The sequence below is a fragment of the Salmo salar genome, chromosome ssa28 (genome assembly GCF_905237065.1).
Source record: "Salmo salar chromosome ssa28, Ssal_v3.1, whole genome shotgun sequence".
Taxonomy (NCBI): Eukaryota; Metazoa; Chordata; class Actinopteri; order Salmoniformes; family Salmonidae; genus Salmo; species Salmo salar.
Window position 1 is genome coordinate 7,897,392 of NC_059469.1, and position 144,179 is coordinate 8,041,570.

The 144,179-nt window shown below is 43.2% G+C and overlaps 1 protein-coding gene and 1 pseudogene across 1 annotated transcript in view; both read left to right on the forward strand.

Moving 5' to 3' along the window:
* The first annotated feature begins 14,978 nt into the window (after positions 1–14,978).
* Positions 14,979–110,888, forward strand: LOC106589402 (neurexin-1a-like; annotated as a pseudogene).
* Positions 110,889–143,784: 32,896 nt separating this feature from the next.
* fshr (follicle stimulating hormone receptor) overlaps positions 143,785–144,179 on the forward strand; it is an 8,083-nt gene continuing 7,688 nt past the window's right edge. The window contains 1 exon segment of the mRNA NM_001126230.1: positions 143,785–144,179. This exon segment is cut by the window's right edge and continues 71 nt beyond it. Coding sequence (NP_001119702.1) covers positions 144,081–144,179 — 99 coding nt within the window. The 5' untranslated portion in view covers positions 143,785–144,080.

Sequence of the window (144,179 nt, forward strand, 5' to 3'; positions counted from 1 at the left end):
TGTGTGTGTGTGCGTGCGTGCGTGTGTGTGTGTGTGTGTGTGTGTGTGTGTGTGTGTGTGTGTGTGTGTGTGTGTGTGTGTGTGTGAGAATGTGTGCGTGCGTGCGTCTGTCGACTTGTGCGTGTGTGTGTCATCACAGTTATGTGTGCCTGTCATCCTGCTCTTCTAGATCAATGGAACACAGTTGCGTAGCAACCTGGTGATGGGAGGACAAAGAGTAACATAGATTAGATAAAGACCAAGGGAGGAAGGGAGACGGAGGGACTCAGAGGTAAGGAGGGAGACCTTCACAGTGGTCTCTGGAAAAGTAGAAAAAAGACTGTGAGAGGGGTAGTAGGCGACAAATGTGTTTGTATGTGTGTGTCAGGGTTGGGGTCACTGCCATTTAAATTCCAGTCAATTCAGAAAGTGAACCAAATTCCAATTTTACATTTTCTTCATTTAAAAGCATTTAAGAGAAATGGGATTTCAGTATACTTCCTAAAATGACTGGAATTTAAATGGAATTGAACCCAACCCTGGTGTGTATATGAGAGCAGCCCAGAACTTGGTGCGAACTCGTGATGCTCGGAGCCAAAGCGTCAGACCACTGCGCTTTGACAGTTCACAGTTAGCCGTGAGAATACATGATGATGCTTAATGGCGGGGACACACACCCCAAAAATCTGATGAGTCACAAAGTAGGTGACGGTGGCTTGGGGGTGGAGAATTTGCGTAAATTATGCTTAATTCTATGTCAAATATGTGTCAACTTTTATGCATATCCAAGCATACCTCTTGAGCTGTCTGTATCCTTCTGACTGGTGTTTCTTTTTTAAAGACACTACATATGCTTCTCTGCATTTCTGCTAAAATCTGGGTAACAGACTGAAAGGAATGTCTTATTCAGTACATTTAGTTATTGCTTGCTTTCCTAAAGTCTCCCAACCTTGCCAGCAGGCATGCCAGGTAAGATACACTATATGACCAAGTATATGGACTCCTGCTCGTCGAACATCTCATTCCAAAATTATGGGACATTAATATGGAGTTGGTCCCCCCCTTTGCTGTTATAACAGCCTCCACTCTTCTAGGAAGGCTTTCCACTAGTTGTTGGAACATGGCTGCGGGGACTTGCTTCTATTCAGCCACATAAGCATCCGTGAGGTCGGCACTGATGTTGGGCGATTAGGCCTGGCTCGCAGTCGGCGTTCCAATTCATCCCAAAGGTGTTCGATGGGGTTTAGGTCAGGGCTCTTTGCAGGCCAGTCAAGTTCCTCCACAGAATGAATGCCTAAATTGTTAACCTTTGAGTTGTTTCTGTTTTAACACTGTAACCACGCAGAATTAACAATGCAACCATGCAAAATGAATGCATCAAAAATAGATGTTCATTAATAATATGTCACATTTACAGATCTTGTTGATGAGAGATAGGGTACATACTTCTGTGTGTCTTATGTTTTTGGGGTGTCCACACAGCCTTGTAGGTAGAGTGTGAGAGGAAATGATGGTTGCTATGACAACATCTATTAGTCAGAAGGTCACTAAGTGTCCATTCTCTCTCCTCCATAAAGTTTAACAGCCTCTCTGTTCCCTGGTGTTATTGTAACACTAGACACCACACACACATAAACACACACACTCATACATACTCACACACTATCTCTCCCTCACACAGAGATACAGGTGTGTGTGTGTGTGTGTGTGTGTGTGTGTGTGTGTGTGTGTGTGTGTGTGTGTGTGTGTGTGTGTGTGTGTGTGTGTGTGTGTGTGTGTGTGTGTGTGTGTGTGTGTGTGTGTGTGTGTGAGAGAGAGAGAGAGAGTATGCTTTCAGCCACTTTGCTTGGAACAGATAAAGATAATGAAATGAGCAGCTAAACAGAGTGCTGCTGGCGTCACCATGGTAGCACTTTGATCCGCTACGTCTCTGTGATAGTATCATCAACTCATCGGTGTACACACACACACACACACACACAGAAATAGGGCACTTCCTGTAGATATATTCTTCCATTTAGCCCAGACAGCCCTTCTCCCTGAAGTGTGCACTTGTTCACTTCCCCCTCGCTGAAGTGTGCAATTATTGAACTGTTGGAAGAAATATGGTGTGAACTCAATCTATTCTACAGTCTACAACAATCCAATGCTTTTACGTTTTTAAGTCCTTGAGGGGGAATGAATGAACGCACACTTCAGATAACAGGGGGGAGGTGTTGGATTTGGGCTACAGTGTTTAATTGGCACTGACCTCTAACCTCTAAGCTCTGACTTCCAACATTCATCCCCCCCACACGCACACAGTGCCTTGAGAAATAATTCATACCTCTTGACTTATTCCACATTTTCTTGTGTTACAGCCTGATTTAAAAAAAAGTCTCAACCATCTACACAAAGTACCCCGTAATGACAAAAAAACATGTTTTTAGAAATCTTTGATAATTTAGTATTAACACCCCTGAGTCAATACTTTGTATAAGCACCTTTTTCAGCAATTACAGCTGTGAGCCTAACTGAGTAAGTCTCTAAGAGCTTTCCACACCTGGATTGTGCAACATTTGCCCATTATCTTTTCAAAATTCTTCAAGCTCTGTCAAGTTGGTTGTTGATGATTGCTAGACAAACATTTTCAGGTCTTGCCATAGATTTTCAAGTAGATTTAAGTCAAAACTGTAACTCGGCCACTCAGGAACATTCATTGTCTTCCAGGTAAGCAACTCCAGTGTAGATTTGGCCTTGTGTTTTAGGTTATTGTCCTGCTGAAAGGTGACTTCCTCTCCCAGTGTCTGGTGGAAAGCAGACTGAACCAGGTTTTCCTCTAGGATTTTGCCTCTGCTTAGCTTCATTCCGTTTATTGTTTATCCTGAAAACTCCCCAGTCCTTAACTATTACAAGCATACCCATAACATGATAAAGCCACCACTTATTTTATACATTTTTTATTTCACCATTATTTAACCAGGTAGGCAAGTTGAGAACAAGTTCTCATTTACAACTGCGACCTGGCCAAGATAAAGCACCCCCATAGAGACTGCCAGAGGTCCGGACAACAGGCCCCCGATTTGACACACTGAACTCTATCTGAGAAGTAGTTGGTGAACCAGGCGAGGCAGTCATTAGAGAAACCAAGGCTGTTGAGTCTGCCGATAAGAATATGGTGATTGACAGAGTCGAAAGCCTTGGCCAGGCCGATGAAGTCGCCTGCACAGTACTGTCTTTTATCCATGGCTGTTATGATATCGTTTAGGACCTTTAGCGTGGCTGAGGTGCACCCATGACCAGCTCGGAAACCGAATTGCATAGCGGAGAAGGTACGGTGGGATTCAAAATGGTCGGTGATCTGTTTGTTCACTTGGCTTTCGAAGACTTTAGAGAGGCAGGGCAGGATGGATATATGTCTGTAACAGTTTGGGTCTAGAGTGTCTCTCCCTTTGAAGAGGGGGATGACCGCGACCGCTTTCCAATCTTTAGGAATCTCAGACGATACGAAAGAGAGGTTGAACAGACTAGTAATAGGGGTTGCAACAATGGCGGCAGATAATTTTAGGAAGAGAGGGTCCAGATTGTCTAGCCCAGCTGATTTGTAGGGATCCAGATTTTGCAGCTCTATCAGAAAATCAGCTGTCTGGATTTGGGTGAAGGAGAAGAGGGGGGGCTTGGGCCAGTTGCTGCGGGGGGTGCAGAGCTGTTGGCCGTGGTTGGGGTAGCCAGGTGGCCAGCCGTAGATGGCCAGCCGTATAGAAATGCTTATTGAAATTCTCGATTATCGTGGATTTATCGGTGGTGACAGTGTTTCCTAGCCTCAGTGCAGTGGGCAGCTGGGAGGAGGTATTCTTATTCTCCATGGACTTTACAGTGTCCCAAAACGTTTTGAAATTAGTGCTGCAGGATGTAAATTTCTGTTTGAAAAAGCCAGCCTTTGCTTTCCTAACTGACTGTGTATGTTGGTTCCTGACTTTCTGAAAAGTTGCATATCGCGGGAACTATTCGATGCTAGTGCAGTACGCCAAAGGATTTTTTTGTGCTAGTCAAGGGCAGTCAAGTCTGGAGTGAACCAAGGGCTATATCTGTACTTAGTTCTACATTTTTTGAATGGGGCATGTTTTTTAAGATGTTGAGGAAAGCACTTTTAAAGAACAACCAGGCATCCTCTACTGACAGGATGAGGTCAATATCCTCCCAGGATACCCGGGCCAGGTCGATTAGAAAGGCCTGCTCGCAGAAATGTTTTAGGGAGTGTTTGATAGTGATGAGGGGTGGTCGTTTGACCGCGGGCCCATTACGGATGCAGGCAATGAGGCAGTGATCGCTGAGATCCTGGTTGAAAACAGCAGAGGTGTATTTAGATGGCAAGTTGGTCAGGATGATATCTATGAGGGTACCCATGTTTACGGATTTGGGGTTGTACCTGATAGGTTCCTTGATAATTTGTGTGAGATTGAGGGCATCTAGTTTAGATTGTAGGACGGCCGGGGTGTTAAGCATATCCCAGTTTAGGTCACCTAACAGATGGGGGGCAATCAATTCACATATGGTGTCCAGGGCACAGCTGGGAGCTGAGGGGGGTCTATAACAAGCGGCGACAGTGAGGGACTTATTTCTGGAGAGATGGATTTTTAAAAGTAGTAGCTCGAACTGTTTGGGCATAGACCTGGATAGTATGACAGAACTCTGCAGGCTATCTCTACAGTATATTGCAACTCCGCCCCCTTTAGCAGTTCTATCTTGACGTAAAATGTTGTAATTGGGGATGGAAATTTCTGAATTTTGGGTGGCCTTCCTAAGCCAGGATTCAGACACAGCTAGGACATCAGGGTTGGCGGAGTGTGCTAAAGCAATGAATACAGCAAACTTAAGGAGGAGGCTTCTGATGTTAACACGCATGAACCCAAGGCTTTTACGGTTACAGAAGTCAACAAATGAGAGCGCCTGGGGACACACAGGGCCTGGGTTAGCCTCTACATCACCAAAGAAATGGAGGAGGAGTAGGATGAGGGTACGTCTAAAGGCTATAAGAACTGGTCGTCTGTGCGTTGGAAACAGAGAAAAAAAGGAGCAGAATTCTGGGCGTGGTAGGATAGATTCAGGGCATAATGTACAGACAAGGATATGGTAGGTTGCAAGTACAGTGGAGGTAAACCTAGGCATTGAGTGACGATGAGAGAGGTTGCATCTCTGGAGGCACCAGTTAAGCTAGGTGCGGTCTCAGCATGTGTGCGGGGTGGGACAGAGGAGCTATCTGAGGCATGTTGAGCGGGACTAGGGGCTCCGCAGTAAAATAAAACAATCACAGGAGTTGATTGGGAGAGCTAAGACAACAATGGGTAAAGACAACAACGGGTAAACAGCTAAGACAACAACAATGGGTAAATGGCAATGAATGGGCAGAGAGGGTCAGTTAGCTACACACAGGGCCTGAGTTCGAGGCTGGGGCCGACAGAGAAACAAAATGAAGTATTGTGTTAATGAACAGTCCAGCAGGCATCAGCTGTGAAGCTGAGTGATCATAGGGTCCAATGAGCAGCAATAGATGAAACAGGGAGCCGTTCGGTAGTCGTTACTACGCTAGGCGAGCGGAAGACATGGTGTTCAGGAAACTAGCGGGCCGGGGCAAGCAGAAGGGTCTTCACCGACATCCATAACACATAGGCCGATTGAGAGCACATCGGCCGAATTACATCAGCAGACCAGTCATGACAGATCGGCGGGGCTCCATGTCGACAATGGGTCTAGGCCAATAGGCAAGATGGGTATTGTAGTTGGTGTACTTCGTTTGCTAGCCGGGAGATTGGTGCTTGCTTCAGGGCAAGGGCGTTAGCCACAATAGCCACCCGGTAGCAGCTAGCTAGCTGCGATGATCCAGTGTAATGGTCCAGAGCTTGCGGCAGGAATCAGGTGATGTAGTGGGAAAAAAGCAGTCCGATATGCTCAGGGCTAATATCGCGCTGTGCAGACTGGCAGGTATTATCCATGCTATCCGGGCTAAAGCGGCTAGTGTCTGAGCTAAAGGTAAAGACTGCTAGCAGTGGCTAACAATGACTAAAAAGCTAGTAGCTAATTAGCTGGCTAGCTTCTGATGGCTACCTTCTGATGGAGGTTCCAGTTAAAAAGTATAAAAATAGCAGATCCGTACCACATTGGGTGAGGCGGGTTGCAGGAAGGTATATTTAATTCGTAAATGGAAAAAAGAGATTGAAACATATTGAAATGTATACAAAATAAATGAAAAAAACTGAATATTTACATGGGACAAAGACAAACATCTTACTGCTACGCCATCTTGGAACACTATGCTTGAAAATATGGAGAGTGGTACTCAGTAATGTGTTCTATTGGATTTGCTCCAAACATAAGACTTTATATTCGGGACAAAAAGTGAATTGCTTTGCCACATGTTTTGCAGTATTGCTTTAGTGGCTTATTGCAAACAAGATGCATGTTTTGGTATGTTTTTATTCTTCTTTTCACTCTTGTCAATTAGGTCTGTATTGTGGAGTAACTACAAAATTGTTGATCCATCCACAGTTTTCTCCTATCACAGCCATTGAACTCTGTAACTGTTTTAAAGTCACCATTGACCACGGTTCCCTTTCTCTCCGGCAACTGAGTTAGGAAGGACACCTGTATTTTTGTAGTGACTGGGTGTATTGATACACCATCAAACGCCTAATTAATAACTTCACCATGCTCATAGGGATGTTCAATGTCTGATATTCAATGTCTACCAATAGGTGCCCTTCTTTGCGAGGCATTGGAAAACCTCCCTGGTCTTTGCGGTTTAATCTATGTTGGAAATTCACTGCTCCACTGAGGGACCTTACAGTTAATTGTATATGTGGGGTTGTTATTCAAAAATCATGTTAAACACTATTATTGCACAGAGTGAGTCCATGCAACTTATTATGCACATTTTTACTCCTGGACTTATTTACGCTTGCCATAACAAAAGGGTTGACATTTCAGCTTTTGATTTTTTATTAATTAGTAAACATTTCAAAAAACATCATTCCACTTTGAAATTATGAGATACTGTGTGTGTGAGTTATAAAAATAAAAAAAAACATTTTTATCCATTTTAAATTCAGGCTGTAACAGAACAAAATGTGGAAAAAGTCAAGGGGTGTGAATACTTTCTGAAGGCTCTGTATACAGTATATATACAGTCAGGTCCAAAATTATTGGCACCCTTGATAAAGATGAGGAAAAATTACTTTCAAATAAAAAATACAAATACTGAGCTATATTGTATGCAATTAACCATTAATGTGTGCTTGGGGTTATTGTTTAGTTGGAAGATCCACTTGCGGCCAAGTTTCAGCCTCCTGGCAGAGACACCCAGGTTTTTGGCTAAAATGACCTGGTACTGGGTAAAGTTCATGATGCCGTATTAAGGAAAGCCAATGTTCTAAAAGCTTGGCCTAAAATAGTGTATGAGATCATACCAAATATTTTTCCGTGACTCTTATGTGCATGCAACCAATATTTCTTGGTGTGATGTGATTTAATAAGGAGCATCCAGATGCTGCACTTGACTTCTTCCAATTATTAATAAACATGCACCTGCTAAGAAACGGACTGTTAGAACTGTTAAGGCTCCGTGGATTGATGAGGAATTGAAAGAGATGGGGCAAAGGGACTGGCTATAAGTCCGGCTGAACATCTGACTGGCTGACTTACTGAAATTGAGAAATTATGTGACTAAACTCAACAAAAAGAAGAAGAAACCGTATTATAAAGCCAAGATCAATAATACATAATTATACATTCGTCGACTATGTTTGAGGCTATCAATATACACTATATATACAAAAGTATATAATTAGTGGATTCAGCTATTACAACCACACCTGTTGCTGACATGTGTATAAAATCGAGCACACCGCCATGCAATCTCCATAGACAAACATTGGCAGTAGAATAGCCTTACTGAAGAGGTCGGTTACTTTCAACATGGCACCGTCATAGGATGCCACCTTTCCAACAAGTCAGTTTGTCAAATTTCTGCCCTGGTCAACTGTAAGTGCTGTTATTGTGAAATGGAAACATCTAGGAGCAACAACGGCTCAGCCGCGAAGTGGTAGACCACACAAGGTCACAGAATGGTACCGCTCGAGTGCTGAAGCGCGTAGTGCCTAAAAAAAAGTCTGTCCTCAAGTGCAACACTCACTACCGAGTTCTAAACTGCCTCTGGAAGCAACGTCAACACAATAACTTTGTCGGGAGCTTCATGAAATGAGTTACCATGTCTGAGCAGCCGCACACAAGCCTAAGATCACCATGCGCAATGCCAAGCGTTGGCTGGAGTGGTGTAATGATCATCGCCATTAGATCTAGAGCAGTGGAAATGCCTTCTCTGGAGGGATGAACCACGCTTTACCATCTGGCAGTCCGACGGACAAATTTGGGTTTGGCGGATGCCAGGAGAACGCTACCTGCCCCAGTGCATAGTGCCATCTGTAAAGTTTGGTGGATGAGGAATAATGGTCTGGGGCTGTTTTTCATGGTTCGGGCTAGGCCCCTTAGTTCCAGTGAAGGGAAATATTAACGCTACAGAATACAATGACACTCTAGACGATTCTGTGCTTCCAACTTTGTGGCAACAGTTTGGGGAAGGCCCTTTCCTGTTTCAACATGACAAGGCCCCCGTGCACAAAGCGAGGTCCATACAGCAATGGTTTGTCAAGCGGTGTGAAAGAACTTGTATGGCCTGCACAGAGCCCTGACCTCAACCCCATCGAACACCTTTGGGATAAATTGGAACGCCGACTGCGAGCCAGGCCTAATCTCCCAACATCAGTGCCCGACCTCACTAATTCTCTTGTGGCTGAATGGAAGCAAGTCCCTGCAGCAATGTTCCAACATCTAGTGGAAAGCCTTCCCAGAAGAGTGGAGGCTGTTATAGCAGAAAACGGGGGACCAACTCCATATTAATGCCCATGATTTTGGAATGAGACGTTCGATGAGCAGGTGTTCACAAGTGTATAAAGAATGATGGCAAAAAAACGTATTTAAATTAAATTATGGGCAGAAAGACATTCAACTCCATCTTTCATCGAATCAGATGGTCTATTCATCACAAAACCATTTGATGTTGCCAATTATTTTAATTATTACTTCATAGGCAAATTAGGTACACTTAGGCAGGAAATGCCAACAACTAACAGTGAGCCATCTTATTCATGCATAGAAAAAACTAATAATGAAAGAAAAGCATTGGAAGTTTGAATTTTGTAAAGTTAGTGTAGCAGAGGTGTAAAATGTATTATTATCGATCAATAATGACAAACCTCCTGGCATTGACAACTTAGATAGAAAGCTACTCAGGATGGTAGATGACTCTATAGCCACTCCTATCTGTGGCATATCTTTCATCTGAGCCTAGAGGAAGGTGTTTGTCCTCAGGTCTGGAGGGAAGCCAAATTCATTCCACTACCCAAGAGTGGTAAAGCGGCATTTACTGGTTCTAACAGCAGACCCATCAGCTTGCTGCCAGCTCTTAGCAGACTGTTGGAAAAAATTGTGTTTTACCAAATACAATGCTATTACTCTGTAAACAAATAACAACAGACTTTCAGCATGCTTATAGAGAAGGGCACTCAACATGTACCACACTGACACAAATGACTGATGATTGGTTGAAAGAAATTGATAATAAGAAGATTGTGGGAGCTGTACTGTTAGATTTCATTGCAGCCTTTGATATGATTGACCATAACCTGTTGTTGAGAACTTGTGTTTTATGGTTTTTCAACCTCTGCCATATTGTGGATTCAGAGCTATCTATCTTATAGAACTCAAAGTGTTTTCTTTAATGGAAGCTTCTCTAACGTCAAACATGTAAAGTGTTGCGTGCTGCAGGGCAGCTCTCTAGCCCATCTACTCTTTTCTATTTCTACCAATGAGCTGCCACTGGCATTAACCAAAGCATGTGTGTCCATGTATGCTGATGATTCAACCAAATACGTGTCAGCAACCACAGCTAATGAAGCCACTGAAACCCTTAACAAAGAGTTGCAGTCTGTTTTGGAATGGGTGGACAGTAATAAACTGGGCCTGAACATTTCTAAAACTAAGAGCATTGTTTTTGGTACAAATCATTCCCTAAGTTCTAGACCTCGGCTGAATCTGGTAATGAATGGTGTGGCTGTTGAGGAGAATAAATGACTTGGGGTTACCTTAGATTGTAAACTGTCATGGTCAAAACATATAGATTCAATGGTTGTAAAGATGGGGAGAGGTCTGTCTATAATAAAGAGATGCTCTGCTTTTTTGACACCACACTTCAGAAAGCAAGTCCTACAGGCTCTAGTTTTATCTTATATTGATTATTGTCCAGCCATATAGTCAAGTCCTGCAAAGAAAGACCTAGTTAAGCTGCAGCTGGCCCAGAACAGAACGGCACATCTTGCTCTTCGTTGTAATCAGAGGGCTAATATGAATACTATTCATGCCAGTCTCACTTGGCTAAGATTGAAGGAGAGACTGACTGCATCACTTATTTTTATAAGAAACATTCATGTGTTGGAAATTCTCAATTTTTGCATAATCAATTTACACACAGCACTGACACACAGTAACCCCACCAGCCATGCCACCAGGGGTCTTTTCACAGTCCCCAGGTCCAGAATTGTCATGTTGTATAAAGGATTGGAGACAGGCGCAGGAAAACGTAATAGGGGGTTTTAATACACCACCCAAAAATACAACATGCCATGAAAAGGCACGGGGACGAAGCCCAAAACAAACACGTATACAAACACAGGGATGTAACCCAAACAAAAGAGCAAGGTTAAACCTCTAATAAATACATGGGACGAGACACGTAATAACAATACACGGGACGAGACCCGTAATAACGAGTACACGATACACGGCGCACGAAACCCGAAACCACAAAGCATAGGTACTCACAAGAACAACGGACATGGGAACCAGGTGTACGTAATGAAACAGTTCAGTGACACCTAGAGCAGTACCGGGGGAATCCGTGACAAGAACAAATTCAAGGAAACGTACAGTATTATACAGAGCCATGAGTGAATGGAACTCCCTTCCATCTCATATAGTGCAAGTGAACAGAAAACCTGGTTTAAAAAAACGAATAAATCAACACCTCAAGGCACAACGCCTCTCCCCCATGTGACCTACTTGTTGTGTGTATGTACTGACATGTATGTGTAACTGATAGATGCACACACACACACACACTACATGTTTTTAAATGTATGTAAATAAAAAAAGATTATGTTTTGTCTGTAATGTATTTTTCGTTATATGTCGGACCCCAGGAAGACTAGCTGTCGCCGTTGGTGTCGGCTAATGGGGATCCTAATACAGTAAGGGAAAAAAGTATTTGATCCCCTGCTGATTTTGTACGTTTGCCCACTGACAAAGAAATGATCAGTCTATACTTTTAATGGTAGGTTAATTTGAACAGTGAGAGACAGAATAACAACAAAACAATCCAGTAAAACGCATGTCAAAAATGTTATAAATTGATTTGCATTTTAATGAGGGAAATAAGTATTTGACCCCCTCTCAATCAGAAAGATTTCTGGCTCCCAGGTGTCTTTTATACAGGTAACGAGCTGAGATTAGGAGCACACTCTTAAAGGGAGTGTTCCTAATCTCAGCTTGTTACCTGTATAAAAGACACCTGTCCACAGAAGCAACCAATCAATCAGATTCCAAACTCTCCACCATGGCCAAGACCAAAGAGCTCTCCAAGGATGTCAGGGACAAGATTGTAGACCTACACAAGGCTGGAATGGGCTACAAGACCATCGCCAAGCAGCTTGGTGAGAAGGTGACAACAGTTGGTGCGATTATTCGCAAATGGAAGAAACACAAAATAACTGTCAATCTCCCTCGGCCTGGGGCTCCATGCAAGATCTCACCTCGTGGAGTTGCAATGATCATGAGAACGGTGAGGAATCAGCCCAGAACTACACGGGAGGATCTTGTCAATGATCTCAAGGCAAGAAAACTATTGGTAACACACTACGCCGTGAAGGACTGAAATCCTGCAGCGTCCGCAAGGTCCCCCCTGCTCAAGAATCACATATACATGCCCGTCTGAAGTTTGCCAATGAACATCTGAATGATTCAGAGGACAACTGGGTGAAGGTGTTGTGGTCAGATGAGACCAAAATGAAGCTCTTTGGCATCAACTCAACTCGCCGTGTTTGGAGGAGGAGGAATGCTGCCTATGACCCAAAGAACACCATCTCCACCGTCAAACATGGAGGTGGAAACATTATGCTTTGAGGGTGTTTTTCTGCTAAGGGGACAGGACAACTTCACCGCATCAAGGGGATGATGGACGGGGCCGTGTACCGTCAAATCTTGGGTGAGAACCTCCTTCCATCGTGGATGGGTATTCCAGCATAACAATGACCCAAAACACAAGGCCAAGGCAACAAAGGAGTGGCTCAAGAAGAAGCACATTAAGGTCCTGGAGTGGCCTATCCAGTCTCCAGACCTTAATCCCATAGAAAATCTGTGGAGGGAGCTTAAGGTTCGAGTTGCCAAACGTCAGCCTCGAAACCTTAATGACTTGGAGAAGATCTGCAAAGAGGAGTGGGACAAAATCCCTCCTGAGATGTGTGCAAACCTGGTGGCCAACTACAAGGAACGGGGTCAAATACTTATTTCCCTCATTAAAATGCTAACCAATTTATAACATTTTTGACATGCGTTTTTCTGGATTTTTTGGTTGTTATTCTGTCTCTCACTGTTCAAATAAACCTACCATTAAAATTATAGACTGATCATTTCTTTGTCAGTGGGCAAGCGTACAAAATCAGCAGGGGATCAAATACTTTTTTCCCTCACTGTAAATCAAATCAAATTTACCTGCAGGCGGCTAAGTGGCCTGAGGAAGGTTATAATTAACTATAGATCTATAGTCTTTCCATTAGGATACACCGACACACACACACACACATACACAGGTCTCTCTGCTCTGCTGTCAGTCTCTATCTGTTGGTCAGGTGATCAATACTAATATCTGTAGAAGGTTATAATTAACTATAGATCTATACCTAACATACTGTGTGTGTGTGTGTGTGTGTGTGTGTGTGTGTGTGTGTGTGTGTGTGTGTGTGTGTGTGTGTGTGTGTGTGTGTGTGTGTGTGTGTGTGTGTGTGTGTGTGTGTTGAGCATGTGGGTGTACGCGTTAATGTTATTTGCGTCTAGAACTTGCAGTCATTCGATAATGTCGCCGATAGTATCATTATAAATGAGAGTTTGGCAGAAGAAGGGTGACCTCCACTACCACACACACACACACACACACACACACACACACACACAAACACACACATATACACACTCAACACATACACACATACACTCAACACACACGGGTGGACACGTAGCTGTTTGCACTATTGGCAAGTGGAATGAGTGAATATATGAGCTACACAAAAACTCATTACAACACGATTAGAAGCAAACCTCAAATTTAATCTCATTTACAGAGGGCTGTTTGCCTGTCAGACACACACACACATAACACAATCACACACAGGGGCGGCCTGGGACCAGAAATCGGCCCATTATTTTCCTTGAGGCCCCCATTATTAGCCAGATAAATGTAATTTTGCGCAAAAATCTAAGTTAGGCCCACTGAGCTAAAAATGGGCCAGCCCATCTGGCATTTGCCCAAAATGCCAGATGGCCAGTCCGCCCTTGCACACACACACACAACACACACCTCCCTCTCTGTCTCTCACTCTCTTTCTCTCTCGCTCTCTCTCCATCTCTTTGTGACCACCCATTGAGTCTCATTGAGAGTGGGAGTATCTGTCTGACCCATATAGACCTGTGCACCGCTAAACACCTGCATATGGCATTTACACACAGACACACACACACACACATACTGGCACTCACTCTGTATGCTGACAGCTGAGGTTTTATTTTTGGCTGTATTTTCTCTCTGCCGGCAATTCACATAAACACACACACGCACATACACACAGACACACACACACACAATAACACATACACAAACAGTGTGCCCTGACCTTCTCTCTGCTGAGTGGGCAAAGAGTCAGGGGTCACTGCTCACTGTCAGCCTGTCAGAGAGAAGGAGGGAGGGAGGGGATGGAGGGAGAGGAAGAGGGGTGGAGGAAGGGACGGAGGGACGGAGGGAAGGAGGGAGCGGCAGGGCCAGGGAGAGAGGGGAAGGAGAGGTAGAGAATGTTAAGCCAGTGCAAAGCCGGTGTTGATGCTGAAATGTAGGAGCTTATAAAAGGCTGTGGCCACATAGACATTTAATTACCTGTCAAAAGCGCTTTTCCACTTCCTGTCCCACAAGCTTACCGGGAGTTCTCGTATCAAAATGGCCGTAGGGTGATGGCATGCATACAGCATCAATAGGAACACATAATTAGATACTTCCAAGCACAATCAGTCATCGTGTGTGTGCAGCTGTGCATGCAGCTCAAACGAGTGGGCAGCAGCTGGGGTATGGTACCCAGAGAGACCGTTCTGATGGACCACACTCAGCTGGGACTCCCTCTCTGGAACAGATAGGCCGACACAGATTAATCCGAAATACACACCTCACTGTAATAAACAAGTTGGAGATACAGTTGGAGGTGTGTGTGTGTGAGTGTGTGTGTGTGTGTGTGTGTGTGTGTGTGTGTGTGTGTGTGTGTGTGTGTGTGTGTGTGTGTGTGTGTGTCAGTGTGATGGGGAGAAAAATAAGAGAGAGCGAGATAATTGATGGCAGGAGCAGAAGGGAGAACGCCGCTTGAGCGTGACGTGGAAACACCACTGTTGTTTTTCTCCCGCAGTTTTCTATCTCGAGCCATGAATGTTCTCTCTGTTCAGAAGTCTCTCTTGATCAATCAGTGATTAATTCATGACTAACCATTAATCACCTTAGATTCTCTGCAAATACTGTATCACACCGACAGTCATTATCATAGAAAATTGGGTAATGACTCGGATGTTGCCGCCGTATTCCGTGAGTCCTCTCCGGTATTCAGACAGTGAGTGCGCGCTGTCCAAGGTGCTGCAGCAGAGCGGCCCCGCCCATCCTCTCCTCATCTTCTCTTCCCTTCATCGTCCACGTGATGCACGGAGCAGCAGACTGCACCTTCGCCTCCTCCGTAGAGAGAGAGAGAGAGATGCGTTTGGTTCCACTGGTCTGTTTGATCGAGAAGAGGCTGTGATTGTTTCGGTAGGCCTATCTAACAGGTATTTACCGGGAAAGGTTTGGTTGCACTCAGTATCTCCCCTCACAACGCGGTGATTGTTATCAGATGACAAGGAGAAAAATCGATGAGTAGCCACAACACCGACCAGAAGATGTGTGTAAGGTAGGCTGAGACATTTTTATCTCGGCGTGTGTGTGTGTGTGCCTGTGTGTGTATTGTATTAGGTCTTTGATGTAGACTATATATACCTATTTAATTAGAATAGCCTTATATGGGCGTTTTCTCGCAGCAGTGTTTTTGGTGTATGGATTCTTTAGCACAGGTGAGGTAGATGCAAACGCGGAGTAACGGGTGAGTTCGAGCTCACAGGAGGAGAGGAATAGCCTACGCACGCACGCACACACACACACGGAGACTCTTAGGAGGGCGAGAGGAGAGAGGAATGGCCGTTGATCGATAATCGATATTTAAACCTGCTCTCATCTCACCGCGTCTTTCAATACTGTGATTTGGAACCCTAATCTCAACCACATCGCTAGAGAGACAGCCGCCGGAGCGGTGTGAGGCGCCTTTTTCCCCCATGGTGTGAAAAAGGGGATAATTCGATAAACAAGGCGCATTTGAGTCATCCTCCGCATCGCACGAGAAACCGTTCTTTGTGGCGCTTCCGAGTCCCTTGCGGAGGCACGAGGTGGTCATGTTGGAATGTCTTTTACCGTCAGTGAGGTAAAACGTAAAGAACGTTGTAGACATTAAGGTAATGAGTCGAGCTGAAATGATCCCGTTCTACCTGACTGACAATAAGTTCTATACAGCACATGAAATGCATCTGAATATTCTGTATCTTTCTGAAAAGACACACTGGTATATCACATGGTGGTGGTGATAGGAGGACTGTCTGGAAAGACTGTGAGAGAGAGAGAGAGAGAGAGAGAGAGAGAGCGTTTCCATGCATGTATCTGACCCAGGGTGATAGTGCTGTCTTTTCCCTCTGTAGGTCACTGGAAAGAAAAGAGTGATGACGCGACAGTGAGGGACACACTCACAGTGCTCAACCGACAAGCCCCGCTGATAGAGACAAAAAAAAGAGGGGGAGATGCTCTGATAGCCTCTCTCTGTTTACGGTGTGTGACAGTGTATGACCATATTCTCCCTCTCTCTGAGGGGAACGGGCACTAACGAAGACACCGACATGGTTCTCACACTGCACCTCTCATTTCTCTAACACACACACACACCATTGAAGGAAGACAGTGGAGGAGGAACGAGGAGAGACGGGACGAGAAGATAGAAGACCAAAATTGGGAACACTTGGACCTCTATAAGGAGCCAGCTCCCTCACTTGACTGGCAGACAGAGGAACGCCTATGGAGGGTGTAGGGTGCTACTAACAGGGCTAAGAAGACTGTAGGGTGCTAGTAAGGGCCCTAGGAAGACTGTAGGGTGCTACAAAGGGCCCTAAGAAGATTTAAGGGTGCTCTCAAGGATGTTTGCGCCATGCGCTGTAGAGTAGTTCGTGCTGCCCAGCTCTAGCCTTTGTGTCTGCGTGTGTGTGCGTTGTGTGTATGTGTTTGCGCGTGTGTGTGATGGCGGTGTGTGTGTGGGCCGCGGCCCCTCTGCTGTGTGTCTGGCTGTGCCTCTGTAGCCTTGGGGGATCCAGAGGGGAGGTGCTAGAGTTTGGGGGGGGTTTCGGGACAGTGGGGGCGGTTCCCGGTGTGGAACGCGTGCTGCGAGAGCATCCTGTCGTTCAGCGTTCGAACTCACAGTGAGGACGGACTGCTGCTTTACTTTGACGACGAAGGATTCTGCGACTTCCTGGAACTATTGTTGCTACGCGGGAAACTCCGCCTACGATTCTCCATCTTCTGCGCCGAGCCGGCAGAGGTGAGTTCCGGGGTCGCCGTGAGTGACGGACACTGGCATGCGGTTCGTGTGAAACGGGACTGGAGGAACACAAGCCTTGAGGTGGATGGAAGGATGGAGGGATGGGCGGAGGTGAAGAGCAAACGGAGAGACATGACAGTGTTTAGCCACACCTTTATGGGTGGGGTTTCCCCAGAGCTCCACGCCTCCCCTCTCCGCCTCACTTCCCCTGGCGTCAGAGACCACGCCCCCTTTGCTGGCTGGCTCACTGAGGTGACCGTCAATGGATCGGCGGTTGTAATGGAAGGATCGGAGGGCGTTACCGTGGGGGGAGACGGGTGTGGACCGGACCACGTGTGTCAGAATGGAGGGGTGTGTTCTGTCGTCGAGCAGAAGAACGTTTGTGACTGTACCGACACCGGCTACAAAGGCAACGACTGCAGCGAAGGTAAGGCCTTACCCTAACCCTACCTTGAAACATTGTGATTTTATCTCGCACACACATTTAAAAACACACACACAGGGCCGGCTCTAGCCTTTTGGGGGCCCTAAGCGATATTTGGTTGAGTGGTGCCCTACCAAGTGGCAAACAAAATAATTGTGTCCCCCCTCTTGATGCGAAAAATGTTGCAGTTTTAAAGCAAGTTTTCTGCAGTTCTACACATTTTGCCATGGGACGGAGAGAACATTTAGCAATTCTATAACACATTTCATGCAATTCTACTTATTTTGCCATTGGGCAGAGAGACATTTTTGCTGTTTGAAAGACAATTTTATGCAATTCTACACATTTTGCCATGACTTATGCCATGTAAATGATATCTGAATGAGAGTGACTAACAAAATCAATGGGGGCCCCCTGGAGGTCAGGGTCCCTGGGCAAGTGCCTGACGTGCCTGATCGGTATTCAGGCATGATTACTACAAGTTTAGATAACTGACTAGACTAACTTACCAATGTAAAAATTGTTAGCTGACATGGCTAAAAATTGCTGATGCACAACCAAATTTCCAATCTTGTGTATTCTACTATTCTAACTCTCAATAGTAAGTTGAGACCCCGACGGAGGCCCTAAGCGACCGCTTATGTCGCTTATGCCAAGAGCCAGCCCTGTGCACACATACACACAGACCTCCCCCACACACAGATTTAAACTACTGGTGTCCTCTGTTATTTGTAGTATTTAGTGCAGAACATTGAAACCCATATCTTTACTATGAGTGTTACATAGTGAATCACAGCACCAGCCATTCTCCCTGTCCTATACGGTGGTGGTCAGTAGACCCTAGTGGTGGTTAGTAGATCTTAGTGGTGGTCAGTAGATCCTAGTGGTGGTCAGTAGATCCTAGTGGTGGTTAGTAGACTCTAGTGGTGGTCAGTAGACCCTAGTGGTGGTCAGTAGACCCTAGTTGTGGTTAGTAGATCCTAGTGGTGGTCAGTAGATCCTAGTGGTGGTTAGTAGATCCTTGTGGTGGTTAGTAGATCCTAGTGGTGGTCAGTAGATCCTAGTGGTGGTTAGTAGATCCTAGTGGTGGTCAGTAGATCCTAGTGGTGGTCAGTAGATCCTAGTGGTGGTTAGTAGATCCTAGTGGTGGTCAGTAGATCCTAGTGGTGATCAGTAGATCCTAGTGGTGGTTAGTAGATCCTAGTGGTGGTCAGTAGATCCTAGTGGTGGTCAGTAGATCCCTGTGGTGGTTAGTAGATCCCAGTGGTGGTTAGTAGATCCTTGTGGTGATGGGTTGTGTTCAGAAACAAGTCTGTTTGTGTTCATCAGCTCCCTGTGTGTGTGTTTGTGTGTGTGTGCGTGTGCGCGTGCGGGCGTGCGTCTTTAGTCTGAGATCTAGGCCCCTCCTTTGTCTCCATAGCAACCCTGTCCCCTTTCTGCTGAACAAGTTACCATGGAGACAGCAGGGCTCTGAAAGAGAGACTCAGTTACATATGCTGCCCTATGCCTCCATCCCTCTACCTATTTACCTATCACACCCTCGATTTATCCCTCTTTACAGTTTCATCCTTCTCTAATAGGTTGGTCAATCGATCAAAAAATTGTTGATTCATTTGGATTAATTGGTTGGTAAATCTCGGTTGGAAACGTGGTATGTTGTTGTGTCATAAGAACATGAAATGTGTGGCGAGTGTAGTGTGTTGATTAGTGTGTTGGGTGTTGGAAAGAAGGCAAGTGACATATGTTGGCGCGCCAATTGTTTTGACAGTGCTGCAGCACGGAGCACATTTTCGAACACCGGGACTGAAGGTGAAATTGATGTCACATTGCTTAAACCTATCCAATTAATTCAGATCAACGGGTAGGCACTGCTACCAGCCCTTTAATTAGTGAAAACCAAGCTATTAGCCTTTTCTTTTCAGTAATTAAAGGCACAGCGCAGTCAAAAACGTGTTTTTTTTCCTGTGTTATATACATATTTCCACAGTATGAGGTTGGAAGAATATTGTGAAAGTGTGAAAATTAGGATCATTCCGTTTTAGTGTAAAAGCTGTTTGAAAAGACCGCCTGAAATGTCATCTTGTTTTGGTGGGATGGAGTTTTGACCTGCCTGGTGACATCACCAGTTAATAGTTCTAAACCTCTCTGCCAATAACAGCTAGTTTTCAGTTTTCCCCTCCCCCCACTCCCAGACAGTCCTAGCAAAATTATTGCTTGAGAAAATACTCTTTACTAAGAAGCTACTTATTTTCTTTTTGACCATATTATTTGAAAACAATCACAGTAAGGTACTTTATTGTTACCCAGAAATGATTCAATATTGAGATAAAAAACGGCTGCATTGGACTTTTAATAAGGGACAGAGGAAAGGGATGTTTGGTTCCGAAGACACACACACACACACACACACACACACACACACACACACACATACACACTCCAGTACTGACCCCAGCATGTTTCCCCCCTGCACTGCTGTTTTCTATCATCAGTTACCCGTTATCATTGATCTATTCATTTACTGCAATGGTCAATGTGTGTGTGTGTCTGAGTGTAAGTAAGCGTGAGTGTGAGTATGTGTGTGTGTGTGTGTGTGAGAGAGAGAACATGTGCGTGTATTCTGTGCTCTGGTACAGGAGGCTATAAGGTAAGTTCTGGGTGAATAAATGCTCCAGATTCCAAACACACAGGTAGGAGCGTCCGCTTTCATCCACCCTGGCCACTGTGTGTGCGCTTGGTTTGGGGCAATTCAGTCGATTCCGTGTATTGAAATTCAAGTAATGTATTGAAAATCGACTATTGTGGAGGATTCTTCAATGAATTGAATTTCGATTAACTTCCTGAATTGAATAAATTGGCCGCAACCCTGACGTGTGTGTGTGTGTGTGTGTGTGTGTGTGTGTGTGTGTGTGTGTGTGTGTGTGTGTGTGTGTGTGTGTGTGTGTGTGTGTGTGTGTGTGTGTGTGTGTGTGTGTGTGTGGAAGAATATATGGCTATCAGTGCCACATGGTGATGTCTAGGTGGATCTGCATGTGTGTAACCAAGGTAATGGTGTGGGTGTGCATCTGTCTACCCATGGTAACAGACGGCTGTGCATGGCGTGTTAATGAATGTCTGTCTCTCTCTCTCCTTCGTCTGGACGCTCCCAGAACACTACAACCCAGGTGGGTCTCTCTCACTCGCTTTCTCTCATCCCCCTCTCTTCCTCTTTATACCTATCCCATTCCTTCTTCCATGTCTGATTTGGGCACCGAAAGGTGTGTGGGTTGTGTGTGTGTAGGTTGTGTGTGTGTGCTGTATGTGGGTTGCAGTCATACGGTAAGTAGACTCCCTTCATAGACAAATAAGTAGATCCATTCATGGATATATACCGGAGGTTTCAAGTGGCTCTCCACTCAAAGATAGAAACGGGCAGTGTAGTAATAAGGTTTGAGAAGAGGTTCGAGACCCGACAGTGTAATAATAAGGTTTGAGAAGAGGTTAGAGACCGACAGTGTAATCATAAGGTTTGAGAAGAGGTTAGATACCGACAGTGTAATAATAAGGTTTGAGAAGAGGTTAGAGACCGACAGTGTAATAATAAGGTTTGAGAAGAGGTTCGAGACCCGACAGTGTAATCATAAGGTTTGAGAAGAGGTTAGAGACCGACAGTGTAATAATAAGGTTTGAGAAGAGGTTAGAGACCGACAGTGTAATAATAAGGTTTGAGAAGAGGTTAGAGACTGACAGTGTAATAATAAGGTTTGAGAAGAGGTTAGAGACCGACAGTGTAATAATAAGGTTTGAGAAGAGGTTAGAGACCGACAGTGTAATAATAAGGTTTGAGAAGAGGTTAGAGACCGACAGTGTAATAATAAGGTTTGAGAAGAGGTTAGAGACCGACAGTGTAATAATAAGGTTTGAGAAGAGGTTCGAGACCCGACAGTGTAATAATAAGGTTTGAGAAGAGGTTCGAGACCCGACAGTGTAATAATAAGGTTTGAGTAGAGGTTAGAGACCGACAGTGTAATAATAAGGTTTGAGAAGAGGTTAGAGACCGACAGTGTAATAATAAGGTTTGAGTAGAGGTTAGAGACCGACAGTGTAATAATAAGGTTTGAGTAGAGGTTAGAGACCGACAGTGTAATAATAAGGTTTGAGAAGAGGTTAGAGACCGACAGTGTAATCATAAGGTTTGAGAAGAGGTTAGAGACCGACAGTGTAGTAATAAGGTTTGAGAAGAGGTTAGAGACCGACAGTGTAATAATAAGGTTTGAGAAGAGGTTCGAGACCCGACAGTGTAATAATAAGGTTTGAGAAGAGGTTCGAGACCGACAGTGTAATAATAAGGTTTGAGAAGAGGTTAGAGACCGACAGTGTAATAATAAGGTTTGAGAAGAGGTTCGAGACCCGACAGTGTAATAATAAGGTTTGAGAAGAGGTTAGAGACCGACAGTGTAATCATAAGGTTTGAGAAGAGGTTAGAGACCGACAGTGTAATAATAAGGTTTGAGAAGAGGTTAGAGACCGACAGTGTAATAATAAGGTTTGAGAAGAGGTTCGAGACCCGACAGTGTAATAATAAGGTTTGAGAAGAGGTTCGAGACCGACAGTGTAATAATAAGGTTTGAGAAGAGGTTAGAGACCGACAGTGTAATAATAAGGTTTGAGAAGAGGTTCGAGACCCGACAGTGTAATAATAAGGTTTGAGAAGAGGTTAGAGACCGACAGTGTAATAATAAGGTTTGAGAAGAGGTTAGAGACCGACAGTGTAATAATAAGGTTTGAGAAGAGGTTAGAGACCGACAGTGTAATAATAAGGTTTGAGAAGAGGTTAGAGACCGACAGTGTAATAATAAGGTTTGAGAAGAGGTTAGAGACCGACAGTGTAGTAATAAGGTTTGAGAAGAGGTTAGAGACCGACAGTGTAATAATAAGGTTTGAGTAGAGGTTAGAGACCGACAGTGTAGTAATAAGGTTTGAGTAGAGGTTAGAGACCGACAGTGTAATAATAAGGTTTGAGAAGAGGTTAGAGACCGACAGTGTAGTAATAAGGTTTGAGTAGAGGTTAGAGACCGACAGTGTAATAATAAGGTTTGAGAAGAGGTTCGAGACCGACAGTGTAATAATAAGGTTTGAGAAGAGGTTAGAGACCGACAGTGTAATAATAATAATACATTTGATTTGATACCCTAGGACAAATACAAGATACCCTAGGACAATTACAAAATACCCTTGGACAATTACAAGATACCCTAGGACAATTACAAGTATAAATGTAATAAAATAGCAAATATAAACATGACATAACTAAGGTCAAAGTGCAAAAAAGCAGCATGGCACCAAAGAATAAACAAACAATTCAGGGGATAAAAAGAAAGGTCATCGGAAGGCAGTTGAAATAACGAGGCTGACTAACTCAGCACCCCCTTCACGAATGAGAGATACAATATTTTCGTTTTTTAAACGGATAAGAGGGCAAGACCAGTGTACATAGTGTGTGTGGGTGTATGTGTGTGCGTGCGTGATTCCGCACTTATTTGATATATGTAGAAGCTACACACACATATACACCAACATGAGCAGACAACAAGTTTAAACATGGTGTGTGTCTTAGACGTGTGGGTGGAAGGGTTTGTTGTAAAACCCTCTCTACCAGCTGTTGGTGCTCCACACAGATCAAGGGTGCGTTCAAAAAGACTTTCATTTGCAGTGAACTGTCAGCTTGTAACAGTTACAGTTGAACGATTTGAATGAACGTTCCCAAATTTTCCAGGAATGCGTCACTAGGTAAGGATAACTCTGTTAGTGTCTACAATTTATTTGTCTACAATTTCCAAATTGTAATTTATGTCTACAATTTAAGTAGCTCCAATTTCCAAATTATAATTGATTTGTCTAGAACTTAAGTATCTACAATTTCCAAACTGAGAATCACTGTGCTATTCTAACTATATACAGTATTTAATAGACAGACTACTTTTTTATCTTATGTTCACCGCACACTAGCATCACTGTGAGCTAATGTTAGCAACGGTCGCTATCATGATTGTGTGTGAGTGTGTGTCTATGTGTGTATGTTTGAGCGTGTGTGTGTCGGCACATGTGTGTGCCTGGGTGTGTATGTATGTGTGTGTGTGGACAAAATCACGTCATGCTCCTCTGCTGTGCTGACTGTGCTCTTGTCTTCCTTTAAGGTCTGGCTCACCTGATGATCGGCGACCAAGGTACGACCTATTACATCATTATGACATCACTTCCCGTTCCCCCCCCACCTCCCCACCCCCACCACACCCCTCACCCCAAACCTCATCATTGCCGGACCCTAGACGCTGATCCAAGGTCAGGTTTGATTTTTTGTCTATATTGGGTTATTTTGGGTATATTAGGATATGGAGAGGCTTAACTGATCCCAGATGTGTGGTTAAGGTGAGGATATGGGTTTAGTGTAAGGATATGAACTGATCCTAGATCAAGGTCTGGTTCCATGGATGGTTTGTTGTGTGTGCGTGTGCGCATGTGTGTGTGTGTTAGTGATGCGTGGGTTGACTCATAACCCGCAGTCCCCCTGGTTATATCTGCGGGTTTAGGGTCATGAAATATGGCGTGGATGAAGGGCGGGTGGGTGGCGGGCAGGCGGGTTGAATAAAGAGAAAATAATACATTAAAATGTCATAAATGTATCATTCTTGTGCAGTTCATATCTATAGGCTACATTGAGGTTTTTATTTCATTATTTTGATTTGCCTTTAGTGCGTAACCTAAGCCTAAGCTTTAGGGCCTAACAGTACGCTCGCCAAATACACAGCAATTGCAAAATGGTTTTTGGAACTTGGGCAGAAAAGGTTAACGTTAATCCACTGAGGCAAATAGGCCAATGTCGGAGTTTAATTCAATAAGAGAAAAGCTGCGAAATGTAGAGTTGAAAATAAAGAGGAGGGCCAGAACAGTAGGTAGCCTAATGTATGGGGAAGAAGTGGTAAAAGAGGATGATTGCGGTGGGTTAAATGGAATAGTAACTGAAATCTGGACACTGACTGTAGTTCTATAACCTCTCACATAGCCTAATATAATATTAACTCCTGCAGAATTATGCATTTCTTGCAGTAAAATGATACACCAAATGTACATTTTGACTCGGGAACAGGAGTGGAGAAATATGATTTATTTCAGCATCTTGAGAGAATGACTGCACGGTTAGGGACCGTCTGTAAAAGTGCTATCGTTATCAGCATCATAAAAGCTGATAGTATTTCAACCATAAAATATGCATCCAAGCCGAACTGAATTCTTATCAGAAACATGTCGGGTAGTTTTCACAGCTTTTAATTTCCTTAAAACCGGTCAAAGGGAAAATCGTTCCATTTTTGAATTTTTTTTGAATTTTCTCCCCGGTCTCTAAATGTCTTTGCTGCATGAGAGAAGCAGAGATGAAAGAAAACATTTTACCGATGTCAACTAGATTCAAGGCTTCATTCTATCGGTTTATGACATTATTCTGGTGAGCGAAGGTTTATTTAGTATTCTAGGGCAACAAGTAATGACAGAAGAGAAGCTGCATGTATTTAATTGCAGACAAGTTGACTAACAAATAGCCACCGCAAATAAAATGTCTTAAATTAAAAGCAGGAACATAGGCTTATCTAAAAGGCCTGTCAGAAAATTACTCCGCCATCTCTGTACAGCGCATTTTCTATATTTGCGGCTTAGGGTCGGGTTCGGACCTCAGATTTTCACTCTATCACATATAGTCGGGCGGTTGCGGATGGGTTATTAGAAATTGCGGGGGGTGCGAATGAACAAACAGCTGACCTGCGCATCACTAGTGTGTGTGTGTTGTTGCGGCTTGTATGTCTGTTGCAGGTTGTTGGTGCCTCATCCTAACCCCTCCCTGCAGTAATCCTTTCCCCTCCCATTGCCTGCCTCCTGCACATGGGAACTCCCCTCTTATTGGCCAGTTCTCTGTTCATGTCGTTTTTAACAGTGTATTAAAACAAACAAAAGTGTATAAAAGCAGTGCTGTCAAACACACCGCTGTAGCTCTGTCCTGTCTGTAAAGGCACATGACAACTACACAAACACACCACTACTACTTGTATTACTTATACTACTATTACCACTGCTCACTTTAGTGGTACTGTACTGTACTACAACACACCAATTCAGACTCAGAGGTAATCAAACACAGTTTGGAATGCATCAGTGACAGAATTGAGTAGTTTGTATCTCTTACATTCTAAACCTTCATACAGCAGACTGTAGTTGGTGGTGGGAGTGCTGCTTAGCTTGCAGTGTGGTACTCATAGAGATATCTATAATACGATACGGTGTAATAGTGTTCTAAAAAACTCGTATTCTGCTCCATTGGGAGTATTTTGGTCTTGTTTGACGCCAGTGCTGCTTTTCTACCTTTTCAAAATGGTTCCCCTTTGCTTTCTTAGTTTCACACAACCAACTTACTCTCTCCCTCCTTCCCTCCTCCCTCTTTCCCTTTCTCTCTTCAATATCTGACTGTAGGAAAGCTCAGAGGTATACGATTCCTTCTTGCTTATGGCTATGTATGGCTATGAGCTCGAATGTATGGCGGTGAGCTATACTGAATGGCTACACACTGTAATAATGTAAGATGCTGTACGTGTGTAGAATTGGAATGTTTCTTTGTCCATGTAGCTGCTGTACACGCAGGTGGTGCGTGCGCGCGTGTGTGTGTGTGTGTGTGTGTGTGTGTGTGTGTGTGTGTGTGTGTGTGTGTGTGTGTGTGTGTGTGTGTGTGTGTGTGTGTGTGTGTGTGTGTGTGTGTGTGTGTGTGTGTGTGTGTGTAATGTAAAAGGAGTCAGAGGGGGCTGAAGTGGTGGTCGGCTCAGAGTAAAGAAGCTTTCTGAAGCTGACTATCTGAAATGTGTTTCTCTGAAGAAGCGGGGGAGGGGGGGATTGTCTGCGGGTGTGAGAGAGGGGAGGGCTAGATAAAGAGCGAGAGAAGAAGTGAGAGAGAGAGAGAGAGAGAGAGAGAGAGATAGAGAGAGAGAGAGAGAGAGAGATGTTAAGTCCTTAGATGTCTAGGGTCTGTATCTCCAAAGTGCCAGTCAGTCAGTCAGTCCTGCTCCAGTCAAACTCACTCTGACATCAGTATGTGCGTGCATGCATTCAGGCATGTGACTGGTGTCTGTCTCATTGGTCCCAAGGAAATGAAGTGTTTTGGATGTTGTTAAGAAGACTACTCTCGTGTCATGATGCACAACTCAAGTGTGTAATTACATTCAGCTATCTAGACAGTATATCAAACACAAGCAAGACACAGACACGCATTCTAATTAGCGATCTGATGTTATTTTTTTGAATAAACATTGCAAACATTGGCTAAGCAGGAGGCAGACAGGCAGTCAAAGTAGTAGTGGCTAGTAGCTACGATACGGCAACAGCTCCAACGATTAGCTAACATCATCACACAAAATGCAATGTGTAAGGGCTACGTCCTGCTTGTGCAACTGCAATATCCGTTACAACAGACAGAGAAGGTTTATTTCAGCTTTATGAGACAGTAATACAAACCCCATCTCCCCTCACTGAATTTCATTCCTTCATTCATTCATTACGATTACAGGAACATTCACTTTTTACAGTATATACAGCCAATTTTATGGTATTGTACTGTTTCCTTACGCAGTACTTGCTTTGATACTGTGTTTAGATTACAGTAGGTGTACTGCAATATGAAATAGAGTAACTTACCACTAGCTGCCTGTAAGTTACTGTCAAATTCATGGCAAACCCTTTACAGTGTGGCTGTGGTTAGCTAGTATAGGTGTGTGTGTGTGTGTGTGTGTGTGTGTGCTACAGAGAGGACAAACCAAACCATATCATCACACAACAAGCGTTCTCTAAACATGACCTTTGAGACACACACACATGCTCACAGACACACACACACAAATAACCTTTATCAAGTGCCTTCTTTCTGTGTGTGTTGTGTGTAAATATGCATGAGTAAGGCTGCCTGTGTATTTTCTTCACGGTATGTGTGTGTACATGCATATGTGTGTGTGTGTGTGTGTGTGTGTGTGTGTGTGTGGGGGAGGGGGGGGTATGCACTGCAGGCGCGTGAGTCGGTATGTGTTAAGAGGGAGGTGGATTGTGACTCATCATTTTTGACTCATAAAGCGTTGGCAATCAAAGGAACTCATTTTACACACACACACACACTCACTCACTCACACACACACACACTACTAACCCTCACCACTACATAGACCATACACACACCAGACCGACAGAGAGAGGGGGAGGACAGAGAGAGGGGGAGGACGAGAGAGGGCAATGGAGAAAGGGGAAAAGAAAGAGGGGGATGTATAGGGAAGTGTTTCAGAGAAGCAGAAAGAAAGAATAATGCAATTGGGAGATAAGGGGGAGAGGAAAGGTCAGAGATAGAAAATAAATGGGCAGAGCCCTGATGTACCTGAGAGAGACAGAACAGCCCTTCTGATACGAAGGGGGAGAGGGGATAGACAAGGTACAGTATTTATCTGGGCAGAGATAGTCTACACCAGTCTATACACCATAGAATAGCAGGCTTGGCTGTCCTATTTGGCTGGCCTCCCAAACACACACAGACACAAACACAAACATGTACTGTACTTATGATGCATCCACATAGGCAACTCATGGATGTCATTGTTTTCATTTAAACATCGACAGCGAATTCAACCGAGGCAGGTGGAAACAATAATACAATAAACGTGTTGCTGATGTTTTATTCTCAGGATATGTTTAGTAGAGCTTTCAGGTGATAAGAAAAAAGGTTTTCTTATCTTTTCCCAGTCAATGAATCTGTGTATGGAATTTAGAAATACTATGTTATAACATTCATCTGTCATCTGGCTACTTACTACCTACGGCAGCTTCATCTTCCCTGTTGTTTCCCTTACTTCCTTTGTGCTAGCTAAATAGCTAGTTACTGGGCATAAAGGTAAAGTTCTGTTTCATGGCTGACATAGCTAGCCCCCAACTAACTCACAACGTTATTGTAATTTAGAATATTAGCAAGGTTTAATTTGGGCCAAGTGCCTAACCAATAGACCTTATTCACACAGGGGATTGTATTTTTTAAAACAACTAAATTGTTGCCTATGTGGGTGCAGCATCATTCATTGCACTTGTCAGTTGCAACTAGGCCAGCTGAAGTAGCCAGACCATTAATTATAAACTCATTCTGTTATTGATGCCCATTCCGAAGCGGTTTCTGACTTTATCATCATTTCTTAATGACCTGCGTTAAGGGGGTGTGTGTGTGTGTGTGTGTGTGTGTGTGTGTGTGTGTGTGTGTGTGTGTGTGTGTGTGTGTGTGTGTGTGTCTGCGTGTGTGTGTGAGTCTTGGGATAAAACTGATCTTATCCAGCTTAAGACAAAACACTGGGCTCTAACTGGAGAGATTGTCATGGCAACAGAGAGAGAGAGAGAGAGAGAGAGAGAGAGAGGTGGGGGGGTTTGAGACTAGGGGTAAAAAGAAACAAGGCTATAGGTGACATAGACCAGTCTGTAGGTGTTAAATAGTGCTAGAAGCTAGTGTGCACTATATATTTTAAGGGTTTTAGTTTCAGGGTGGGAGGTAGCCTAGCGGTTAGAGCGTTGGGCTAGTAACCGAAAGGTTGCTGGTTTGAATAACCGAGCCGACAAGGTGAAACATCTTTTGATGTGCCCTTGAGCAAGGCACTTAACTCTAATTTGCTCCAGGGACGCCGTACTACTATGGCTGACCCTGTAAAACAACACATTTCACTGCACCTATCCGGTGTATGTGACAATAATATATATACACTACCAGTCAAAAGTTTTAGAACACCTACTCATTCAAGGGTGTTTCTTTATTTTTACTATTTTCTACATTGTAGAATAATAGTGAAGACATCAAAACTATGAAATAAAACATATGGAATCATGTAGTAACCAAAAAAGTGTTAAACAAATCAAAATATATTTGAGATTCTTCAAATAGCCACCCTTTGCCTTAATGACAGCTTTGCACACTCTTAGCATTCTCTCAACCAGCTTCACCTGGAATGCTTTTCCAACAGTCTTGAAGGAGTTCCCACATATGCTGAGCACTTGTTGGCTGCTTTTCGTTCACTCTGCGGTCTGACTCATCCCAAACCATCTCAATTTGGTTGAGGTCGGGGGATTGTGGAGGCCAGGTCATCTGATGCAGCACTCCATCACTCTCCTTCTTGGTCAAATAGCCCTTACACAGCCTGGGGGTGTGTTGGGTCATTGTCCTGTTGAAAAACAAATGATAGTCTCACTAAGCCCAAACCAGATGGGATGACGTATCGCTGCAGAATGCTGTGGTAGCCATGCTGTTTAAATGTGCATTGCATTCTAAATAAACCACAGACAGTGTTACCAGCAAAGTACACACACACCATAACACCTCCTCCTCCTCCATACTTTACGGTGGGAAATACACATGCAGAGATCATCTGTTCGCCCACACAGCATCTCACAAAGACACGGCGGTTGGAACCAAAAATCTCCAATTTTGGACTCCAGACCAAAGAACAAATTTCCACCGGTCTCATGTCCATTGCTCATATTTCTTGGCCCAAGCAAGTCTCTTATTCTTGTTGGTGTCCTCTAGTAGTGGTTTCTTTGCAGAAATTCGACCATAAAGGCCTGATTCACACAGTCTCCTCTGAACAGTTGATGTTGATATGTCTATTACTTGAACTCTGTGAAGCATTTATTTGGGCTGCAATTTCTGAGGCTGGTAACTCTAATGAACTTATCCTCTGCAGCAGAGGTAACTCTGGGCCTTCCATTCCTGTGGCAGTCCTCATGAGAGCCAGTTTCATCATAGCGCTTGATGGTTTTTGCGACTGCACTTGAAGAAACTTTCAAAGTTCTTGATATTTTCTGTATTGACTGACCTTTATGTCTTAAAATAATGATGGACTGTCGTTTTCTCTTTGCTTGTTTGAGCTGTTCTTGCCATAATATGGACTTGGTCTTTTACCAAATAGGGTATCTTCTGTATACCACCCCTACCTTGTCACAACACAACTGATTGGCTCAAATGCATTAAGAAGGAAAGAAATTCCACAAATTAACTTTTAATTAGGCACACCTGTTAATTGAAATGAATTCCAGGTGACTACCTCATGAAGCTGGTTGATAGAATGCCAAGTGTGTGCAAAGCTGTTATTAAGGCAAAGGGTGGCTATTTGAAGAATCTCAAATATAAAATATATTTACATTTTTTGGTTACTACATGATTCCATGTGTGTTATTTCATAGTTTTGATGTCTTCACTATTATTGTACAATGTAGAAAATAGTCAAAATAAAGAAAAATTCTTGAATGAGTAGGTGTTTTAAAACTTTTGACCGGTAATGTGTATATATTTTTTTCAAGAGGCGATTTGCCTGGCTACCCATCCACATCGCTCCGGCTAACTGATGTTTCGTCTCCACGATGAGTCTGGATTTGCCGCCCTCTCTAACGGTTTCTAGAATGTGAACACAGTCTCACCATTCTGATTGGTCCCAGAAACCGATGGGTTGGGCCTGCCTTCATGATGATGCCACCAACCTTGATACTCTGATTAGTTACATTTATTAGAGACCATCCAATCGCTGATGACTTTGTTTTACACAATGCCCCTCACTTTGAAGTCAAACAAACGACTTCTAGGATGGCCGTTTCAGACTGAATGTATGTAGCTGTCGATAGAGCAGTGGAAATAAATTCAGGGTGAATCGTCAGGCAACTAGGCCCTATGGTGTACGTGTTAAGGGGATAGGATATAAGTGTAAAGGGTTTAGGGTGTAACTTGGCTGTATGTACCAGACTGAAGGTTAATATCTGGAGTCTGCATGTATTAGCATACATTAGCATCACAGGCGGCTTGTGGCACATTAATTGGGGAGGACAGGCTCATTGTAATGGCTGGAATGGAATAAATGGAATGGTATCGAACACATGGTTTCCTTGTGTTTGATACCATTCCATTCAGTCATTGTTATGAGCCGTCCTCCCCTCACTAGCCTCCTGTGATTAGCATACATTCTAGAGCTGGACATCCATTTGTATGTGTGGGCGAGTGTCTCAACATATGCGTGTGCTAGTATGTACACATGGTGCATGTACGACGTGTAGACTTGTGTGTATATGCAGTATGTGTGCCCATTCATGTGTGTGTGCAGGCTGGAAGGAGCTGATAGAATAAGTGCATGGTTAGCTGAAATGAGATGCAGCGTGTTATCTCCACGACTACAGGACCACTACTGTGGATTTAGATACACCAGCATATGTCTCTCTCTCTCTCTTGCTCTCTCAGGTAGTGTTGTCAGCCTGCTGTTTCTCTATCCGCCATTTTGATTCAGTACAGCTGTCCCTGATAATGTACTGTTCACTCAATCACCCTCTCTCACAAACACACGCACGCACGCACATACACACACACACACACACACACACACACACACACACACACACACACACACACACACACACACACACACACACACACACACACACACACACACACACACACACACACACACACACACACACACACACACACACACACACACAGCTGTAGCCCTATTGCACAGGGTTACCATGGAAATGGCAAATGACTATGTGAGAGGCTGAGAAGGAGAGAAAAGAGCCACTACATCAGCTGCAGTGGGTGTGTGTGTGTGTGTGTGTGTGTGTATGTGTGTGTGTACGTGTGTGATAGAATAGTGAACTGGCCCACAGATCGATGTAGAGATGTTTTATGTCCTGCTGTCTGATCTAATGACATGACTGTAAATAAGAGCCAAAATGGCAGAATGGTTACCTGAAATCGAATGGCATGACTGTAAATTAGATCTAGAATGGTGGTGAAAGGGTCTGTGTTTTCTTCATTGTGAGAAATTGTCTCCTCTCACACTCAGCCCTGTCATTTGTGTGTGCGTCCGTGTGTTTCCTGCTCGCTCTCCCTCCACGGTAAAGACTCGCTGCAGGCTCTGAGTTGGTAATAGCTTTCCTGACTCAAATACACCAATATTTACACACGCACACACACACACGCACACACACACACACACACACACACACACACACACACACACACACACACACACACACACACACACACACACACACACACACACACTGGGAGGGACACGGTCACACCCATGATGACATGCTGGCAAAGACATTTCTGTTCCCATTTATATCCTGGCACACATACTGGCATACAATTGATTCTATTATGCAAAATGATATTCTATATAAGAATGTTAAATGATATTCTATATAAGAATGTTCAATTATATTCTTATCGCTCCATTGTATTGTATTGTATTACATTGTAGATCGTTACATTCTATTGTAGTCAGTAGTGACGTGTAGAGGATGCTGCCAGTGCCAGAGGCTCAGGGGGTTGCCTTAGATACTGCTGGAAGGAGGACGGGAGAGGAGGGAGGTGTGAGAGATAACAGAGAGAGTGATAGAGGAAGCGGGGAAGGATGACTCGGAGAGGGGAATTGGTGTGAAAGAAAGATAGATAATGTTGCCTCACTCATCTCTTTCCGGTGTGTCTGTGTGTGGTTGTGTGTGCATGTGTGTGAGATGTGTGTCTACCTGCATGCGTGTGTATGTGTGTGATATACAATGAGATAGTCCAGTGTCCTTGAGGGTCATTAAAGGTGGACATGGTAAGTAGCTATATTGGCTTGAAGCTGTCTGAGCTGTGGTTGGCTGTTCTGGCTGTTTGCGCTACTGGGCTGGCATGGCTAGTTGCTGATAGGTGCTTAAGAACACATCACTTCAAACTACACAGCATTCCTCTGTTAACAAGATGACAGATTTAATTTTGTATTTATTACATTTTTTATTTAACCAAGAAAGTCTGTTAAGAACAAATTCTTATTTTCAATGACGGTCTACCCCGGCCAAACCCTCCCCTAACCCGGAAGACGTTGGGCCAATTGTGTACCGCCCTATGGGACTCCCGATCACGGCCGGTTGTGATACAGCCTGGGATTGAACAGTGCAGTGATGCCTCTAGCACTGTGATGCAGTGGCTTAGACCACTGCGCCACTCGGGAGGCCAAATGACTGTTTAATGCATAATGACTGTTGAATTCATAATGACTGTTGAATTCATAATGACTGTTGAATTCATCAGAAAGTGAAGTATCACGACAGATCCATATGGTTCAATGTCAACTCACTCATGAACGATGCAGTCAACTCATTCCAGACTACTGGATGAGCAACCAAAGAGTTAGATATTGAAATGCCTCCGGTTATTAGGTTTCCGTTTGTCACTAACATTGCTCTTCACACATTCAAAATGGGGCTCTTGATATCATATTATAAATATTATTACACATTAAAAACAAACATGGAATGTTTTCTGTTTCTCTTTCTCCCCACTTCTCTCCAAATCCTTCCTTCCTTCCTTCCTTCCTTCCTTCCTTCCTTCCTTCCTTCCTTCCTTCCTTCCTTCCTTCCTTCCTTCCTTCCTTCCTTCCTTCCTTCCTTCCTTCCTTCCTTCCTTCCTTCCTTCCTTCCTTCCTTCCTTCCTTCCTTCCTTCCTTCCTTCCTTCCTACCTTCCTTCCCTCCCTCCCTCCCTCCCTCGCAACCTCTCCCCTCCAGCCCGTGAGGACTACTTAGCAACATTTAAGGGGTCAGAGTATTTCTGCTATGACCTGTCTCCCAGCCCCATCCAGTCCTCCAGCGATGAGATCACCCTGAGCTTTAAGACCCTGCAGAGGAACGGCCTGATGCTCCACACAGGAAAGTCGGCTGACTACGTCAACCTGGCCTTAAAGAACGGAGCCGTGTCACTGGTCATCAACCTGGGGTCTGGGGCTTTCGAGGCCCTGGTGGAGCCGGTTAACGGGAAGTTTAACGATAACGCATGGCACGATGTCAAGGTCACGCGCAACCTGAGACAGGTAACCTGGCAACAGCAGGGGAGTGGGATGTGGGAAGGAAGGTGTAGAGGGGGTTATAGAGAAAGGGAGGAAGAGAAAGGGATAAAGAGGGTGAGAGGGAAAGACAGGCTGAGAGAAAAAGGGTGTGTGTGTGAGAGCAAGAGAGAGAAAGAGTGAAAGAGGGTGTGTGTGTGTGTGTGTGTGTGTGTGTGTGTGTGTGTGTGTGTGTGTGTGTGTGTGCACTTGCGTGTGTCTTTAGCGTCAAGGCTGGGGGTACTATGGTGCTGCTAACTGTAGTCTTCTGCTGTTTGCCTGTGTGTGTGTGTACCAACTACTAACTACTAACTGTACTTACTAACCTGCTAGTAATACTAACTAACCTCCATCCATGGAATGTGTCATACTACTAACCTGTTGCCTTCTCCACTCCTCTCTAACCTCCACTGGCCTTCTACCTTTTCTTTTCTGGAAGTTGTTCTGTTCACACTTTTTGCTTTCCTTTCTCCCCGTCTCCCACAAAGCACTCAGGCATTGGACACGCTATGGTAAACAAACTCCATTGTTCGGTAGATACCATTCTAATCGTTTCTTAGTTTGGGTTTGTCTATTTTCTTTTTCTGAGCCGTAGAACAACTAAAAGTATACTAGAACAGGATGACAGCGGTTGGTACTCTACGCTTATCACTCCCCTCCTAGCCACACAATTTTTTTCTACCTTTCCTTTTACCTTTTTCCAACATTCACCCCATCTCCCTGTGGTTGATATGTAGGCGTGTCCTGATTGGCTCATCCCTCACTTGCACGCGACTGGCCGCTCCCCATGCATGGTACAACTTCATGGTGCCTCTCTGATTGGTCCATTAGACACAGAGAAAGGCCTACCCCCCCCCCCCCCTTTTTTTAAAATCCTAATCTCTCTCCATTCCTCCTCTGTATGCTGTCCATCCTGCTGCTGAGCCCAGGCTCTTCTGTTGTCATTTGTTTTCTCGTTCCTGTCTTCCTCTTGCTGTTGACTGCATGCAGAGAGAGGAGGCTGCATGTGTGTGGAATGACATGACTAACCCATCTAACGCTCTGTGTGTCCGTGTGTGAGTCCGTATGTGTGTCACATCATTCAGACCTGCTGATCTGACTAACTCCCCACTCCACACACTCACATACGCACCCACAATCTAACCCATCACCCCTACCCGCTCACACACTGTAACCCCCAACACCATCATCACTACTAACATCTTGTTTATCACTAAACTCAACACAACTAACCGCAATGACACCATTTACTAACACACTACAAACTACTATTCTACTAACCTGGAACTGACTACTAACTACTAGCTAACACACTAACAGCTGCACGCTAACTAACACACTAACTGACTGTGGCTGCTGAGCCTCTGTTGAGGCCTTACTAACACTTGCCTGATTTACCTGGTTAGCTACTGATGCTAATGCTATATAGTCAGGGTAATCCTTGTTAGCTACTGATACTAGTGCTATATAGTCAGGGTAATCCTTGTTAGTTACTGATGCTAGTGCTATATAGTCAAGGTAGTCCTGGTTAGCTACTGATGCTAATGCTACGTATAGCCACAGTAATCCTGGTTAGATACTAATGCTAATGCTAGCTATAGTCTGAGCTAGCTACAGTACACATGTTACTCTAAATTACCCAGTGGGTTAGCCGTTGTTGCTAATCAACAACAAGCTTGTTTGCGTTTTATAGAACCAATGTCCATCATTTGGTTGTACTCATGGCAGATCGATTACAATTGGTTGTTGCAAAAAGGTCAAGAGGTGTTGTGGATTCACTGACAAAGAAGACTGAGTGCTGCTTTTCTTTAGCATCAACGTTGCCATAGGAAGTTAAAACTCGACACATATCTTATTACTGCTTGAACTGGAGCCTGAAAATGATTGAAAATAGCATTTATTGGGTGACTAGATTCCCTAATGCACAATAGGGGACATTGATTTGGGGCAAATTCCGCCATCCCGTTGAGCTCAATCTACCCACTAGGGTTGGGTGGTATCCAGATTTTCATACCGTCATTCAGTTTCTGTATCATATCGGAGTATTTGCTATTACCGTAAGTGCACACACTATACACACTTTTTTTTTTTTTACAATTTAGTGCAACGGGGATCTTGATCCAGGAGGGGATTGAATGCCTCTAATCTGGGTACCAGTCTTTTTAGCTAACATTCCACTCCTTGCCACTCCATGTCATTGCCAAAGATACTGGCCTTTCGGCAATCTCAACGTTCAATATGTAGCTGGATTTGCTCATTGGTTGTTTGAAATAACATGAATATTTTCCATGACAACATGCCGAGCCTCAAAAATGTAAATAAAAATGATAATAAAATCAAAAACAAGCATTTAGCTGTTAGCTAGGCAAGTTGTTGTATTTTGAGGCTTAAAATCAAAGCAAATAGGTTTTGTGGTTGGAATTTCAGTAGCCTATATATTTAGTTTGAGGATTTAGACTTGAGCTAGCAACTTTTGACAGACTAGTTTCATCTGAACAAACAGAAAATGGTTGCTTAGCTACTGTATACCAACATGTTCCATGGAGAATAAAGTGACCAATATTTGGATAATCATTGTGATTGGAGGATAGCTGTGAGAGCTATCAATTAGTATTAGGATCAACTCCTCTATTCTCCTCGAGCTCATTAATGATAGAATGTTCATATTTGAAAATTGCAGAAAGGCCAGTCTCTTTGGCAATGGCAAGGAGTGGAATGCTAGAATTTCCTGCTGGAACCAAGAAGCTTGTTCTTGACATCTAGCCACTTAGCTAGCAAGTTAGCAAACCAAATGCAAAGCTGGATACCTGAGCTGAACATAATTTATTTGACACATCTTAGTTTTCTTAAAGGTATACTTATAGTTTTAAGCACCGGTGTAGCACACACTCCCGCAGCCACCGCAAGGCTGGGGTACCGCCAACGGTATGAAAATCGTACCGTCGATATTTCAAATTACCCGGGTATTTGGTATAAAGGGTTATTGCTTAAGCCTAACACCTACTCTCTTGCCTTGTGCTCGTGGTGATATTTAGGCAGAACAGCAGAGAAGTCATGCTTTTTGCATTCTTCAGAGTGGAAATACAGAATTGAGGCAATGAATCTACAAGAAACACTTCCCCCAATTCGTCAACCTACCATTGTCTGTGGATGAAATGGGGAGTTCCACATTTCCTCCATGCAATGCTCCACGCAAGAAGTATAAATTGTCTATTAGTCAGCTAATTTTAACTAGGGGTCAAGCAATGCTAAGCTAATACCATAGTTGGCAAAATAATGAACGTAGATAGCTAGCATGTACCTAAATATTGGAACTGACTGTTAAGATGCATATTGCCATGAGGAAATAAATGTATGGGTGAAGGTCACCCGCAGGGCAGAATTTATATGCATAGCATCTTGTCCATGATGCCCTGAGGGCAAAGGACTTCAAGCACAAATTAGTCAAATGCTTTTAGGGCAGTTTTATGTAATAATCGAGTTCAGGACTATACGATTTCCATGACTTGGAGCTTGACTCGGACTTGACCATTGTTGACTTGAACTTGGACTCGGACTCAAAGACTTGTGACTTTGTCAGGTAAGGTCCCTCCCTATCATTACATGTATATCCAGTGCAACATCTTAGCTACAACAGCAAATGTTAGGTAGCTACAGTATTAGCAAAATATTTAAAATGATAAACTTATCTTGAAAGTTTTTGGGACCGCAGCCTCTAGCACTAACAAGGGAATTGTAACTCAACTACAGCTTGAGTATAAAGGACACAGACTTGGACTCAGATTTGCATTTGTTCTACCTCCATGACAGATCTGCCCTGAGAACAGAATTGGTTCCATAATACTCTAACGAGCCCAAACCACCTCATGACACAGACAGGAAACATGTCCAAACACAGCTAAACCAATGACATCACAGAATAAACACAGTTAGACCAATCAAATCACACAAACCAAACACAGCTAGACCAATGAAATCACAGACCAGTCCCAAACAACTGACCAACCAATCCAATCCAACTGACCAACCAATCCACTGACCAACCAACCATAGCCAAGACCAGACCACCTCCCCAGACCCTACCAAGCCAGAAAGGGGCAGACTAATTCGGCTGGCTAGCGCGTAGCGCTGCATTTGGTGTGAGTATAGCGTGTCCTTTCCCTGTGCTTTGTTGCGTAGGTGACCATCTCTGTGGACGGCATTCTGACCACTACGGGCTACACCCAGGAAGACTACACCATGTTGGGCTCAGACGACTTCTTCTACGTGGGAGGAAGTCCCAGTACTGCCGACCTCCCTGGATCTCCTGTTAGCAACAACTTCATGGGCTGCCTCAAAGAGGTGGGGAGCACACACATACACACTAACACACTTGTACACATCATACACATGAATACACACATCTACATATGCAAATATCATTCATATACAGAGCTAGGCCTACAGGCTTATCTACACACTCATGGTCTCATACAGTATACAGTAGTAAGGGACAGAGAGATACACACACATTTGGCTGCGACACACAAACACACACACACATTTGGCAGAGGCACACACACCCATCCTCCCTCGTGCAGGTTGCAGCATCAGAGAGAATCAGTGATGAGTGTTGCTGAGGGAGCAGATGCAGCGCTAAGCGCTAACATGCTAATTAGCTCTGCCACCGAGACCCTCTATCCATCCGCTCTGCTCCAAAAAAGGGCCAACAGCACACACACACGTACACACATAAACACGGACATATGCACAAAAATGCATGTGCACACACAAATAAACAGACACATAAAAACTCACAAACAAACTGACAGATGATGTGCCAACAGAGTGATATCAGTGTTATTAGCGTGGGTGTATGTGGGGGGGGGGGTTCTTCTATAGTGGGGACCTAAAATCCCCACAGTTCACCACAACGATAGTAAAACAAGGAAAATGCTCCCTTGTGAGGACATTTCCCACATCCTCATGAGGAGAAAGGTTATTTAAGCTCAGGGGTTAGGTTTAGGGTTAGCGTTAGGGTTCTGGTTAGAATTAGGGTTAAGGTAAGGGTAAGCGGTTAGGGTTAGGAGTTAAGGTTAGGGTTAGGGTTAGGGAAAATAAGATTTGGAATGGAAATCTTAGGTCCCCACGAGGATAGAAGAACATAACGCGTGTGTGTGGTTGATTGGAACTGATGGTGTTGTAGGCAGGCTGCTGTCAGAGACACATTTACATATCTAATGTGATCATATGCTAATCCATGGGAAATAATTAAGATGTACGACTGAACACACTCGCATGACTGATCATCAGCCCTGTACAACATTTCATGCACACCAACACACAAACCCATGCACATACACACACATATATACACACAAACACATTCCTTCTCTCCCTCACACACACACGCGCGCACACATAAAAGGTTATTTCAGTGACGCGTTTTGCTGAGTTCTGCACAGTTCACAGACAAAGGTCTGATGTATGAAAGCAGAACGTTTGTGTGTGTGAGTGACATTGCAGCCATGAAAATGCTGCTCACACACTTGGAGACAAAGATGGAGAGAGAAAGCGGTTCTATATTGAACCCTAATGAACTGAAGCCTTGCACTGCACCTCATAAGTTCTTCCTCTCCTCGTCTCCTCTCCTCGTCTCCTCTCTTTTATCTAGACTGGTATGACAACGCAAGTTTGGAGGAAGCAACATGGCAGAGCTACCTGAGGTTTCGCTTCTTCTGTCCAACTAGCTCTGAACATTGTGACTGAAGGAGAAGAGACAAGGAGAGGGATATACCAGACTATTGATTGCTCTCTTCCCTTAACTTCTTACCCATGACCCTTGCCCTGACCCCTCAACCCTGACCTCTAGGTGGTGTATAAGAACAATGATGTACGGTTGGAGCTGTCTCGGCTGGCTAAGCAGGGAGATGCTAAGATGAAGGTAAGACACCATAGTTTCTTATTCACTGGTCTCAAATCACATCCTAACCCTTCAGTAGTCTATTGCTGCACAGCTCTATTCCTCGCTGTTTCACTTGATTTTATTCCGTCTATTTGATGTAAAATGTGTTGCATTTTAAATGCACTTCCCCATCCATCAGGTGAGCGGTATGGTGGCGTTTAAGTGTGAGAGTGTGGCGACCCTCGATCCTGTGACCTTTGACACCCCAGAGTCGTTTGTGGCATTAAGCAAGTGGAGCGCCAAGAAGGCGGGATCAATCTCCTTTGACTTCAGAACGACAGAACCCAACGGACTGATGCTCTTCAGCCACGGGAAACCACGGCAGCAGCAGCGCAAAGACCCCCGCACACCCCCCACCCTAAAGGTAAGGACACACACACATTAACCACACACCGACCCTCGCACCTAACGCCCCGTAAAGGTAATGACACACACACATTCATATCATATTGATGTTTATACTATTGTTGGTGTTGATGTTTATATTGTACTGTTTTTTTCTATTGTTGCCGTTACTGTTGCAGGTGGATTTCTTTGCCATCGAGATGCTGGATGGTCACCTGTACTTGCTGCTGGACATGGGCTCAGGAACCACCAAGACCAAGGCCATCGACAGGAAGGTCAATGATGGGGAGTGGTACCATGTCGACTTCCAGAGGGACGGGCGCTCAGGTATCTGATTCATTTATTTTATGTAACCAGGTCTAGGTGCCATCTATAATGTTTTGTGTTATATTTATTTCATCCCTATATCTACCTATACTTACACTATATATAGAAAAGTATGTGGACACCCCTTCAAAATTTGTTGTTTCGGGCTATTTCAGCCACACCCGTGGAAACTTCTAGGAGCAACAGCGGCTCAACTGCGAAGTGGTAGGCCGCACAAGCTAACAGAATGGGACGGGCGAGTGCTGAAGCGCGCAGCGCTTAAGAAAATTCTGTCCTCGGTTGCAACACTCACTACCGAGTTCCAAACTGCCTCTGGAAGCAACATCAGTACAATTACTGTTCTTCGGGAGCTTTATGAAATGGGTTTCCATGGCCTAGCAGCCGCACACAAGCCTAAGATCACCATGCGCAATGCCAAGCGTTGGCTGGAGTGGTGTAAAGCTCGCCGCCATTGGACTCTGGAGCAGTGGAAAAGCGTTCTCTGGAGTGATGAATCACGCTTCACCATCTGGCAGTCCGACGGACGAATCTGTGTTTGGCGGATGCCAGGAGAACGCTACCTGCCACAATGCATAGTGCCAACTGTAAAGTTTGGTGGAGAAGGAATAATGGTCTGGGGCTGTTTTTCATGATTCGGGCTAGGACCCTTAGTTCCAGTGAAGGGAAATCTTAACGCTACAGCATACAATGACATTCTAGATGCATCTGTGCTTCCAACTTGTGGCAACAGTTTAGGGAAGGCCCTTTCCTGTTTCAGCATGACAATGCCCCCGTGCACAAAGTGAGGTCCATACAGCAATGGTTTGTCGAGATCGGTGTTGAATAACTTGACTGGCCTGCACAGAGCCCTGACCTCAACCTCATCGAACACCTTTGGGATGAATTGGAACGCCGACTGCGAGCCAGGTTTAATCGTCCGACATCAGTGCCCGACCTCACTAATGCTCTTGTGGCTGAATGGAAGCAGGTCCCCGCAGCAATGTTCCAACATCTAGTGGAAAGCCTTCCCAGAAGAGTGGAGGCTGTTATAGCAGCAAATGGGGGGACCAACTCCATTTTAATACCCATGATTTTGGAATGAGATGTTCATGTAGTGTACCTGTTTAGCACCTGATTTGTCCTCATTGATTATATTTTGCTGCCAAGTGATTGTGTGGGTGGGAATTAGTCTGCCTGGGAACATAGACCATTTTTACCCGTATTGTACTCTTTTTGTTTATGACAATGACAGAAGATGAGAAGGAAAATAAATGGACTGAACTTATTCTTGGATTTCTCTCTTTTATTCGATTGTGTGTTGGAATTATCCCCAGGTCACTACCCAGCAAGCACATTTCATGGGTGTTGTGTGAACATACGTTTTTGATGTCTGATTTGTTCTGGGAACGAATCCATACGTTTCCTGACCTGTAAATCCGTTTTTTAAACGTTCTGAGAACAGAAGTGAAAATTTTGCCTGTTCAGGGAACATTCGTTTTAAGGTTGCAGGGAGGTTCTGAGAATGTTTTACTCTGGTTCCTTGAAAGTTTTCCTGGGAGGTTTTATTAAATCCCTGAGAATGGAAATTATAGGCTAGTTGGAGGTTTTTGAATAACTTCCTTAAAGCTTTCACTGAATGTTTCAATAAGATTTTTAATAAAACTGCTAACTCCAAGCACAGATAGGACACATGGAAATTCATTTCCTTAGGCATTAATCATGCAAACACATGTATTTTTTATTTTGATACGGCATCAGTAAGATTCAAACCAATAATCTTCTGTTCTTTATAGATGGAATTAGTCCATTGCGCCACCAGGATGGAGCTAGCATGCCATGTTTTTTACGCATACAAAGCTTTTCATTTTATTCTATTCAAACAGACCCCATTTCTAAGGAAACAAGCACTCTTTAAGATCAGTTGTGGACAATTCTCTGACATTTTCTTGTGATTTTTATGGAATGTTTTCTTAACAATTTGAGAATGTGACATTTAATAGAACCACGAGGAAGCCTGTAGGAAACATTATGCTGACGGACTGAAATTCCCACAAAAGAAAATTGTTTCTTAACGTTCTCGGAACTATTTGAGAACATTCCCAATGTCAAACCAGTCCAACATTTTGAATTAAATGTATCCATGTTTGAACTTTTAGGAAACATTAAAGTGCCTAGTCACTTTAACCCTACCTATATGTACATCGCAACCTCATTTACCCCGTACCCCTGCACATCGACTGGGATGTAATGCAATACTCATTATTGTTATTCGTTATTCACTGTGTATTTAGTCCTTGTGTCACTATTTCTATTATTTTATTTCAATTATCGTTAACTCTGCATTGTTGAAAAAGGACCCATAAGTAAGAATTTCACTGTTTGTCTACATCTGTTCCCAGAAAGTTGTGGGAAGGTTGTATGCAAAATAATCATTGGACAACCACGCTCTCACCAAGCTCTAAGAAACATATGGTTCTCAGAACGTTATGTGCTAGCTGGGTAGTAAGTGGCATCATAACCTTTTTGGTATTTGCCATTACACAAGGCAAGTAAATTAAGATAACTTCTTTATTTACAATGACGGTCTGGCAAGTGGCGAGGGGCAGAGAGGAAAGGTCTCTTAACATTTACATTTGAGCCATTTACCAGACTCTCAACTTACAGTCAGTGCACCCTACTCATTGACCTCCCTTCACCCTAACCTGCGTGTGTGTGTGTGTGTGTGTGTGTGTGTGTGTGTGTGTGTGTAGGTACTATCTCAGTGAACTCACAGCGTACAGCGTACACGGCTCCAGGGGACAGTGAGATTCTAGACCTGGATGATACTCTGTACCTAGGAGGATTACCAGAGGATCGCCAAGGACTCATCTTCCCTACTGAGGTGTGTGTGTGTGTGTGTGTGTGTGTGTGTGTGTGTGTGTGTGTGTGTGTGTGTGTGTGTGTGTGTGTAATCTGTCTGTCTCTCCTCCTCTCTATAGGTGTGGACAGCGTTATTGAACTACGGCTATGTGGGCTGCGTGAGAGACCTGTTTGTGGACGGTCAGAGTAAGGACATCCGTCGTCTGGCTGAAGTTCAGAGGGCTGTAGGGGTTAAACCCTCTTGCTCCAGAGAGCCTCCTAAACAGTGTCTGTCCAACCCCTGCCAACACAGCGCCACCTGCAGGTACTACTGTACTACTGCACCGCCACTTACTCAAGTCTACTGTCTACTGTAAAGGACTACCTGCACTTTTAACTGAGTTTTAGGCAGAAAGAAGACATTATCTAGACATATTTACAAAATGTATGAAAAAAAATGATAACAAAAATGTTTTATAGTCACATACACCGGAGAGGTGCAGTGAAATGTGTTGTTTTACATGGTAGTATGCGCCGCTGGAGCAAATGAAGGTAATTAGGGTTATGTACCCTGCTCGACAGATTTTTCGCCTTGTTGGCTCAAGTATTCGAACCAGCGACCTTTCGCTTACTAGCCCAACCGCTACCTGCTGCCCCGTTGTCAATAAAGCACCTTGAATTTATATATTTAATTTAGCACACGGTTTTATCCATATCGACTTACAGTCATGTGTGCATATATTTTACGTATGGGTGGTCCTGGAAATCAAAACAACCCTGGCGGTGAACGCGCCATGCTCGACCAACTCGACCAACAGGACCCTTCGCTAAGCCCCCGCCCCAGAATTTTGGCCAACCAATCGCAGCGCTCCATTGGATAACGACTGTCGCTAACCAAGCTCGAGTACGGCGCCTAGGACAAGCTTTAGTGAAGGGGGAATTGAGGAATTCCAGTGTATGTAGTCTGTAGTCTGATCTACTCTGGCATGCCCCTTGACTTGACACTTGACCTTTAACCCTAACCTCTGACCTCTGCAGGGAGGGCTGGAACAGATACGTGTGTGACTGCTCTGGGACCGGATACCTGGGACGGGCCTGTGAGAGAGGTGAGCGGGTGGGGAGAGACAGAGGGATGGAGAGAGGGGGAAGGAGGTGGTGTTATTTAGTCTCTGGTTTATTAAAGCATTGTCTACTGTATAGTTACTTCCCCTGAACAGCCATACTGAACCAATAAAACATATAAAAAGAGACAGACCGAGAGAGATGGAAGAAGGTAGATTGAGTGAGTGATGGATGAAGTGAATCCCTTAGAGACTTATGGGAAAGATGAAGTGAGAGACAGATGGAGAAAAGAAAGATGAGTCAGAGAGGGAGGAGAGCGAGCATGTTGTCATGGTGAAGCAGCTGATTCTGTTACCATGGTAATTCATTTTCTTGCCAATGTCTAACAAACACACACATCTCAGATCTGTCCATAATAGGGAGATTAAATTGAGAGAGAGAGAGAGAGAGAGAGAGAGAGAGAGAGAGAGAGAGAGAGAGAGAGAGAGAGAGAGAGAGAGAGAGAGAGAGAGAGAGAGAGAGAGAGAGAGAGAGAGAGAGAAAAAAAAAAGAGACTCAGTAACTGGTGGTTCAGTGGATTAAAGGATGGACAGATGGAGAAACAGATGGAGAGAGTGATTTGCCATGTTTACTCCTACCTGCGGTTCTACCTCTTTCTTTCTCTCTATCCCTCTCGCTCTCTCTCCATCTCCCTCACTCTCTCTCATCTCTCTCTCTCTCTTTGTTCCCAATATTCTCTCAGATCTGTTTGTTTCTTCAGTTTTATTCCAGAGCAGTCGTCACAAGGACATGTTCAGACATACTGCCTTCATTATCATCCCTCCTTCTCCATCTCCCTCTTTCTACCCCCCTCCTCAGTCTGGTGCTCTGCTGAAGTGACATTTTAGCGTTTCAGTTAGTCAGCTGTTTCGAAATTACTCAGGTGTGTGTGTATGTGCACTTGTATGTGTTAGTTAGTTATGTTATCGTGATGTAACAGGCTAACCTCCAGTTAATGACGATTCATTTGCATTTTAGCCAAAAGCTTTTCTCCCGCTCTTCCACTCTCTTCCTCTCTCGCCTTCTCCCTATCTCTCCTTTGCTCTATCCTTCCTCGCTTTACTGAACACTCCTCTGTTCCCTCTGAAATTCACTCCCTTATTCACATTCATACACACACAAACACACACTGAGCTCATTAGTATTCATGAGGCCTCTCTCTTCCTGTTCTCTTGTTTTCGCCTCCAACGGTCTTCCACCGAAACAGAGATAGGAGGAGAGAGAGAGAGGAGTGAGAGAGAGATGAACGAAGGATCAGAGAAAGGTAGAAACAGAGAAAAAGGATAGAACCATCTCTCTCTCAGCCGTCTCACGGGAAAATAAGCAGCTTTCAATTTTATTTATTTTCTGGCATTTAAATCAAACTGGAGACACTGGCTTGATTTGGTCTCATCTGGACTGGTCTGGACTGGTCTGGACTTGTCTTTTCTTGTCACTGGCAGATATTCATGTCTTCTTCTGCTTCCCTCCTTTCTTCCTTCCTTTCTTCCCTCCCTCCCTCCTCCCCCCCCTTCTCTAGATGCGACCATCCTGTCCTATGATGGTAGTAAGTTTATGAAGGTCCAGTTGCCTGTAGCGATGCACACCGAGGCGGAGGACGTGTCGCTACGGTTTCGCTCCCAGCGGGCCTACGGTGTTCTCATGGCAACAACATCACGGAACTCAGCCGACACGCTCCGACTGGAGCTGGATGGGGGCCGTGTCCGTCTCACTGTCAACCTAGGTACAAACACACATATACTGTCAACCTAGGTACACACACACACATATACTGTCAACCTAGGTACACACACACTTATACTGTCAACCTAGGTACACAAACACACATATACTGTCAACCTAGGTACACACACATATACTGTCAACCTAGGTACACAAACACACATATACTGTCAACCTAGGTACACACACACACACATATACTGTCAACCTAGGTACAAACACACATACACTGTCAACCTAGGTACACACACACACATATACTGTCAACCTAGGTACACACACACTTATACTGTCAACCTAGGTACACACACACTTATACTGTCAACCTAGGTACACAAACACACATATACTGTCAACCTAGGTACACATACACATACACTGTCAACCTAGGTACAAACACACATATACTGTCAACCTAGGTACACACACACATACACTGTCAACCTAAGTACACACACACATACACTGTCAACCTAGGTACAAACACACATACACTGTCAACCTAGGTACACACACACATACACTGTCAACCTAAGTACACACACACATACACTGTCAACCTAGGTACAAACACACATACACTGTCAACCTAGGTACACACACACATATACTGTCAACCTAGGTACACACACACATACACTGTCAACCTAGGTACACACACACATATACTGTCAACCTAGGTACACACACACATAGACTGTCAACCTAGGTACACACACACATATACTGTCAACCTAGGTACACACACACATACACTGTCAACCTAGGTACAAACACACATACACTGTCAACCTAGGTACACACACACATATACTGTCAACCTAGGTACACACACACATACACTGTCAACCTAGGTACACACACACATATACTGTCAACCTAGGTACACACACACATAGACTGTCAACCTAGGTACACACACACATATACTGTCAACCTAGGTACACACACACATATACTGTCAACCTCCGTATACACATACACACACTTTTAATCAAAGCACACACACATACACACATATTGTTAGCCTAGATGCACACAGACACTGTCAACCTAAGTACACACACAATCTGAGAACAGGGTGCACATATACATTTACACCAAAATCTGATATTACACATACACAAACACTCACATCCACACTATTGTGCTGTACTGTCTGTCTGTCTGTCTGTCTGTCTGTCTGTCTGTCTGTCTGTCTGTCTGTCTGTCTGTCTGTCTGTCTGTCTGTCTGTCTGTCTGTCTGTCTGTCTGTCTGTCTGTCTGTCTGTCTGTCTGTCTGTCTGTCTGTCTGTCTGTTGTTGAACAGAGGGTTGGTCCTCACGGTCCGAGGCTGCATTCCCTGCTTACTCCCAGATGACCACTGCACCCCTAAGATCACACACACACACATGCAGGGGTGTGTGTTGGTCTCTGGCTGTAGCATCTGCGTCTCTGCTGTGGTTGACGACACCCGACACACTGAGGTATTATGGGAACCATGACCTCTGACCTCCCATGAGCCTCTGCTCCACCAGGGGCGGGATTTGGTACTCTGTTGCTAGGTGATGGAAATATGGGGCCACGTTGACCTCAGTGTCCTGATGTTATGGATGTCATGGTCACTGAGGCCATCACTCTGACCAGAGTAGCCAATGACACACCGGTTATACTGAAACCTCTCACTCTCCCTCAGCCAATTACAGAGCAAGCCAATTCAGAGATCAACTAATCTTATCTGCTGGATTCACTGTGCTGTTATGCCATTTGCTCAGAGCAGATTGCAGAACGCCATATCCTCTGCTCTGATTGGCCCGTAACCCCCTCCCAGCTTGCCCCCAGGAGGTGGGGAGAGTGTGTGTTCTCAGTAAGGTGTGTAGCGTGTGTTGGTGTGTTTGTCCCCAGCGCGTGGTATTCTGTGTTTGTGCAGCGTTAACCCTCTGCTCTGCTCTCCCTCCAGACTGTATCAGGATTAACTGTACCGCCAGTAAGTCACACCCCATCTCACACTACCTCTCAGTACGTGTGTGTTTGTGAGCGTGTGTGTGTTAGTGAGCGCGTGTGTTTGATTGCGCGTGTGTGCGTTCATGGATGTGGGACTGTATGCTTCTTCTAGAATCCAGGGTTACTAAGGCAGCCATTTTAGAGAAAAGGCAAGAGAGAAGAGCGAGAGAGGAAAGAGGGGGGTGGGGGGTGTTAGTGAAGGAGGCAAGGGGGGAACAGGAAAAAGAGTGAGGTACAGAGGGAAGACAGAGAAGAGCCAAGGGAAAAGAGAGAGTGAGAGACAGAGATGTACAGAGGAGTATGAAGGTGTGGAGTTCCATCACGGTGATTGACTGAAATCTTCTTAGGGCTTCTGGGTAATTATGTCTCCTTCACGCTGGAAACAAAAGACTCTATCCCTCCATCCCTTTACATCCCTCCATCCATCCCTTCCTCTCCTCCCTTTGTCTGAGGGCTTGGTTTGTCTGGATGTTGTTTTCGTGACTTGAGCTCTGTGTGTGCGTGTGTGTGTCCTTTCACCACGGAAGACGACTCTATGACGGTATCCTGGTACTCTCAAAGGGAGAAGGTGTTGCCATAGGAACAATACTAGCCGACTTTCTTATCTCCATCTGCAGTATGTAACATAATGCTTTTTATAAGCATATAAACCTTCAAATGGATTATGATTTTCTAATGATCCTGAGTTATCAGCCATTTTGAGTCTAAAATACTGCCATAGAAAGAACTTAATATTCTGAGTTGATTATAAAACATAACAAGAGTTCATACCACTCAATAACTCAATGATAATGTCACCATTCAGTCTATGGGCGTGCAAAAGGACAATCAATTATATGACATACATTTGATTTGCATAAGTTCCATAGACATTGGTTCCGCAATTAGCCTCTCTTCCATGACCATATTTCATGTCCTGTGAGTGTGTGTGAGTGAGTGTGTGTCCTGGCTGTTCTCGAGTTGACATGGATCACTGCCTCATACTCACATAAGCCCATTCACCCCATCTCACACACACACACACACACACACACACACACACACACACACACACACACACACACACACACACACACACACACACACACACACACACACACACACACACACTCAGGCAGTGATCCATGGTAACAGGATGAGATGCTCATGCCCAGAGCACAGCTGAGACTCCTCAGGGGAGCCCTCTGTCCTCTCCTGAAAACTAATCACACCTAACACACCTCACACACACACTCACGCATGCATGTACACACACAGAGAGACCTCACACATGCAGCAATCTGCTATGTGTGTGTGTTTGTGTCTGTGTGTGTCATGGGGCTGACATTTCCCACAGCAGAATCTGTCAGGCTGTTTACCTCTCGCCTTATCATCACTCTTATATGTCAACCCCCCCAGCCCCACCCCCCCACACACACACAGACTGACACGCTGGTCTAGCCTGGCGAGTTTTCACTATTTCAGAGAGAGAAGAAAGACTGACAGGGGGAGACAGAAAATGAGGAGAGATGTACAGAGACAGAGAATGAGAGGGGGGATGAAAGGACTGACAGAGAGAGAGACACAGAGAGAGAGATGGACAGTAAGACAAAGAGGGAGAGAAGAGGGGAGGGAAAAAGAGAGTGATGGATGGAGAATATTCCTCCTGCTGTATGCCAGCTCTACATCAAGCCCTTCTAGCTACAGGGCTGAATATCTAGTGCCACCATGTGGCAGAAACGGTAGGACTCTATGGCAGGAGACATGGGTGTGTGTGCATGCCTACCTGTGTGCCTGTGTGTGTGTGGGTGTGTGAGGGTGTGTGAAAGTATGTCTAAGGTGTTTGTCTGTGTACAGGTATGTGTGTGTATTAACTAACTGGAATGTGTGTAGGTAAGGGTCCAGAGACCATCTTTGCGGGGGTGGGGCTGAATGATAATGAGTGGCACACGGTCAGAGTGGTGCGTCGTGGGAAAAGCCTCAAACTCACCGTCGACGACCTGCAACCTGTAGAAGGTAACCATAGCATCTCCCCAACACTGTCAACCCTGACTTTTCAGCCCTAACCTTAACCACTGTCCTCAAACCCATAACCTGCAGACCTGGCTCAAATACATACAAGCACTTGAAGTGTATTTAGCTTACCTGGTCCAATGTAACCAATGGAATATTCCCAAAAGTGCAAACTCCACTCACCCTAGACTCTGGTCAAGCTAAATCAAGCGCACCTCAAGTGTTTGAATGTATTTGACCCCGGTCTGCTAATCTCTCCCCTAACCTCTAACCCCTCCAGGTCAGATGGCAGGCGACCACACCCAGCTGGAGTTCCACAACGTGGAGACAGGCATTGTGACAGAGAAGCGCTTCATGCCCGCTGTGCCCTCCAACTTCATAGGGCACCTGCAGGGCCTCACCCTCAACGGGATGCCTTACATAGACCTCTGTAAGGACAGAGTACACACACCTACACACGCCTTACGCACACCTTACACCAGGGGTGTCAAACATACAGCCCGCAGGCCGGTGGTTTGAGTAAGAAATAGTAATAAATATATATGTGTACAAATACAAAACATTAAGGACACCTGGTCTTTCCATGACATAAACTGACCAGCTGAATCCAGGTGAAAGATGAAAGCTATGATTGCTTATTGATGTCACTTGTTAAATCCACTTCAATCCATGTAGATGAAGGGAAGGAGACAGGTTAAAGAAGGATTTTTAAACCTGAAGACAATTAAGACATGGATTGTGTATGTGTGCCGTTCAGCGGGTGAATGGGCAAGACAAAAACTGTAAGTACATTTGAACAGGGTATGGTAGTAGGTGCCAGGAGCACCAGTTTGGGTCAAGAACTGTAACGCTGTTTTTCACACTCAACAGTTTCCCTTAATGGCCATGTACTCTTACAGTGGCTTGCGAAAGTATTCACCCCCTTGGCATTTTTCCTATTTTGTTCCCTTACAACAAAAATGTATTTTTTGGGGCTTGTATCATTTGATTTACACAACATGCCTACCACTTTGAAGATGCAAAATATTTTTATTGTGAAACAAACAAGAAATAAGACAAAAAAACTGACAACTTGAGCGTGCATAACTATTCACCCCCTTCTCCCCCCCAAAGTCAATACTTTGTAGAGCCACCTTCTGCAGCAATTACAGCTGCAAGTCTCTTGGGGTATATCTCTAAGCTTGGCACATCTAGCCACTGGGATTTTTGCTCATTCTTCAAGGCAAAACTGCTCCAGCTCCTTCCAGTTGGATGGGTTCCGCTGGTGTACAGCAATCTTTAAGTCATACCACAGATTCTCAATTGGATTGAGGTCTGGGCTTTGACTAGGCCATTCCAAGACCTTTAAATGTTTCACCTTATACCACTGGAGTGTTGCTTTAGCAGTATGCTTGGGGTCATTGTCCTGCTGGAAAGTGAACCTCCATCCCAGTCTCAAATCTCTGGCAGACTGAAACAGGTTTTCCTCAAGAATTTCCCTGTATTTAGCGCCATCCATCATTCCTTCAATTCTGACCAGTTTCCCAGTCCCTGCCGATGAAAAACATCCTCACAGTATGATGCTGCCACCACCATGCTTCACTGTGTCCTCGGGGTGATGAGAGGGGTTGGGTTTGCGCCAGGCATTTTCCTTGATGGCCAAAAAGCGCAATTTTAGTGTCATCTGACCAGAGTACCTTCTTCCATATGTTTGGGGAGTCTCACACATGCCTTTTGGTGAACACCAGACATGTTTGCTTATTTCTTTATTTAACCAATGGCTTTTTTTCTGGCCAGTCTTCCATAAAGCCCAGCTCTGTGGAGTGTACAGCTTAAAGTGGTCCTATGGACAGATACTCCAATCTCCGCTATGGAGCTTTGCAGCTCCTTCAGGGTTATCTTTGGTCTCTTTGTTGCCTCTCTGATTAATGCCCTCCTTGCCTGGTCCATGAGTTTTGGTGGGCGGCCCTCTCTTGGCAGGTTTATTGTAGTGCCATATTCTTTCCATTTTTTAATAATGGATTTAACGGTACTCTGTGGGATTTTCAAAGTTCCGGATATTTTTTTATAGCCCAACCCTGATCTGTACTCCTCCACAACTTTGCCCCTGACCTGTTTAGGGAGCTCCTTGGTGTTCATGGTGCCACTTGCTTGGTGATGCCCCTTGCTTAGTGGTGTTGCAGTCTCTGGGGCCTTTCAGAACAGGTGTATATATACTGAGATCATGTGACAGATCATGTGACACTTAGATTGCACACAGGTGGACTGTTTAACCAATTATGTGACTTCTGAAGGTAATTGGTTGTACCAGATCTTATTTAGGGGCTTCATAGCAAAGGGGTTGAATACATATGCACACACCGCTTTTCCGTTTTAGATCTTAAAAAATGTAATGTAACAAGTTCTTATTTTCATTTCACTTTACCAATTTGGACTATTTTGTGTATGTCCATTACATGAAATCCAAATAAAAATCCATTTAAATTACAGGTTGTAATGCAACAAAATAGGAGAAATGCCAAGGGGGATGAATACTTTTGCAAGGCACTGTATAATCTCCACCGGCACAGCCAGAGGAGGACTGGCCACCCCTCAGAGCCTGGTTCATCGCTATGTTTCTTCCTAGGTTTCTGCCTTTCCAAGGAGTTTTTCCTAGCCACCGTGCTTCTACATCTGCATTGCTCTTTGGGATTTTAGGCTGGGTTTCTGTATAAGCACTTTGTGACATCTGCTGATGTAAAAAGGGCTTTATAAATACATTTGATTGATTGATTGATTGATATCCCATGTGTATCAAGAATGGTCCAACCCCAAAGGACATCCAGCCAACTTGAGTCAACATGGGCCAGCATCCCTGTGGAATGCTTTCAACACCTTGTAGAGTTCATGCCCCGACAAATTGAGGCTGTTCTGAGGGGAAAAGGGGGGTGCAACTCAATATTAGGAAGGTGTTCTTAATGTTTTATACACTCAGTGGGAGAAAACAACTCAAAATACTTTACAATGACTAAAACCAAATCGAAACTGTGTAGGAGGGATAATGGACATTTTGTATATTCATACTGTTTATTGACTGCGTCCAGCTTGCTAATAATCACCAAAATGAAAGCTAGACAGTCAGGGAGCATCGAAAATTCCCAAAACGATGGATAGAGGACTATTTTCTGAAAATGTTCACAGCGAGGAAATATGGCCAATCTTTTGTGCGGCTCTCCGGACCTTGTTGAAGGCTGAATGCGGCCCCCAGGGCAAAATTTGTTTGACACCCCTGCCTTACACACACCTCACCCTCAACGGCATGCCTAGACCTCTGTAAGAACAGAGTATTCAACTACCAACACTATTTATACCCACACACCTTAACACCTTAAACATACACAACTGCACTTATGCTGAATGACACGCCGCACATAGACCGTTGTAAAACCAGAGTACAGACACCTTACATGCACCTCACGCTGGTAGGCATTCCCTATAGACCTCTGTAAGCATAGAGAACATACGCCTACACACACCTTACACACACATACAGTGCCAGCGGAAAGTATTCAGACCCCTTGACTTTTTCCACATTTTGTTATGTTACAGCCTTATTCTAAAATGGATTAAACTCATTGTTTTCCTCATCAATCCAAACAATACCCCACAACGACAAAGAAAAAACAGGTTTTTAGAAATGTTAACAAATGTATTAATATTAATAAACAGAAATCCTTTATTTCGATAAGTATTCAGACCCTTTGCTAGTAGACTCGAAATTAAGCTCAGGTGCATCCTGTTTCCATTGATCATCCTTGAGATGTTTCTACAACTTAAATGGAGTCTACCTGTGGTAAATTCAATTGATTCGACATGATCTGGAAAGGCACACACCTGTCTATATAAGGTCCCACAGTTGACAGTGCATGTCAGAGCAAAAACCAAGCCATGAGGTCAAAGGAATTGTCCGTAGAGATCCGAGACAGGATTGTGTCGAGGCACAGATCTGGGGAAGGCTACCAAAACATGTCTGCAGCATTGAAGGTCCCCAAGAACACAGTGGCCTGCATCATTCTTAAATAGAAGAAGTTTGGAACCACCAAGACCCTTCCTAGAGCTGGCCACCCGGCCAAACTGAGCAATTGGGCGAGATAGGACTTGTTTAGGGAGGTGACCAAGACCCTGACGGTCACTCTTACAGAGCTCCAGAGTTCCTCTGTGGAGATGGGAGAACCTTCCAGAAGGACAACCATCTCTGCAGCACTCCACCAATCAGGCCTTTATGGTAGAGTGTCCAGACGGAAGCCACTCCTCAGTAAAAGGCACATGACAGCCCGCTTGGAGTTTGCCAAAAGGCACCTAAAGGACTTTCAGACCATGAGAAACAAGATTCTCTGGACTGATGAAACCAAGATTGAGCTCTTTGACCTGAATGCCAAGCGTCACGTCTGGAGGAAACCCTCCACGATCCCTACGGTGAAGGATGGTGGTGGCAGCATCATGTGGTGTGGATGTTTTTCAGCGGCAGGGACTGGGAGACTAGTAAGGATCGAAGGAAAGCTAAATGGAGCAAAGTACAGAGAGATCCTTGATGAAAACTTGCTCCAGAGAACTCAGGACCTCAGACTGGGTCGAATGTTCACCTTCCAACAGAACAATAACCCTAAGCACACAGCCAAGACAATGCAGGAGTGGCTTCAGGAGTGGCCCAGCCAGAGCCCGGACTTGAACCCCATCTAACATCTCTGGTGAGACCTAAAAATGGCTGTGCAGTGATGCTCCCCATCCAACCTGACAGAGCTTGAGAGGATCTGCAGAAAATAATGGGAGCTCCCCAAATATAGGTGCGCCAAGCTTGTAGCGTCATACCCAAGAAGACTCGAGGCTGTAATCGCTGCTAAAGGTGCTACAACAAAGTACTCAGTAAAGTTTAGCAAAAATTTCTAAAAACCTGTTTTTGCTTTGTCATTATGGGGTATTGAGGGTACATTTATAAGGGGGGGAAATGATGTAATCAATTTTAGAATAAAGCTTTAACGTAACAAAATGTGGAAAGAGTCAAGGGGTCTGATTACTTTCTGAATGCACTGTACTTGAATCAATGTGTAGACATGCCTACACACACCTCACCCTCAACGGCATGCCCTACGTAGACCTCTGGAAGGACAGAGCACACACCTACACACACAACTTATACCCACACACAAACCTTACACATACAGTGCCTTCAGAAAGTATTCACACCCCTTGACTTTTTCCACATTTTGTTGTGTCCGGAAGTGGCATTACAATGGATTTAATTGTCAACGATTTACTCAAAATACTCTGTTATGTCAAATTGTATAAAAAATGTGAACATTTGTAAAAAAAAAAAAAAATGAAAATGAAAATAAAACACTAAGATATCTTGATTAGATAAGAATTCAACCCCTCGAGTCAATACAGAATGACCTCTTTCTGCGTAAGTCTGGATTGTGCAACATTTGCACATTATTATTTTCTAAATTCTTCAAGCTCTGTCAAATTGTTGTTGATCATTGCTAGACAACCATGTGTAGGTCTTGCCATAGATTTTCAAGACCATTTAAGTCAAAACTGTAACTCAGCCACATTCACTGTCTTTTTGGTAAGCGACTCCAGTGTAGATTTGGCCTTATGTTTTAGGTTATTGTCCTGCTGAAAGGTGAATTAATCTCCCAGTATCTGACTGAACCAGGTTTTTCTCTAGGATTTTGCCTGGGCTTAGCTCCATTCCTTTTGTTTTATCCTGAAAAACTCCCCAGTCCTTAATGGTTACAAGCATACCCATAACGTGATGCAGCCACCACTATGCTTGAAAATATGCAGAGTGGTACTCAGTACTGTGTTGTATTGGATTTGCCCCAAACATAAGACTTTGTATTCAGGACAAAATGTTAATTTCTTTGCCACATTCTTTTGAAATATTACTTTAGTGCCTTGTTGCAAACAGGATGCATGTTTTGGAATATTTTGTATTCTGTACAGGCTTCATTCTTTACACTCTGTCAGTTAAGTTAGTAATGATCCATCCTCAGTTTTCTCCTATCACAGCCATTAAACTCTGTATCTTTATTAAACTCACCATTAGCCTCATGGTGAAATCCCTGATTGGTTTCTTTCCTATCTGGCAAACGAGGTAGGAAGGACGTCTGTAGTGAATGGGTATAGTGATACACCATCCAAAGTGTAATGAATAACTTCACCATGCCCATAGGGATATTTCATGTCTGCTTTTTCCCCCCTATCTAACCGTAGGTTTCCTTCTTTGCAAGGCATTGGAAAACCTCCCTGGGGTTGAATCTGTTTGAAATGTACTGCTCAACTGAGGGACCTTACAATTATCTGTATGTGTAGGGTACAGAGATGAGGTAGTCATTCAAAAATCATGTTAAACACTATTATTGCTCATTGAGTGAGTCCATGCAACTTATTATGTGACTTGGTACTTATTACTTATTTATTTACTACTCACATATTTAGGCTTACCATATCAAAGTAGTTGAATACTTCAGGTTTTCATTTTCTATTCATTTGTAAACATTTCAAAAACATAATTCTACTTTAACATTATGGGGTATTGTGTGTAGGCCAGTGATGACAAAAATCTCAATTTGAACCATTTTAAATTCAGGCTGTAACACAACAAAATATGGAAAAAGTCAAGGTGTGTGAATGCTTTCTGAATGCACTGTACACAACTGCACACACCTCATGCTGAATGACACTGTAAGACCAGAGTACACACACACACACACACACACACACACATCTCATCCTTGGTCATCTTGATCCTAGGTAAAAATGGTGACATCGACTATTGCGAACTGAACGCTGTGATTGGTTATAAGAGCATCGTGGCGGACCCGGTCACGTTCAGGTCACGGTCGAGCTACGTGACCCTGCCCACTCTCCAGGCCTACTACTCCATGCACCTGTTCCTCCAGTTCAAAACCACCTCACCTGACGGACTCATACTCTACAACAGAGGAGACGGAAACGACTTCATAGTGGTGGAGCTGGTCAAAGGGTACGGCATAATTACTTACTTAACTACCTATTGATACTATAGTCTGTCTACAACTGATACCGTACAACAGAGGATAACTAACTAGCTACCTACCTATAGCTACTATTTACATTACAGATACTGTATAACAGAGGTAACTAACTAGCTAACTACCTATAGCTACTATTTACATTACAGATACTGTACAACAGAGGATAACTTACTAGCTAACTACCTATAGCTACTATTTACATTACAGATATTGTATAACAGAGGATAACTAACTAGCTAACTAACTACCTATAGCTACTATTTACATTACAGATACTGTACAACAGAGGATAACTAACTAGCTAACTAACTACCTATAGCTACTATTTACATTACTGATACTGTACAACAGAGGAGATTGAAATTGCTTGGTGAAGGGACATGTCAGTGGGACAACTATCGACTACTCATGGATATACAGTTCATATTATAATATTGTAATCCTAATCATCCTCCCCAGCTACCTCCACTACGTGTCTGACCTGGGGAACGGGGCACACCTGATCAAAGGGAACTCCAACTCTCCTCTGAATGACAACCACTGGCACAACGTGCTCATATCCAGAGACACCAACAACCTGCACACTGTTAAGATAGACACTAAGGTCACTACACAGACCACTATGGGGGCCAAGAACCTGGATCTCAAAGGTAACACACACACACACTGTACATACCATACTACCCTTCTACTACTATGGAATCTCTCTGCCTCAGTCCTTGTTCCCTAACAGCAGAGGGCAGTACTGTCAGCTAAGAGAGAGACAGATATTGTTGCATGGAGCTGTCACTCAAGTTATGCTGTGTTCCTATAGGTGACCTGTACGTAGGGGGAGTGGCTAAGGAGATGTACAGGGACCTTCCCAAGCTCGTCCACTCCCGGGAAGGCTTCCAGGGTTGCTTAGCAACCGTTGACCTTAACGGCCGACTACCCGACCTGCTGGCCGATGCTCTAGCTACCACCGGACAAGTGGAGAGGGGCTGTGAAGGTACAAACACACACACAGGTACACACACACACACACACACACACACACAAACCATGAGTACCTACACAAAAAAAGTATAGAGAGACACACACATACCAGGACTTTCTCCTTACCATTGCATATCATAGCATTTTTTAAAACTCATTCCTTCACTCTTGCTCCAGCTAACAGCTGTTTTTATTACGTTGGAGATTATCCCCCTTGTTTTGGCATCTGGCTTTCTCTTCCCTCTTTCTCTCTCTTTTGCTCTCTCTGTTTTTTTGTTCTTTCTTTTTTTTACAGGCATTTCTATGCTTTGTTTTTACTAACCATCTAACATATTTTGCTTGTCGTTGTTTTGTTTTTGTTTTCGGCTGACGAAAGTTGCATTGATGAAAGCTGACTTGCAAGGTAGATCGCTCTGTGTGTGCGTGTATGTGCCTGTGTGCGCTTGTGATCGACTGGGTTCGAACCTGGGTCTCCTGCGCACCACACGTCTGTGTTAGCCTACTAAGCTAAAGTTTAGGCATTAGCTCAGCTAACGTATGTGCTCAGGTCTCAGACAAGGGTACTCATTACGCAAGCCACCTCGGTTACACTTGTGGGTGCATGTGTGTGGTGTGTTCTGACGTAACCTGTCCAGGTCACCGTAGTGACATCCTCCCCTCAGTGACACCATTACTGTTTAATTTAGACCACACACCCTGCACCTCCTTCACTTGGAAGCATGATTCTAACCCCACCCCCTGCTTCTAACCCCACCCTCTTCTGTTTGACCTCTCCCTCCCTGTATCTAACCTAGGGCTGGCCTACCTCATGGACAGCTACAGGATGTCCAGTGAATTGGAATTCCAATTCAACAATCCAAAAGTGCTATTCATTTTCAATGAGGATCAACTCTTAAAGGAATGATTCACAAACATTTTGGAATTAATATGTTTTTACTTGTTGATTTAACCAGAGCATTTTTAAGGGCTTATTCTGATTATTTTCTTACTTTCAGCAGCCTCTGGTTGACATTAGCCTTCATCGTTTAGAAGTTAAAGGATTTGTCTTTCCAGGTCCCAGTACTACCTGTCAGGAAGACTCTTGCTCCAATCAGGGCGTGTGTTTGCAGCAGTGGGAGGGATTTAGCTGTGATTGCAGTATGACATCATTCGGAGGACCACTCTGCAATGACGGTGAGTCACTTTATTTTTCTATTCCTATGACCTATTTCCTGTTTACTACTTTCAATTTCCTGTTTACTACATCCTTTTTCTGCTCATTTGACAACAAGTCATGTAAATCTGTTGTTCACAGCGGGGACCACGTATATCTTTGGTCGTGATGGGGGTGTGATTGTGTACACCTGGCCTCCTAACGAGCGCCCCAGTACACGGGCTGACCGGCTCGCGCTGGGCTTCAGCACACAGCAGAAACACGCTACCCTGCTACGGGTCGACAGCGCCTCGGGACTGGGGGACTATCTACAGCTACAGATAGTAAGGAGTACATTGTTTAACACTGGCCTCTACAAAATCCCTGTGGAACTGCGCTCTGTCTACCTCGAATCAGCACTCTGCTACCCTACCAACTATAAATCCCTTTCTCCCTTCCTATCCTCTTTCTCTATCCCTTTCTGTCCCTCGATCTCTCTCTCTCTGTGTCTATTTTTCACTCCTCAGGATAAAGGAAATATTAGGGTAGTGTTTAATGTGGGAACAGATGACATCAACATTGAAGAGACTGCTAAATTCGTTAATGATGGGAAGTACCACATAGTTCGGTTTACCCGCAGCGGAGGCAACGCAACCCTGCAGCTGGACGACTTGCCAATCATAGAGCGTTACCCCTCAGGTAAGGACCGACCATAGCCTACACCCGCCTGTCACAGCCAATCACACTACAGGACTTCGCTTTACTTCCTGAATAAAAGGAAGTGACTATATACCGTAACTGTTTCTTTCAGTATTAATATAAGGATGTTGTAATGTTGCTGTTTCTGATGTTATTACTACATCATAGCTACGTTACTATTAGGACTTTTGTTATGACTTGCTGAAGATCAAATGTCTATGTTATGATGTAATTTTCCTGTTAAAACATAAAAAATGAAATATGTAGTAACACTTCCCCTGTTGCCTTGACTCCAGGGAGTCTGTACTGACATGACTGGTCATTTATGTTGCTATGTTAAATAGTGTGATACGTAAATGAGCCATGTAAACATTTAATACAGGTAGTAGTTGTGTTTTATTTAAAAAATAAAATAATAGCCATTGGGGCATTTGGCCAAACAGCAACACAATAAACGTTTCATTTTCTGAGTAAACTAGACTGAAAAAAAATGAAAAAAAGAGAAAAAATGATTGTATTTGATTTTTTTTGCATTGGGTTTTTCAACATTTGTTGTTGTTTTTATATAAAAGTAGTAATCTTATATTTTCGAGAGTTATTTAGTTAGATGTTAGCTAAACGGCTAAACACTAGACAGAGAGGTGTATAAGGGTTGATCTGTTAGCTTTAACAATGATTATCGTTATTATTCTGTTGTTTTATCAAACTCTCTAAACTCCTGTCTGTCAGATGATAATTAACTGTTTAAATGTCTCCTTAAATCAAAGCCCATGAACAGAAAGTCAATGTCCGCTCGATGGTTGCTGCTCCTGATCGTAACTCTTATTGAAATGAAGACACAGCGACAATGATCGGACCGACTAACAGGACCTTGGTCAGGACTTTGACTTTCTCTTCATGGCTGTTCATTTTGTTGTCCAGCTCCTGTGCCAGGTGTTGATGTGCGTAATTACTGTGTTTTCATCTTTAAATTAAAGGCAACATTGATAACGAGCGCCTGGCCATCGCTAGACAGAGAATCCCCTATCGACTCGGTCGAGTAGTTGACGATTGGCTATTCGACAAAGGTAAAAACATCATTAAAATTACTTAAAACTTTTAGCTTAAAAGTCAACCTGAAGCAAGTTGAAACTGTGACCATCAACTAACATCTAAAATTATAAATTCATAACTAAGTTTAAACATAGTAGCTGTTAGAGTGTAATATTGTCAGACTGTGTAAACTGTAGTGTAACTGTACTGTTCTGTAATACACTACTTCACTGTAAACTGTAGCTAGAGAGAAAGCTTGATAATACCAGGTTAAAGGGACAATGGGAAGATTAATCTGAATAAATGTGAAACTAGTACAGATAAAAAGGGCTTTATTAAGATTCTGTCATAATGCTGTTTCTCCAATTGTAAACATTTAAAGGTTTCACTTTAGAATAACTCCTCGTAATAAAACATTTATAACGGATTAGTAAATAGTTTATTCATCATTTATTAATCATTATTCCATTCATAAGATGTTTAATATAGGTCCTTATAAACCATTCGTTAAGTCTTGTTTCGTGGCCTGATGAAAGTGTAGAATAATTGTACTTTATAAATAGTTTCTAAATGTTTTGAGTGACCAGTGTAATTTCTCACAAAAAGATGGACATGCCATTGGTAGACATTCCAACAGTACCTGATGTTCCTTAAAGGTCCAATGCAGTCATTTTTATCTCAATATAAAAACCTTTCTGGGTAACAATTAAGTACCTTACTGTGATTGTTTTCAATTAAAATGGTCAAAAATAACCAAAAATAGCTTTTCAGCAAAGAGCAATTTCTCAAACAAGAATGTAGCTACGACTGTCTGGGAGTGGTCTGAGTGGGGAGGGGAAAACAGAACAGTAAGGTACATTGTTACCCAGAAATGATTTTAGGCTGTATTGAGATACAAAATGCCTGCATTGGACCTTTAAATGCTTTCAGTGCTTCAGTCTTTTACCACAGACTATGTTCACACATGGCTTTGTTTGGCTGCACCTTTACTGGGCTTTTAAAGGTAGTAACTCTTTAAACGTAATTGAATAGTTCAGCACAATAATGTATTCAGATATTTGTTTCCTTACCTCGTAAGCAGTCTATGGACTGCTCTTCATCTTTCATGGAATCATTCTGCGCATAAACCGGAATCTATTGCGACGGCATGGAATGTGTAGGATAACAAGCAGCCGTAATTCTGGTGTTTGGGTTTCCGTCACTGGTTATTTGGCCGTACCAGGATTGGGTGAAAGCGGTGCTTAAACTTTGACTGCTTCATGCATGTGGGGAAATTAGCGGGTGGGCCTTTGGCTGAGGGTTTCCTTTTGCCAGTTTGTCGATTTCTAACATGTATGGACTCACTCAGCTGACCAAATTCTAAGATCACACTGCTCTAAGGAGTGACTGCAATCCACACTTTTGTTTTGGTAGAAAAGTCACTGCCAAGAAATGCTTATGTTACCATTTTCGGGATTTTTTTTACACATTACAATTGTGTGACTTTTGGAATAAAATGTTCAATATATTTTCTTGAACATCCTCTTTATTTAGTGCTGGTTGTTTAACCACTGATATGTCATAGGGGACATTTTGAGACCTTAAGGAACATCAGGCGCTGCTGGAATGTCTACCAATGGCATGTGTTTTGTGCGAAATTACACCGGTCACTCAAAATGTTTATGAAGTATCTATAAAGTATAAACAGCCCACACTTAAGACGAGGCCATGCAAAGAGTTAACTAATGATTAGTAAATGCTTCATAAGAACATATATTACACATCTTCTGAATGATCTTATGAATCATTATTAAACACTTTAAAAGTTGTTTAGAAATGTGTGAATAACTAGGTTACTGAAATGTACAAATGTGGGAGTAATGATTAATAAATGATGAATAGACTATTTACTAATCCGTTATAAATGCTTTATTACGTGGAGTTATTCTAAAGTGATACCACATATCAATGTTGAACATCATATAGTCAAAGTAAAGTTCATAATCAGATATTACTTGTAAGACTTGAGAGATGTTAAATGCACTGTTTCTTTTTATTAACCTCTTCAACTTCAGCAGAGCTCCTTTAAATACCTGAAGTCCCTTTAACAGTGACCAGAGACAGAGCTATGACCTGTGCATGCTTCATAGAGCTTCATATGGCTTTATAATGCTTCATTCAGCTTCTTAGGGCTTCATAAGGCTGTAATAACCATATTTGAGGGAAAACAATCGATATGTCCGATCAACATGACGACTTGCTCCTGATGCGTCTCCAAGAGCATCTCATGTCCTCTCTCTTCATCCTACTCTTCCTTTCATCCTCCTTCATCGTCTTCTTTTCCTCCTCCTCTCTTCCTCCAGCCCGCCATTCCACAGTACATCTCAGCCTTTGGTCGTGTCCCACATCATACTTACAACACGCTAACATTACGATTAAGTGTATATTATCGTCACACCGACGACTCATATGTATGCGTGTGTGTGTCTGTGTGTGTGTGTGTGTGTGTGTGTGTGTGTGTGTGTGTGTGTCCAGGCCGCCAGCTGACCATCTTCAACAGCCAGACGACGGTGACGGTGGGAAGAGGAAAGGAAGCAGGTCAGTTCCAGGGTCAGATGGCCGGTCTCTACTACAACGGACTGAAGATACTCAACATGGCCGCCGAAGGACACGCCCACATCCGCCTCGAGGGCAGCACGCGATTGGTTGGGGACATGCCCTCCTCCATCACGCCCCAATCCAGCGCTGCCGCCGGGGCAAACCGATCAGACCCCGCCGCCAATGCTGGCGACATCACCACGACAACCGCCACAAACAGGAAACAAGGAGGAGGAACTACGCAGCAGGTAGGAAACTAACTATGACACTAAGGCATAAAAAGGCTAATTAAGCAATTCATAACCTCACAGATATAGATACTATAAACTGTATCTGCTATCACCAGTCAGGAGGTTATGGTGAACAGGCTCTCTTTGTTTGTGATTGAGAGGGATTCTGGGTTATGAAATAGTCTGTCGCACTCTGAAAAATAATAATTTCCAATGATGCGAGTTGCCATGGAGATAGTGAACCCTCTTAGGTATTCTCTCTCTCTCTCTCTCTCTCTCTCTCTCTTTCTCTCACTCTCTCGTGCTCCATAGTGTATACCTCCTTTGTGTATACCTCAGACATAAATAATGGAATGCAGAGCTGTGAGCAGAGCCTCAGGCATCAATAATAGATCTAGATGGATGGAGAGGTTTGAGTGATGGAGTGAGACACAGTGTTCCTTTTTACACCTCAGACGTGTGTGTGTGTAGTTGGTGGTGTAACTGGTTTGCAGAGAGCATTGCAAATGAGTCAGTATCCCAAGATGGGAACTAGGTCAGACAGAATGTATGCTCGATATGCTGCAGTGTGTGTGTGCATGCGTGTGTGTGTGTGTGTGTGTGTTGCAGTGAGAGTGTGTTTAATAAGAAACACTGATCTGCTGCTGGGGTTACCTAGCAACCAAGCTGTATTCAACAAGTGTTCATGGACACACACAAACATATAGAGGTAACATGTAGGCTGTACTTAGTTACAGTCGGTTGCAGCAGAGGGAGGAGCAGTGAAACCACTTAATGGTGGATCAGATCAAGTAATCGATTTTGTGTACGTGTGACGTGTGTGTGTGTGTGCGCGCGTGGCGTGTGTGTGAGTTTGAGTGTGTTTGATGTGTTTCTTCCTGCTGCCCTGAGTTTAGTGAGACTCTCTCCTAGGAAGTCAGAGTTATTAATAATGTAAAAGAGTGTGTGTGCTTCAGGGCTCTGTGTTTTGCTACAGTCTGCTCTGACTCACTTTGCTCAGTTTAGTTTGGATGTTATCGGTGTGTGTGTGTGTGTGTGTGTTTTTTTGTGTGTGTGCGTGCGTGTGTCCGTGTGTGTGTCCATGTGTGTTATATGGGTAGAAGCAACTGTAGCAATCTGTCTCCTCCCTCTATCTCTCTCTCTCTCTCTCTCTCTCTCTCTCTCTCTCTCTCTCTCTCTCGCTCTCTCTCTCTCTCTCAGCAGTGATAGGTAGTTAGTGTATCAGTACATATGCAGAATAGCTCCTCTTCTCTCCGTGCTGACAGAGCTGTAGCCAACAGTGTGTGTGTGTGTGTGTTGAAGTAGAACAATGGCTGCACAGCGGAAGCAATAGAGCAGTGTGTGTACACCGTGTGTGTGTGTGTGTTATGTGTGAGCTAGGCAGTCAGGCAGGCATGGACGCTCGCTGGCATTGTTCGGCTGCTCAGGTACTGATTTTACTCCTTCAGCATGATACCATCTTTCGCCTTCATCTCTCCATCTCTCCCTTGTCTGTCTCCCGCTTTCTTTCGTTATCTGTCTCTTTCCTTTTCGATTTTCTCTTCCCCTCTTTCTTTATCTCTCGCTCTCTACCTTTCTTCATCTGTGCTGGAAGGTGGCATGCATCGCTGCTAGACAAAGAGAGGGAGAGATAAGGCTGTAGAGGAGAGACGGAAGACGGAGAGAAAAAGAGATGAGGCTATAGGAAGAGGTTGGCATGCATTGTTCAGGAGTGTGTGTGCATCAGTGGAACAGACTTGGCTCACTTTTAATTGGCAACTTAAAAGGCTGTGGTTTGATTGGCAGGTCTGTAGTTTGATTGACATGTGAGTAGTGGTCAGCTGACTCCGTTTGGAGTCTAGAATGAGTTGGAGTCATTAGAATCAGCCTGGAATACAATTTGGAGGGGTTACAGTTAAAGGTGTCGAAAAGGCATTCATCTGAAGATACACATCTGCTTACAGTTGCTCTTGACCAATCACGCTCAGGCAATTGGGATCATGGGCACCCTATAAGCAGACAGCGTAATGTTTACTTTTCTCCCGGGATTTTTGATTGTCTAATTAGCAAAAGTGAAATCTATCACATCATTGCAAGAAGTGCCTGGCTGATGTAGCCATTAATGTGAGGTTAGCTTCTATAGTGCCTTTTACTAGACTTCTATAGTGCTGCATTTCTGTTATCTTGGGATGCATTACTCTAAATGTATTTGCATAGATTTTTTGTGAGGGTGTTTATGGGTTCTAGTCCCGTTCTATGTTGGGTTCTAGACCTGTTCTAGATTTGGTTCTGCTGTTCTCTCCATTCCCCATACTGAGGTTAGTTATGACTACTGCAATGCATCACTCTCCCGTTTTAATACACCGCGGACTCTCAGTGTGGGTTTAAAACACGCACTCACACTCTCGCTCCCACACAAACACACACGCTTATGCGCACACACACACATTTCTCAGCTGTAAAGTCGAAGCAGGCGATGTTTAACAAACTCATGAATATGCACATTCGATTAGCATGATGTTAACTTAAGCTGCAACACTTTGATGTCTCCTTTCTTCTCTCCTCGTGCTTTTCCTTGTCCTACCCTTTGTCCCTTTCTCCCTCTATGACTCTCTTCCTCCATCTCTTTCTCTTCTTCCATCTGTCTCTCTCTCAACACAGCTCTTTCTTTTTCTCTCCCTATCTCCATTACTTACATCACTCTCTCTCTCTCTTCCTCTCTCTCTCTCTCTCTCTCTCTCTCTCTCTCTCTCTCTCTCTCTCTCTCTCTCTATCACTCTCTCTCTCTCTGGGAAAGAACACGGAACGCTAGTCTTCTGTCATATACGGAGTCCAGATTAACGCCCTGATAATCTCTCTCTTTCTGTCTGGTGGTGAGTGCCAGTGTTTCAGGTCTCTCAGTGAAACACGCCCTTCGTTTTAACGGCCTGAACTTAGAGTTGCCATGGCAACAGGCGGGAGAGTAGGAGAAGAGAGAGGGCGCTGCCATAGAGAGAAAGGGTGGAGGACGAGAGAAAGTGGAGAGGCATTGTTCGGCTGAGAGAGAGTGAGGAAGGAGGGGGGTTGGCCAAAGGAGCATCTTCCCAACTTGTGTTGCTCAGAGAGCAGGGCATGGACATGAAGGGTTCATAGTTACTGCTCATACACTGTTGGTTAGTTACTTTATTATAGTCCTCAGAGATCAGCAATCAGCACATCGGTGGACCACTATACATAGAGGGAAGAGGAAGGAGAGAGGGGAGGAAGAAAGTGGGAAGGAATGTGGGAGAAGATAGGGAAAAGGAGGAAGGGGAGAGCCAGAGAAGGAGAGAGGAGGAGGAGGATATGATTAGATCCCAGCTCGTAACCAACACCTCTCTCCTCCTCTTCTCTCTATCTCACTTCTGTTCTCTCGCTTTCTCTCCGCCTCTCTCTTCACAATTTTGCAGTTTGGAAGTTGCCAGGACTCAGGGAAAAAAAACATATAGATTTCTGAAAATCAAAAATGTGTTTGACTTCAAGTTGAGAGTTTTGTGTTCTGTTTGCAGAATGAGAGGAGAAAATACTTCACCTGTCTATAACACGCACATGAAAGGCTCCAGTGATCCATAAGTATTACAAAAAACACTAGTGTGTGTTTAATGATATATTGTCTCTCTCCAGTCGACAGACGACCTGCTGGTGGCATCAGCTGAGTGTCCCAGTGATGACGAAGACATTGACCCATGTGACCCCAGCTCTGGTAATACACACCATATACAGTACATACTACTACTATGCTACCACACTACTACCCTCACACACTAACAGTATGACTAGTACACTGGATAAACATTTACTAACCTCAAACACTAACAGTATGGCTAGTAGACTGGAGAAACATGTACTACCCTCACACACTAACAGTATGGTTAGTAGACTGGAGAAACATTTACTACCCTCACAAACTAACAGTATGGCTAGTAGACTGGAGAAACATTTACTACCCTCACACAAAAACAGTATGGCAGGTAGACTGGATTAATATTTACTAACCTCACACACTAACAGTATGTCTAGTAGACTTGATAAACATGTACTACCCTCACACACCAACAGTATGGCTAGTAGACTTGAGAAACTTTTACTTCACTTACATACTATCATTATGGATAGTAGACTAGAGAAACATTTACTAACCTCACAGACTAACAGTATGGCTTGTAGACTAGAGAATAATTTACTAGCCTCACACACTAACAGTATGGCTAGCAGACTGGAGAAACTTTTACTACCCTCACACACTAACAGTATGGCTAGTAGACTGGAGACATATTTACTACCCTCACAGACTAACAGTATGGCTAGTAGACTGGATAAACATTTACGACCCTCACACACTAACAGTATGGCCAGTAGACTGGAGAAACATTTACTACCCTCACACACTAACAGTATGGCTAGTAGACTGGAGAAACATTTACTACCCTCACACACTAATAGTATGGCCAGTAGACTGGAGAAACATTTACTACCCTCACACACTAACAGTATGGCTAGTAGACTGGAATAACATTTACTACCCTCACACACTAACAGTATGGCTAGTAGATTATAGAAACATTTACTACCCTCACACACCAACAGTATGGCTAGTAGACTGGAGAAACATTTACTACCCTCACACACTAACAGTATGGCTAGTAGACTGGAGAAACATTTACTACCCTCACACACTAACAGTATGGCTAGTAGACTGGAGAAACATTTACTACCCTCACACACTAACAGTATGGCTAGTAGAATGTAGAAACATTTACTACCCTCACACACTAACAGTATGGCTAGTAGACTGGAGAAACATTTACTACCCTCACACACTAACAGTATGGCTAGTAGACTGGAGACATATTTACTACCCTCACAGACTAACAGTATGGCTAGTAGAATGGATAAACATTTACGACCATCACACGCTAACAGTATGGCTAGTAGACTGGAGAAACATTTACTACCCTCACACACTAACAGTATGGCTAGTAGACTGGAATAACATTTACTACCCTCACACACTAATAGTATGGCTAGTAGACTGGAGAAACATTTACTACCCTCACACACTAACAGTATGGCTAGTAGACTGGAGAAACATTTACTACCCTCACACACTAACAGTATGGCTAGTAGACTGGAGAAATATTTACTACCCTCACACACTAACAGTATGGCTAGTAGACTATAGAAACATGTACTATCCTCCCACACCAACAGTATGTGTCACAAGCGTCGAAAGGATTAGACAAAGGCGCAGCGTGTACAGTGCTTATCTTTGGATTTTAATGAATGCACTTCAACAACAAAATAATAAACGCTCAACAGTTTCATCAGGTACAATCACTAAACGGGAAAATAAACACCCACAAAACCCCCCAAAAACAGGCTGCCTAAGTATGGCTTCCAATCAGAGACAACGAAAGACAACTGCCTCTGATTGGAAACCATACTCGGCCACACATGGAAAATGAAACATAGAAACAGAAAACTAGAACAAATTCCCCTAGAAACAAACCATCCCCAAAACAACCCCCCTGCCACGCCCTGACCATTCTACTATGGCAAAATGATCCTTCTCACTGGTCAGAATGTGACAGTATGGCTATTAGACTACAGAAACATTTCCTACCCTCGCACACTAACAGTATGGCAGGTAGACTGGATGAATATTTCCTACGCTCACACAAAAACAGTATGGCTAGTAGACTGGAGAAGCATGTGCTACCTTCACACACTAACAGTATGGCTAGTAGACTAGATAAACGTTTTCTACCCTCACACACTAACAGTATGGCTATTAGACTACAGAAACATTTCCTACCCTCACACACTAACAGTATGGCAGGTGGACTGGATTAATATTTACTAACCTCACACACTAACAGTATGTCTAGTAGACGTGATAAACATTTACAACCCTCACACACTAACAGTATGGCTACTAGACTGGAGAAACATTTACTACCCTCACACACTAACAGTATGGCTAGTAGACTATAGAAACATTTACTACCCTCTCACACAGTACGGCTAATAGGCTGGAGAATCATTTACTACCCTCACACACGAACAGTATAGTTAGTAGACTGGAGAAATATTTACTACCCTCACACACTAATAGCATGGCTAGTAGACTATAGAAACATTTACTACCCTCACACACTAACAGTATGGCTAGTAGACTATAGAAACATGAACTACCCTCACACACTAACAGTATGGCTAGTAGACTGGAGAAACTTTAACTACCCTCAACCACTAACAGTATGGCTAGTTGACTACAGAAATATTTCCTACCCTCGCACAATAACAGTATGGCTGGTAGACTGGAAAAACATTTACTACCCTCACACACTAACAGTATGGCTAGTAGACTATAGAAACATGAACTACCCTCACACACTAATAGTATGGCTAGTAGACTAGAGAAACGTTTACTACCCTCACAAACTAACAGTATGGCTAGTAGACTAGAGAAACGTTTACTACCCTCACACACTAACAGTATGGCTAGTTGACTACAGAAATATTTCCTACCCTCTCACAATAACAGTATGGCTGGTAGACTGGAAAAACATTTACTACCCTCACACACTAACAGTAGGGCTAGTAGACTTGAGAAACTTTTACTTCACTTACATACTATCATTATGGATAGTAGACTAGAGAAACATTTACTAACCTCACAGACTAACAGTATGGCTAGTAGACTAGAGAATAATTTACTAGCCTCACACACTAACAGTATGGCTAGCAGACTGGAGAAACTTTTACTACCCTCGCACACTAACAGTATGGCTAGTAGACTGGAGACATATTTACTACCCTCACAGACTAACAGTATGGCTAGTAGACTGGATAAACATTTACGACCATCACACGCTAACAGTATGGCTAGTAGAATGGAATAACATTTACTACCCTCACACACTAATAGTATGGCTAGTAGACTGGAGAAACATTTACTACCCTCACACACTAACAGTATGGCTAGTAGACTGGAATAACATTTACTACCCTCACACACTAATAGTATGGCTAGTAGACTGGAGAAACATTTACTACCCTCACACACTAACAGTATGGCTAGTAGACTGGAATAACATTTACTACCCCCACACACTAACAGTATGGCTAGTAGACTGGAATAACATTTACTACCCTCACACACTAACAGTATGGCTAGTAGACTGGAGAAACATTTACTACCCTCACACACTAACAGTATGGCTAGTAGATTATAGAAACATTTACTACCCTCACACACTAACAGTATGGCTAGTAGACTGGAGAAATATTTACTACCCTCACACACTAACAGTATGGCTAGTAGACTATAGAAACATGTACTATCCTCACACACTAACAGTATGGCTAGTAGACTATAGAAATATTTACTACCCTCACACACTAACAGTATGGCTAGTAGACTATAGAAACATGTACTATCCTCACACACGAACAGTATGTGTCACAAGCGTCGAAAGGATTAGACAAAGGCGCAGCGTGTACAGTGCTCATCTTTGGATTTTAATGAATGCACTTCAACAACAAAAATAATAAACGCTCAACAGTTTCATCAGGTACAATCACTAAATGGAAAATAAACACCCACAAAACCCCCCCAAAAACAGGCTGCCTAAGTATGGCTTCCAATCAGAGACAACGAAAGACACCTGCCTCTGATTGGAAACCATACTCGGCCACACATGGAAAATGAAACATAGAAACAGAAAACTAGAACAAATTCCCCTAGAAACAAACCATCCCCAAAACAACCCCCTGCCACGCCCTGACCATTCTACTATGGCAAAATGATCCTTCTCACTGGTCAGGACATGACAGTATGGCTATTAGACTACAGAAACATTTCCTACCCTCGCACACTAACAGTATGGCAGGTAGACTGGATGAATATTTCCTACGCTCACACAAAAACAGTATGGCTAGTAGACTGGAGAAGCATGTGCTACCTTCACACACTAACAGTATGGCTAGTAGACTAGATAAACGTTTTCTACCCTCACACACTAACAGTATGGCTATTAGACTACAGAAACATTTACAACCCTCACACACTAACAGTATGGCTACTAGACTGGAGAAACATTTACTACCCTCACACACTAACAGTATGGCTAGTAGACTATAGAAACATTTACTACCCTCTCACACAGTACGGCTAATAGGCTGGAGAAACATTTACTACCCTCACACACGAACAGTATAGTTAGTAGACTGGAGAAATATTTACTACCCTCACACACTAATAGCATGGCTAGTAGACTATAGAAACATTTACTACCCTCACACACTAACAGTATGGCTAGTAGACTATAGAAACATTTACTACCCTCACACACTAACAGTATGGCTAGTAGACTGGAGAAACTTTAACTACCCTCAACCACTAACAGTATGGCTAGTTGACTACAGAAATATTTCCTACCCTCGCACAATAACAGTATGGCTGGTAGACTGGAAAAACATTTACTACCCTCACACACTAACAGTATGGCTAGTAGACTATAGAAACATGTACTACCCTCACACACTAACAGTATGGCTAGTAGACTAGAGAAACGTTTACTACCCTCACAAACTAACAGTATGGCTAGTAGACTAGAGAAACGTTTACTACCCTCACACACTAACAGTATGGCTAGTTGACTACAGAAATATTTCCTACCCTCTCACAATAACAGTATGGCTGGTAGACTGGAAAAACATTTACTACCCTCACACACTAACAGTAGGGCTAGTAGACTTGAGAAACTTTTACTTCACTTACATACTATCATTATGGATAGTAGACTAGAGAAACATTTACTAACCTCACAGACTAACAGTATGGCTAGTAGACTAGAGAATAATTTACTAGCCTCACACACTAACAGTATGGCTAGCAGACTGGAGAAACTTTTACTACCCTCGCACACTAACAGTATGGCTAGTAGACTGGAGACATATTTACTACCCTCACAGACTAACAGTATGGCTAGTAGACTGGATAAACATTTACGACCATCACACGCTAACAGTATGGCTAGTAGAATGGAATAACATTTACTACCCTCACACACTAATAGTATGGCTAGTAGACTGGAGAAACATTTACTACCCTCACACACTAACAGTATGGCTAGTAGACTGGAATAACATTTACTACCCTCACACACTAATAGTATGGCTAGTAGACTGGAGAAACATTTACTACCCTCACACACTAACAGTATGGCTAGTAGACTGGAATAACATTTACTACCCTCACACACTAACAGTATGGCTAGTAGACTGGAATAACTTTTACTACCCTCACACACTAACAGTATGGCTAGTAGACTGGAATAACATTTACGACCATCACACACTAACAGTATGGCTAGTAGACTGGAATAACATTTACTACCCTCACACACTAATAGTATGGCTAGTAGACTGGAGAAACATTTACTACCCTCACACACTAACAGTATGGCTAGTAGACTGGAATAACATTTACTACCCTCACACACTAATAGTATGGCTAGTAGACTGGAGAAACATTTACTACCCTCACACACTAACAGTATGGCTAGTAGACTGGAATAACATTTACTACCCTCACACACTAACAGTATGGCTAGTAGACTGGAATAACTTTTACTACCCTCACACACTAACAGTATGGCTAGTAGACTGGAGAAACATTTACTACCCTCACACACTAACAGTATGGCTAGTAGATTATAGAAACATTTACTACCCTCACACACTAACAGTATGGCTAGTAGACTGGAGAAATATTTACTACCCTCACACACTAACAGTATGGCTAGTAGACTATAGAAACATGTACTACCCTCACACACGAACAGTATGTGTCACAAGCGTCGAAAGGATTAGACAAAGGCGCAGCGTGTACAGTGCTCATCTTTGGATTTTAATGAATGCACTTCAACAACAAAAATAATAAACGCTCAACAGTTTCATCAGGTACAATCACTAAATGGAAAATAAACACCCACAAAACCCCCCAAAAACAGGCTGCCTAAGTATGGCTTCCAATCAGAGACAACGAAAGACACCTGCCTCTGATTGGAAACCATACTCGGCCACACATGGAAAATGAAACATAGAAACAGAAAACTAGAACAAATTCCCCTAGAAACAAACCATCCCCAAAACAACCCCCTGCCACGCCCTGACCATTCTACTATGGCAAAATGATCCTTCTCACTGGTCAGGACATGACAGTATGGCTATTAGACTACAGAAACATTTCCTACCCTCGCACACTAACAGTATGGCAGGTAGACTGGATGAATATTTCCTACGCTCACACAAAAACAGTATGGCTAGTAGACTGGAGAAGCATGTGCTACCTTCACACACTAACAGTATGGCTAGTAGACTAGATAAACGTTTTCTACCCTCACACACTAACAGTATGGCTATTAGACTACAGAAACATTTCCTACCCTCACACACTAACAGTATGGCAGGTGGACTGGATTAATATTTACTAACCTCACACACTAACAGTATGTCTAGTAGACGTGATAAACATTTACAACCTTCACACACTAACAGTATGGCTACTAGACTGGAGAAACATTTACTACCCTCACACACTAACAGTATGGCTAGTAGACTATAGAAACATTTACTACCCTCTCACACAGTACGGCTAATAGGCTGGAGAAACATTTACTACCCTCACACACGAACAGTATAGTTAGTAGACTGGAGAAATATTTACTACCCTCACACACTAATAGCATGGCTAGTAGACTATAGAAACATTTACTACCCTCACACACTAACAGTATGGCTAGTAGACTATAGAAACATGAACTACCCTCACACACTAACAGTATGGCTAGTAGACTATAGAAACATTTTCTACCCTCACACACTAACAGTATGGCTAGTAGACTAGAGAAACATTTACTACCCTCACACACTAACAGTATGGCTAGTAGACTAGAGAATCATTTACTACCCTCACACGCTAACAGTATGGCTAGTAGACTAGAGAATCATTTACTACCCTCACACACTAACAGTATGGCTAGTAGACTAGAGAAACATTTACTACCCTCACACACTAACAGTATGGCTAGTAGACTGGAGAAACTTTAACTACCCTCAACCACTAACAGTATGGCTAGTAGACTGGAATAACATTTACTACCCTCACACACTAATAGTATGGCTAGTAGATTATAGAAACATGAACTACCCTCACACTCTAACAGTATGGCTAGTAGACTATAGAAACATTTTCTCCCCTCACACACTAACAGTATGGCTAGTAGACTAGGGAAACTTTTACTATCCTCACATACTAACAGTATGGCTAGTAGACTAGAGAATCATTTACTACCCTCACACGCTAACAGTATGGCTAGTAGACTAGAGAATCATTTACTACCCTCACACACTAACAGTATGGCTACCAGACTGGAGAAACATTTACTCCCCTCTCACACAGTACGGCTATTAGGCTGGAGAAACATTTACTACCCTCACACACGAACAGTATAGTTAGTAGACTGGAGAAATATTTACTACCCTCACACACTAACAGTATGGCTAGTAGACTGGAATAACATTTACTACCCTCACACACTAATAGTATGGCTAGTAGACTAGAGAAACGTTTACTACCCTCACAAACTAACAGTATGGCTAGTAGACTAGAGAAACGTTTACTACCCTCACACACTAACAGTATGGCTAGTTGACTACAGAAATATTTCCTACCCTCGCACAATAACAGTATGGCTGGTAGACTGGAAAAACATTTACTACCCTCACACACTAACAGTATGGCTAGTAGACTTGAGAAACTTTTACTTCACTTACATACTATCATTATGGATAGTAGACTAGAGAAACATTTACTAACCTCACAGACTAACAGTATGGCTATTAGACTACAGAAACATTTCCTACCCTCGCACACTAACAGTATGGCAGGTAGACTGGATGAATATTTCCTACGCTCACACAAAAACAGTATGGCTAGTAGACTGGAGAAGCATGTGCTACCTTCACACACTAACAGAATGGCTAGTAGACTAGATAAACGTTTTCTACCCTCACACACTAACAGTATGGCTATTAGACTACAGAAACATTTCCTACCCTCACACACTAACAGTATGGCAGGTGGACTGGATTAATATTTACTAACCTCACACACTAACAGTATGTCTAGTAGACGTGATAAACATTTACAACCTTCACACACTAACAGTATGGCTACTAGACTGGAGAAACATTTACTACCCTCACACACTAACAGTATGGCTAGTAGACTATAGAAACATTTACTACCCTCTCACACAGTACGGCTAATAGGCTGGAGAAACATTTACTACCCTCACACACGAACAGTATAGTTAGTAGACTGGAGAAATATTTACTACCCTCACACACTAATAGCATGGCTAGTAGACTATAGAAACATTTACTACCCTCACACACTAACAGTATGGCTAGTAGACTATAGAAACATGAACTACCCTCACACACTAACAGTATGGCTAGTAGACTGGAGAAACTTTAACTACCCTCAACCACTAACAGTATGGCTAGTTGACTACAGAAATATTTCCTACCCTCGCACAATAACAGTATGGCTGGTAGACTGGAAAAACATTTACTACCCTCACACACTAACAGTATGGCTAGTAGACTATAGAAACATGAACTACCCTCACACACTAATAGTATGGCTAGTAGACTAGAGAAACGTTTACTACCCTCACAAACTAACAGTATGGCTAGTAGACTAGAGAAACGTTTACTACCCTCACACACTAACAGTATGGCTAGTTGACTACAGAAATATTTCCTACCCTCTCACAATAACAGTATGGCTGGTAGACTGGAAAAACATTTACTACCCTCACACACTAACAGTAGGGCTAGTAGACTTGAGAAACTTTTACTTCACTTACATACTATCATTATGGATAGTAGACTAGAGAAACATTTACTAACCTCACAGACTAACAGTATGGCTAGTAGACTAGAGAATAATTTACTAGCCTCACACACTAACAGTATGGCTAGCAGACTGGAGAAACTTTTACTACCCTCGCACACTAACAGTATGGCTAGTAGACTGGAGACATATTTACTACCCTCACAGACTAACAGTATGGCTAGTAGACTGGAATAACATTTACTACCCTCACACACTAACAGTATGGCTAGTAGACTGGAATAACATTTACTACCCTCACACACTAATAGTATGGCTAGTAGACTGGAGAAACATTTACTACCCTCACACACTAACAGTATGGCTAGTAGATTATAGAAACATTTACTACCCTCACACACTAACAGTATGGCTAGTAGACTGGAGAAATATTTACTACCCTCACACACTAACAGTATGGCTAGTAGACTGTAGAAACATGTACTACCCTCACACACTAACAGTATGGCTAGTAGATTATAGAAATATTTACTACCCTCACACACTAACAGTATGGCTAGTAGACTATAGAAACATGTACTATCCTCACACACGAACAGTATGTGTCACAAGCGTCGAAAGGATTAGACAAAGGCGCAGCGTGTACAGTGCTCATCTTTGGATTTTAATGAATGCACTTCAACAACAAAAATAATAAACGCTCAACAGTTTCATCAGGTACAATCACTAAATGGAAAATAAACACCCACAAAACCCCCCAAAAACAGGCTGCCTAAGTATGGCTTCCAATCAGAGACAACGAAAGACACCTGCCTCTGATTGGAAACCATACTCGGCCACACATGGAAAATGAAACATAGAAACAGAAAACTAGAACAAATTCCCCTAGAAACAAACCATCCCCAAAACAACCCCCCTGCCACGCCCTGACCATTCTACTATGGCAAAATGATCCTTCTCACTGGTCAGAATGTGACAGTATGGCTATTAGACTACAGAAACATTTCCTACCCTCGCACACTAACAGTATGGCAGGTAGACTGGATGAATATTTCCTACGCTCACACAAAAACAGTATGGCTAGTAGACTGGAGAAGCATGTGCTACCTTCACACACTAACAGTATGGCTAGTAGACTAGATAAACGTTTTCTACCCTCACACACTAACAGTATGGCTATTAGACTACAGAAACATTTCCTACCCTCACACACTAACAGTATGGCAGGTGGACTGGATTAATATTTACTAACCTCACACACTAACAGTATGTCTAGTAGACGTGATAAACATTTACAACCCTCACACACTAACAGTATGGCTACTAGACTGGAGAAACATTTACTACCCTCACACACTAACAGTATGGCTAGTAGACTATAGAAACATTTACTACCCTCTCACACAGTACGGCTAATAGGCTGGAGAAACATTTACTACCCTCACACACGAACAGTATAGTTAGTAGACTGGAGAAATATTTACTACCCTCACACACTAATAGCATGGCTAGTAGACTATAGAAACATTTACTACCCTCACACACTAACAGTATGGCTAGTAGACTATAGAAACATGAACTACCCTCACACACTAACAGTATGGCTAGTAGACTGGAGAAACTTTAACTACCCTCAACCACTAACAGTATGGCTAGTTGACTACAGAAATATTTCCTACCCTCGCACAATAACAGTATGGCTGGTAGACTGGAAAAACATTTACTACCCTCACACACTAACAGTATGGCTAGTAGACTATAGAAACATGAACTACCCTCACACACTAATAGTATGGCTAGTAGACTAGAGAAACGTTTACTACCCTCACAAACTAACAGTATGGCTAGTAGACTAGAGAAACGTTTACTACCCTCACACACTAACAGTATGGCTAGTTGACTACAGAAATATTTCCTACCCTCTCACAATAACAGTATGGCTGGTAGACTGGAAAAACATTTACTACCCTCACACACTAACAGTAGGGCTAGTAGACTTGAGAAACTTTTACTTCACTTACATACTATCATTATGGATAGTAGACTAGAGAAACATTTACTAACCTCACAGACTAACAGTATGGCTAGTAGACTAGAGAATAATTTACTAGCCTCACACACTAACAGTATGGCTAGCAGACTGGAGAAACTTTTACTACCCTCGCACACTAACAGTATGGCTAGTAGACTGGAGACATATTTACTACCCTCACAGACTAACAGTATGGCTAGTAGACTGGATAAACATTTACGACCATCACACGCTAACAGTATGGCTAGTAGAATGGAATAACATTTACTACCCTCACACACTAATAGTATGGCTAGTAGACTGGAGAAACATTTACTACCCTCACACACTAACAGTATGGCTAGTAGACTGGAATAACATTTACTACCCTCACACACTAATAGTATGGCTAGTAGACTGGAGAAACATTTACTACCCTCACACACTAACAGTATGGCTAGTAGACTGGAATAACATTTACTACCCTCACACACTAACAGTATGGCTAGTAGACTGGAATAACTTTTACTACCCTCACACACTAATAGTATGGCTAGTAGACTGGAGAAACATTTACTACCCTCACACACTAACAGTATGGCTAGTAGATTATAGAAACATTTACTACCCTCACACACTAACAGTATGGCTAGTAGACTGGAGAAATATTTACTACCCTCACACACTAACAGTATGGCTAGTAGACTATAGAAACATGTACTATCCTCACACACGAACAGTATGTGTCACAAGCGTCGAAAGGATTAGACAAAGGCGCAGCGTGTACAGTGCTCATCTTTGGATTTTAATGAATGCACTTCAACAACAAAAATAATAAACGCTCAACAGTTTCATCAGGTACAATCACTAAATGGAAAATAAACACCCACAAAACCCCCAAAAACAGGCTGCCTAAGTATGGCTTCCAATCAGAGACAACGAAAGACACCTGCCTCTGATTGGAAACCATACTCGGCCACACATGGAAAATGAAACATAGAAACAGAAAACTAGAACAAATTCCCCTAGAAACAAACCATCCCCAAAACAACCCCCTGCCACGCCCTGACCATTCTACTATGGCAAAATGATCCTTCTCACTGGTCAGGACATGACAGTATGGCTATTAGACTACAGAAACATTTCCTACCCTCGCACACTAACAGTATGGCAGGTAGACTGGATGAATATTTCCTACGCTCACACAAAAACAGTATGGCTAGTAGACTGGAGAAGCATGTGCTACCTTCACACACTAACAGTATGGCTAGTAGACTAGATAAACGTTTTCTACCCTCACACACTAACAGTATGGCATTAGACTACAGAAACATTTCCTACCCTCACACACTAACAGTATGGCAGGTGGACTGGATTAATATTTACTAACCTCACACACTAACAGTATGTCTAGTAGACGTGATAAACATTTACAACCTTCACACACTAACAGTATGGCTACTAGACTGGAGAAACATTTACTACCCTCACACACTAACAGTATGGCTAGTAGACTATAGAAACATTTACTACCCTCTCACACAGTACGGCTAATAGGCTGGAGAAACATTTACTACCCTCACACACGAACAGTATAGTTAGTAGACTGGAGAAATATTTACTACCCTCACACACTAATAGCATGGCTAGTAGACTATAGAAACATTTACTACCCTCACACACTAACAGTATGGCTAGTAGACTATAGAAACATGAACTACCCTCACACACTAACAGTATGGCTAGTAGACTATAGAAACATTTTCTACCCTCACACACTAACAGTATGGCTAGTAGACTATAGAAACATTTACTACCCTCACACACTAACAGTATGGCTAGTAGACTAGAGAATCATTTTACTACCCTCACACACTAACAGTATGGCTAGTAGACTAGAGAATCATTTACTACCCTCACACACTAACAGTATGGCTACCAGACTGGAGAAACATTTACTACCCTCACACACTAACAGTATGGCTAGTAGACTGGAGAAACTTTAACTACCCTCAACCACTAACAGTATGGCTAGTAGACTGGAATAACATTTACTACCCTCACACACTAATAGTATGGCTAGTAGATTATAGAAACATGAACTACCCTCACACTCTAACAGTATGGCTAGTAGACTATAGAAACATTTTCTCCCCTCACACACTAACAGTATGGCTAGTAGACTAGGGAAACTTTTACTATCCTCACATACTAACAGTATGGCTAGTAGACTAGAGAATCATTTACTACCCTCACACACTAACAGTATGGCTAGTAGACTATAGAAACATTTACTACCCTCTCACACAGTACGGCTAATAGGCTGGAGAAACATTTACTACCCTCACACACGAACAGTATAGTTAGTAGACTGGAGAAATATTTACTACCCTCACACACTAACAGCATGGCTAGTAGACTATAGAAACATTTACTACCCTCACACACTAACAGTATGGCTAGTAGACTATAGAAACATGAACTACCCTCACACACTAACAGTATGGCTAGTAGACTGGAGAAACTTTAACTACCCTCAACCACTAACAGTATGGCTAGTTGACTACAGAAATATTTCCTACCCTCGCACAATAACAGTATGGCTGGTAGACTGGAAAAACATTTACTACCCTCACACACTAACAGTATGGCTAGTAGACTATAGAAACATGAACTACCCTCACACACTAACAGTATGGCTAGTAGACTAGAGAAACGTTTACTACCCTCACAAACTAACAGTATGGCTAGTAGACTAGAGAAACGTTTACTACCCTCACACACTAACAGTATGGCTAGTTGACTACAGAAATATTTCCTACCCTCTCACAATAACAGTATGGCTGGTAGACTGGAAAAACATTTACTACCCTCACACACTAACAGTAGGGCTAGTAGACTTGAGAAACTTTTACTTCACTTACATACTATCATTATGGATAGTAGACTAGAGAAACATTTACTAACCTCACAGACTAACAGTATGGCTAGTAGACTAGAGAATAATTTACTAGCCTCACACACTAACAGTATGGCTAGCAGACTGGAGAAACTTTTACTACCCTCGCACACTAACAGTATGGCTAGTAGACTGGAGACATATTTACTACCCTCACAGACTAACAGTATGGCTAGTAGACTGGAATAACATTTACTACCCTCACACACTAACAGTATGGCTAGTAGACTGGAATAACATTTACTACCCTCACACACTAATAGTATGGCTAGTAGACTGGAGAAACATTTACTACCCTCACACACTAACAGTATGGCTAGTAGATTATAGAAACATTTACTACCCTCACACACTAACAGTATGGCTAGTAGACTGGAGAAATATTTACTACCCTCACACACTAACAGTATGGCTAGTAGACTATAGAAACATGTACTATCCTCACACACTAACAGTATGGCTAGTAGATTATAGAAATATTTACTACCCTCACACACTAACAGTATGGCTAGTAGACTATAGAAACATGTACTATCCTCACACACGAACAGTATGTGTCACAAGCGTCGAAAGGATTAGACAAAGGCGCAGCGTGTACAGTGCTCATCTTTGGATTTTAATGAATGCACTTCAACAACAAAAATAATAAACGCTCAACAGTTTCATCAGGTACAATCACTAAATGGAAAATAAACACCCACAAAACCCCCCAAAAACAGGCTGCCTAAGTATGGCTTCCAATCAGAGACAACGAAAGACACCTGCCTCTGATTGGAAACCATACTCTGCCACACATGGAAAATGAAACATAGAAACAGAAAACTAGAACAAATTCCCCTAGAAACAAACCATCCCCAAAACAACCCCCCTGCCACGCCCTGACCATTCTACTATGGCAAAATGATCCTTCTCACTGGTCAGGACATGACAGTACGGCTATTAGACTACAGAAACATTTCCTACCCTCGCACACTAACAGTATGGCAGGTAGACTGGATGAATATTTCCTACGCTCACACAAAAACAGTATGGCTAGTAGACTGGAGAAGCATGTGCTACCTTCACACACTAACAGTATGGCTAGTAGACTAGATAAACGTTTTCTACCCTCACACACTAACAGTATGGCTATTAGACTACAGAAACATTTCCTACCCTCACACACTAACAGTATGGCAGGTGGACTGGATTAATATTTACTAACCTCACACACTAACAGTATGTCTAGTAGACGTGATAAACATTTACAACCCTCACACACTAACAGTATGGCTACTAGACTGGAGAAACATTTACTACCCTCACACACTAACAGTATGGCTAGTAGACTATAGAAACATTTACTACCCTCTCACACAGTACGGCTAATAGGCTGGAGAAACATTTACTACCCTCACACACGAACAGTATAGTTAGTAGACTGGAGAAATATTTACTACCCTCACACACTAATAGCATGGCTAGTAGACTATAGAAACATTTACTACCCTCACACACTAACAGTATGGCTAGTAGACTATAGAAACATGAACTACCCTCACACACTAACAGTATGGCTAGTAGACTGGAGAAACTTTAACTACCCTCAACCACTAACAGTATGGCTAGTTGACTACAGAAATATTTCCTACCCTCGCACAATAACAGTATGGCTGGTAGACTGGAAAAACATTTACTACCCTCACACACTAACAGTATGGCTAGTAGACTATAGAAACATGAACTACCCTCACACACTAATAGTATGGCTAGTAGACTAGAGAAACGTTTACTACCCTCACAAACTAACAGTATGGCTAGTAGACTAGAGAAACGTTTACTACCCTCACACACTAACAGTATGGCTAGTTGACTACAGAAATATTTCCTACCCTCTCACAATAACAGTATGGCTGGTAGACTGGAAAAACATTTACTACCCTCACACACTAACAGTAGGGCTAGTAGACTTGAGAAACTTTTACTTCACTTACATACTATCATTATGGATAGTAGACTAGAGAAACATTTACTAACCTCACAGACTAACAGTATGGCTAGTAGACTAGAGAATAATTTACTAGCCTCACACACTAACAGTATGGCTAGCAGACTGGAGAAACTTTTACTACCCTTGCACACTAACAGTATGGCTAGTAGACTGGAGACATATTTACTACCCTCACAGACTAACAGTATGGCTAGTAGACTGGATAAACATTTACGACCATCACACGCTAACAGTATGGCTAGTAGAATGGAATAACATTTACTACCCTCACACACTAATAGTATGGCTAGTAGACTGGAGAAACATTTACTACCCTCACACACTAACAGTATGGCTAGTAGACTGGAATAACATTTACTACCCTCACACACTAATAGTATGGCTAGTAGACTGGAGAAACATTTACTACCCTCACACACTAACAGTATGGCTAGTAGACTGGAATAACATTTACTACCCTCACACACTAACAGTATGGCTAGTAGACTGGAATAACTTTTACTACCCTCACACACTAATAGTATGGCTAGTAGACTGGAGAAACATTTACTACCCTCACACACTAACAGTATGGCTAGTAGATTATAGAAACATTTACTACCCTCACACACTAACAGTATGGCTAGTAGACTGGAGAAATATTTACTACCCTCACACACTAACAGTATGGCTAGTAGACTGGAATAACATTTACTACCCTCACACACTAATAGTATGGCTAGTAGACTGGAGAAACATTTACTACCCTCACACACTAACAGTATGGCTAGTAGACTGGAATAACATTTACTACCCTCACACACTAACAGTATGGCTAGTAGACTGGAATAACTTTTACTACCCTCACACACTAATAGTATGGCTAGTAGACTGGAGAAACATTTACTACCCTCACACACTAACAGTATGGCTAGTAGATTATAGAAACATTTACTACCCTCACACACTAACAGTATGGCTAGTAGACTGGAGAAATATTTACTACCCTCACACACTAACAGTATGGCTAGTAGACTATAGAAACATGTACTATCCTCACACACGAACAGTATGTGTCACAAGCGTCGAAAGGATTAGACAAAGGCGCAGCGTGTACAGTGCTCATCTTTGGATTTTAATGAATGCACTTCAACAACAAAATAATAAACGCTCAACATTTTCATCAGGTACAATCACTAAACGGAAAATAAACACCCACAAAACCCCCCAAAAAACAGGCTGCCTAAGTATGGCTTCCAATCAGAGACAACGAAAGACACCTGCCTCTGATTGGAAACCATACTCGGCCACACATGGAAAATGAAACATAGAAACAGAAAACTAGAACAAATTCCCCTAGAAACAAACCATCCCCAAAACAACCCCCCTGCCACGCCCTGACCATTCTACTATGGCAAAATGATCCTTCTCACTGGTCAGGACATGACAGTATGGCTATTAGACTACAGAAACATTTCCTACCCTCGCACACTAACAGTATGGCAGGTAGACTGGATGAATATTTCCTACGCTCACACAAAAACAGTATGGCTAGTAGACTGGAGAAGCATGTGCTACCTTCACACACTAACAGTATGGCTAGTAGACTAGATAAACGTTTTCTACCCTCACACACTAACAGTATGGCTATTAGACTACAGAAACATTTCCTACCCTCACACACTAACAGTATGGCAGGTGGACTGGATTAATATTTACTAACCTCACACACTAACAGTATGTCTAGTAGACGTGATAAACATTTACAACCTTCACACACTAACAGTATGGCTACTAGACTGGAGAAACATTTACTACCCTCACACACTAACAGTATGGCTAGTAGACTATAGAAACATTTACTACCCTCTCACACAGTACGGCTAATAGGCTGGAGAAACATTTACTACCCTCACACACGAACAGTATAGTTAGTAGACTGGAGAAATATTTACTACCCTCACACACTAATAGCATGGCTAGTAGACTATAGAAACATTTACTACCCTCACACACTAACAGTATGGCTAGTAGACTATAGAAACATTAACTACCCTCACACACTAACAGTATGGCTAGTAGACTGGAGAAACATTTACTACCCTCACACACTAACAGTATGGCTAGTAGACTAGAGAAACATTTACTACCCTCACACACTAACAGTATGGCTAGTAGACTAGAGAATCATTTACTACCCTCACACGCTAACAGTATGGCTAGTAGACTAGAGAATCATTTACTACCCTCACACACTAACAGTATGGCTACCAGACTGGAGAAACATTTACTACCCTCACACACTAACAGTATGGCTAGTAGACTGGAGAAACTTTAACTACCCTCAACCACTAACAGTATGGCTAGTAGACTGGAATAACATTTACTACCCTCACACACTAATAGTATGGCTAGTAGATTATAGAAACATGAACTACCCTCACACTCTAACAGTATGGCTAGTAGACTATAGAAACATTTTCTCCCCTCACACACTAACAGTATGGCTAGTAGACTAGGGGAAACTTTTACTATCCTCACATACTAACAGTATGGCTAGTAGACTAGAGAATCATTTACTACCCTCACACACTAACAGTATGGCTAGTAGACTATAGAAACATTTACTACCCTCTCACACAGTACGGCTAATAGGCTGGAGAAACATTTACTACCCTCACACACGAACAGTATAGTTAGTAGACTGGAGAAATATTTACTACCCTCACACACTAATAGCATGGCTAGTAGACTATAGAAACATTTACTACCCTCACACACTAACAGTATGGCTAGTAGACTATAGAAACATGAACTACCCTCACACACTAACAGTATGGCTAGTAGACTGGAGAAACTTTAACTACCCTCAACCACTAACAGTATGGCTAGTTGACTACAGAAACATTTCCTACCCTCACACAATAACAGTATGGCTGGTAGACTGGAAAAACATTTACTACCCTCACACACTAACAGTATGGCTAGTAGACTATAGAAACATGTACTACCCTCACACACTAATAGTATGGCTAGTAGACTAGAGAAACGTTTACTACCCTCACAAACTAACAGTATGGCTAGTAGACTAGAGAAACGTTTACTACCCTCACACACTAACAGTATGGCTAGTTGACTACAGAAATATTTCCTACCCTCTCACAATAACAGTATGGCTGGTAGACTGGAAAAACATTTACTACCCTCACACACTAACAGTAGGGCTAGTAGACTTGAGAAACTTTTACTTCACTTACATACTATCATTATGGATAGTAGACTAGAGAAACATTTACTAACCTCACAGACTAACAGTATGGCTAGTAGACTAGAGAATAATTTACTACCCTCACACACTAACAGTATGGCTAGCAGACTGGAGAAACTTTTACTACCCTCGCACACTAACAGTATGGCTAGTAGACTGGAGACATATTTACTACCCTCACAGACTAACAGTATGGCTAGTAGACTGGAATAACATTTACTACCCTCACACACTAACAGTATGGCTAGTAGACTGGAATAACATTTACTACCCTCACACACTAATAGTATGGCTAGTAGACTGGAGAAACATGTACTACCCTCACACACTAACAGTATGGCTAGTAGATTATAGAAACATTTACTACCCTCACACACTAACAGTATGGCTAGTAGACTGGAGAAACATTTACTACCCTCACACACTAACAGTATGGCTAGTAGACTATAGAAACATTTACTACCCTCACACACTAACAGTATGGCTAGTAGATTATAGAAACATTTACTACCCTCACACACTAACAGTATGGCTAGTAGACTATAGAAACATGTACTATCCTCACACACGAACAGTATGTGTCACAAGCGTCGAAAAGGATTAGACAAAGGCGCAGCGTGTACAGTGCTCATCTTTGGATTTTAATGAATGCACTTCAACAACAAAAATAATAAACGCTCAACAGTTTCATCAGGTACAATCACTAAATGGAAAATAAACACCCACAAAACCCCCCAAAAACAGGCTGCCTAAGTATGGCTTCCAATCAGAGACAACGAAAGACACCTGCCTCTGATTGGAAACCATACTCGGCCACACATGGAAAATGAAACATAGAAACAGAAAACTAGAACAAATTCCCCTAGAAACAAACCATCCCCAAAACAACCCCCTGCCACGCCCTGACCATTCTACTATGGCAAAATGATCCTTCTCACTGGTCAGGACATGACAGTATGGCTATTAGACTACAGAAACATTTCCTACCCTCGCACACTAACAGTATGGCAGGTAGACTGGATGAATATTTCCTACGCTCACACAAAAACAGTATGGCTAGTAGACTGGAGAAGCATGTGCTACCTTCACACACTAACAGTATGGCTAGTAGACTAGATAAACGTTTTCTACCCTCACACACTAACAGTATGGCTATTAGACTACAGAAACATTTCCTACCCTCACACACTAACAGTATGGCAGGTGGACTGGATTAATATTTACTAACCTCACACACTAACAGTATGTCTAGTAGACGTGATAAACATTTACAACCCTCACACACTAACAGTATGGCTACTAGACTGGAGAAACATTTACTACCCTCACACACTAACAGTATGGCTAGTAGACTATAGAAACATTTACTACCCTCTCACACAGTACGGCTAATAGGCTGGAGAAACATTTACTACCCTCACACACGAACAGTATAGTTAGTAGACTGGAGAAATATTTACTACCCTCACACACTAATAGCATGGCTAGTAGACTATAGAAACATTTACTACCCTCACACACTAACAGTATGGCTAGTAGACTATAGAAACATTAACTACCCTCACACACTAACAGTATGGCTAGTAGACTATAGAAACATGAACTACCCTCAACCACTAACAGTATGGCTAGTTGACTACAGAAATATTTCCTACCCTCGCACAATAACAGTATGGCTGGTAGACTGGAAAAACATTTACTACCCTCACACACTAACAGTATGGCTAGTAGACTATAGAAACATGAACTACCCTCACACACTAACAGTATGGCTAGTAGACTAGAGAAACGTTTACTACCCTCACAAACTAACAGTATGGCTAGTAGACTAGAGAAACGTTTACTACCCTCACACACTAACAGTATGGCTAGTTGACTACAGAAATATTTCCTACCCTCTCACAATAACAGTATGGCTGGTAGACTGGAAAAACATTTACTACCCTCACACACTAACAGTAGGGCTAGTAGACTTGAGAAACTTTTACTTCACTTACATACTATCATTATGGATAGTAGACTAGAGAAACATTTACTAACCTCACAGACTAACAGTATGGCTAGTAGACTAGAGAATAATTTACTAGCCTCACACACTAACAGTATGGCTAGCAGACTGGAGAAACTTTTACTACCCTTGCACACTAACAGTATGGCTAGTAGACTGGAGACATATTTACTACCCTCACAGACTAACAGTATGGCTAGTAGACTGGATAAACATTTACGACCATCACACGCTAACAGTATGGCTAGTAGAATGGAATAACATTTACTACCCTCACACACTAATAGTATGGCTAGTAGACTGGAGAAACATTTACTACCCTCACACACTAACAGTATGGCTAGTAGACTGGAATAACATTTACTACCCTCACACACTAATAGTATGGCTAGTAGACTGGAGAAACATTTACTACCCTCACACACTAACAGTATGGCTAGTAGACTGGAATAACATTTACTACCCTCACACACTAACAGTATGGCTAGTAGACTGGAGTAACATTTACTACCCTCACACACTAACAGTATGGCTAGTAGACTGGAGAAACATTTACTACCCTCACACACTAACAGTATGGCTAGTAGACTATAGAAACATTTACTACCCTCACACACTAACAGTATGGCTAGTAGACTGGAGAAACATTTACTACCCTCACACACTAACAGTATGGCTAGTAGACTGGAATAACATTTACTACCCTCACACACTAATAGTATGGCTAGTAGACTGGAGAAACATTTACTACCCTCACACACTAACAGTATGGCTAGTAGACTGGAATAACATTTACTACCCTCACACACTAACAGTATGGCTAGTAGACTGGAATAACATTTACTACCCTCACACACTAATAGTATGGCTAGTAGACTGGAGAAACATTTACTACCCTCACACACTAACAGTATGGCTAGTAGATTATAGAAACATTTACTACCCTCACACACTAACAGTATGGCTAGTAGACTGGAGAAATATTTACTACCCTCACACACTAACAGTATGGCTAGTAGACTATAGAAACATGTACTATCCTCACACACGAACAGTATGTGTCACAAGCGTCGAAAGGATTAGACAAAGGCGCAGCGTGTACAGTGCTCATCTTTGGATTTTAATGAATGCACTTCAACAACAAAAATAATAAACGCTCAACAGTTTCATCAGGTACAATCACTAAATGGAAAATAAACACCCACAAAACCCCCCAAAAACAGGCTGCCTAAGTATGGCTTCCAATCAGAGACAACGAAAGACACCTGCCTCTGATTGGAAACCATACTCGGCCACACATGGAAAATGAAACATAGAAACAGAAAACTAGAACAAATTCCCCTAGAAACAAACCATCCCCAAAACAACCCCCCTGCCACGCCCTGACCATTCTACTATGGCAAAATGATCCTTCTCACTGGTCAGGACATGACAGTATGGCTATTAGACTACAGAAACATTTCCTACCCTCGCACACTAACAGTATGGCAGGTAGACTGGATGAATATTTCCTACGCTCACACAAAAACAGTATGGCTAGTAGACTGGAGAAGCATGTGCTACCTTCACACACTAACAGTATGGCTAGTAGACTAGATAAACATTTTCTACCCTCACACACTAACAGTATGGCTATTAGACTACAGAAACATTTCCTACCCTCACACACTAACAGTATGGCAGGTGGACTGGATTAACATTTACTAACCTCACACACTAACAGTATGTCTAGTAGACGTGATAAACATTTACAACCTTCACACACTAACAGTATGGCTACTAGACTGGAGAAACATTTACTACCCTCACACACTAACAGTATGGCTAGTAGACTATAGAAACATTTACTACCCTCTCACACAGTACGGCTAATAGGCTGGAGAAACATTTACTACCCTCACACACTAACAGTATGGCTAGTAGACTGGAGAAACATTTACTACCCTCACACACTAACAGTATGGCTAGTAGACTATAGAAACATTTACTACCCTCACACACTAACAGTATGGCTAGTAGACTATAGAAACATGAACTACCCTCACACACTAACAGTATGGCTAGTAGACTATAGAAACATTTTCTACCCTCACACACTAACAGTATGGCTAGTAGACTAGAGAAACATTTACTACCCTCACACACTAACAGTATGGCTAGTAGACTAGAGAATCATTTACTACCCTCACACGCTAACAGTATGGCTAGTAGACTAGAGAATCATTTACTACCCTCACACACTAACAGTATGGCTACCAGACTGGAGAAACATTTACTACCCTCACACACTAACAGTATGGCTAGTAGACTGGAGAAACTTTAACTACCCTCAACCACTAACAGTATGGCTAGTAGACTGGAATAACATTTACTACCCTCACACACTAACAGTATGGCTAGTAGATTATAGAAACATTTACTACCCTCACACACTAACAGTATGGCTAGTAGACTATAGAAACATTTTCTCCCCTCACACACTAACAGTATGGCTAGTAGACTAGAGAAACTTTTACTACCCTCACATACTAACAGTATGGCTAGTAGACTAGAGAATCATTTACTACCCTCACACACAGTACGGCTATTAGGCTGGAGAAACATTTACTACCCTCACACACGAACAGTATAGTTAGTAGACTGGAGAAACATTTACTACCCTCACACACTAACAGTATGGCTAGTAGACTGGAATAACATTTACTACCCTCACACACTAATAGTATGGCTAGTAGACTAGAGAAACGTTTACTACCCTCACAAACTAACAGTATGGCTAGTAGACTAGAGAAACGTTTACTACCCTCACACACTAACAGTATGGCTAGTTGACTACAGAAATATTTCCTACCCTCGCACAATAACAGTATGGCTGGTAGACTGGAAAAACATTTACTACCCTCACACACTAACAGTATGGCTAGTAGACTTGAGAAACTTTTACTTCACTTACATACTATCAGTATGGATAGTAGACTAGAGAAACATTTACTAACCTCACAGACTAACAGTATGGCTATTAGACTACAGAAACATTTCCTACCCTCGCACACTAACAGTATGGCTGGTAGACTGGATGAATATTTCCTACGCTCACACAAAAACAGTATGGCTAGTAGACTGGAGAAGCATGTGCTACCTTCACACACTAACAGAATGGCTAGTAGACTAGATAAACATTTTCTACCCTCACACACTAACAGTATGGCTATTAGACTACAGAAACATTTCCTACCCTCACACACTAACAGTATGGCAGGTGGACTGGATTAATATTTACTAACCTCACACACTAACAGTATGTCTAGTAGACGTGATAAACATTTACAACCTTCACACACTAACAGTATGGCTACTAGACTGGAGAAACATTTACTACCCTCACACACTAACAGTATGGCTAGTAGACTATAGAAACATTTACTACCCTCTCACACAGTACGGCTAATAGGCTGGAGAAACATTTACTACCCTCACACACGAACAGTATAGTTAGTAGACTGGAGAAATATTTACTACCCTCACACACTAATAGCATGGCTAGTAGACTATAGAAACATTTACTACCCTCACACACTAACAGTATGGCTAGTAGACTATAGAAACATGAACTACCCTCACACACTAACAGTATGGCTAGTAGACTATAGAAACATTTTCTACCCTCACACACTAACAGTATGGCTAGTAGACTAGAGAAACATTTACTACCCTCACACACTAACAGTATGGCTAGTAGACTAGAGAATCATTTACTACCCTCACACACTAACAGTATGGCTAGTAGACTGGAAAAACATTTACTACCCTCAACCACTAACAGTATGGCTAGTAGACTAGAGAAATGTTTACTACCCTCACAAACTAACAGTATGGCTAGTAGACTAGAGAAACGTTTACTACCCTCACACACTAACAGTATGGCTAGTTGACTACAGAAATATTTCCTACCCTCGCACAATAACAGTATGGCTGGTAGACTGGAAAAACATTTACTACCCTCACACACTAACAGTATGGCTACTAGACTTGAGAAACTTTTACTTCACTTACATACTATCATTATGGATAGTATACTAGAGAAACATTTACTAACCTCACAGACTAACAGTATGGCTAGTAGACTAGAGAATAATTTACTAGCCTCACACACTAACAGTATGGCTAGCAGACTGGAGAAACTTTTACTACCCTCACACACTAACAGTATGGCTAGTAGACTGGAGACATATTTACTACCCTCACAGACTAACCGTATGGCTAGTAGACTGGATAAACATTTACGACCATCACACGCTAACAGTATGGCTAGTAGAATGGAATAACATTTACTACCCTCACACACTAATAGTATGGCTAGTAGACTGGAGAAACATTTACTACCCTCACACACTAACAGTATGGCTAGTAGACTGGAATAACATTTACTACCCTCACACACTAACAGTATGGCTAGTAGACTAGAGAAACGTTTACTACCCTCACACACTAACAGTATGGCTAGTTGACTACAGAAATATTTCCTACCCTCGCACAATAACAGTATGGCTGGTAGACTGGAAAAACATTTACTACCCTCACACACTAACAGTATGGCTAGTAGACTTGAGAAACTTTTACTTCACTTACATACTATCATTATGGATAGTAGACTAGAGAAACATTTACTAACCTCACAGACTAACAGTATGGCTATTAGACTACAGAAACATTTCCTACCCTCGCACACTAACAGTATGGCAGGTAGACTGGATGAATATTTCCTACGCTCACACAAAAACAGTATGGCTAGTAGACTGGAGAAGCATGTGCTACCTTCACACACTAACAGTATGGCTAGTAGACTAGATAAACGTTTTCTACCATCACACACTAGCAGAATGGCTAGTAGACTGGAGAAATATTTACTTCACTTACATACTATCATTATGTATAGTAGACTATTGAAACATTTACTATCCTCACACATTAACAGTATGGCTAGAAGACTATAGAAACATGTACTACCCTCACACACTAACAGTATGGCTAGTAGACTATAGAAACATTTACTACCCGCACACACTATCTGTATGGCTAGTAGACTGGAGAAACATTTACTACCCTCACACACTAACAGTATAGCTAGTAGACTGGAGAAACATTTACTACCCTCACACACTAACAGTTTGGCTAGTAGACTAGATAAACGTTTTCTACCCTCACACACTAACTGTATGGCTAGTACACTGGAGAAACATTTACTACCCTCACCGATTAACAGTATGGCTAGTAGAGTGGAGAAACATTTACTACCCTCACACTAACAGTATGGGTAGTAGACTATAGAAACATTTACTACCCGTACACACTAACTGTATGGCTAGTAGACTGGAGAAACATTTACTGCCCTCACACACTAACAGTATGGCTAGTAGACTATAGAAACATTTACTACCCTCTCACACAGTACGGCTAATAGGCTGGAGAAACATTTACTACCCTCTCACACAGTACGGCTAATAGGCTGGAGAAACATTTACTACCCTCACACACGAACAGTATAGTTAGTAGACTGGATAAATATTTACTACCCTCTCACACTAATAGCATGGCTAGTAGACTATAGAAACATTTACTACCCTCACACACTAACAGTATGGCTAGTAGACTATAGAAACATTTACTACCCTCTCACACAGTACGGCTAAAAGGCTGGAGAAACATTTACTACCCTCACACACTAACAGTATGGCTAGTAGACTATAGAAACATGAACTACCCTCACACACTAACAGTATGGCTAGTAGACTATAGAAATATTTACTACCCTCACACACTAACAGTATGGCTAGTAGACTATAGAAACATGAACTACCCTCACACACTAACAGTATGGCTAGTAGACTATAGAAATATTTACTACCCTCACACACTAACAGTATGGCTAGTAGACTAGGGAAACTTTTACTATCCTCACATACTAACAGTATGGCTAGTAGACTAGAGAATCATTTACTACCCTCACACACTAACAGTATGGCTAGTAGACTATAGAAACATTTACTACCCTCACACACGAACAGTATGGCTAGTAGACTGGAGAAACATTTACTTCACTTACATACTATCATTATGGATAGTAGACTAGAGAAACATTTACTAACCTCACAGACTAACAGTATGGCTTGTAGACTAGAGAATAATTTACTAGCCTCACACACTAACAGTATGACTTGTAGACTATAGAAATATTTACTACCCTCACACACTAACAGTATGGCTAGTAGACTAGGGAAACTTTTACTACCCTCACACACTAACAGTATGGCTAGTAGACTATAGAAATATTTACTACCCTCACACACTAACAGTATGGCTAGTAGACTATAGAAACATGAACTACCCTCACACACTAACAGTATGGCTAGTAGACTATAGAAATATTTACTACCCTCACACACTAACAGTATGGCTAGTAGACTAGGGAAACTTTTACTATCCTCACATACTAACAGTATGGCTAGTAGACTAGAGAATCATTTACTACCCTCACACACTAACAGTATGGCTAGTAGACTATAGAAACATTTACTACCCTCACACACGAACAGTATGGCTAGTAGACTGGAGAAACATTTACTTCACTTACACACTATCATTATGGATAGTAGACTAGAGAAACATTTACTACCCTCACACACTAACAGTATGGCTTGTAGACTAGAGAATCATTTACTACCCTCACACACTAACAGTATGGCTAGTAGACTATAGAAACATTTACTACCCTCACACACTAACAGTATGGCTAGTAGACTAGGGAAACTTTTACTACCCTCACACACTAACAGTATGGCTAGTAGACTATAGAAATATTTACTACCCTCACACACTAACAGTATGGCTACCAGACTGGAGAAACATTTACTACCCACACACACTAACAGTATGGCTAGTAGACTGGAGAAACTTTAACTACCCTCAACCACTAACAGTATGGCTAGTAGACTAGAGAAACGTTTACTACCCTCACAAACTAACAGTATGGCTAGTAGACTAGAGAAACGTTTACTACCCTCACACACTAACAGTATGGCTAGTTGACTACAGAAATATTTCCTACCCTCGCACAATAACAGTATGGCTGGTAGACTGGAAAAACATTTACTACCCTCACACACTAACAGTATGGCTAGTAGACTTGAGAAACTTTTACTTCACTTACATACTATCATTATGGATAGTAGACTAGAGAAACATTTACTAACCTCACAGACTAACAGTATGGCTAGTAGACTAGAGAATAATTTACTAGCCTCACACACTAACAGTATGGCTAGCAGACTGGAGAAACTTTTACTACCCTCGCACACTAACAGTATGGCTAGTAGACTGGAGACATATTTACTACCCTCACAGACTAACAGTATGGCTAGTAGACTGGATAAACATTTACGACCATCACACGCTAACAGTATGGCTAGTAGACTGGAGAAACATTTACTACCCTCACACACTAACAGTATGGCTAGTAGACTGGAGAAACATTTACTACCCTCACACACTAACAGTATGGCTAGTAGACTGGAATAACATTTACTACCCTCACACACTAACAGTATGGCTAGTAGACTGGAGAAACATTTACTACCCTCACACACTAACAGTATGGCTAGTAGACTGGAATAACATTTACTACCCTCACACACTAACAGTATGGCTAGTAGACTGGAATAACATTTACTACCCTCACACACTAATAGTGTGGCTAGTAGACTGGAGAAACATTTACTACCCTCACACACTAACAGTATGGCTAGTAGATTATAGAAACATTTACTACCCTCACACACTAACAGTATGGCTAGTAGACTGGAGAAATATTTACTACCCTCACACACTAACAGTAGGGCTAGTAGACTAGATAAACGTTTTCTACCCTCACACACTAACTGTATGGCTAGTACACTGGAGAAACATTTACTACCCTCACCGACTAACAGTATGGCTAGTAGACTGGAGAAACATTTACTACCCTCACACACTAACAGTATGGGTAGTAGACTATAGAAACATTTACTACCCGCACACACTATCTGTATGGCTAGTAGACTGGAGAAACATTTACTACCCTCACACACTAACAGTATGGCTAGTAGACTGGAGAAACATTTACTACCCTCACACACTAACAGTATGGCTAGTAGACTAGATAAACGTTTTCTACCCTCACACACTAACTGTATGGCTAGTACACTGGAGAAACATTTACTACCCTCACCGACTAACAGTATGGCTAGTAGACTGGAGAAACATTTACTACCCTCACACACTAACAGTATGGGTAGTAGACTATAGAAACATTTACTACCCGTACACACTAACTGTATGGCTAGTAGACTGGAGAAACATTTACAACCCTCACACACTAACAGTATGGCTAGTAGACTGGAGAAACATTTACTACCCTCACACACTAACAGTATGGCTAGTAGACTATAGAAACATTTACTACCCTCTCACACTTTACGGCTAATAGGCTGGAGAAACATTTACTACCCTCTCAGACAGTACGGCTAATAGGCTGGAGAAACATTTACTACCCTCACACACGAACAGTATAGTTAGTAGACTGGATAAATATTTACTACCCTCACACACTAATAGCATGGCTAGTAGACTATAGAAACATTTACTACCCTCACACACTAACAGTATGGCTAGTAGACTATAGAAACATGAACTACCCTCACACACTAACAGTATGGCTAGTAGACTATAGAAACATTTTCTACCCTCACACACTAACAGTATGGCTAGTAGACTAGGGAAACATTTACTACCCTCACACACTAACAGTATGGCTAGTAGACTAGAGAATCATTTACTACCCTCACACACTAACAGTATGGCTACCAGACTGGATAAACATTTACTACCCTCACACACTAACAGTATGGCTAGTAGACTGGAGAAACTTTAACTACCCTCAACCACTAACAGTATGGCTAGTAGACTAGAGAAACGTTTACTACCCTCACAAACTAACAGTATGGCTGGTAGACTGGATAAACATTTACTACCCTCACACACTAGCAGAATGGCTAGTAGACTGGAGAAATATTTACTTCACTTACATACTATCATTATGTATAGTAGACTATTGAAACATTTACTATCCTCACACATTAACAGTATGGCTAGAAGACTATAGAAACATGTACTACCCTCACACACTAACAGAATGGCTAGTAGACTATAGAATCATATACTGCCCTCCTACACACTAACAGTATGGCTAGCAGACTGGAGAAACATTTACTACCCTCACACACTAACAGTATGGCTAGTAGACTATAGAAACATTTACTACCCTCACACACGAACAGTATGGCCAGTAGACTGGAGAAACATTTACTGCCCTCACACACGAACAGCATGGCTAGTAGACTAGAGAAACATTTACTATCCTCACACACTAACAGTATGGCTAGTAGACTGGAGAAACATTTACTACCCTCACACACAAACAGTATGGCCAGTAGACTGGAGAAACATTTACTGCCCTCACACACGAACAGCATGGCTAGTAGACTAGAGAAACATTTACTACCCTCACACACTAACAGTATGGCTAGTAGACTAGAGAAACATTTACTACCCTCACACACTAACAGTGTGGCTAGTAGACTAGAGAAACATTTACTATCCTCACACACTAACAGTATGGCTAGTAGACTAGAGAAACATTTACTACCCTCACACACTAACAGTATGGCTAGTAGACTAGAGAAACGTTTACTACCCTCACACACTAACAGTATGGCTAGTAGACTAGAGAAACATTTACTATCCTCACACACTAACAGTATGGCTAGTAGACTAGAGAAACATTTACTACCCTCACACACTAACAGTATGGCTAGTAGACTAGAGAAACATTTACTATCCTCACACACGGACAGCATGGCTAGTAGACTAGAGAAACATTTACTACCCTCACACACTAACAGTATGGCTAGTAGACTAGAGAAACATTTACTACCCTCACACACAAACAGTATGGCTAGTAGACTGGGGAAACATTTACTACACTCACACATTAACAGTATGGCTAGTAGACTATAGAAACATTTACTACCCTCACACACGAACAGTATGGCTAGTAGACTGGAGAAACATTTACTTCACTTACATACTATCATTATGGATAGTAGACTAGAGAAACATTTACTAACCTCACAGACTAACAGTATGGCTTGTAGACTAGAGAATAATTTACTAGCCTCACACACTAACAGTATGGCTTGTAGACTATAGAAATATTTACTACCCTCACACACTAACAGTATGGCTAGTAGACTAGGGAAACTTTTACTACCCTCACACACTAACAGTATGGCTAGTAGACTATAGAAATATTTACTACCCTCACACACTAACAGTATGGCTAGTAGACTGGAGAAACATTTACTACCCACACACACTAACAGTATGGCTAGTAGACTGGAGAAACATTTACTACCCACACACACTAACAGTATGGCTAGTAGACTGGAGAAACTTTAACTACCCTCAACCACTAACAGTATGGCTAGTAGACTAGAGAAACGTTTACTACCCTCACAAACTAACAGTATGGCTAGTAGACTAGAGAAACGTTTACTACCCTCACACACTAACAGTATGGCTAGTTGACTACAGAAATATTTCCTACCCTCGCACAATAACAGTATGGCTGGTAGACTGGAAAACATTTACTACCCTCACACACTAACAGTATGGCTAGTAGACTTGAGAAACTTTTACTTCACTTACATACTATCATTATGGATAGTAGACTAGAGAAACATTTACTAACCTCACAGACTAACAGTATGGCTAGTAGACTAGAGAATAATTTACTACCCTCACACACTAACAGTATGGCTAGCAGACTGGAGAAACTTTTACTACCCTCGCACACTAACAGTATGGCTAGTAGACTGGAGACATATTTACTACCCTCACAGACTAACAGTATGGCTAGTAGACTGGATAAACATTTACGACCATCACACGCTAACAGTATGGCTAGTAGAATGGAATAACATTTACTACCCTCACACACTAATAGTATGGCTAGTAGACTGGAGAAACATTTACTACCCTCACACACTAACAGTATGGCTAGTAGACTGGAATAACATTTACTACCCTCACACACTAATAGTATGGCTAGTAGACTGGAGAAACATTTACTACCCTCACACACTAACAGTATGGCTAGTAGACTGGAATAACATTTACTACCCTCACACACTAACAGTATGGCTAGTAGACTGGAATAACATTTACTACCCTCACACACTAATAGTGTGGCTAGTAGACTGGAGAAACATTTACTACCCTCACACACTAACAGTATGGCTAGTAGACTGGAGAAACTTTAACTACCCTCAACCACTAACAGTATGGCTAGTAGACTAGAGAAACATTTACTACCCTCACACACTAACAGTATGGCTAGTAGACTAGAGAAACATTTACTACCCTCACACACTAACAGTATGGCTAGTTGACTACAGAAATATTTCCTACCCTCGCACAATAACAGTATGGCTGGTAGACTGGAAAAACATTTACTACCCTCACACACTAACAGTATGGCTAGTAGACTTGAGAAACTTTTACTTCACTTACATACTATCATTATGGATAGTAGACTAGAGAAACATTTACTAACCTCACAGACTAACAGTATGGCTAGTAGACTAGAGAATAATTTACTACCCTCACACACTAACAGTATGGCTAGCAGACTGGAGAAACATTTACTACCCTCGCACACTAACAGTATGGCTAGTAGACTGGAGACACATTTACTACCCTCACACACTAACAGTATGGCTAGTAGACTGGAGAAACATTTACGACCATCACACGCTAACAGTATGGCTAGTAGACTGGAATAACATTTACTACCCTCACACACTAACAGTATGGCTAGTAGACTGGAGAAACATTTACTACCCTCACACACTAACAGTATGGCTAGTAGACTGGAATAACATTTACTACCCTCACACACTAACAGTATGGCTAGTAGACTGGAGAAACATTTACTACCCTCACACACTAACAGTATGGCTAGTAGACTGGAATAACATTTACTACCCTCACACACTAACAGTATGGCTAGTAGACTGGAATAACATTTACTACCCTCACACACTAACAGTGTGGCTAGTAGACTGGAGAAACATTTACTACCCTCACACACTAACAGTATGTCTAGTAGACTATAGAAACATTTACTACCCTCACACACTAACAGTATGGCTAGTAGACTGGAGAAACATTTACTACCCTCACACACTAACAGTATGGCTAGTAGACTAGAGAAACATTTTCTACCCTCACACACTAACTGTATGGCTAGTACACTGGAGAAACATTTACTACCCTCACCGACTAACAGTATGGCTAGTAGACTGGAGAAACATTTACTACCCTCACACACTAACAGTATGGCTAGTAGACTGGAGAAACATTTACTACCCTCACACACTAACAGTATGGCTAGTAGACTGGAGAAACATTTACTACCCTCACACACTAACAGTATGGCTAGTAGACTGGAGAAACATTTACTACCCTCACACACTAACAGTATGGCTAGTAGACTATAGAAACATTTACTACCCTCTCACACAGTACGGCTAATAGGCTGGAGAAACATTTACTACCCTCTCACACAGTACGGCTAATAGGCTGGAGAAACATTTACTACCCTCACACACGAACAGTATAGTTAGTAGACTGGATAAATATTTACTACCCTCACACACTAATAGCATGGCTAGTAGACTGTAGAAACATTTACTACCCTCACACACTAACAGTATGGCTAGTAGACTATAGAAACATTTACTACCCTCACACACTAATAGCATGGCTAGTAGACTATAGAATCATTTACTACCCTCACACACTAACAGTATGGCTAGTAGACTAGAGAATAATTTACTACCCTCACACACAAACAGTATGGCTAGTAGACTATAGAAACATTTACTACCCTCACACACTAACAGTATGGCTAGTAGACTATAGAAACATTTACTACCCTCACACACTAATAGCATGGCTAGTAGACTATAGAATCATTTACTACCCTCACACACTAATAGCATGGCTAGTAGACTATAGAAACATTTACTACCCTCACACACTAACAGTATGGCTAGTAGACTATAGAAACATTTACTACCCTCACACACTAATAGCATGGCTAGTAGACTATAGAATCATTTACTACCCTCACACACTAACAGTATGGCTAGTAGACTATAGAAACATTTACTACCCTCACACACTAACAGTATGGCTACCAGACTGGATAAACATTTACTACCCTCACACACTAGCAGAATGGCTAGTAGACTGGAGAAATATTTACTTCACTTACATACTATCATTATGTATAGTAGACTATTGAAACATTTACTATCCTCACACATTAACAGTATGGCTAGAAGACTATAGAAACATGTACTACCCTCACACACTAACAGAATGGCTAGTAGACTATAGAATCATATACTGCCCTCCTACACACTAACAGTATGGCTAGCAGACTGGAGAAACATTTACTACCCTCACACACTAACAGTATGGCTAGTAGACTGTAGAAACATTTACTACCCTCACACACGAACAGTATGGCCAGTAGACTGGAGAAACATTTACTGCCCTCACACACGAACAGCATGGCTAGTAGACTAGAGAAACATTTACTACCCTCACACACTAACAGTATGGCTAGTAGACTGGAGAAACATTTACTACCCTCACACACAAACAGTATGGCCAGTAGACTGGAGAAACATTTACTGCCCTCACACACGAACAGCATGGCTAGTAGACTAGAGAAACATTTACTACCCTCACACACTAACAGTATGGCTAGTAGACTAGAGAAACATTTACTACCCTCACACACTAACAGTGTGGCTAGTAGACTGGAGAAACATTTACTACCCTCACACACTAACAGTATGGCTAGTAGACTAGAGAAACATTTACTACCCTCACACACTAACAGTATGGCTAGTAGACTAGAGAAACATTTACTATCCTCACACACGGACAGCATGGCTAGTAGACTAGAGAAACATTTACTACCCTCACACACTAACAGTATGGCTAGTAGACTAGAGAAACATTTACTACCCTCACACACAAACAGTATGGCTAGTAGACTGGGGAAACATTTACTACACTCACACATTAACAGTATGGCTAGTAGACTATAGAAACATGTACTACCCTCACACAGTAACAGTATGGCTAGTAGACTATAGAAACATTTACTACCCTCACTCACTAACAGTTTGGCTACTAGACTGGAGAAACATTTACCACCCTCACACACTAACAGTATGGCTAGTAGACTGAAGAAACATGTACTATCCTCACACACTAACAGTATGTATAACAAGCGTCGAAAGGATTAGACCAAGGCGCGGCATGTATACTGCTCATGTTTGGATTTTAATGAATGCACTTCAACAACAAAATAATCAACGCTCAACAGTTTCGTCAGGTACAATCACTAAACGGAAAATAAACACGCACGAAACCCAAAGAAAAACAGGCTGCCTAAGTATGGCTTCCAATCAGAGACAACGAAAGACAACTGCCTCTGATTGGAAACCATACTCGGCCACACATGGAAAATGAAACATAGAAACAGAAAACTAGAACAAATTCCCCTAGAAACAAACCATCCCCAAAACAACCCCCCTGCCACGCCCTGACCATTCTACTATGGCAAAATGATCCTTCTCACTGGTCAGAATGTGACAGTATGGCTATTAGACTACAGAAACATTTCCTACCTTCGCACTACTACCGTATGGCTAGTAGACAAGAGAATAATTTACTACCCTCCTACACACTAAGAGTATGGCCAGTAGACTGGAGAAACATTTACTACCCTCACACACTAACGGTATGGCTACTAGGCTGGAGAAATATTTACTAACCTCACAGACTAACAGTGTGGCTAGTAGACTGGATAAACATTTGCTACCTTCACACACTAACAGTATGGCTACTAGAATGGATAAACATTTACTACCCTCACACACTAACAGTATGGCTACTAGAATGGAGAAACATTTACTACCCTCACACACTAACAGTATGTATAACAAGCGTCGAAAGGATTAGACCAAGGGGCAGCGTGTATACTGCTCATCTTTGGATTTTAATGAATGCACTATAACAACAAAATAATAAACGCTCAACAGTTTCGTCAGATACAATCACTAAACGGAAAATAAACACCCACAAAACCCAAAGAAAAACAGGCTGCCTAAGTATGGCTTCCAATCAGAGACAACGAAAGCCTCTGATTGGAAACCATACTCGGCCACACATGGAAAATGAAACATAGAAACAGAAAACTAAAAGAAATTCCCCTAGACACAAACCAACCCCAAAAAACACAAAACAACCCCCCTGCCACGCCCTGACCATTCTACTATGGCAAACTGGTCCTTCTCACTGGTCAGGATGTGACAGTATGGCTATTAGACTACAGAAACATTTCCTACCCTCGCACACTAACAGTATGGCAGGTAGACTGGATGAATATTTCCTACCCTCATACACTAACAGTATGGCTAGTAGACTGGAGAAACATGTATTACCCGCCCACACTGACAGTGTGGCTAGTAGACTGTAGAAACATTTACTACCCTCACACACTAACAATATGGCTAGTAGGCTCGAGAAACATGTACTACCCTCACACACTAACAGTATGGCTAGTAGACCATAGAAACATGTACTACCCTCACATACTAACAGTATGGCTAGTAGACTAGAGAAACTTTTACTACCCTCAAACACTAACAGTATGGATAGTAGACTAGAGAAACATTTTCTAACCTCACACACTAACAGTATGGCTAGTAGACTAGAGAATCATTTACTACCCTCCTACACACTAACAGTATGGCTAGTAGACTGGAGAAACATTTACTACCCTCACACACAGTACGGCTAATAGACTGGAGAATCATTTACTAACCTCACACACTAACAGTATGGCTAGTAGACTGTAGAAACATTTACTACCCTCTCAAACTAACCGTATGGCCTGTAGACTAGAGAAACATTTGCTACCTTCACACACTAACAGTATGGCTAGTAGACTGGAGAAACATGTACTACCCCCAGACACTAACATTATGGCTAGTAGACTGGAGAAACATTTACTACCCTCATGAGCAGTATGGCTAGCATACTGGAGAAACATTTACTACCCTCACACACTAACAGTTTGGCCTGTAGACTGGAGAAACATTCACTACCCTCACACACTAACAGTATGGCTAGTAGACTATAGAAACATTTACTACCCTCACACACTAACAGTATGGCTAGTAGACTATAGAAACATGTACTACCCTCACACACTAACAGTATGGCTAGTAGACTATAGAAACATTTACTACCCTCACACACTAACAGTATGGCTAGTAGACTAGAGAAACATGTACTACCCTCACACACTAACAGTATGGCTAGTAGACTATAGAAACATGTACTACCCTCACACAGTAACAGTATGGCTAGTAGACTATAGAAACATTTACAACCCCCCCATACTAACAGTATGGCTAGTAGACTGGAGAAACTTTTACTACCCTCAAACACTAACAGTATGGATAGTAGGCTAGAGAAACATTTTCTAACCTCACACACTAACAGTATGGCTAGCAGGCTGGAGAAACATTTACTACCCTCACACACGAACAGTATGGCGAGTAGACTGGAGAAACATTTACTACCCTCACACACTAACAGTATGGCTAGTAGACTAGAGAAACATTTACTACCTTCTCAAACTAACCGTATGTCTAGTAGACTGGAGAAACATTTACTACCCTGACACACAGTACGGCTAATAGACTGGAGAATCATTTACTACCCTCTCAAACTAACCGTATGGCCTGTAGACTAGAGAAACATTTGCTACCTTCACACACTAACAGTATGGCTAGTAGACTGGAGAAACATTTACTACCCTCATGAGCAGTATGGCTAGCATACTGGAGAAACATTTACTACCCTCACACACTAACAGTTTGGCTAGTAGACTATAGAAACATTTACTACCCTCACACACTAACAGTATGGCTAGTAGACTCGAGAAACATGTACTACCCTCACACACTAACAGTATGGCTAGTAGACTGGAGAAACATTTACTACCCTCACACACTAACAGTATGGCTAGTAGACTGGAGAAACATTTACTACCCTCACACACTAACAGTATGGCTAGTAGACTGGACAAACATTTACTACCCTCACACACAAACAGTATGTCTAGTAGACTATAGCAAATGTTACTACCCTCACACACTAACAGTATGGCTAGTAGACTGGAGAAACATTTACTTCACTCACACACTAACAGTATGGCTAGTAGACTATAGAAACATGTACTACCCTCACACAGTAACAGTATGGCTAGTAGACTATAGAAACATGTACTACCCTCACACACTAACAGTATGGCTAGCAGACTGGAGAAACATTTACTACCCTCACACACTAACAGTATGGCTAGTAGACTGGAGAAACATGTATTACCCTCACACACTAACGGTATGGCTAATAGACTGGAGAAACATTTACTACCCTCACAGACTAACAGCATGGCTAGTAGACTGGAGAAACATTTACTACCCTCACACACTAACAGTATGGCTAGTAGACTGGAGAAACATTTTCTACCCTCACACACTAACAGTATGGCTAGTAGACTGGAGAAACATTTACTACCCTCACACACTAACAGTATGGCTAGTAGACTGGAGAAACATTTACTACCCTCTCACACAGTACGGCTAATAGGCTGGAGAAACATTTACTACCCTCACACACGAACAGTATAGTTAGTAGACTGGATAAATATTTACTACCCTCACACACTAATAGCATGGCTAGTAGACTATAGAAACATTTACTACCCTCACACACTAACAGTATGGCTAGTAGACTATAGAAACATGAACTACCCTCACACACTAACAGTATGGCTAGTAGACTATAGAAACATTTTCTACCCTCACACACTAACAGTATGGCTAGTAGACTAGGGAAACATTTACTACCCTCACACACTAACAGTATGGCTAGTAGACTAGAGAATCATTTACTACCCTCACACACTAACAGTATGGCTAGTAGACTATGGAAACATTTTCTACCCTCACACACTAACAGTATGGCTAGTAGACTAGGGAAACATTTACTACCCTCAACCACTAACAGTATGGCTAGTAGACTATAGAAACATTTACTACCCTCACACACTAACAGTATGGCTAGTAGACTATAGAAACATTTACTACCCTCACACACTAACAGTATGGCTAGTAGACTGGAGAAACATTTACTACCCTCACACACTAGCAGTATGGCTAGTAGACTGGAGAAATATTTACTTCACTTACATACTATCATTATGTATAGTAGACTGGAGAAACATTTCCTACCCTCACACACTTACAGTATGGCTAGTAGACTAGAGAAACATTTACTACCCTCTCAAACTATCCGTATGGCTAGTAGACTGGAGAAACACTTTCTACCCTCACGAACAGTATGGCTAGTAGACTGGAGAAACATTTACTTCCCTCACACACTAACAGTATGGCTAGTAGACTGGAGAAACATGTACTACCCTCACACACTAACAATATGGCTAGTAGACTGGAGAATCATGTACTACCCTCACACACTAACAATATGGCTAGTAGACTGGAGAAACATGGACTACCCTCACACACTAACAGTATGGCTAGTAGACTGGAGCAACATTTACTACCCTCACACACTAACAGTATGGCTAGTAGACTGGAGAAACATGTACTACCCTCACACACTAACAGTATGGCTAGTAGACTATAGAAACATTTACTACCCTCACACACTAATAGTAAGGCTAGTAGACTATAGAATCATTTACTACCCTCACACACTGACACAATGGCTAGTAGACTGGAGCAACATTTACTACCCTCACACACTAACAGTATGGCTAGTAGACTGAGGATACATTTACTACCCTCACACACTAACAGTATGGCAGGTAGACTGGATAAACATTTGCTACCCTCACACACTAACAGTATGGCTAGTAGACTGGAGAAACATTTACTACCCTCACACACTAACAGTATGGCTAGTAGACTAGAGAATAATTTACTACCCTCCTACACACTAACACTATGGCTAGTAGACTGGAGAAACATTTACTACCCTCATACACTAACAGTATGGCTAGTAGAGTATAGAAACATGTACTACCCTCACACACTAACAGTATGGCTAGTAGACTGGAGAAACATGTACTACCCTCACACACTAACAGTATGGCTAGTAGACTGGAGATACATTTACTACCCTCACACACTAATAGTATGGCTTTTAGACTATAGAAACATTTACTACCCTCACACAGTAACAGTATGGCTAATAGACTGGAGAAACATTTACTGCCCTCACACACTTACAGTATGGCTAGTAGACTGGAGAAACATGTAGGTTTAATGTGCAGCAGGTTTATCCTAAGATCACACACTTTCATAATTGCTGCAAGTGAAACTGTAGAGCACTCTTCTATATCATTTTCCATGAATAATACTAATAATATTTAGAATTTATATAGCGCTTTTCTAGAATCCAAAGACACTTTACAGTTTCAAACCAAACAAAAACCAAAGCAAAAACAACTTCAGACTAAACAGAAATATGGACAATGATGGCAACTAACATGGAGAAAAATGTTGGACTCTATAGACAACTCTCACTGTCCCCATCTCCCTTCCCCTCTCCCGTTATCCACCCTCCAGCAGCCCACCCCCCTCTCCCGGAGGTCAAGCCGTTCCCGGGGACATCAGAGGTAGTGAGGGAGTCCAGCAGCACCACGGGCATGGTGGTGGGCATCGTGGCGGCCGCTGCCCTCTGCATCCTCATCCTGCTCTACGCCATGTACAAGTACCGCAACCGCGACGAGGGCTCCTACCACGTGGACGAGAGCCGCAACTACATCAGTAACTCTGCCACCCAGCCTAACGGCAGCACCAAGGACAAGCCGCTGGGCATCGCCAAGATCTCCAAGAACAAGAAGAACAAAGACAAGGAGTACTACGTGTGAGGAGGGGAGGGACACCCTTATGACATTTACATATACACATCTACACTTATACAGACATATGCACACATACAGGAGGACATGCCCTGAGACACACACACACACACACACACACACACACACACACACACACAGAGAAAAGAAAAGAAACACACAGAGACAAAGAGACTGCCATGAGGGCAGAGACCCATACTGTACAGTAATAGTAACCACTAACCACAGCCTCTCTGTGTGAGGCCTGTGTTCAACCAGAATAACCGTAATGACAAGCAGAGTAATCACCAGGTAGACTCCCAGTACAGGACCAGCCCCCTGTCTCTCCCTGCTATAAACTGTTCTGTAGACTCAGAGAGAGGGGCAGACTGGGAAAGAACACAAAAAAAACGCTAGTGTTCTGTCGTACGGAGTCAAAATCAGTATATCCAGATTAACACCCTGATAAACTCCCAGTTTCAATTTTGTGTAAGGCTGGTGTTGTCCAATGGGGGAACACCAGATTACCTGAACCCTGCCCCTAACCCTAGCCCACCAGTCAGCAGAATGGACGTTACCACGCCAGTAAGACCGGAAGAGTCACACCCACCAGGGTTGCCATGGTGGCTCTGTTTGCCCGACTCGCTGGGGAGGGACGGAGTAGGGCGTGTACGTGGAAAAAGGAGCTGTGTGTGTTTGAAATGTTGCTGGGACATTTATTTTCCAACGTTATACAACATACGTTACAACGTTGTATCAACCCATCCAGACTATGAAAACGAGAGACTTTGACTCTGGAGAGGAGACCAGAGACACCAGAACTACCTACTTACCTACCTACACAAAACACACAACACACACACACTCACACACACCTCCTACAACACCACAAGAGCTTCATTACCAGAGCTTCATCCCTGACCGGTGGCAACGATATCTGCGATAATGATGATATTATTATGATAATGCTGAAGTCGATGATGAAGAAAAAGAAGAATGATGATGAACATGTGGGCAGTTTAGACTCTTTGGGGAAATTGTTGCACGTTGAATTATCTTACTCCATGTGTTTCTAACAGAGCAGAGACTAAAGGGGTTACTCCTAAACCCAGCACAGCCATAACCTACCACCTGGCTCACCAAAGCCTACCACATGATCCACCACCCGAGGGCCAATTATTACGGGGCTTAATAGTGACAGACAGACAACACATAACAGGATAAGCTAACTTCAGAACTAACGTCATATAGCAATCATCAATAAGAAGACAGGACAAATGCTGTACACACAACAACGTTCCATCGCCTCCAACACACAGCAGATACAACTGACTAAAAGAGTGTGACCAGGCTCCAGGGCCTCTGAGAGCCAGGATGGTGTGTTTGTTTTGGGTTGTGGTTTAGTGAGTAACCCTGGTGTAAAGGCTGGGTATGTCCTCCTGCCACAGGCCCAGCCCTGTTTTAAAGCCTGTCCTATAGACAACTATACGTGCTCTGATGAACGTTTTATATTACAAAAAAAAATGTCTGTAAAATAATCAAAAACAGAATACTAAGTGTTATCATGTGTTTCTATAATGATAGAGCTGTTCATGATGCCATTGGCTAATAGAATTTGCGTTGCTTTACTTTCATTGGCCCTCCCTCTCCGAGCATCCTGTGTGTTCACATTGGTTGATTGTCCCTCTCGTTGTCCATGTGATAAATTCCAGCCAGGAGGGAGTGGGGCGGGGGGGCTCTGTGGAGAAGGTTAAAGGTGTGACTATGATGTCATTCAGTGCATATAAGACTGTGTATGTCTCAAATGGCAGATGTTTAAAGTAGTGCACTATTAGTGCTAACCCTAAACCTACATGGCTCTGATCAAAAGTAGTGCACAGGTAATAGGGTGCCATTTGAGACACATGCCTACTGTAAGAACAGAGTAGATAGAAATTCACTGTCCAGAACAGGCAGTAGTCTCCATTGTGACTAATCTGGACATTGTATTTCTAACTTTTGTCGGCAAGCACGCTCCCCCAGGTCATCCAAGCAATATTGCCAACCAATCACATGCATGGGAATCAGACTGGGGGCGGGACATAAAGCATTAAAGACATAGTAGTTATAAAACCTAAAAATTAGACAGAAAAATGTAACTAATTGATTCCTTCTCTTTATCTATCCCTTTATCCCTATTTCTCTCTGTTCCTCTCTCCCTCTAGTCGACGCCTCTCTCCCTCTCTCTTTCTCCCTTTCTCCTCTCTCTGTTTCTATCTGAAGTGAAGGAGGAGCATTGAACTGTGGTGTTCTTCATCTAAGTGTTCATTTAGCCTTTTGATTTTATATATATACAATTTTTCTACAGTATTTTACTTTTATTTTTATTGTTACAGTTCTTTGAAGAACATAAAGTGGAACTTTATTATGAAAAATAGTTTTGAAGATCAAACGAGTCAATAAAATATTACCCAAGTGAAGTTATCTTGACTTTTATTCTATTCTCTTCTATTCAAAAATATGACATAGGTGAGGTTATTTAGCAAATTTCCTACACAACAATATTCCTTTATCCCTCCCTCTATCCCATTCTGTCTCTCCCTCTTTTTGTTTCCAGGTAGAACCCTTTTGGGTTCCATGTAAAAACCCTTTACACAGAGGGTTCTACATGGATCCCAAAATAGTACTACCTGGAACCAAAAAGGGTTACTACCGAATAACCATTTTGGAATAACCATTTTAAGAGTGTTGTGTTAGAGAACGTTATGTCCACATTGTTTTCCTCAGACACACACATACAAACAAACAGGCTAAACACACTCCCTGGTCGCAGTAGATATCCACAAGATCCTCTGGAGTTAGGGGAACGGGGCAAAGGGTAGGGATCCAGGGGATTGGTGGATAAGTGAACAGTTTATCAACCCCATCTCCGAAGGTCTATGTCACACTGTGACCACCATCACACACACACACACACCACTACAGGAAGAAACAGCAGACTCTTTCAATCTCTGTCTCTCTTTAACACACTCTCTCTTGCACAATGTCTCTCTCGCTCTCAAACTCATGCACACACACTGCTGACCAGAGAGAGACGGAGAAAGGAAAGGACGGATGAGTTTCTGGGAAGAGAGGAGTGAGGGCACTGCTGAAGCACCTGTGTGCATGTAAACATTGGTGGAGGAGATGTGTTGCTGATTGAACATGGAGATCAGGGCAGGAACATGATGGGTTCAAAGTTACCAGACTGTAGTGACTGTTGGTTAGTTACTGTGTTCTAGTTTATAATATTTTCCACATTTTGTTATGCTACAGCCTTATTCCAAAATGGATTACATTTATTTGTTTCCTCATCAATCTACACACAATAGCCCATAATGACAAATCAAAAACAAGTTCAGAAATGTTACATCTGCATTGCTGTTTGGGGTTTTAGGCTGGGTTTCTGTATAAACACTTTGTGACATTTGCTGATGTAAAAAGGGCTTTATAAATACATTTGATTGATTGATTGATTGATTGATTGATTGATTGATTGATTGATTGATTGATTGATTTCCCATATCAAGAATGGTCCTACCCCAAACGACATCCAGCCAACTTGAGTCAACATGGGCCAGCATCCCTGTGGAATGCTTTCAACACCTTGTAGAGTTCATGCCCCGACAAATTGAGGCTGTTCTGAGGGGAAAAGGGGGGTGCAACTCAATATTAGGAAGGTGTTCTTAATGTTTTATACACTCAGTGGGAGAAAACAACTCAAAATACTTTACAATGACTAAAACCAAATCAAAACTGTGTAGGAGGGATAATGGACATTTTGTATATTCATACTGTTTATTGACTGCGTCCAGCTTGCTAATAATCACCAAAATGAAAGCTAGACAGTCAGGGAGCATCGAAAATTCCCAAAACGATGGATAGAGGACTATTTTCTGAAAATGTTCACAGCGAGGAAATATGGCCAATCTTTTGTGCGGCTCTCCGGACCTTGTTGAAGGCTGAATGCGGCCCCCAGGGCAAAACTTTCAACATCTTGTAGGTTTCCGATGAATTGAGGCTGTTCTAAGGGCAGGGGGGGTGTAACCGAATATTAGGAAGGTGTTCCTAGTGTTTTAAACACTCAGTGGGGGGAAAACAAACTCATACTTTACAATGACTAAAACCAAATCGAAACTGTGTAGGAGGGATAATGGACGTTTTGTATATTCATACTGTTTCTTGACTGTGTCCAGCTTGCTAATAATCACCAAAATGAAAGCTAGACAGTCAGGGAGCATCGAAAATTCCCAAAACGATGGACAGAGGACTATTTTCTGAAAATGTTCACAGCGAGGAAATATAGCCAATTTTTTGTGCGGCCCTCCGGACTTTGTTGTCACGTTGGTATAAAGGGATCGGGAGACAGGCGCAGGAATGCGTAATAGGGGTTTTTATTGACTCAAATTACAGCGTGCCATGTAAAGGCACGGGGACGAAGACCAAACAAACACGTATAGAACGAGGAGTACCTCTAATAAATTCACGGGACGAAACCCGAACACACACAAGCACACAATGATTATTACACGGGACGAGACCCGTAATCATCTGCGCAATACAAGTGGCACGAAAGGCAAAACAACACAGCACAGGTACTCACACGACCAACGGACATAGGAACAATAATCGACAGGACAATGGTAAACAAAGGGCACACTTATACAATTACTAATCAATGGGAATAGGGACCAGGTGTGCATAATGACAGTTCCGGAGGAATCCGTGACACTTGTTGAAGTCCGAATGCGGCCCCCGGGGGAAAATTTGTCTGACACCCCTGCTTTACACACACCTCACCCTCAACGGCATGCCCTAGACCTCTGTACGAACATTGTATTCAACTACCAACACTACTTATACCCACACACCTTATACATACACAACTGCACTTACGCTGAATGAAACGCCACACATAGGCCGCTGTAAAACCAGAGTACAGACACACCTTACATGCACCTCACGCTGGTAGTGTCACAACATCGACGGAAGGTGGCGCGCCTCCTCGCCCGGGCGGTGCTCGGCAGTCGTCGTCGCCGGCCTACTAGCTGCCACCGATCCTCTTTTATTTTCTGTTGGTCAGGTTTAGTTTAGTTTGCACCTGTTTAGTATTAGTTCATTAGTGGGGGAGGGTATTTAGTCGTTCTGTGTTAGGTTGTTCTTTGTGGGTGATTATTTTTCGTCAGGTGTTTGTTCTGAGGGTGCAGGTGTTTTTCCCTCTGCCTGTGGGTATTGTGGGGGCGTGTTTTGGGCTGCGTGCGGGCTGTGATTTTGGGCATTTGTGTTGCTCTGCCCTGCCTTACCTGTTTCTTGGCAACGTGTGGATTATTTATTAAAATTACGTGTGTTCACGGACTTGTGTCTCCTGCGCCTGACTTTGACTTTCCTGCTTCCTTGAGCACACTGACAGAATCACGCACCACCGATGGAGTCAGCAGGAGCCGCAGCGCCGACCCCGTCCATGGAGGAGAGGGTGGCCCAACACTCCGCCATCCTTCATCATCTGGGCAACGCCATGGACCAAGTATTGGCGTGCCTGGAGAGCTTGGACAGAAGCGCTCCCAACCCATCTAACGTGGCTTCTCAACAGCCAGTGCCACCACCAGCACCGGCAGCACCCAGTTCCAGTGGAATTAAACTCGCGCCCCCGAGGGAGTACGATGGGACGGCCGCTGGGTGCAAGGGTTTCCTACTCCAGCTGGAGTTTTACCTGGCGACCGTCCGTCCTCCTCCCTCGGGGGAGGAGAGTGTCAGCGTCCTCGTCTCGTGTCTCACGGGTAGAGCCCTGGCATGGGCCAACGCCGTTTGGGACAGTCCGGACTCAGCCAGGGACCACTACCTGGAGTTCACCTGCAGCTTCCGTGCAGTGTTCGATCATCCCCCGGAGAGGAGAGCGGTGGGTGAGCGATTGTTTCACCTGAGACAGGAGACGAGGAGCGCACAAGACTTTGCCTTAGAGTTCCAGACCCTGGCGGCTGGAGCGGGGTGGAATGAGAGGGCCCTGATAGATCACTACCGTTGTAGTTTGAGGGAGGACGTCCGCCGGGAGTTAGCTTGTCGGGACACCACTAGCACCCTAGACCAGCTGATAGATCTGTCCATCCGACTGGACAACCTGCTGGCCGCCCGCAGGCATCTGAACCGGGCCCTGCTCGTTCCACCTCCTAGCCCTCCTGCTCCCACGCCTATGGAGATAGGGGGGGCTGCAGCCAGGAAGACTGGAGGGGGAGCCCTCTCCTGCACCCACTGTGGTCGCAGAGGGCACACTGCCGACCGGTGCTGGAGGAGCTCGCCCGGGAGTCCAGACAGCAGGTAGAGCACTCCTTCGACATCTCAGGTGAGTCAGCACCAGTCTCACCCAGAGCCCCCTGTCAGTCACATGTATGTGTTAGTTTCCTTCCCTGAATTTTCCCCTCACTCCCGGCTTAAGGCGCAAGTCGATTCAGGCGCGCCGGGGAGTTTTATGGAACGTGGGGTCGCCAGTAAGATAGGGATTCCCCTGGTTCAGTTAGACCAACCCTTCCCCGTGCACGCCTTAGACAGTCGACCACTAGGGTCAGGGCTGGTCAAGGAGATCACTGTGCCACTGGTCATGGTAATGCGGGGGGGTCATGAGGAGAGTATCCGTCTCTTTTTCATTGATTCCCCGGCTTTTCCGGTGGTGCTAGGGATCCCCTGGTTAGCCACTCACAACCCTAAGATTTATTGGAGACAGAGGGCTCTTAAGGGGTGGTCGAAGGACTGCTCGGGCAGATGTATAGGGGTTTCCATCATTGCGACGACGGTGGAGAGTCCAGACCAAGTCTCTACCGTGCACATTCCCTCAGAGTATGCCGATTTGGCTATCGCCTTCAGTAAAACGAAGGCGGCTCAATTATCACCTCATCAACGAGGAGACTGTGCGATAAACCTCCAGGTGAATGCTGCACTTCCCCGGAGTCACGTGTATCCCCTGTCTCAAGAGGAGACAGTGGCTATGGAAACATACGTCACTGAGTCCTTGAGGCAGGGATACATTCGGCCATCCAAATCACCCGTCTCCTCAAGCTTCTTTTCGTGAAGAAAAAGGAGGGGGGGTTGCGCCCGTGCATTGACTATAGAGGTCTAAATTCCATCACGGTGGGGTTCAGTTCCCCGCTACCTCTCATCGCCACGGCGGTGGAGTCATTTCACGGGGCGCGCTTCTTCACGAAACTGGATCTCAGGAGCGCGTACAATTTGGTGCGTATCCGAGGGGGAGACGAGTGGAAAACGGCATTTAGTACTACATCTGGCCATTATGAGTACCTCATCATGCCATATGGGTTAAAGAATGCTTCCGCCGTCTTCCAATCCTTTGTGGACGAGATTCTCCGGGACCTGCTAGGTCAGGGTGTGGTGGTGTACATCGACGACATTCTGATCTACTCCCCCACCCGCGCTGCGCATGTGTCTCTGGTGCGCAAAGTGCTTGGGTGACTGTTGGAGCATGACCTATACGTCAAGGCTGAGAAATGTGAGTTCTCCAAACAAGCAGTCTCTTTCCTTGGGTATCGCATTTCCACATCCGGGGTGGTGATGGAATGTGACCGCATTTCGGCCGTGCGTAATTGGCCGACTCCCACCACGGTGAAGGAGGTGCAGCAGTTCTTGGGGTTTGCCAATTACTACTGGAGGTTTATCCGGGGCTTTGGGCAGGTGGCGGCTCCGATTATCTCACTGATGAAGGGGGGCCCGGTGCGGTTGCGGTGGTCGGCGGAGGCGGACAGGGCTTTTAGTCGGCTGAAGGCTCTGTTTACCGATGCTCCAGTGCTGGCGCACCCGGATCCCTCTTTGCCATTTATAGTGGAGGTGGACGCGTCCGAGGCTGGGGTGGGAGCCGTGCTATCACAGCGCTTGGGTGTGCCCCCGAAGCTTCGCCCTTGTGCTTTCTTCTCTAAGAAGCTGAGCCCGGTGGAGCGTAACTATGATGTGGGGGACAGGGAGTTGCTGGCTGTGGTAAGAGCCCTGAAGGTGTGGAGATATTGGCTTGATATTGGCGCGACACCCTTTTCTCATCTGGACCGACCACCGTAACCTGGAGTACATCCGGGCGGCGAGGAGACTGAACCCTCGTCAAGCCATGTGGGCGATGTTCTTTACGAGATTTCAGTTTACGATCTCGTACATCCCAGGTTCCCGGGACACTAAGGCTGACGCACTGTCTCGTCTCCATGACACCGAGGAACGGTCCACCGATCCCACTCCCATACTTCCAGCCTCCTGCTTAGTGGCACCGGTGGTCTGGGAGGTGGATGCGGACATCGAGCGGGCGTTATGTGCGGAACCTACTCCCCTCATGGTCCCGTGGGTCGTAAGTACATCCCGCTCTGTGTCCGTGACCGGTTGATCCGGTGGGCGCACACGTTACCCTCCTCGGGTCACCCAGGGATTGAGCGGACGGTGCAAGGTCTTAGTGGGAAATACTGGTGGCCCACCTTGGTGAAAGATGTGAGGCGCTATGTCTCCTCCTGTTCGGTGTGCCTCAGTGTAAGGCTCCTAGGCACCTGCCTAGAGGGAAATTACAGTCCCTCCCCGTTCCATGGCGACCATGGTCCCACCTGTCGGTGGATTTCCTCACCGATCTCCCGCCGTCTCAGGGTAACACCACGATCCTGGTCGTTGTGGGTCGGTTCTCTAAGTCCTGCCATCTGCTCCCCTTACCCGGTCTTCCTACGGCCCTGCAGACCGCGGAGGCTCTATTCACCCACGTCTTCCGGCACTACGGGGTGCCTGAGGACATCGTCTCTGATCGAGGTCCCCAGTTCACGTCCCGGGTGTAGCGGGCGTTTATGGAGCGACTGGGGGTTTCGGTCAGTTTGACCTTGTGGGAGAAAGGTAGACTTGCTGAGGGAAAGAAAGATAGAAATACATTAGCTAGCGAAGGAGGAGACTGACAGCAGGCCCTGAGTGGAAATAACAGATGGCTATACATCCCCAAGCAGGAACCACGCAAAGGCCAGGCAAGCTGTATCTATGGCCATGACTAAATATATGCCAAGAGTAAGCCTGCAATGCATGCATTATTTTCATATCCATATGAGGAGAGTCTAGCCCCTACTATGTTAAAGCTAAAAGCAGATATGGGCGTTATCCAGCCACTACAATGTTAGAGCTAAAAGCAGATGAGGGCGTTATCCATTGGGTTGAAAGAAAAAGGTGGCAGAATGCATAGGGGGTTTTACTTCATTTACATAAAGGATGGACCTATGTATTGTATATGCATAAAAGCAGAGCCGGGGCCTAAGGAAGGCAGTTGTTGTCCGCGGACCGGCTCGGCTTTATTACTCTGTATTAAAGTCTATATTGAATTTACAAGTTCTTGTAAGAAGTGTTATTCTTAAGACAATTTTCCACGACAACCTCAGGTTTTCACCCCGAGAGTAATGGACAGGTAGAGAGGATTAACCAGGATGTGGGCAGGTTTCTGTGGTTCTACTGCCGGGACCGGCCAGGGGAGTGGGCGAGGTTCGTGACATGGGCCAAGATGGCCCAGAACTCTCTCTGCCACTCCTCTACCAACATATTGCCTTTCCAGTGTGTGTTGGGTTACCAGCCGGTCCTGGTGCCCTGGCATCAGAGCCAGACTGAGGCCCCTGCAGTAGAGGACTGGGTCCAGCGCTCTAGGGAGACCTGGAACGCCGTTCAAGAATCCATTGAAAGGGCCAGGGGACGACAGAAGGAGAGCGCAGACCGTCGCCGCAGTGAGGCCCCCATGTTTACCCCGGGGGAGAGAGTCTGGCTCTCAACCCTCCGCCTGCCCCTCCGCCTGCCCTGCCGGAAACTGGGTCCGCGGTTTGTGGGGCCATTTAAAGTCCTGAGGAGAATAAACGAGGTGTGTTACAGGTTACAGCTTCCCTCTTATTATCGTATTAACCCCTCGTTTCATGTGTCTCTCCTCAGGCCGGTGGTAGCTGGTCCGCTGCAGGACGCTGAGGTACAGGAGGTCCCTCTGCCCCCCCTGGACATCGGGGGGGCCCCGGAATACACAGTCCGGTCCATCTTGGATTCCAGGCGCCGGGTTATGGTCCTGCAGTACCTCGTGGACTGGGAGGGGTACGGTCCGGAGGAGAGGTGCTGGGTACCGGTGGAGGACATTTTGGACCCATCACTGACTCGGGAGTTCCACAGCCTCCATCCGGATCGTCCTGCGCCTCGCCCTCCGTGGCGTCCTCGAGGCCGGCGTCGGCGCGCAGCGGGAGCCGTGCGTCAAGGGGGGGGGTACTGTCACAACATCGACGGAAGGTGGCGCCCCTCCTCGCTCGGGCGGCGCTCGGCGGTCGTCGTCGCCGGCCTACTAGCTGCCACCGATCCTCTTTTATTTTCTGTTGGTCAGGTCTAGTTTAGTTTGCACCTGTTTAGTATTAGTTCATTAGTGGGGGAGGGTATTTAGTCGTTCTGTGTTAGGTTGTTCTTTGTGCATGATTATTTTTCGTCAGGTGTTTGTTCTGAGGGTGCAGGTGTTTTTCCCTCTGCCTGTGGGTTTTGTGGCAGCGTGTTTTGGGCTGCGTCCCTACGCTGTGTGCGGGCTGTTATTTTGGGCATTTGTGTTGCTCTGCCCTGCCTTACCTGTTTCTTGGCAACGTGTGGATTATTTATTAAAATTACGTGTGTTCACGGACTTGTGTCTCCTGCGCCTGACTTCGACCCTCCTGCTTCCTTGAGCACACTGACAGGTAGGCATTCCCTATAGACCTCTTTAAGGATAGAGAACACACACCTACACACACCTTACACACACATACAGTGAGGGAAAAAAGTATTTCATCCCCTGCTGATTTTGTACGTTTGCCCCCTGACAAAGAAATGATCAGTCTATAATTTTAATGGTAGGTTTATTTGAACAGTGAGAGACAGAATAACAGCAAAAAAATCCAGAAAAACGCATGTAAAAAATGTCATACATTGATTTGCATTTTAATGAGGGAAATAAGTATTTGACCCCTCTGCAAAACATGACTTAGTACTTGGTGGCAAAACCCTTGTTGGCAATCACAGAGGTCAGACGTTTCTTGTAGTTGGCCACCAGGTTTGCACACATCTCAGGAGGGATTTTGTCCCACTCCTCTTTGCAGATCATCTCCTAGTCATTAAGGTTTCGAGGCTGACGTTTGGCAACTCGAACCATCAGCTCCCTCCACAGATTTTCTATGGGATTAAGGTCTGGAGACTGGCTAGGCCACTCCAGGACCTTAATGTGCTTCTTCTTGAGCCACTCCTTTGTTGCCTTGGCCTTGTGTTTTGGGTCATTGTCATGCTGGAATACCCATCCACGACCCATTTTCAATGCCCTGGCTGAGGGAAGGAGGTTCTCACCCAAGATTTGACGGTACATGGCCCAGTCCATCGTCCCTTTGATGCGGTGAAGTTGTCCTGTCCCCTTATCAGAAAAACACCCCCAAAGCATAATGTTTCCACCTCCATGTTTGACGGTGGGGATGGTGTTGTTGGGGTTATAGGCAGCATTCCTCCTCCTCCAAACACGGCGAGTTGATGCCAAAGAGCTCCATTTTGGTCTCATCTGACCACAACACTTTCACCCAGTTGTGCTCTGAATCATTCAGATGTTCATTGGCAAACTTCAGACGGGCATGTATATGTGCTTTCTTGAGCAGGGGGACCTTGCGGGCGCTGCAGGATTTCAGTCCTTCACGACGTAGTGTGTTACCAATTGTTTTCTTGGTGACTATGGTCCTAGCTGCCTTGAGATCATTGACAAGATCCTCCCGTGTAGTTCTGGGCTGATTCCTTACCGTTCTCATGATCATTGCAACGCCACAAGGTGAGATCTTGCATGGAGCCCCAGGCCGAGGGAGATTGACAGTTCTTTTGTGTTTCTTCCATTTGCGAATAATCACACCAACTGTTGTCACCTTCTCACCAAGCTGCTTGGCGATGGTCTTGTAGCCAATTCCAGCCTTGTGTAGGTCTACAATCTTGTCCCTGACATCCTTGGAGAGCTCTTTGGTCTTGGCCATGGTGGAGAGTTTGGAATCTGATTGATTGATTGCTTCTGTGGACAGGTGTCTTTTATACAGGTAACAAGGTGAGATTAGGAGCACTCCCTTAAGAAGTGTGCTCCTAATCGCAGCTCGTTACCTGTATAAAAGACACCTGGGAGCCAGAAATCTTTCTGATTGAGAGGGGGTCAAATACTTATTTCACTCATTAAAATGCAAATCAATTATTAACATTTTTGACATGCATTTTTCTGGATTGTTTTGTTGTTATTCTGTCTCTCACTGTTCAAATAAACCTACCATTAAAATTATAGACTGATAATTTCTTTGTCACTTTGCAAACGTACAAAATCAGCAGGGGATCAAATACTTTTTTTCCCTCACTGTACAGTGCCATCGGAAAATATTCAGACCCCTTGACTTTTTCCACATTTTGTTATGTTACAGCCTTATTCTAAAATTGATTATGTCCATTGTTTTCCTCATCAATCTACACACAATACCCCACAATGACAAAGCAAAAAGAGGTTTTTAGAAATGTTAACAAATGTAATAATAATAAAAAACAGAAATCCCTTATTTACATAAGTATTCAGACCTTTTGCTATGAGACTTGAAATTGAGCTCAGGTGCATCCTGTTCCAATGATCATCCTTGAGATGTTTCTACAACTTGATTGGAGTCCACCTGTGGTAAATTCATTTGATTGATCATGATTTGGAAAGGAACACACATCTATACAAGGTCCCACAGTTGACAGCGCATGTAAAAAAATGTTTTAAAAAAACAAGCCATGGTGTTAAAGGAATTGTCCGTAGAGCTCCGAGACAGGATTGTGTCGAGGCATAGATCTGGGGAAGGCTACCTAAACATGTCTACAGCATTGAAGGTCCCAAGAACACAGTGGCATCCATCATTCTTAAATGGAAGAAGTTTAGAACCACCAAGACTCTTCCTAGAGCTGACCGCCAGGCCAAACTGAGCAATCAGGGGAGAAGGGCCTTGGTCAGGGAAATGAACAAGAACCAAATTGTCACTGTGACAGAGCTCCAGAGTTCCTCTGTGGAGATGGGATAACCTTCCAGAAGGACAACCATCTCTGCAGCACTCCACCAATCAGGTCTTTATGGTAGTAGCCAGATGGAAGACACTTCTCAGTAAAAGACACATGACAGCACGCTTGGAGTTTGCCAAAAGGCACCTAAAGGACTCTCAGACCTAGAGAAACAAGATTCTCTGGTCTGATGAAACCAAGATTGAAGTCTTTGGCCTGAATGCCAAGTGTCACATCTGGAGGAAACCTGGCACCATCTCTACAGTGAAGGATGGTGGTGGCAGATGTTTTACAGCAGCAGGGACTGGGAGACTAGTCAGGATCGAGGGAAAGATGGAGCAAAGTACAGAGAGATCCTTGATGAAAATCTGCTCCAGAGCACTCAGGACCTCAGACTGGAGCGAAGGTTCACCTTCCCACAGGACAATAACCCTAAGCACACAGCCAAGATAATGCAGGAGTGGCTTCGGGACAAGTCTCTGAATATCCTTGAGTGGCCCAGCCAGAGCCCGGACTTGAACCTGATCGAACATCTCTGGAGAGACCTGAAAATAGCTGTGCAGCAACGCTCCCCATCCAACCTGACAGAGCTTGAGAGGATCTGCAGAGAAGAATTGGAGAAACTCCTCAAATACAGGTGTGCCAAGTTTGTAGCGTCATACCCAAGAAGACTGAGTCTGTAATCGCTGCCAAAGGTGCTTCAACAAAGTACTGAGTAAAAGGTCTGAATACTTATGTATATATTTCAGTATTTTATTTTTAATAAATTTGCACGCATTTCTAAAAACCTGTTTTTGCTTAGTCATTATGGGTTATTGTGTGTAGATTGTTTTTTCAATCAGTTTAATCCATTTTAGAATAAGGCTGTAACATAACAAAATGTAGAAAAAGTCAAGTGGTCTGAATACTTTCCGAATGCACTGTATGTACACAGTTGTCAGACATCCGCACATAGGTGGACCACAATACAAAGAAGAAAGTAGTAGGGTAAGAGAAAGGAGAGATGGGGAGGAAGGAATGAGGGAGAAGATAGGAAAAAGGAGAGAGGAGATGGATAAGTGTATTTGTCCCTTGTGATTAGATCACAGCTCGTAACTAACACCTCCTCCTCTCTCTCACTTTCTTTCTCACTTCCTTTCTCTAGCTCTCTCGCCTATGTCTTCACAATTTGGCAGTTTTCCAAGACTCGGGGCAGTAACAGTGTGTGTGTGTATGTGTCATGTTCATGCATGTGGAAAATCTGAAAATCAATATAAGTTTGCCTTCAAGTTGAGAGTTTTATTGTGTTTGCAGAATGAGAGGAGCTTCTGAAAATACATAACATTTACATTAAATTATGAAACCCATAACTAGCCTACGAATATTGCTGTACTCACTTTGTCTAGGGGTCCTAGGCCTAGTTATATGGTCTATAACCTGAATGATTTTGTGCATTTATGTGAGAAATCAGCATTAGAGGACCGTGTTAGATGCACAGGAGACAACACTTTACCAGGTTCTTGATCGGCCAGTCAAAGTTGATTATAATCCCACGTAGCTCAGTTGGTAGAGCATGGTGCTTGTAAAGCCAGCGTCGTGGGTTCAATTCCCACACAGGACCAGTATGAGAAAAAAAGTTGGAAAATGTATGCAGTCGCTACTGTAACTCGCTCTGGATAAGAGTATTTGCTAATTGACTAAAATGTAAATTATTAGTTGTTCAGATGGTGTTGAAAATAAACATCAAAACCAAACAAAAGACCTCATGGCCCCCAAACAAAACCCCCAACCTCATGGCTTGCAAGCTGGAACACTGACTGACAATCCCCTAATTCAGGCCTGGGCAAAGGCTGGCCCGGGGGCCGTATGAGGCCCGTGACCTGATTCAATATGGCCCATGGAATCATGCTCAGATCACATAAAGAATTTGCCATTAGTGAAGTTTTGAAAAACGTATTTGTTAAAGATTTCAAAGAAAAGGAAAGTAGACAATGAATGTAGGGTGTTCCAGCATGAGTGGACATCGAAAAATGTATTTATTGAGGTATCGGGGAAAGCTGTGTGCTTATTGTGCAAAGAAAGCATGTCTTGAAGACTACAACTTGTCCCAACACTTCCAGACGAAGCATGCAGAGAAATATAGGTATATGTCTTCTGAGCAGAGGGCAAGTGCATCGAAAGAGTTGCTTTCTCAGTTGCAAAAGCAGCAAGGACTTTTCACAAAACTGCACTTAGCGAACAACGGAATTGCGATAGCTAGCTATGTACCGTCCGACAAAATGTCTAAACATAGCAAGCCATTCGCCGAGAGCGAATTCATTAACTAATGTTTAATTGACTCTGCAGCAATACCGCTGTTTGAAAATGTTTCCCTGTCAAGACGAACAGTGACACGGTGTGTTGAGGACATCGCTGAGAATATGGAACAACAGTTGAAAGACAAGGTCAAATATTTCACCTATTTCTCCTTGGCCCTGGATGAGAGCAGTGATGCACATGACACTGCACAGTTGTTGATATTCTTACAAGGCAAAACCCCAGACTTTGAAATTACAGAGGAGCTTGCTTCAGTGCAGTCAATGAAGAGCACAACCTCAAGGAAATATTTATTGGAGGAGGTTAATAAGTGTGTGGCAAAGCTGGGACTGAGTTTTGAAAAGTTAGCCAGTGTGACCACTGATGGGTGCCCAAACTTGACAGGAAAAAACGTTGGCCTTTTGAAAAGGATACAAGATCAAGTAGCTGAGCTGAACCCAGATCAGAAAATTATTTTCCTGCATTGCATTATTCATCAGGAGATGCTCTGTAAATGTGTTCTGAAAATGAGCCATGTTGTGGATTAGAAGTCGACAGACTATGATTTTTCAGGGTCGTGGTACCGATTAATATGACAATTACAACAATACTGAATGAACACTTTTATTTTAACTTATATAATACATGAATTTGGTCAATTTGAATTTGGTTTAAATAATGCAAAAACACAGTGTTGGACAAGAAAGCAAAAGTGCAATATGTGCCATGTAAAAAAGCTAACGTTTAAGTTCCTTGCTCAGAACATGAGAACATATGAAAACTGGTGGTTCAATATTCCCAGTTCTTCAATATTCCCAGTTAAGAAGTTTTAGGTTGTGGTTATTATAGGAATTATAACACGTTGACTATTTCTCTCTATACCATTTGTATTTCATATACCTTTGACTAGTGGATGTTCTTATAGGCACTTTAGTATTGCCAGCCTAATCTCGGGAGTTCATAGGCTTGAAGTCATAAACAGCGCTGTGCTTCAAGCATTGCTAAGAGCAACTGGCAAATGCAGGAAAGTGCTGTTTGAATGAATGCTTACGAGCCTGCTATTACCTACCACCGCTCAGTCAGACTGCTCTATCAAATCATAGTGTAACGTGGGTCGTCTAATGGGGACCAAGACTAGTGTGACGTGCTCATATTTACTTTTATTAAACTCAAAATCAAACAAACAACAAAACGACCGTAAACAGTCCCGTCAGGTGCAACATACACAAAACAGGAAACAACCACCCACAAAACACAGGAAAAAACACCCCTACTAAATAGGACCTTCAATTAGAGGCAACGAGGAACAGCTGCCTCCAATTGAAGGTCAACCCAAGAAACTTAAACATAGAAATAGACACACTAGAACAAACATAGAAATATACTAACATAGAACATAAACCAAAAACCCTGACACACATAAAACAAACACCACCTGCCATGCCCTGACCAAACTACAATAACAAATAACCCCCTTTACTGGTCAGGACATGACAGTACCCCCCCCCCAAAGGTGCAGACCCCGTATGCACCTCAAACAAAAATGCAAAATTAACCCCAAATAAAGGGAGGGAAGGGAGGGTGGCCACCGGTGCTACACCCTCCCTTCCCAAACCTCCCCCCACGAAGGTGGCTCTGGCTCCGGGCTTAATCCCCACTCTAACCTGTCCACCCCTGCTGAAGGCTCTGGGCTGAGGGGCGACTCTGGCTGCGCCGGACTGGCGGGCGACTCTGGCTGCGCCGGACTGGCGGGCGACTCTGTCGGTTCCGGACTGTGGGCCGTCTCTGTTGGTTCCGGACTGTGGGCCGTCTCTGTCGGTTCCGGACTGTGGGCCGTCGCTGGAAGCACTGGACGGGGAACTGTCGCCGTAAGCTCTAGACGGGGAACTGTCACCGGAAGCTCTAGACGGGGCACTGTCGCCGGAAGCTCTAGACGGGGCACTGTCGCCGGAAGCTCTAGACGGGGAACTGTCGCCGGAAGCTCTAGACGGGGCACTGTCGCCGGAAGCTCTAGACGGGGACTGCGCACTGAAGGCCTGATGCGTGGGACTGGCTTTGGAGGCGCCAGACTAGTGACACGCACCACATGGCTAGTGCGAGGAGCAGGAACAGGACGTACTGGACTGGGCAGGCGCACTAAAGGCCTGTTGCGTGGGGCTGGCTTTGGAGGCGCCAGAACCGTAACACGCACCACATGGCTAGTGCGAGGAGCAGCAACAGGACGTACTGGACTGGGCAGGCGCACTAAAGGCCTGTTGCGTGGGGCTGGCTTAGGAGGCGCCAGCCTAGTAACACGCACCTCAGGGCTAGTGCGAGGAGCAGGAACAGGACGTACTGGACTGTGGAGGCTTACCAGAGAGAGAGTGCGAGAAGCAGGCACATGCTCGCCACAATAAGCGCGGGGAGTTTGCTCAGGGCTCACCCCTGGCCCAGCCAAACTACCCGTGTGCCCCCCCCAAAATAAAATTTGGGGCTGCCTCTCATTCTTCCCTGGTAGGCTCCGATAACGTTCAATAACTTGCCCCCAAGTCCAGTTTCTTCTCACCATCCACTCCAATACCGACCAGGTGTCCATCTCTGCCCGGGCACGCCGCTTGATCCAGTCATGGTGGGTGGTTCTGTAACGTGGGTCGTCTAATGGGGACCAAGATGCGACGGGTGACGTGCTCATATTTACTTTTATTAAACTCAAAATCAAACAAACAACAAAACGACCGTAAACAGTCCCATCAGGTGCAACATACACAAAACAGGAAACAACCACCCACAAAACACAGGAAAAAACACCCCTACTAAATAGGACCTTCAATTAGAGGCAATGAGGAACAGCTGCCTCCAATTGAAGGTCAACCCAAGAAACTTAAACATAGAAATAGACACACTAGAACAAACATAGAAATATACTAACATAGAACATAAAACAAAAACATAAAACAAACACCCCCTGCCACGCCCTGACCAAACTACAATAACAAATAACCCCGTTTCTGGTCAGGATGTGACACATAGACTTAATTATAATATAATAAACACAGAAATACAAGCCTTTGATCATTAATATGGTCAAATCCGGAAACTATCATTTCGAAAACAAAACGTTAATTCTTTCAGTGAAATACGGAGCTGTTCCATATTTTATCAAACGGGTGGCAACCCTAAGTCTAAATATTGATGTTACATTGGACAACCTTCAATGTTATGTCATAATTATGTAAAATTCTGGCAAATTAATTACGGTCTTTGTTAGGAAGTAATGGTCTAAACACACAGTTCACAACGAGCCAGGCGGCCCAAACTGCTGCATATACCCTGACTCTGCCTGCACTGAACGCAAGAGAAGTGACACAATTTCCCTAGGTAATATTGCCTGCTAACATGAATTTCTTTTAACTAAATATGCAGGTTTAAAAAATTATACTTCCGTGTATTGATTTTAAGAAAGGCATTGATGTTTATGGTTAGGTACATTTCTGAAACGATTGTGCTTTTTTCGCGAATGAGCTTTTGTTAAATCATCACCCGTTTGGCGAAGTTGAAGTAGGCTGTGATTTCGATGATAAATTAACAGGCACCGCATTGATTATATGCAACGCAGGACAAGCTAGTTAACCTAGTAATATCATCAACCATGTGTAGTTAACTAGTGATTATGTGAAGATTGTTTTTTATAAGATAAGTTTAATGCTAGCTAGCTAGCAACTTAACTTGGCTCCTTGCAGCAACAAGGTCCTTTTGACAATGCACGCGCGTAACAAGTGGTCAGCCTGCCACACAATTTCCTCATGGATTGCAATGTAATTGGCCATAATCGGCATCCAAAAAGGCTGATTACCGATTCTTATGAAAACTTGAAATCGGCCCAAATTAATCGGCCATGCCAATTAATCTGTCGACCTCTATTGTGGATACAGTCACTAAAGTGGTAAACTTCATGAGAGCAAAATCTTTAAACCACAGGCAGTTTGTCTCACTGTTGGAAGAGACAGAGTCGGATCATGCAGATCTTCCCTACCTGAGTTTGGGGAAGGTGCTTAAAAGGGTGTGGGACCTCAAGTCAGAGATTGCTGAGTTTTTCCAAATGAAAGGAAAATATGTTGATTTCCCTCAACTGCAAGATAAAGAATGGTTGGCTGATTTTACCTTCACCGTGGACATCATGAATGAACTGAATTCCAAACTACAAGGGAAGGGCCTTTTGCACATCAGATGTACAGCCTTGTCAAAGCCTTCAAGGGAAAATTACTCCTCCTGACCCGCCAAGTAGAAGCCAACAATCTCACCCGCCTTCCGACACTACTAGTCTGTTCCCTATCAGATGACCAGTGGGAGAAGTAGACGTCGCTGCCGCGTGCTTTGAACGGTGAGTTTTCTCATCGTTTTGAGGATTTCAAAGTGTTGGAAAATGACATGCTGTTGGTTTCCTCTCTTTCACCTTCAATGTGGATAGTGCTCCCACTGACCTGCAACTTGAGCTTATCGATCTTAAGTCTGATACAGTGATTGGTGAACAATTCAAAACAATGTCACTGCATCTCTCGATGAACAAAACTTTCCAAAGATTAGGAGTCATGCTCAGAAGTTTGTACTGTTTGGGTCAACCTACAGTGGGGGAAAAAAGTATTTGATCCCCTGCTGATTTTGTACGTTTGCCCACTGACAAAGAAAGGATCAGTCTATAATTTAATGGTAGGTTTATTTGAACAGTGACAGACAGAATAACAACAAAAATATCCAGAAAAACGCGTCAAAACATGTCAGAAATGTTATAAATTGATTTGCATTTTAATGAGGGAAATAAGTATTTGACCCCCTCTCAATCAGAAAGATTTCTGGCTCCCAGGTGTGTTTTATACAAGTAACGAGCTGAGATTAGGAGCACACTCTTAAAGGGAGTGCTCCTAACCGCAGCTTGTTACCTGTAAAAAAGACACCTGTCCATAGAAGCAATCAATCAATCAGATTCCAAACTTTCCACCATGGCGAAGACCAAAGAGCTCTCCAAGGATGTCAGGGACAAGATTGTAGACCTACACAAGGCTGGAATAGGCTACAAGACCATCGCCAAGCAGCTTGGTGAGAAGGTGACAACAGTTGGTGCGATTATTCGCAAATGGAAGAAACACAAAATAACTGTCAATATCCCTTGGCCTGGGGCTCCATGCAAGATCTCACCTCGTGGAGTTGCAATGATCATGAGAACAGTGAGGAATCAGCCCAGAACTACACGGGAGGATCTTGTCAATGATCTCAAGGCAGCTGGGACCATTGTCACCAAGAAACAATTGGTAACACACTACGCCGTGAAGGACTGAAATCTTGCAGCGCCCGCAAGGTCCCCCTGCTCAAGAATACATATACATGCCCGTCTGAAGTTTGCCAATGAACATCTGAATGATTCAGAGGACAACTGGTGAAAGTGTTGTGGTTAGATGAGACCAAAATGGAGCTCTTTGGCATCAACTCAACTCGCCGTGTTTGGAGGAGGAGGAATGCTGCCTATAACCCCAACAACACCATCTCCACCATCAAACATGGAGGTGGAAACATTATGCTTTGGGGGTGTTTTTCTGCTAAGGGGACAGGACAACTTCACCGCATCATTTGACGAGGCCATGTACTGTCAAATCTTGGGTGAGAACCTCCTTCCCTCAGCCAGGGCATTGAAAATGGGTCGTGGATGGGTATTCCAGCATGACAATGACCCAAAACACAAGGCCAAGGCAACAAAGGAGTAGCTCAAGAAGAAGCACATTAAGGTCCTGGAGTGGCCTAGCCAGTCTCCAGACCTTAATCCCATAGAAAATCTGTGGAGGGAGCTGAAGGTTCGAGTTGCCAAACGTCAGCCTCGAAATCTTAATGACTTGGAGAAGATCTGCAAAGAGGAGTGGGACAAAATCCCTCCTGAGATGTGTGCAAACCTGGTGGCCAACTACAGGAAACGTCTGACCTCTGTGATTGCCAACAAGGGCTTTGCCACCAAGTACTAAGTCATGTTTTGCAGAGGGGATCAAATACTTTTTTCCCCCACTGTATGTATGAGAACAGACATTTTCAGTGATGAAATATAACAAGTCAAGGCACAGATCATCTCTTACTGACTCTCACCTATCAGCAATCCTGCGCATAGCGAGCGACATCAGAAACTATACCTGACTATACCTCTTTCTTGTGTTTTTGTGCATACCCGTTAACAAAAGTTCTGGCCCTGGTGCTGAATGCACAGTGTACTTTTCTATCCGTGTAGTTTATTGCATGTTTAATAATTAAAATACCTACCAAAAGGAGAATGTGGATGTGGTTTATTTCTGTGCATGTTAAAAAAGTAAAATAAGGAGCATATCTGGACGTGATTTACAGTAGATATATCTGTCAACACAGCCATACACATGATGTATAATCCTGTAGTATGATCCTGCCCCGAGATTGCAAAAATATATTCTAATGTGGCCCTCCATGGAAAATAATTGCCCAGGCCTGCCCTAATTGGTAGCACCTAATGTGCTTATCAACCAGGCTCATCATCTGGACAAGGTTGCTGCTGCCCCCTGGGGGATGAAGTGTAGAAGTGTTTCCTGGATAGTGCGTTTGTCTATGTCTTAACACTAACCCCTCCCCCCATATCATAACAATAACATCTACATGAAAGGCAGCAGTGATCCATAAATATTACAAAAAACAATAACGTGTGTATATTGATATTTTGTCACTCTCCAGTCGACAGACGACCTGCTAGTGGTGTCAGCTGAGTGTCCCAGTGATGACGAGGACATTGACCCATGTGACCCCAGCTCTGGTAATATATACCATATACAGTACATACTACTACTATGCTACCACACTACTACCCTCACACACTAACAGTATGGCTAGTAGACTGGAGAAACATTTACTACCCTCTCACACTAACAGTATGGCTAGTAAACTACATGTTTTTTTAAGGTTAAGTCTGCAGCAGAAAGTCTAACCTGGGGCTCCCAAGTGGTGCAGCGGTCTAAGGCACTGTATCTCAGTGCTAGAGATGTCACTACAGACCCTGGTTCGATTCCAGGCTGTATCACAACCGTCCGTGATTTGAAGTCCCATAGGGCGGCGCACAATTGGCCCAGCGTCGTCCGGGTTAGGGTTTGGCCAGGGTCATTGTAAATAAGAATTTGTTTTTAACTGACTTGCCTAGTAAAAAAATATTTTTTAAATAAATACAAAAAATACCTGCGAGAACACACACTTGCAGAATTGCAAGTGAAACTATAGAGAGAAACTATAGAGCACTGCTCTATATAATTTTCCATTAATAATAATAAGAACATTTTTATATCGTTTTTCAAGAATCCAAAGATGATTTACAGAAACAAAAATAAAAACAAAAACAATGCCGGACTTAACAGAAAGATGATGGACAATAATGGCAACTAAGATTGAGGAAAATGTTAGACTATACAGACAACTTTTAGACTATATCCCCCTCTCCCTCCTCCTCCCTCCAGCAGCCCACCTCGCTTTCCCGGGGTAAAGCCATTCCCGGGGACATCAGAGGTAGTGAGGGAGTCCAGCACCACCGGCATGGTGGTGGGCATCGTGGCGGCCACCGCCCTCTGCATCCTTATCCTGCTCTATGCCATGTACTGTACAAGTACCGCAACCGCGACAATGGCTCGTACCACGGGGACGAGAGCCACATCTACATCAGTAACTCTGCCACCCAGCTTAAAACTGTCCAGTCGTGCTGATTATTATAAAACATTTGCCTGATGTTGCAAAAATGTTCCCAGACCACATTTTGTATGTTCTCTAAATGATCCCAGAAAGTTTCCTTAGGTTGTGGGAACAGTCTGTTGGGAATATTGTAGGGACATCACAAAAGATATGTTCCCAAAACACAAAAAACTGCCCAGTTGTGCAGATGATTATACAATTGTTATTTTAGGGTGCAAAACACATTCACCTGATATTACAAGAACGTTCCCAGAACACATTTTGTCTGTTCTTTGAAGGTCCCAGAATGTTTAATTAGGTTGTGGGAACAGTCTGGTTGGAACTGTGCGGGTTCATCACATAAGATATGTTCCCTAAACACAAAAACTGTCCAGTTGTGCGGCTAATTCTACAATGTTTCTTTTAGGGTGCGGAAAACATTCACCTGATGTTACAAAAACATTCCTAGAACAAATGTTTTATGTTCTTAAAAAGTTCCTAACACATTTCTTTAGGTTATGGTAACATTGAGGGGATATGACAAAAGATACTGTAGGTTCCGAAAACACTAAAACTGTCCAGTTGTGCTGACATTCAGATAATGTTTGTATCAGAACATTCCCACAATGTTACACAATGTTACACAATTTCCAAATATGTCAGGTTTTATGACTTTCATAGCATATTTGTTTTAGATTTAGCATAATGTTATATTTGATGTTCACACAATATACATTTGACCTTGTCTTGGAGGTCCTCATAACATTTCAGGAACGTTTAGAAAATGCTATATTTAAGTTTTACCTACTATTACCACAACATTCTCAGCATGCAAATGTGTTGCTACTTAAAGCACAAGAAAGCAGATTGGAAAACATCCCCATTATGTTTCTCTCCATATTTATTTACAATTTGCATTTGAGGACTGTATTGTGGGCCCACTACAAGGGGATATACACTGAGTGTACAAAACATTAGGAACAGACTGACCAGGTAGATCCAGGTGAAAGCTATGACCTCTTATTGATGTCACTTGTTAAATCCACTTCAATCAGTGTAGATGAAGAGGAGGAGACCGGTTAAAGAAGGATTTTTAAGCTTTGAGACAATTGAGACATGGATTGTGTATGTGTGCCATTCTGAGGGTGAATGGGCAAAACACAAGATTTAAAGTTGCAATATGTAACTTTTTGTATTTTTTTAATGATCAAAATCTCCAATAAGTCGCTAGTGGTCATCCAATGTGATGTAACAGTAACAATAGTGCGCCACTAGCCTGCCTGAGAACCGCTGTATTCATTTGTATTACATTTTCCCAGTTGGGTCAGATTTTCCCACCGGATTTTGTGGCGCACACAATGAGTGAGGTGTTTTCCGTCAGTGAGGAGGCAGTTTGAGAGCTAGCTAGCTGGGCCCATGGCCAACACTTGGCTAATGGCTAGCATAGATAGCTAGCTTACAGACATGGCAGACGCGAGGAGCAAACAAACGACCTGACCCAGCAGCAAATACTCCATCTAAGCCAAAGAAACAGAGACATTTTGAGAGCAGACAGTCATAACGGGAAAGCGATAGAGCCCAGGCCAAGACGAGACTAAACCTTAGATTTATGTTCACACAGTGGAGAGAACAAAGGGAGTTGAAGGGATTCAAAACGGACCCAGAATTTGTGTTTTTTTCTGATAAAAATGTAAGACATAGCTAGCTAGATAATACACTGCTTAAATACTGTTTTCTTTACATAGTTGAATGTGCTGACAACAAAATCACACAAAAATAATCAATGGAAATCCAATTTATCAACCCATGGAGGTCTGGATTTGGAGTCACACTCAAAATTAAAGTGGAAAACCACACTACAGGCTGATCCAACTTTGATGTAATGTCCTTAAAACAAATCAAAATGAGGCTCAGTAGTGTGTGTGGCCTCCACGTGCCTGTATGACCTCCCTACAATGCCTGGGCATGCTCCTAATGAACTCCTGGACAGTCTGTGGTGCAACGTGGCGTTGGTAGATGGAGCGAGACATGATGTCCCAGATGTGCTCAATTGGATTCAAGTCTGGGGAACGGGCGGGCCAGTCCATAGCATCAATGCCTTCCTCTTGCAGGAACTGCTGACACACTCCAGCCACATGAGGTCTAGCATTGTCTTGCATTAGGAGGAACCCAGGGCCAACCGCACCAGCATATGGTCTCACAAGGGGTCTGAGGATCTCATCTCGGTACCGAATGGCAGTCAGGCTACCTCTGGCGAGCACATGGAGGGCTGTGCGGCCCCCCAAAGAAATGCCACCCCACACCATGACAGACCCACCGCCAAACCAGTCATGCTGGAGGATGTTGCAGACAGCAGAACGTTCTCCACGGCGTCTCCAGACTCTGTCACGTCTGTCACATGTGCTCAGTGTGAACCTGCTTTCATCTGTGAAGAGCACAGGGCGCCAGTGGCGAATTTGCCAATCTTGATGTTCTCTGGCAAATGCCAAACGTCCTGCACGGTGTTGGGCTGTAAGCACAACCCCCACCTGTGGACGTCGGGCCCTCATACCACCTTCATGGAGTCTGTTTCTGACCGTTTGAGCAGACACATGCACATTTGTGGCCTGCTGGAGGTCATTTTGCAGGGCTCTGGCAGTGCTTCTCCTGCTCCTCCTTGCACAAAGGCGGAGGTAGCGGTCCTGCTGCTGGGTTGTTGCCCTCCTACGGCCTCCTCCACGTCTCCTGATGTACTGGCCTGTCTCCTGGTAGCGCCTCCATGCTCTGGACACTACGCTGACAGACACAGCAAACCTTCTTGCCACAGCTCGCATTGATGTGCCATCCTGGATGAGCTGCGCTACCTGAGCCACTTGTGTGGGTTGTAGACTCCGTCTCATGCTACCACTAGAGTGAAAGCCCCGCCAGCATTCAAAAGTGACCAAAACATCAGCCAGGAAGCATTGGAACTGAGAAGTGGTCTGTGGTTACCACTTGCAGAACCACTCCTTTATTGGGGGTGTCTTGCTAATTGCCTATAATTTCCACCTGTTGTCTATTCCATTTGCACAACAGCATGTGAAATTTATTGTCAATCAGTGTTGCTTCCTAAGTGGACAGTTTGATTTCACAGAAGTGTGATTGACTTGGAGTTACATTGTGTTGTTTAAGTGTTCCCTTTATTTTTTTGAGCAGTGTATATTGTATCTTGCTAGATATAAAGTTAAATGTTTCTATTTAGTTGTAAATATGTATGCAAGTAATATTTTGGATTACTTGTTTTGATTGTTTTCAAGCCATGCGTCCAATAGTGCGTATTAGCTATCTAGCTAACGTTACCTAGTAGCTTGTTAACAGACTGACATTGGTTTGTTTCACTTGAATATTAAATGTTGCTTCTCTAGTTATTCATAATTAGCTAACTTATCTGTTTAACGTTACTTGACCTTGTTACATTTCTGATGTCTTTGGTCTGAAAAACACGCTGATATTGGCTAGCTAGCTACTTCCGTTCACACAAGCATGGTGGCATGGAATATCCACAAAGCCCAGTTCAAATACATAAAATAAAACTCAACGCAACGATTTGTTTGATCTGAACGGTCCAGTTTTAGAACGTCTCATGTTGTTGGCTGGTGTATTCAAGATTCAACATGTCAACTTTAGCCAGTTTTGCAAAGAGACAGATCCATTTAGCAATTAAAAGAACTGTGCACTAACATTTTATGTTCAGCTAAGCAGCTAGCTAGCTAGCCAAGCAGAGAGCTAGCTAGCTATTTTGCTGTACATACTGTAGATAGGCTGGCTTGCTGACAATTCGAACAAGTCAAAAACTGTACCGTTTCTGGTGCATGTATTTCATAAAGCTCGTTTGTTACAACAAGTGGCAACTTTGTTTCAAAGTTTCATCGCGGAATTGTAAAGTGGCACCGTTACCGTGGAAACGTTCTCAACTGCACATCTTGTGTTCTTGATCTGAATGTCCCATCTTTAGTCAACTGTTGTACAACATTGTAAAATTAGCTCGTTTTATCTCTGATCTAGGTCAGGGATGGTCAACTCCCGTCCTCGGGGGCTTGATTGCGGACACACTTTTGCCCCAGCCCTAGCTAACACACTCTAATAATCAACTAATCATGGTCTTCAGTTTAGAATGCAATTAGTTTAATCAGTTGTGATAATCAGGTGTGATAGTTAATTCTATAGTCAAACTCTTTCAGCTAAAGGAAGCTCTACAATAACAAGTCTCGAAGGTGTCTACACTGACATCCTACACCGACATCCCAGAACTTCAGAGAGCAGTGTTGAGAAGACTGGGATCTCAATTGGGGCTACCAAGGAGAATGATCCTGAGATCAGATGACCCAAGACTCCCTAAAGTGCTACCACCAACAACGGCTGAGCTGCTACAACTTCGAGGAGACGTCGTCACACAATACAGGGTGCAGTAAGCACACCTTTGGGCTGGGAAGGACCAGATACTTCCCTGTTGTCAGACTTGGTGGTTCCTACAGAGTACTCAGAATTGTTGTTGAAAAAGGTGTGCCTACAAGCAAACATATAAATCATATAAATAAGGGTAGTTTGTGTGGGTAACAATAAACTTGTGTGAGAAACAATACTTGTGCATTTTGTATCTAGCATAGTCATCACTTTTGGAATGGTTTAAGAATGATTTACAAAACTGTTCTCTTTTCCTGGATATCTATGATCTTGACAGTTTACACTTAAAATTAGCAGACCCCTGGTGTAAATATAGTACAAAACAAGTCGGTCCAATTACACAGATCAGGTCAAATAGTTTTATTAAGGAGATAAAAAAGAATACAAGGTAGTCTGTAACCTTCCTCAAAATAACAAAAGCACAGTATAAGGGAAACATTCTAATAAAGTACTGAACTGATATCACCCATACCAGGGAAAATTTCACACAAAAAAGAACTTACAAAGATATCACCAAATGGAGTATTCTTCCTAATTGGGATCCAAATGAAGAATAAATTACAGTGTAGTCGCAACATCTTCATAGCCATAGCTCTGGAGAATCAGGGGGCAATCCCAGCAATGCTAGCTAGTATAGTTAGGAGTCAGAAGGGCAAAGGTTTGAATGCATGCCAAACCCAAGGTTATTTTCCATGTATGCAGAGCTATGATTTTCAAAATTACACTTCTACAATCAATACACATCTTAAAAGCCATAGCTCTCGAGTAAAAGGGCCATCCCAGCATAGCCGTGGAAAGTAGGGGTGCTAAGGTGGCTGCAGCAGCCCCTGATAGATCACACACAAAAAAAAAAAAAATATATATATATATATATACAGTATATCAAAGAAATTGTGCACTAGGCTTTTATTACTCGTCTATGTTAGCGGAGATAAAAAAGTATTTAAATAACGGAGCATTTTCTAAATTCAAACTGACCCCCAGCAACTGGACATTGTCACATTTTATGAGACTCCTTTTCCCACAATTCGAGGACGAAGTTAACATCGCCAAGCTAAGGTTGGTCGAAAATTCTCTGTGCTACACCAAACAGTAGCTATCCTGTAACTCCCAATAATGGATACCAAAAACCTTTGGTTAAATGACATTATCTGGTGTAACAATCTGTAGCTAAGAGAACTGGTGATCAGCAGATTATGGGAGAGGTGGTCATGAGGAAATTGCCATTTACAAAGAAACATACAGTATGATCTGTGTAGTAAAGTTCAGGAAAAACTTTTTCAGCTGTGGAAGGAGTGTTGTCATGATCAAACTGCCATTCAGCTTCCCCTCTGCTTGAAATCCAGCATAATGTCCAATCCATCGAGAGGGATGCAGTTCACTGGATACAGTTCTGCTATGATGACACACGCAGACAAAGGAATTCTGTTTTTCTCCATCTAGAATCCACTCCAGGAAGAAGCCCAGGCACCACATAGTATTGTATGTAAGACAAAAAAATATAAACTGTACTCTATTGTACAATTTGAATGACAGTTGAACTGTGCCAGTGTAACAGCTATTCAGCAAAGACAAGAAGACAGGTCTCTTCACCAGGTTAACAGATGTGATCGTACTTCGTAACTCTCTTGTGTTGTGTTTATTCTGACGATAGATACAAGGAAGCTTATTAGATGTGCAGAACAATGGTATATTGATGGCGGTAGATTAGGGATTTGCCGATAGCATGTCAATATCAGACTGGGTATTTTGTAATCAAACATTATAACAATGACAAAAATAGTACAAAATAACTGTGAATTAGCAGGGAGGTAATATGACCATTACAATTAGAGCATGCTAGCTAACTCACTCTTACAGCAATAACATACAAAAGTACATCCCAGGAAGCCCCCAATATCTAACAGGTACCGTACACATACAGTGCATTCAGAAAGTATTCAGACCCCTCCCCTTTTTCCGCATTTTGTTATGTTACAGCCTTTTTCTAAAATTGATAAAACAAGACATTTCCTCATCAATCTACACACAACACCCCATAATGACAACGTGAAAACAGGTTTTTCGAAATTAATGCTAATTTTACATTTCAAAAATTATAACAATACCTTATTTACATAAGTATTCAGACCCTTTGCTATGAGACTCAAAATTGAGCTCAGGTGCATCCTGTTCCATTGATCATCCTGGAGATGTTTCTACAACTTTGTTGGAATCCATCTGTGGTAAATTCAATTGATTGGACAGGATTTGGAAAGGCACACAACTGTCTATACAAGGTCCCACAGTTGACAGTGCATGTTAGAGCAAAAACCAAGCCATGAGCTCCAAGGAATTGTCTGTAGAGCTCAAAGACAGGATTGTGTCTGCAGCACTGAAGATCCGAAAGAACACAGTGGCCTCCATTCTTAAATGAAATAAGTTTGGAACCACCAAGACTATTTCTAGAGCTGGCCGCCCGGCCAAACTGAGCAATCGGGAGAGAACAGCCTTTAATCATTTTTAGAACAAGGCAGTAAAGTAGCAAAAATCAAGGGGTCTGAATAAATTCCGAATACACTGTATATATACTGAGTATACCAAACATTAGGAACACCTTCCTAATATTAATAGCTGTGTGTGGGTAAAATGACAGGGGAAGCCAATCCCAGAAAAAAAAGCCATATTACAACCTATGTGTTGTGATAATTGAGTTCTTTGCTCTAAAATTAGTTCATATGCCTTGACGCCGTTATATACAATGCATTTGTAAAGTATTCAGAGCCCTTGACTTTTTCCACATTTTGTTACGTTACAGCCTTATTCTATAATGGATTAAAACATTTTTCACATCATCAATCTACACACAATACCCCATAATGACAAAGCAAAAACAGGTTTTTAGAGATTTTTGCACATTTATAAAAAATAAAAACCTGATGTCACATTTACATAAGTATTCACACCCTTTGGCAGCGATTACAGCCTGGCACACCTGTATCTATGGAGTTTCTCCAATTTTTCTCTGTAGATCCTCTCAAGCTATGTCAGGTTGGATGGGGAGCATCGCTGCACAGCTATTTTCAGGTCTCTCCAGAGATGTTCGATCGGGTTCAGGTCTGGGCTCTGGCTGGGCCACTCATGGACATTCAGAGACTTGTCCCGGAGCCACTCCTGCATTGTCTTGGCTGTGTGCTTAGGGTCGTTGTCCTGTTGGAAGGTGAACCTTCGCCCAGTCTGAGGTCCTGAGCTCTCTGGAACAAGTTTTCATCAATGATCTCTCTGTACTTTGCTCAGTTCATCTTTCTGTCAATCCTGACTAGTCTCCCAGTCCCGCTGAAAAGAAATTGAAACTGTTGAGCATGAAAAACCCAACACCATTGCAGTTCTTGACACAAACGGGTGTACCTGGCTAGGGCTGTTGTGGTGACCTTCTTAACTCCACACTGGCGTCAGTCATGAGTCATGACCACAGTAAAATTACACGTGACCATTTGTGCATCCTGAACATACTTTGATAGTACCCATTTTGCTAACAACCATCATGTCCTAATGACCTGGTTTTAGGGCTCTATTGTCCCTCTAACCACACTGACATCGGATGCGTTCGTAAATTCGCTCTGGCTATCTACTCCGATTTCAGAGCACTCTCGTCTGAGTGTGACAGAGCGCAGAATAACTGATGAATTTACAGAACGCTCAACACCCGTTGAATATGTCTGACATGAATATGGCCGGTGTCAGTAAAGGTCAACAAAAAAGCGTAGTTACATTGTTGCCAGCAGCACAGTTACAGTCACCAACACTCTGGATAACATGAAAACAGACTAACCAGCTAGGGCGAGTAAAATGGTCAGAGTGAGGTGTTCTTTCATTTGTGTCCAGAAGTAGCTAGTGTAACAATTTAGCTTCCGTCCCTCTCCTTGCCCCAACCTGGGCTTGAACCAGGGACCCTCTGCACACATCAACAACTGACACCCACAAAGCATCGTTACCCATCGCACCACAACAGCCACGGCCCTTGCAGAGCAAGGGGAACAACTACTTCAGGTCTCAGAGCGAGTGACGTCACCCGATTGAAACACTATTAGCGCGCACCACCGCAAACGAACTAGCCATTTCACATCGGTTACACTAGCGACTTCCCTGCCACCAGTTACGCACCCCTTACAACGTCACTGATCTAAAAATGCCTCGAACATGATGAAAACAAGGCCCAAAATCCCCCAGGGTGAAATTCTCCTTTAATTGGGCTCATGGTAATGACTGGAGCGGAATATGGGAATGTGTCAGGCTGTGGGTAACTGGTGCATGGAATCAGGCGCAGGAGAGCAGAGATGAGTGTACAAGGTCATTTATTCCACAACCAGCACCAGTATAAAACAAATACTAAAGGTGTGTGAAATAACCGGTCACTCGTAAATAACGGGCGTAATAACGAACCCGGCAAACAATACCAGCCAACAAGTAACGACCTAAACATTATATACAAACACGCACACAAACATGTGGGAAACAGAGGGTTAAATAATGAACATGTAATTGGGGAATAGAAACCAGGTGTGTAGAAAACAAAGACAAAACAAATGGAAAATGGAAAGTGGATCGGCGATGGCTAGAAAGCCGTTGATGGCTAGAAAGCCGTTGACGTCGACCGCCGAACGCCACCCGAACAAGGAGAGGGACAGACTTCGGCGGAAGTCGTGACAGAATGGTATCAAACACATGGTTTTCTATGTGTTTGATGGCATTCCATTCGCACCGTTCCAGCCATTATTATGAGCCAGCCTACTTAGAAAAAAGAAAAAAAAGGACAAATATGCATGGTGGTGAAGAATTGGGGAAAATATGAGTACTTTCTTTATGAAACACCATTTTCCAACATTTTTCACCAAATGGTAGTTACCGTCTTGTCTCATCCCCGCAACTCCAGTACAGACTCGGGAGAGGCAAGGGTCGAGAGCCATGCATCCTCCGAAACACGACGCACTGCTAAACTATGTTAGTACCTTTGTTGATCACTATTCTAGAGCAGTTAATGGACATCCAACACGTGCCGCACTGCTTCTTGACACACTGCTCGATTAACCTGGAACCCAGTCGCACCAATGTGTTGGAGGAAACAACATGCAGCTGGCGACCAAATTCGGTGTGCATGCACCCAGCTCGCCACAAGGAGTCGCTATAGTGCGATGGGACAAGGACATCCCAGTCGGCTAAACCCTGCCCTAACCTGGACGACGCTGGGCCAATTGTACACCACCTCATGGGTCTCCGGTTCTTGGCCGGCTGCGACACAGCCTGGGATCGAACCCGGGACTGTAGTGACGCCTCTAGTACTGCGATGCAGGGCCTTAGACCGCTGCACCACTCGGGACCTATTCTATTTTCTATTATCTATATTAATATTATTATCACTGCATTGTTGGTAAAGATCTCTCATGGTATTTCACTGTACTGTTTTACACCTGTTGTATCCTGTGCACACGGCGAATTAACTTTAAAACTTGAAACAATAACACTCACACATACTCACACTCTCACACACACACACACACACACACACACACACACACACACACACACACACACACACACACACACACACACACACACACCCCTCCAGCTCCAGAACAACACAGGTGCATGGAGGAAGGGAAAAAGAGGAGGAAGAGATAGAGGAGAGAGGTATGTAGGGAGAAGAGAATGGGGGAGTAGAGGAGGACAAAATACAGTGTGTGTGTGTGTGTGTGTGTGTGCGTGCGTGCGTGCGTGCGTAAAAGCCTGCGCATGTGTGCTTGTAGGGCAGTAGGGTTAGAGAATGTTATGTCCACATTGCTCTCTTCAGACACAAATATGACACATCAGACTAAACTAAACACACACACATACAAACACACAGACTAAACACACTCACTGGTCCCAGCCAGGTCCTCTTTCAGCCCCTAATTCCTATCTTCAACACATTACAGCTCCTACTCCCTAATCCCTAGCGGCTTATACAACGGAGTAAGTGATTGGAAAGTTATACATGATTTAATCCAGCCTATCAGAGAGCAGGGTTACTGTATTACAGTAAGAGTTATTGATTGAATTTAATTTAGATATCCACAAGATGCTCTGGAGTTAGGGGAAGGGGACAAAGGTTAGGGGTTAGGGATCCAGAGGATTGGTGGATAAGTGAACAGTTTATCAACCCCGTCTCCCAAGGTCGATATTACACTGTGACCACCATCACACACACACACACACACACACACACACACACACACACACACACACACACACACACACACACACACACACACACACACACACACACACACACACACACACACACACACACACCACAAGTAGCTAGTGGCACCATGATTGGGGAGGCCAGGCTTATAGTAATGGCTGGAACGGAATTAATGGAACAGTATCAAACACATCAAACATACGGGTTCTACAGCATGTGTTTTAATACCATTACATTTTTTCCATTTCAGCCATTATTATGAGCCGTCCTCCCCTCCTCAGCCTCCTGTGACACACACATACACACTCCTACAGAGACTCCCAGCAGAGACAGTCTCTCTCACACACGCTCAGCAGCAGTTCACACACCCACACATACAGGAAGAAACGCCAGCCTCTTTCCATCTCTCTCTCTCTCGCTCTCTCACTCTCTCTCTCTCTCTCTCGTACACACACTCTCTCTCTCTCTCAAACTCATGCACACGCACTGCTGAGCAGGGAGAGACGGAAAAAGGAAAGGCGGGATGAGTTTGTGGGCACTGCTGAAGCACCTGTGTACATGTAAACATTTTCGGCGGAGAGGAGATAGGGATCTGAAAAGAGAAGACAAGAAGACAGAGAAGAAGAAGACAGAGAAGAAGAAAACAGAGAAGAAGAAAACAGAGAAGAAGTAGAAGAAAGAGGAGAAGAGAAATAACCGGAGAGGAGGAAAGAGAAGAGGTGCTGGGACGAGAAAAAGACAGGAGAGTTGAAGCCATTCTGGACACTTTAGAACAGAGAAGAGAGGTGGAGGAGGGAGATGATGAAGATGAAGAAGATTATGAAGATGCTGCTGTGTGTGTTGGGCTGTGTGTGTGTGTCTCAGGCAGAGGTAGCAATGGTAAACTCTGGGACAACA